General features: G+C 40.2%; 6 protein-coding genes and 1 long non-coding RNA gene across 17 annotated transcripts in view; 3 read left to right on the forward strand and 4 right to left on the reverse strand.

Annotated features, from left to right (window-relative positions):
- The window catches only part of chs1 (chitin synthase 1), an 11,640-nt gene extending 603 nt beyond the window's left edge, over positions 1-11,037 (forward strand). The window contains exons 2-19 of the mRNA XM_076285555.1: positions 586-721; positions 1,816-2,001; positions 2,525-3,585; positions 3,676-3,777; positions 3,864-4,022; positions 4,116-4,263; positions 4,412-4,477; positions 4,833-5,067; positions 6,046-6,246; positions 6,684-6,968; positions 7,436-7,615; positions 8,042-8,588; positions 8,738-8,889; positions 9,064-9,407; positions 9,715-9,825; positions 9,919-10,139; positions 10,520-10,586; positions 10,902-11,037. Coding sequence (XP_076141670.1) covers positions 586-721; positions 1,816-2,001; positions 2,525-3,585; positions 3,676-3,777; positions 3,864-4,022; positions 4,116-4,263; positions 4,412-4,477; positions 4,833-5,067; positions 6,046-6,246; positions 6,684-6,968; positions 7,436-7,615; positions 8,042-8,588; positions 8,738-8,889; positions 9,064-9,407; positions 9,715-9,825; positions 9,919-10,139; positions 10,520-10,586; positions 10,902-10,976 — 4,276 coding nt within the window. The 3' untranslated portion in view covers positions 10,977-11,037. The remainder of the gene's footprint in view (positions 1-585; positions 722-1,815; positions 2,002-2,524; positions 3,586-3,675; positions 3,778-3,863; positions 4,023-4,115; positions 4,264-4,411; positions 4,478-4,832; positions 5,068-6,045; positions 6,247-6,683; positions 6,969-7,435; positions 7,616-8,041; positions 8,589-8,737; positions 8,890-9,063; positions 9,408-9,714; positions 9,826-9,918; positions 10,140-10,519; positions 10,587-10,901) is intronic.
- A 383-nt stretch (positions 11,038-11,420) lies between these two features.
- Positions 11,421-16,293, reverse strand: mpc1 (mitochondrial pyruvate carrier 1). Of its 2 annotated transcripts, XM_076285557.1 has the most exons (5): positions 16,106-16,293; positions 15,558-15,561; positions 15,305-15,401; positions 15,003-15,135; positions 11,421-12,177 (listed from the first exon to the last, which is right to left on the reverse strand). In XM_076285557.1, exons 1-5 carry the CDS (start codon positions 16,174-16,176, stop codon positions 12,153-12,155), a joined length of 330 nt encoding a protein of 109 aa, XP_076141672.1. In that variant the 5' UTR covers positions 16,177-16,293; the 3' UTR covers positions 11,421-12,152. The 2 variants fall into 2 exon arrangements, with proteins under 2 accessions (XP_076141672.1, XP_076141671.1); XM_076285556.1 differs by lacking the exon at positions 16,106-16,293 and having other exon boundaries at positions 15,558-16,029.
- A 7,175-nt stretch (positions 16,294-23,468) lies between these two features.
- rps6ka2 (ribosomal protein S6 kinase, polypeptide 2) lies at positions 23,469-48,725 on the reverse strand. Of its 3 annotated transcripts, XM_076285035.1 has the most exons (21): positions 48,627-48,725; positions 41,964-42,080; positions 41,778-41,859; positions 39,864-39,944; positions 38,676-38,755; positions 36,013-36,119; positions 34,461-34,498; positions 34,096-34,238; positions 32,440-32,510; positions 32,144-32,232; positions 31,328-31,392; positions 30,586-30,688; positions 29,787-29,917; positions 28,353-28,478; positions 28,054-28,143; positions 27,257-27,415; positions 26,254-26,415; positions 25,574-25,650; positions 24,934-25,051; positions 24,528-24,665; positions 23,469-23,701 (listed from the first exon to the last, which is right to left on the reverse strand). In XM_076285035.1, exons 1-21 carry the CDS (start codon positions 48,723-48,725, stop codon positions 23,576-23,578), a joined length of 2,202 nt encoding a protein of 733 aa, XP_076141150.1. In that variant the 3' UTR covers positions 23,469-23,575. The 3 variants fall into 3 exon arrangements, with proteins under 3 accessions (XP_076141150.1, XP_076141151.1, XP_076141152.1); XM_076285036.1 differs by lacking the exons at positions 41,964-42,080; positions 48,627-48,725 and having other exon boundaries at positions 31,328-31,386; positions 41,778-41,823; XM_076285037.1 differs by lacking the exons at positions 28,054-28,143; positions 41,964-42,080; positions 48,627-48,725 and having other exon boundaries at positions 41,778-41,823.
- A 6,128-nt stretch (positions 48,726-54,853) lies between these two features.
- rnaset2 (ribonuclease T2) lies at positions 54,854-61,864 on the reverse strand. Of its 2 annotated transcripts, XM_076285559.1 has the most exons (11): positions 61,750-61,864; positions 60,813-60,857; positions 60,417-60,492; positions 60,270-60,321; positions 59,778-59,827; positions 59,191-59,248; positions 59,031-59,095; positions 58,587-58,700; positions 58,400-58,445; positions 57,200-57,274; positions 54,854-56,528 (listed from the first exon to the last, which is right to left on the reverse strand). In XM_076285559.1, the coding sequence occupies exons 3-11, from the start codon at positions 60,482-60,484 to the stop codon at positions 56,319-56,321; spliced, it is 738 nt and encodes a 245-aa protein (XP_076141674.1). In that variant the 5' UTR covers positions 60,485-60,492; positions 60,813-60,857; positions 61,750-61,864; the 3' UTR covers positions 54,854-56,318. The 2 variants fall into 2 exon arrangements, with proteins under 2 accessions (XP_076141674.1, XP_076141673.1); XM_076285558.1 differs by lacking the exon at positions 60,813-60,857 and having other exon boundaries at positions 61,750-61,863.
- Positions 61,865-63,649: 1,785 nt separating this feature from the next.
- myom2b (myomesin 2b) lies at positions 63,650-88,375 on the forward strand. Its single transcript, XM_076286465.1, has 36 exons — positions 63,650-63,721; positions 65,115-65,220; positions 66,278-66,332; positions 66,754-66,908; positions 67,340-67,426; positions 69,375-69,463; positions 69,909-69,959; positions 70,298-70,462; positions 71,205-71,366; positions 71,563-71,704; positions 72,087-72,286; positions 72,402-72,455; positions 73,320-73,447; positions 73,636-73,819; positions 74,008-74,182; positions 74,656-74,777; positions 75,986-76,173; positions 76,285-76,411; positions 76,672-76,850; positions 77,018-77,132; positions 77,871-78,033; positions 78,159-78,265; positions 78,654-78,698; positions 79,059-79,195; positions 79,655-79,799; positions 79,926-79,988; positions 80,187-80,254; positions 80,586-80,699; positions 81,494-81,581; positions 81,709-81,747; positions 82,748-82,853; positions 83,896-84,059; positions 85,560-85,596; positions 85,785-85,807; positions 85,982-86,037; positions 87,953-88,375. Exons 2-36 carry the CDS (start codon positions 65,135-65,137, stop codon positions 88,373-88,375), a joined length of 4,242 nt encoding a protein of 1,413 aa, XP_076142580.1. The 5' UTR covers positions 63,650-63,721; positions 65,115-65,134.
- Positions 88,376-100,224: 11,849 nt separating this feature from the next.
- On the forward strand, positions 100,225-105,200 carry LOC143124199 (uncharacterized). Of its 5 annotated transcripts, none has more exons than XM_076285560.1 (9): positions 100,225-100,441; positions 101,195-101,299; positions 101,405-101,471; positions 103,682-103,775; positions 103,971-104,054; positions 104,169-104,258; positions 104,356-104,448; positions 104,580-104,656; positions 104,777-105,200. In XM_076285560.1, exons 2-9 carry the CDS (start codon positions 101,220-101,222, stop codon positions 104,954-104,956), a joined length of 765 nt encoding a protein of 254 aa, XP_076141675.1. In that variant the 5' UTR covers positions 100,225-100,441; positions 101,195-101,219; the 3' UTR covers positions 104,957-105,200. The 5 variants fall into 5 exon arrangements, with proteins under 5 accessions (XP_076141675.1, XP_076141677.1, XP_076141676.1 ...); XM_076285562.1 differs by having other exon boundaries at positions 104,783-105,200; XM_076285561.1 differs by having other exon boundaries at positions 100,225-100,436.
- A 3,317-nt stretch (positions 105,201-108,517) lies between these two features.
- LOC143123745 (uncharacterized) lies at positions 108,518-113,062 on the reverse strand. Of its 3 annotated transcripts, XR_012986881.1 has the most exons (7): positions 112,973-113,062; positions 112,387-112,599; positions 110,425-110,581; positions 110,099-110,237; positions 109,884-109,978; positions 109,284-109,327; positions 108,518-108,699 (listed from the first exon to the last, which is right to left on the reverse strand). It is a non-coding gene; the product is annotated as an uncharacterized LOC143123745 (long non-coding RNA). The 3 variants fall into 3 exon arrangements; XR_012986880.1 differs by having other exon boundaries at positions 112,387-112,987; XR_012986882.1 differs by having other exon boundaries at positions 110,136-110,237; positions 112,387-112,986.
- Positions 113,063-144,179: the final 31,117 nt, after the last annotated feature.

Below are 144,179 nucleotides of genomic sequence, written 5' to 3' on the forward strand. Positions count from 1 at the left end.
ATTATGACCTCCCTTACATATGCCTCCCCATTCACTTGAATAGGAAAATAGCTGCCCAAAATAACTTACCAAAACTTACCAAAATGGCCGCTATAGACTTGCCTATATTGCCTATAAAGACTTTGCTGAAGCTAGTTATGGCGTTGGGGTCCATGGTCAAAGGGTTATTGGTGGGTTACTGGTGAAAGGTCTTTCTGAACTACCATGGAATTCAAAATTCGGATCATAGCCTACAATAATTGTGTGAATTCTGGTGTGAAATGGTATTTTAGTATTTTAGAAGTTGAAAAAATTCCGTAACCATGGTTATAACTTTTCACCAAAGCCTTTTCTCAACTGAAATTTTAATAATTTTCATTAGCACAGACTGGAGTGTGCAGATTTTTCTTATATCTTTTATAATCATTTTCATTAAACAATATATAAAAACATTATAAACCAATTCAATTCACTCAGGTATCCTGAGATATTCATCAGCTGACCTCAATCCAACAACCAATGTTTGGGCATTATGGGGAAGACCAAGAATTGTAACATTATTGTCATGAACATCTGAGACCATAGCCTGTCTGTCACTCTGTGCAGGGACACATGGGATCCCTTTCAACTGAATCCCATCGGTGCTGAAAAGGAACAGAAGAGAAGATGTTTTCAATTGGCACAACATCTAGTGGCAATCATTGTTGGCCTTTTGGTCCTGACAACAGCAGTCCTCAGCAAGGTAAACTGTATGATAAATGGTTTTACACATTCTACTTCCATTACTTATACATGTGAAACTGTCCACCAATGATGGTGTGACTATAATTATTTAGGAGTTACTGTCTTTACTTACAAAAGAAGATCAGGCAAAATGTAACATAAGGGTGTGGTAACATGATCTGATCATGATTCATATAGGCCTAGTTAAGGAGCTGCTTTGTCATATACATTTACTGCCTGTAGGCAAAGTGACGACACTGAGATGATTTATTGTTTTGATGCTGTGTACCATCTCCATGGCCACATATTAAGTTGGAAACTATTCAGTTGCACCTTGCACCTTGGCTTCTACAGCTGTTTCAGTTATCCTTGTTGATTGCTACCAAGAAGGGCCTGTCACCTAGAATCATTAATGTGTTAGTCTGATCAGAAACTATTTAGTTAGCAATGTTTGTGTTCACGTGGATATGTATACCAAATTAATTAAGTGTTTTTTGTGGAACAAAAGATGTCTATAGGCCACTGGCACAACTATACAATTTTGGAGTACAAGGACAAATGATTTTTCAATTACCTTATGTATTTGTTTGCTGTTATGACAATATTCATGAGAATTTTCAAAATAGCCTATCTAACTCGCTTGATGGGGGAAATACACCCAGATAGCCAGTGATTTAGGTATTTATGTAAAGCATCAATAATGGATTTTGGTTTAACCAACGAGCCAATTAAGTACAGTTAACTCTGCTAAAACCATGATACTAGCTTGCTAAATCGTCTTATAGTGATGTAGAATGGCAAAAGCTTTTCTTGCATTTACATTTCTAACAGTGGTCCATTCTGGGTCACAGAATTGTAGTTCATGGCATGGGTTGTCAGGAGTAACAACAGGTGTGTTCTTCTGTCCTTCATGTGATAAGGCCTTCATGCATGGGACAACTAAAGTAAAGTAAAACTACTTTAAAGTAGTTTTACTTCTACTACTACTTTACTACTAAAACTACTACATACAGTAGTTTACTACAATAGAATATGTTAAATGTCTCTGTTCACTGCATAGTAATACCCTGAAACACTTCTAGTCTAATTGTTGCGCTTTATATGACATTTCAGGGCTCTCTGCTGATTCTGAGCACACTGTCAAGTCCATTTGCAATTGGATCTCCCCAAGAAAAACAGTACTACATGATCCTAATGATGTTCTGCCTGATAGTACCAAACTTTCTCGTCTTCCTGAAGTCACTCTGGAAATGTGTTTTCAAGAGTTCGAGTACCCCAAACGGGAAGACACTGGGCATTGTGAGTCAATCAACACAGTCAAACATAGCACTTCGACAAAAGATAACACTGTATCAGATATTTGTGTGATCAGCTATGTCATGTATGTAATATGTGAGTACTTTTCCAGATTTGCTTTTATTATTCTGAGTATTATTACCGCCACATGAGACATTTCCATGACGCTTCTACATGATCCTATCATGCTTGAGGACACAAAATAGGACCTGAAATGTCACATGTGTTGGTAAAATACCATTAAATGATTTTGGGAGTGTGTGGACTCTAGACTTTTTAATTTGTCTCATTTTTTTTTCTGTCCAGCATATAGAATTAAGTTGTGCCTGGATGTGCACGACTTTTTAACTTTTGCTTTTATTTGGACATTTTATTTGGTTATGTAACAACAACAACAACAACAACAACATCAACAACAACCTAAAACCAGACAGTGATAATGTCATGGATGGGTATGTTTGCATGTGTCAACTCAAATGGATTTCTGTTGGTGTGTGTGTGTGTGTGTGTTTGATTTCCTTTCCAGATGTGTCTGATAGAGAGCCTGGTGGCCTTTGGGACTGCAATCCTTGTGCTGATCGTGATGCCCTATTTTGACATCCTCACCACTCTCTTCATCTCTGGCGGTATTGGCTTTGTGTCCTCCATACTGCAGATCGTGTTTCGCCTCCAGAAAAAGAGCTGGAAACTCATCTTCCCCGTTTGCTCCCTGCTCCTCACCATGACTGGCTACGCACTGGTCTGCATGGACTACTATGTACGTGTCACCTCAAAGATGCCAGTCGATGCGCCAGAATGCTATGTGTACGTCGCCGTTGGCATATTCGCGTCTCTCCTGGTGTCACTGAACTGGTGGGAGAATCCACTTCAAGCCAGCAACATCATCCAAGATACGCTCACTGAGTTAGACAGCTTCAGAGACTTTGTGATGATCATCTCCAGCCTGTTGAAGATGTTAGTCACCGTGGGAGTGTGGGCCGTGTACTACTGTTTTTTAGCACCAGGAGATAGGATTGTGTGGGATGACTTTGCTAACCTCCCTGGCCAGATGAGAGACCAGGGCCTCAGTCTTTTTGCCCTGCAGGCCATTTGCTCAGCTCTCTGCCACTGGTTCGGAGTGGTGGCATGTAAAATCCACGCCGTGAGAATGAGCTTCGCTTTCCCCGTTGTCCTCACCGGGCCGGCCACCCTCTTGCTCGGCCTCATCCTCTTCTTTGCCAAAGCCAGCACAATGACACTATACGACCCCGAGGTGAATGGGTTCGAAGGATTTTGCAACAGCCTACCAGAAATGCTGGCCAAAAATCAAAACAGTACAGATGTAATGATAGAAGTGTCTAGGAGCATTTGCCGGACTTCCCTGAATAACCCATATAAATCATGGCCATTTGCCATGCTTGCTCTGGAAGGGGTGTGCATGTGGCTTGGACTGGTCACCGCAACACATTATGTATGGAAAATCAAGGTCCAGAGGATTGAAAGAACCGCACAGTTATTTGTCCGTCGCCTCTACGAATCCGCATTCATTGACCAGTCTATGCTGCTCAACACCAAAATGAAAGTTGTTAAATTAAGTGCCACGGAAAGGTGATCTTGATAATCTTCGATTATCGATATTTTTACTCTATTGAAACCCATATGACCATTTCACATCCTTATAATTGTCTCTCTTTTTAGTAAGAAGGAAGACAACATTGAGAACTGCGTGATTTACCTTTGTGCAACCATGTGGCATGAAACCTATGATGAAATGCTCAAAATTCTCACATCAATGTTCAGGTACAGTGGGATCAAGCTTCTGATTATTGCTGATTATTGCTTACATACTTCTCTGTAACTGTCCAATAACCCTACGTTGCTTGTAGGTTGGACAGATACAGAGGTGATCCAAAGGAGGAACATAATGACTGCTTTGACTTTGAGTGCCACACATACGTTGATGACGCCTTTATGACAGAAGATGGCAAAAGATTGGTCAACAGCTATGTAAATGATCTCATCCATGTTGTCATGGAAGTGTACAGGTAAACATTTGATTACAACAAATATTTTTTTCTTTTTTTACGTGCCAGCGATGAAAAATGTCAGAGCCTAATGACATTTATTGTCACCTACAGGGTATTTACAAATAAAGAACCAGATGAAGTGTCAATTGTCGAAACTCCCTATGGTGGGCGATTGGTTTTTGTCATGCCAGAGGGAAATATGTTGTATGTGCATCTGAAAGATAAACAACGGATCCGCAACAAAAAAAGATGGTCACAGGTAAGATTCCATTTTCCAATCACTAACAAGTCTGATTTATTTATATAAATAAATGATCCGTAATACCTTATGAATCAAAATTCAAAGTTTACATTTTGATGATAAGATTAACTGTGTTTGTTTGAAACTTTATTTTACCCACCTGTAGATAATGTATCTTTACTATCTCCTTGGATGGAAGGGCTACAATGCAAAAAATCCTCCGAAGATAACAGTAGGTTGCTTGTTTGAACATTCTTATAATTATCACCCTGATAATGTAAACATAAGAGCCAACCAGAAACTGACTTTTCGCACACACTGGTCATTACATGAAAATCGAAAAGGCATATCTTAATTACTTAGAGATAAACTGAAGATTTTACCAGCCTTGTTAGAGTTTGTTTTTTAAATTTAGTTCATTTCCCCTCATTATTTATTCCAAAAGCAATTTTGAAATGCAAGTGGGCATAATTTGATTGATTAATTTAATGACCACACAGCCAGGCTGGTGGAATTTGTTCTCAGAACAGCTCTTTGGTACAGGTTCCATTACAATTTGTAACAAGACTGGACTTTTGTCCCAACAGAGGCAGAATAATATCTGCCGTGCCAGTCTCATCTCGTTAGATGGGGAAAGCTTCCACCTGCCAAATATTGACAATGACAGTAAAAGAAGATACATCTCTGATGAAAACACATTCATCTTGGCACTGGATGGAGATACTGACTTCCAACCTGCAGCTGTGATCTTGCTGGTTGACCGTCTCCGAATGTATGACTGTGTCGGTGCTGCCTGTGGGCGAATTCATCCAACTGGAATGGGTAAGAAACTATAGTTGAGTCTCCCAGAGACTACTCATATGAATAGGGTCACTATAGTGTAAATTATCAATCTTTAAACATGTGTGTGTGCATCACTCTCCCTATGTCCCTCTTTGTGTATGTGTTTTTATGTTAAGGTTGAGGTGTTTAGCAAATGCATTCCTCCAAAGCCACTTATAAAACATTAGATTAAAAGAAAAAGAGTAAAAAAACATAATGAAATTAAACTCATAAAACAATATCAATATCATTTCATACATTTTATGAAATTGACACTTTTTTGTTGCTTTTACAAATGTATTTTTGTAATTTGGGTGTCTGGGATGGCTAAAAATGCAAAAACACCAAAATAGGCTGCCACTGTGTGTGTGTGTGTGTGTGTGTGTGTGTGTGTGTGTGTGTGTGTGTGTGTGCGTGTGTGTGTGCGCATTACCCCCGGATGGGTAAAATGCAAAGAACACATTTCCTCACAGGACAACCCCCTCCCTCTCCTTAGATGGAATTAAACTAATGAAACAATTTTAAGTCAAATTTCTGTATCATTTAGCTCACTTCACACAGGGTTGAAAACGGTGTTGTGGTGCTTCTTCCTTTGGTATTTTGACCAAAGTACTGTATATGACAAAGATGTTTCTTTAAGACCTCAAGAAACTTTTTAAAATTGTGGGGAAAGGGGTAAAATAGTTGACCTTTAAAGTAAAAAACATAAATAACAGCAACAATGATTATTCACATCTCAAACAAATGAACTAATCAGACACTAATTAACTAATTAGACAAATGCTGTTTGAAAATGTGACTTTTAAAACGAATGTATGTTTATACTGTGTGTATGTATGTTTTTTTATCCTTTGTAAGTCACTTTGAAGAAAATTGCCAAATTATGGCAATAATACGTATTTATGTATACTGTATATGAATGTATAAATGTATCCATCCACCTAAACCTAAACCTCTGGTCATATACATTTTACACAGGTCCAATGGTGTGGTATCAGAAGTTTGAATATGCAGTGGGTCATTGGTTGCAGAAGACTGCTGAACACGTCTTTGGATCTGTCCTTTGTAGTCCTGGGTGTTTCAGTTTATTCAGGGGTTCTGCACTGATGGATGACAATGTTCTGAAAAGATACACCACCAAAGCAACCAGAGCTTCAGAGTATGTTCAATATGACCAAGGTAATTTCACCTTGAACTAAAGGCGGTGTTTCATTGCTAGTATCATATAGTGGAAGAGAGGGAAAGGGATGAAAGGTCTTATCACTTACATGTTTTTCATCTGTTTACCTTGTTTCTAACTAATTAATTATCTTCACAAAGTCATGGTTTGCATATTATGTTAAACGTTATTGTTATTATTAGGGCTTATTATTACTATTATTCTGTTAAATTATTTAGTCTATTACTATTATTAGTATTATTTTTGATGTAGCTGATACGACTATGACATTTTTGATATGACCTTACTTTAAACTCATTTTATTGATGACATAATGTTTATAGTTATTGTAAGTTACTTTGGACAAAGGTGTCTGCTAAGAACCATAGACATAAACATAAATCAGAGGATAATAGAGCTACAAACCATCTAAAAGCACTATGCTCACTCTAAACAGGTGAGGACCGCTGGCTGTGCACACTACTGCTGCAGCAGGGCTGGCGGGTGGAGTACAACGCCGCGTCGGACGCCTACACCAACTCCCCAGAGGAGTTCAAGGAGTTCTACAACCAGAGACGTCGCTGGGGGCCCTCCACCCTGGCCAACACCCTGGACCTGCTCCATAGTGGAGGGGAAACAGTAAAGAGGAACACCTCCATCTCGATGATCTACATCTTCTACCAGATTTTCACAGTGGGATCCTCCATCCTTGGGCCGGCCTCTGTCACTTTGATGGTAGCAGGTGGGTGTATGCAAACGTGTAGGCTATGCCCAGGTGGATCCAGAAAGTTTCAGGGGCCTAGTGTTGTATCCAGAGGGGCCAAAGACTATACTGTCTATGAAGTGCCTATGACAACAGTTGAGGAAGTGAAGAACAAAGAATGATTATACAACCAATCTCAGGCTGATACAGTATTGTGTCCAATCAACCATTCTTTTACCAAACACTTGTGTTATATTTATGATTTCTGCCCTAGAAAGAATATGGAAATGCTGTGTGAATGCAGGGGATTATATTACTATTGTGCTGTAAAGTTATTTCACTGCCATGGATCAGTGTGGCGAAAGCACGCTCTCGATACATGCTTTCAGGATGGATTATCCTGGTCAGAGTGCATCCTGATTGACTTTACAGATCAAAAGTAGGTCACTCAGAGTGAACAAACATCTATGAGATGTTTGACAGAATGTTTTGACATTTATTCACAGGTGCTTTCCAGTTTGTGTTTAAGATCGCAGGCACAACTTCTATCATCATAGCATCTGTACCCCCTGTCATCTACCTTATAATTTGCTTCGTGGCCAAGACAAACTTCCAGATTACAATTGCAGCGATTCTAAGTGTTCTGTATGCCTTCCTGATGACAGCTTCATTCTTCTCCATCATTGGTACGTATAATGGGGCCACATTTTGATGGTAGTCTGGTGAGGTGTTGTTTACCGGATATGAGTAACATGTTCCCTTGGTTAGAGTCCTGATTCTGATTCTGGTAAAGATCATTTTACCATTGAAAGAGATGAATATGGTGGCCAATAGGAAAAATGTAGTCATGATCTTTATTTCATTACCAGGAAAAAGGTTTGATCGCCCCCAAAAAAACAATGTCATCCTGATGTCAGAGAATTCACATTTAAACCAGTCCTAAAAGAATATGGAATTGTCTTTTACCACTACTGAAATAAGCAGCCTTTGAAAGTTAAAAACATATTCAGTATCCTGTCTCTTATCTGACACTGCTTCTGTTATTTTTTCCCCCTAATCATTTACAATTTGTTTTATTCGGTGTATTTACAGTTAATGTCACTTATTTTCAGGTGATATGGTGACACAGGGAACGTTCATCACCCCCACTGGGCTTTTCTTGGTGTCCATGACCATCATGTATCTGGTCACGGCATTGCTCCACCCTCAGGAGTTTAGCATGATCATCTACGGGCTCATGTACTTCATCTGCATTCCCAGTGGCTACCTGCTGCTCACCATCTACTCCCTGGTGAACATGCATAATGTGTCCTGGGGCACCCGTGAGACCAACAAAGCCAAGGAGACAGAGAAACGGGTGGGCATCCTGTGCGACCGCACCTGCAAGATGTGCTGCTGGGACATGAAGTGCCAGGTGACTCAGGAGACAGAGAGCCTACTCCTCCAGCAGATCCAGCATGCCGTCAACACTGGCCAAGGCACTCAGGCTGCCGGAGTGGTGGCGATTCCGGCTCATGATGCGATCGACGGAGCGACCGTGCCGCCAAACAACACAGCTCGGGATGAAGTAGAGCTAATGATGATGAGCAATAGGCCAACAGTAAAGGTAACTGGAGACCATGTAGACCAGCCTGACCCTGATTCAGCATTTGAAAAAAGGTACACACTCTTGATGCTTGACTCTTGGTGTAATTTCACTGTGGATTAGTGATGTGTGAATGGCTTTGTTGTTTTTACCTAGCAATGTCATGAATTTTATATGTGAATAAGGCGTCTGATCTTCTGTTCACTCACTGGTTTTGTTTTAGTGAGAGTACAAGTGGCAGTGCAAGGAAAATGGATGATGATGATGATGATGATGATGATGATGATGAAGATTATAATTATGAAGATGAAGACAATGATGATCCTATTTTGAATGACCAAGATGATTTTGGGCCTGATTTAGCGCCTGAAAGTGGTATGAAGTTCATCTGATGTATATGATATGATAGATAAAGTATATCTATCTATCTGTAGGCCAATTTATTCCACACTTCAACTGCACTGACAAAAGAGGCCTACATGTTCATCACTGATATCAACTTTAATTATCTAAAACTTTCCATCATATTTCCTTCCTTTTGTCCTATAGACTGGGTTGGCCCTGTAAAGATAGAGTTCTTGAAGAAGCTGACCTATGCCAACCTGAAAAGGAACTTGCAGGCGCAGATACGCTACACGCTGCGGAACAAGAAGCAGGACGACGTGTGCGAGGACCTGGTGATGAACCTCACCGATGTGGTGAACACCGAACTGAACAGCAAAGTGGGCCCAGAGGATGTGCTCACAGAGAGTCAGCTGGAGGAGCTGCAGTACGCCCTGAACGAGGCGGCCCGCAGAATCCTCAAGACCAACCGTATGGAAAGACTGGACAGAAGGGTGAAACGAGCCATTGAAAAAACTCTTCTTGCACCCCAGGTTGTGCAACTGGCTGAGGTTTGTCTTTTTTTTTTTTTTTTTGGCTCGACATTTACAATCAATCAATCAATTTGTGGTCTTTTGAAAACAAAACGTAGGGGAAAAAGAGAACGTACCTATTTTTATACTCTGCTATGATTCCAAACCCAATAATAGTGTCTAAATGGGTTGTGAATAAATTTCAAGTTCCTAACTCTATCTTTTGGGAAACAGCTCAGGCCGACTGTCCCTAACATTGGTGTTACCATCTTACTCTATGCTTCACATTACTTATACTGAAATCACTACTCAATAGTCGGTTATCATGTGAACCTATGTGATCTAGGATGAGAAGGATTTCTGGGACAAACTGCTTGAGAGGTATCTGGCCCCCATTGTTGATGACAAAGCTCATCAGGATGAAGTGATTCGAGAATTGAAGTCTCTGCGTAACAAGGTAAAATTATTAATTTTCTCAGATGAGGACAATGTACATTCACTTCCAAAACCTCCTTCATATTTATGCAACCCTTTCATTCCACCCCTCCAGGCTGTGTTTTTGTACTTCATGCTGAACCTTTTGTGGGTAGTCGCAACCTTCTTCTTGCAAGCCATCGGCACTGATGTCATCAGCATAAAGATCCCAAAGATTGATCCCGTTAACGGCACACCGACGGGAGAATACATGTCTGTTGAGCCTCTCAGTCTGATGTTTCTGCTGTCCTTTGCCGTTCTTCTACTTGTTCAGTTCCTTGCCATGCTTTATCACCGGTATGTGTTTGAAATACTGCATGGTCCCATTTTATACTGTGTCGTTATTACAGTTTAATTATATCACTAATAAGAAATACTGTGTAGTTCACATAGTATAACGCTACTAAACCAAAACTTAAACCAAAATAGGCCACTCTGTAATGACATAACCGAATATAAAAATATTTGTACTTAAATATTAAGCACACAGAACACTAGGGCCTGTAGTATAAATTGTTTATATCTATTTGTTTTAACAAAGACTGCTTTGATATCAACAAATGAAAAACTGTAGGTGCTGATCTTTATTTAAGAGAGCTAAACTATTCCTAAGCTAAGAGGACCTTTCAAAGTCCTAAGATTTTGCTATTGTAATCGGCTGTTCTCCTTCTTTGCAGAGTGTACACGCTTATCCATATGGTGTCCTACAGAAGCACTGAGAAAGATTACAAAGAGAAAGACGATGTAAGTAACATTTATATTTCCTTTCCACTTCATCAGACAAAACAAAAGAGCCCTCAAAGATTAGAAGTTCATGGTGTAGCAGTACAGAAGTACATTTGGTGAATGCTCAAAATGAAATCTTAACCCCAACACCTACCCAGTGAATCTTTTTATACCTGTAGTTCTACTTCTACACTGCAAGACACTAATACAAAAACAATACATTCCTACAGTGACTTAGATCTTATGAGTAACATGGGATTACTTTTGGTATGGACCAACAAGGTTGCTTTCTACACTTTCTGAAGTAACTTGACTTGTCTATTTTGAATGCAGGAGGATGATGAAGAGGAGCTCATTCTGGAAAACCAGATGGCAAATGGTCTTACATTCTCCAGTGATGACTTGTGAGGTTTTGCACAAAGACTGCTTAGTTTACACAAATGTTAAAACTTGAAAACAAATGTAACAAATTTGAAAATTTTTATTTGATATATTGCACCTTAACTGAGTGAAATTAAACTCTGTCAGTGTATTCCTTATTTAGTGATGTATTTCGATATTTAATATTGTAAATATCTGATAACCTGATGAAAATCTCAACTGAACAGTCTTTATATATTTATATTTAAGATGTTTGTTTGTGTTTAGTTATTGTTTTTAAACCAAATATAGTGCAAATGGCAACAGACTGAATTACCTTTTTAGGAGTCAAAATAATAATCTAGACGTACATGTTTCACATGTACAAATACACATCTGCAATAGCTTCCAAACAGAATTAATGGCACAATATACTGCAGTACTTGCAAGCACCACATCCACTATGGGGGCAGTAGACCTACACAAATCCTCTTCATTAAAAGCCTTTATTTTACAGTGATCAAAGTTTGTCTTTATTGTCTAGAACTATCACAATTACGGGAAAGACTATAGGTGTGGAGTTTTTATTGTTTTGGAAAGAATCTGAAATAGATAAGACTCTACAAAGAAAATGTCAGTACAACTGCAGTGATAAAGCAATATTATCCTACTGAGAATAACATATCTGGTAAGAGAGATCATAAACATTATCAATATTCAGGCCTTTCACATTAGCATAATAGTCTTTTAGACACACATGTACAAAGTCACACAACCTTTTTCCCTTTAATACAGTGTTTATTGCGTCTGTTCAGTGACGGCCACATTATCATTTGAAATAAATTACTCCAAATTAAAATGTATGGTGTATAAGAATGTATGGTGTGTGTATTTATCATAATGGCCGACCCTTTTTAAAAACAGAAACATTTCTGTACCAGTTGTTTTAAAAGTTGTCAAACAAGGCATATGTACATTCCTCCCATTTCATAATTTGTGCGTAATAACTTTGACAAAAGAACTAAAATTTAACCAAAAGATTCAAGAAGTAGGCGCTTTGCCTGGATAGCTGCTCTGCAGAACAAATCTGGTCTAGAGGCAGGTACTTTCTACACTGATTAGTTCATTGTTAAAGAGCTGCTATTATATTAGCAGGAAAAAAATGAGAAAAATGAGCCCATTGCTGTGAACCCGCTGTGCAAGGTGTGTTCCTCCTGAAGTCCATTACTTAGCCAACTTCTTTTCCATGCTGTAGGGGGAGGAGGGAAAAAATGTTAAGTCACAATGATCGAGAAAAGGCATATTAGATACTGCGTTTTTAAAAAAAACTGGATGAACTAAAGCTGGATGAAAAAAAAAGCTGGATGAACTAAATTGTCCTTTGAAAATATAAAAGCAAGACTAATATGTAATTGTTTAATATGTAATCTGTAATTATTTAATATGTAATCTGTAACACTTTTCTGAATGTGTATGTGTTTCATGTTAAGATGTTTGCATAAGCAAATAAACTTTTATGTAATATGTTCATGTGAAGGACCGATTCATCAGCCCTTCCTATTAGTTGGCCAGGCTATGTACTACGTAGTTCGGGTGAGAAAATGAAAGAAGCCTTCTTAGCATGACATTGGCAAAAAGACATGAATGAGTTTTTATCCATACTAATTGGAGTGTTGTTGGTGGTTTTGCATGCTTTTTAGATGGGTTTTGGACCAATATAATGCTTCATAACTCACAGAAGAGTGCAATAGCACTTAATACTATTTATTCTGTATTTGGCTTGAGCAGATAATGGACACAGATATGTTGGCCAACAGACCGCTCAAAACAATGTTCATGTGTCTTGCAGATTACATCTAGCCCTAGAGTTCAGGCACCATATTCACAAAGCATTTTATCTTACCGCTAGGAGTATTCCTAAATCACACTAAAAGTTTTCAACTAGGAGTTCTCTCTAAACATCTATTTACAAAGCTGCTCAGACCTACTCTTATTAAGGAAAAAATACTTCTTCTAAGCTGCCTCACTTAGGTGCTACTTTTAGGGCTAAAATGCTTTGTGAATTACTCTTAGTAAAGAAAAAATTAGGAGTCCTAAAGTTACGAGTGACACGCTCATTATTTTTAGGAGTTTTTCCTAAATTCGCCAGTTATGAGCTACTTTTAGCCCCAGAAGACCTAACAGAGCATCACTGGTCTATTATATGAACAGAGTACAGCAATGGGATTTATATGCCTTCTGTGGAGTTAATGACTACAAAGAAAACCTTTAATCTTTGCAGAAGCACAGTGTTCCAGGGCATTTCTAACACAAACCTGTACTTGCCTTTCTGACATGAGGGCAATAAACACCTGTAACTTGCTGACTTGACAAATTTGACGTAGCCATCATTAAACTTCTGTTACTGCTCTCTATTACTAACATAGGTTATGTTACTATGTATAAAACACATGCCTGGATTAACCAAGGCTTTTGGTTAAAATGAAAACCCAACAGAGGTGTGAACTTGCAGGGATATGGAGAAGCTATTTTTGCTCGACTTAGCTCAGCACAGTCTGATGCAGCTCTTCTCAGTTACAGCATGCTCCACATAAAGCTATGATTTAGAGAGCAAACCTACGGCGCATCAACATCCTGCTTTCAATACTGTAAGTGCAAACCCTGAAACAGGGACTAGGATTTCCCACACAGGTACAGAGGATTTATGGATTACTGAATTTATGACACCCATTACACAGGTGGAATTACCAAACAAAAATGGAATGAATTGCTAATTATTATCACACCAACAATACTACTGAGGTGCTATATCCACTATTAATAATTGAAAAAAGGGGAAAAAAGACTGGGTGACATGAACCTATCTAATATGATGGTGAAGCAAAATACTCAGTGTAGAGAAATCAGAGGTTTAACTCTCTGTGAAGCACTTCAAATTTGCAGAGAATACAGTCATACAGGTGGATCTAAAAAAATAAGACTGTTGTGGGAAAAGTTTTTTCCCCACATAATTTAGTTCAAAAAGTGAAGCTTTCATGTATTCTAGATTTATTGCACATAAACTGAAAATTTTCAAGCCTTTTGTTGTTTTTATCTTGATTACAGCTCATGAAAATCCAGTATCTCAAAATATTACAATAAAGAATGTATAACACAGAAATATCGGTTTCCTGAGCCCTTAATCCTCCTGCTGTGTTACGGTTAAATCTGATCGATTTACAATTACTTTCTCTAAAAAATATGGTTCATTTAATCTGACTATCATGAGGCTCCATAACTGTTCACAGATGGCATCTGAACAGACACAACACATTTGGATCTGCTGGCTTTAAATATTTCATTTTATATGTAATGAATCTAGAATATATGAAAGCTTCACTTTTTGAAATAAACTATGGAAAAAACTTTTCTACGATATTCTACTTTTCCCACATGCACCTGTATCCATTCCAGCTCAGTCGTGTTTTGGAAGCAAAGAGCCTCTAAGGGCCTCAATATCAATGACTAGCCCGACTGACCGGTCAAATCTTTAGTTTACTTATGTTGACCTGTTTCTTTTGCTCTGTACTGCTAAATCACTTTTTTGATTGATCTCCTGCATATGCTGAAACCGCCATATATAACTCCTACATGTGAGCAGTGTTACAAGTTTCCATGCAAGACCTGTGTATACTACAAACTGCTTAATCTCACACCTCAAAGAGCAGAGAGAGAAGTCTGTTAGGTAAATGACAATGTGGATCACTCTTACATCACTCTTGCATCAAGTCCACACAAATGTTGCACAACTTATTCACGGGCTTGCTGAACTGTGACATCCAAAGGTCGCCATCTTTGTTGTGACTACATGCTATCATAAATTCCACCATGGCTCCACCACACAGAGAGCAACCTTTGCAAAGTTAAACACTTTGACCAAAAATCCACAGGAAAGCCCTGCATGCCCTGGAAAGCATGGAGACATGAATGCTAGGCAAGTACTAGCTTGCTCGGATTCGGCATTAGGCCAATTATCCCAAATGCATATTTAAGGTCTAAACGTTTAGGATTTAAATAATAGTGCTGAGTACTCACTTGTATTTGATAAGCCGACTTCCTTGAATTAGTTGGGCTGTCTCATTGGTTAAATGACAGGCAAAGAGCAGCCAATTCCTTGGCTGTACTTTGTAAGCAAATCGCATGAAGAGGAGGGAGTAGCACGTCAGAGCTGAAATATACAACAGGTGTTTGCTTATCAGATAACCTTGCAGTTCAGACAAGGCACACACGTTATCAGTGAATGTTATGAGATCAGACATGGTCTGTGTCTATAATCTCATAGCAAACAATGGGAAAAGAATAATTTATGATGAGAAGGAAGGAAAATTGTGATTTACCAAATGTCATTCTCCCACTGATAATCTCAGGACTTTTCTTCATGTCAGATATAGCAGCGATGGGTAGACCCCAGTTAGCCACTGGACCCCAGAAATGCTACATCACAGGAAGGGAAGTAAACAAACATCTACAAATTCAAGCAAACAGCTCACAAATTCAAGCAAACAGCTAAAGTGGCCATTATATTCAAACACAAGAAACGCATACCCCTTTGATGTTATATTAGAGACAGTGTCTACCAAGTCTACTTACCGTGCTTAATGATGATGAAGGTTTGCAGAGAGGGATGCAGATACATTGAAATGAAAATACTGAAATTAGCCAGAGATCATATAACTTATGCATATTGGAACACAGATCTGACACGCGTGTATCTGATACGATTGCCAACAGTTTGGGAAAATGTTAAAGCAAGATGTAACTAACCATAGGCATCGACACACCAGTTACAATGACAGCAAACCTAGCCAGCAGGATGATGTTAGCTTACTAACGTTCCGGTACGTTAGCATAAGCTAGCATCGTGTCCTTCACATATAAGGTTAAGATCAGGCAGTGTTGTGGTGGTTTCCGTGTTAACAGAGGCAGGAAACCAGACATTAATTCCAAAAAGTTATGGAGGATAAACTTCCCATTTGTGTTTTTGAGAAACACCACATATAACTTCATGCATTTTGGTCAAAGTAGCTATCAAACAGCCAACGCTAACCTAGGCTGCAAGCTAACGTTAGTTTGCAGCCTAGGTTAGCACAGCAAGCTATCACCTTGGCTGACAGACGACAACAATTAACCTAAGTTACCTCATCAAATACTCTCTGAACTCTTTGCTCTTCAGGTGGTCGACAGCTTTGCGGGCTAAAGTTCCAGCCATCGTGAAAATTACGACCTTACTGTAGCTATATAACAATAAACTGAACCACTTCGCCCACACTAGAGCTCTGACTGAATGCACGAGCTACAAACAACTACCCTGCTAGCTACTAGGCTACACAACAGAGGACGTCAGTACGTCCTGAGTAAGCACATGCGCAGAAGAACGCTGCGATTAAAACATTTTGATCTGAAGAATAACATAATTTGATATCGGTGGATTCAGCCAACACAATATTTCATAAACGTCAAACTATCTGGACTTATCAGCTTATCAATAGACATATATTTAGTCATATAAGCCTAGTCCAACCTTGTTTCTCAGCTTTTTATCTGTTTTATGCCACTTTGTTATGATTATTACGTTGGCTAGAGACACCTCCCTGGCATGAATATGATGTTCCCTGGGCTTTGACCTATATAGTACAGCGGCTAAGGCCAGATTTTTACCTGAATCGTTCAGTTTTTGCAGAAAGCACGAAACTTGGTACAGGTATAGTACTACCCCTAGTGATCAAAAATTGAAATGGACCCTAACACATAGTGCCCCCTAGTGGCCCCTATCTTGACTTCAAATATGGCCACCAAAATATGCCCTTTTTTTCTACATTTATAATGCTATGCTGCTTTTAACACATAATATGACATGTCTACAGCCATCTTTCAGCATTATTAAATACATAATGAGACAATCATGCATAATTAAAATGGCAGACATGTTAGATTTTAAGGAAGTAGCCATACATTCTGACACAGTCAAAAACTGGGGTGCGTTTGGGCTATGTGTGAAGTTTTGACTGTGTGACTAAACCCTGCACTTGCCTGGGCTCAATCCTTCTAATTTGCCCCCTAGAGGCTGGCATGCTAGTAAGGAGGCTAAAACCCTTGGATGCTAGTGTCTGTCAAGTCTCTTAAAGAAACATATGCTGCCTTTTGGGAAATTAGCTATTTTGTCTTCTATCCTAGAGTTAGATAAATTAGTACATACACCCAGTCATAGTTAGATAAATTAGTACATAACCCAGTTCAACACATCCTACTGTTAGCCTAATTCAATTGAGGTGGGTGGGGCCAATTAGCATATGCTAACGTTTCTTTTAAGGCTTATATAGTGATTGTTTGAAAAGGTCTATTTTGTTTTATTGTAGTTTAATATTTTGCATCCCATAAAATGATTATGCCTGTCAATGAAGCTAATTTAAATATGTAATACCTTATGAGTTTAGCTCCCTCCTGACACATTAGGGCTCATGCTAGTCAGTGAACCAGCACTTTTAGGACACTTGCTAGTGCGTTCAGCGCCAAGTCTGGTGGAAACACTAAAAGCTCAAGACAGGTAAAGTTGAGTATCGTCCGCATAGCAGTGATAATCAAATTCATGGGAGCGAATGGTCTCACCCAAGGAAGTGTGTAAATAGAGAAAAGTAGGGGCCCTAATACTGATTCCTGGTGCACACCTGTGGTGAGGTCATGTGCCCTTTATGGTAGGATTTAAACCAGTCAAGGGCTTTCCTAGACATTCCAGTTCAGATAGTGTAGAAAGGAGAATGTCATGGTTAACAGTATCGAAGGCTGCAGATAAGTCTAGTAGAATGACTTAGCAACTTAGATAAGGACTTAGCTATTGTCAATGCTTCGGTCACAGACAGAAAAGCAGTTTCAGTAGAATGACTCTTGAAAACAGACTGCATAGGGTCTAGCAGGTTTGTCTGATATACTAAGTCCAAGACTTGCTTGAAGACCATTTTCTCCAAAAACTTTGACAAGAAAGGAAGAAGGGAGATAGGTCTGTAAAAACAGGAATGTTAGAGGTGGTGGCAAATGATAAATTTTCCGTGGTTGACTGATTTTTCACTAGTTTCACATTTGGCTAGGGTCAGTGTCACTATTGGTAGCATAAGCCAGTACCTGGAGCCTACAAACGTTGCACAGGTAGTCCAACTCCTCCAGAATGGCACACCAATACGTTCCATTGCCAGAAGGATTGCTGTGTCTCCCAGCGCAGTCTCAAGAGCATGTAGGAGATTCCAGGAGACAGTTGCTCAAGGAGAGCTGGGCAGGATGGTAGACGGTCCTTAACCCAGCAGCAGGACCAGTATCTGCTCCTTTGTGCAACAACAAACAGTAGGAGCCCTGCCAGAGCCCTACAAAATGACCTCCTCCAGGCCGCTGGTGTGAATGTCTCTGACCACACTGTCAGACTTCATGAAGGTGGCCTGAGGGCCCGATGGCCTCTGGAAGGACCTATGCTCACTGCCCAGCACTGTGCAGCTCAATTGGCATCTGCCATAGATTACAAAATTGGTAGGTTCGCCATTGACACCCTGTGCTTTTCACAAATGAGACCAGGTTCACCCTGAGCACATGTGACATTTAAAGATGTCTTGGAGAATGTAATGCTGCCTGCAACATCATTCAGCATGACTGGTTTGGTGGTGGGCCAGTGATGGTCTGGGGAGGGATATCCTTGAAAGGACGCACACACCTCTACGGGCAAGACAACTGCACCCTCACTACTCTTAGGCATCAGGATGAAAACTTCAGACCCATTATCTGACCCTGTATTGGTGCAGTGGACCCTGGGTTCCTCCTGGTGCACAACAATAGCTGGACACATGTAGCGAGAATGTGCAGGCAGTTCCTGGAGGATGAAGTCATTGATACCATTGACTGTCCCCCCCACACTCCCCTGACTTAAATCCGATTGAACACCTCTGGGACATTATATTTTGGTCCATCCAACATCGCCAGGTTGCACCACCGACTGTCAAGGAGCTCAGTGATGGCCATGTCAACATCTGGGAGCAGATTCCCCAGGACACCATCCGCTATTTCATTAGGAGCATGCCCCGATGCCATCAAGCATGTCGGGGCCATACGAACTACTGAGTACCATCATGAGTTGCTGCGCTGAAATTCAAGCAAAATGGACTAGCTCGCCATGTCATTTTTTCCACTTAGATTTTCGGGGGGTCTTTGAATTCAGTCCTCTGTGGATTGATCATTTTCATTCCCAAATAACGAAGTGGCATCCTTTTGTTCCTAACATATTACCCAGTCCATATCAGTTTGAATCCTACCTCACAGGATGCTCATTTATCGTATCATGGCTTGGACATCTGTCCGCACCTCACCATCCCACCACAGGGGTCCCCCAGGGCTCAGTACTGGGCCCCCTTCTCTTTGCTATCCACACCACTTCTTTGGGACAGATTATACATTCGCACAGCTTCTCATACCACTGCTAAAGCTTTATTGGTTCTTTCCACCTGATGACCCCTTGGTCTCGACACGGACCTCGGATTGCCTCTCAGACATATCTTCATGGATGAAGGCACACCACCTCCAGCTAAACCTCTCAAAAAACAAACTGCTGGTCCTCCCAGCTAAACCTACTGCTCCCACCTACTCGAATGCCCTCATACAGGCATTATATGCTACCCCCCGACCGTTGCGCTCCTCAGACAAACATTGTCTAGCTCTGCCACCGGTACGCTCAGGTCAATCCAAACTTTTTCCATCTGTTGTTCCTCGTTGGTAGAACGCACTACCAGTTCCTACTAGAGCAGGGACATTCCTCTTCATCTTCAAAAAACTCCTGAAGACCCAGCTCTTCAGAGAATATCTTTCTATCTCGTAGCACTACTTACAACTAGCTAATTCTAGCACTTACCACCTGACTTGACTGTATAAAAACAGTACTCACTTATGCACTCTTCCCTATTGTACTCTACCTTTTTGAATTGTTTTAAATTGTTCTAGAATTGTTGAGCAACAATTGATGCCTTGTATATTATTGAGGTTGTCATGTGATAAAATGACTGTTAAAACTTTTAAATTGTTTTTGAATGATATTTCTATCATGAATAACAATAGAGATGGTCTATATTTTCACATTTGGTATCCTCCATATTGGATTTCAAAATGGGCAACATCAAGTTTGTTTGGAAATCATGTCAATAGCTTCCTTGACCCTAACAATTGAGTGTTAAAACTTAAAATAAATTTTTATCTTGTTTAATTTTGAAGTTGTATCAACAATTCTATTAAGAATGGTAGCCATATTTGAATTCAAAATGGCGGCCACTAGGGGGCGCTATGTGTTGGGGTCCATTTCAATTTTTGATCACTAGGGGTAGTAGTATAACTGTGCCAAGTTTCATGCTTTCTGCAAAAACTGAACAATTCTGGTGCTTAGCCGCTGTACTAATATCCCATCTTATCTGGACTGATAGTCTATAAAAAGAAGTACTTTTCTTCCAGTAGAAGTGCATGTGACCAGCTCTATACAGAGGCCTTATATCAGAAAATAGGCTATTGAGCAGCTTAAGGTCATGATGGGCAGTAGATGCATTGATTTAAAACATGTATTTAATCAAGATATTGTATAGGTGTGTATATTTGTGGTTTAAAAATAGGCCTACTGCCAAATCATTTTGTAAAACCTAAACTTTTGGTGATGTGATGACATCATAAAAGTGCAAAACAATGAATGTAGCCTCTGACTGCTGCTGACTTTGCCCAGACTTGTGATTAGAATATTGTGATTCAGGAAGATGATCCGGTGCAAGATGAGTAGCCTATAGGTCACACACACAATACAGTACACTCCCTCTCTCACACCAACCCACATACTCAACCACATGGTTATTTGCTCACCCACACCTATACGTTTTGGTAGAACTTAGGAATTACTTTGACAGTGATGTCTGATACACAGGCACCTCTCTGAGCAATTTTGCTGGGCAATGTTCCTGAGCATGTTCTGGCATGTCCCTTTGATATTGGGCAACTTATTTCTTTCTTGAGAACTTTTAATCATCAGTAGGCAAATTAACATGATCATCCAATCGGAACACATGGAACCGGTTATGTGGTTGCTCTGCATTTGTCAAAAAGTTGTCCCATGAATCACCTAAAGCGGCAAGATGAAAAAACCTTGTCCCTTACCGTCAAAATAACAATTTAGCGATTAGACGATATCCAGTTAGTTAAAACCAACTAAAAGGGTCATGCTCATACCTGATCAACAGCGTAGTGCAGTATTAATATTCTGGGCATTCATTAACAATGTCAGAGACTTCATTCTCCATATTATATGTCAGTGTACCATGAGTTTGAAGTTAATAACTGCATTAGGTTGCTTTAAGCTCACATTCTGTTACTCTTATGTTCGGTGGTTAGTTTGTGCCACTTGACAAGTTCAGTTGTGACCTTTTGAGCACATCTCTGATATAGTATTTATGAGATGTAACAGGCAGCAGCAGTTGATCTGTTGACTGTTTGCAGTCTCGTAGACAGAGAAAAGCTATTGCTCTCAAACACTGTCCAATTAATCAACAGTCAGTGCACTGATGAATGAATATTAAATAGACATATATAGAAGGTTGTGATATCATGCTCCCTTTAAAGAGTATTTTTAGTATTTTCAAAAATTACAGTATTTTATTTTGATACATGGTAGGCTACTGTATTTGATATTTTATTTTAAAATACAATTTGATATATTTTTGCCCATGCCTTCTTATACTGACGCCTTGGGGTAAACAAAGTATAGGCTAAGTCTTATCTAAAACCAACGTGTCCAAGAAAGTTTGTTGACCTGCCAAGTAAGAAAGCAAAGAAAGCAATTCTGTAGACACTTAACTCTGGTTGGTTATGTGGCCAATGCCACCCAACCAAGCATTATTAAGTCTGCTTCTGTAAAATACTTTGACAGTATAGTATATCAGCTCTAATGAATAAAATTTATCTGAAAAGTCCTAGATTATTAAGGAATTGCAAGGCATCTGCCTATAGAATTATGCCATTTTTATCACTATTATGATAGTAAGCTCATTGCTCACAAATATTCCAACAATATATTTTAAAGTGAATATTTATTATGACATTTCTTTCGTAACACAGGTCCTTGGGTGAATTGCCAAAGTACTTTAGTCGCATGCTTACATAGAAGCTGTTGCTGGTCAAACTCTGCAGATACTTTGAAAAACTGCTCCATTCTCACAGGCCATTTTTACATTCATATTTTTCTAAACCTTGATACATGTTTTTTTAGTGGTTTCACCTAAAAGTGGCTTTTATCAGCAAATCCAAATCAAATGACCCCCCCCCCCAACAAACAACAACATATTCTTGTTTCTGTTAGCATTTGTTCATGACTTTGACAATGTATAAAGTGCACTTTGATTATCAGATTACAAAACACATTTTTTAGGTACCCTCGATAAATGGTACCAAGAGCACTAGTGCTGAGAAGTACATACACATGAAGGCTACGAATAGCTTAACAAATAAATAAATAAATTACCAAAGGGTAAAACCATTTCATACAAATTACATATTTACACTATTTACATAATTTAGTGTTATTTGATGATGACTATAAATTGAATGTTAAATAACAACTGAACTTCCATGCTCAATAAATAAAAACAATATTTTTAAAACAAAAGTCAAACTAATTACATATACAGCAGTACATATTTAACACAAAATGATGCACTCAATTGAGAGAAAAGGCAATCATCTGAAAAAGGTACCACAACAAGCGCATGTACACCTACTGTAGGTCCTTGTCACCAAAAAGACATTTCAAAATCCTCCCTTTAGCTGGGCCCTATGCTAAAGCAAAGAAGACCATCATACTGGGAAATAAAAATAGTCAAGAGGATTCTCCAAATAAATTGCAACTGCACAACACTATACTTATCAATAAAAACACACACAAAAACACAGTGAGGTGAAGAGTAAATATGGTAGCCTAATTCACAATGAGTGTGGGAGGTTATGCAACTATCTGTAATTGCATTATTGCACCCTATGCTCTTGAAGGCAGGCTCGGCCTGTTTCTTTGTGCTATACTCAAAACCCTTTCTGGCCTCTATAGTTCTGTATCTCACAATCAGCCTGTTCTTTTTATAGTGATCAAACACGGAACAGCTAATAGCACTGGAAATTCTTGACTTTTATGCAGGTTATGTTATAATATGTAAAATTCCATAGCTTTTCAAGTACTAGTCTGTAAAGGTTGAATGTGACTGATGTTGGGGGGATGTTTGGGTTAGAGTGATTGGATGGCACCTTCATATTTCGTACAAGCTAAAAGTACAAAAGAATGAAACTAGAATTAGGAGATGTACAATACTAACGTAGCAAATTATCAAAATGACCCATTTTGGCGTATGTAACAGCTTATTGAACTTTTGTCTTTATCTCATTCACATTTTAGTGTGCCAATTATCAAAAAGCAGAAATTGTGGACCACAAACACAAAACACCTAGGCACCTCTATCAGTCAATCTCGTCCATGTGGTACTGCGCACAAAGTAATTGTAGTCCTTTGGCAAGTCTCTGTTGCTGGACATCATGATATTTTTGGTTTTTCTTGTGCAGCTGTACTATAGTCGTGTGGATGTGAGTCTCTTCATTCCTCTTCTCTGAGCCAGAACAGATGACAACACAGGTTCCAGCTTTGGTGCTTGAGGCGACCGATTAAGAGCAAAATAGGTGGCAGCCATTGCACCCTTTACAAAAACAAACAAACAAACAGAGAAACAAAACAATACATTAAAACATCCAAGTGACACACATTAGTAATATGCATGGCATATAATGTTTTAAAAAATTCTGTTTCACAGAACAAGAACAGCAGATGGCAGTAATGAGCCACAATGCATTTGTAGTTATGCTGACATATTAACCCATTCGCTTAGAGTCACAGAGTAATAACCACATTGCTGTGTATAGGTAATTCAAATTCGTCTGTAAAATGAATTGCTTTTATGGGCAGATATAAAATATCAGTGATGTACGTTATACGATCTATGTTGGCTTGGCTTACATTAACAGACATTCATGTTTTATCCACACATCACCTTTCCAACCAAAAAATGAGACTGCAGGAAAGGGTAGGTTTATGACACACACCCATCCACTCTCTGTCTCTCCGTCTCTCTCTCACACAGAATCACACTAGTGCATTTGCAAGAAGTGCCAAAACCATTTGCAGGCACTTGTACTTGTCAGTGTGTGGACAGTGGATGTAAACAGACAAACAGGCAGAGTGAGAGAAAAGGAGAATTAAAGAGAAAAAGAATTTGGAAGAGAAAAGCTGAGAAAAAAGAGAGAGCAGAGAGAGAGAGAGAGAGAGGCAAATGGAAGGAGAGGGGATGGTGGAAAGGGAGAGAGTGAGTGATAGTGATTAAAAGAGAGAGAGAGAGAGAGAGAGAGAGGCAAATGGAAGGAGAGGGGATGGTGGAAAGGGAGAGAGTGAGTGATAGTGATTAAAAGAGAGAGAGAGAGAAAGAGAGAGAGAGAGATTGACAGCTGAGCGTGACTCAGAGGTGCTACCTTCACCAGCAGCACGTCTTGTCTGATAAGCTGGCTCTGGGAGAGCTGCTCCCGGTTCACAATCCACTGGTGCCGGAGGACCTGAGGTGCTGTCAGCCGCTGATGAGGATCCACATGCAGCATATTTGACACAATGTCCTGATAATGGGCAATGGATAGATAGACAGATAAATAGATAGATAGATAGATAGAAAGATAGAGAGAAGATTGAATGATTCAAATGACTTGCTACTTGATTACTTCTTAATGATCCATTCTAGAATGATTTGGCGATAAGTGTAGTATAGATAAGACAGTGAAGGGAAGGTAATGATTAGAAACTTTAACGACAGAATATCAATCCCTGAAGTAAATGATGCAGTGACGAGTTATTCTATAAAAACTATGCCAGCTGAGTCGGAAGTACCTTGGCTGCATCTGATACTGTGTCCCAGTTGCCTCCCGTGAGGGCATATTTACCGCTGCCAATCCGGGCGAGGATTTCTTCTGACGTATCATCTGGGCCGTTGGCAAAAGGGGTGAATCTGGGGAAAGGACATAGTGCTCCTGAGCCTGACAACAGACCCGAAATGGCCATGTTTACCTGACCTGTACAATTGTTTTTCTATTTTAAAAAAAAACGTTACTGCTTATGACTGTGAGCACACAGGCTTTGTAAGGGGCTACAAAAATGGCACAAAGGGGAAAAAATCCTTTTCCCCCCAGATGCCCAGATTATGTGGAGATTTAAACCCAAAGCTTCAACCAGGAAAATTAAATTGTCAGGTCTGCATCTGATAGGTTTGTCCAAAGAACAATTACAGCGCATCTGCTGTTAACTTGACCCTGGAAATCCCTCCCCGTCCTAGAAATGACGGACCGGGAAAATGTACAATAGTGTGATTTTATAAATCATGTAGTCATAAAGCGAAATGAAAAACAGAATTTCCTACTATGAAATTGTATTTGCTACAATGAAATTATAATCCTTTGCTTCATCGCTTCCCCAGACATGGCATACTAAATTTGGAAAATTATTTGCTTTGAGGTCAATTATGTTTTCTTACCCTGCTAACATGGTGTAGAGTAAAATTCCCAGACTCCAGATGTCACAGGCCGCGTCATAGCCCTGCTTTTTCAGGACCTAAACAAGACATGGAACATGGAAACATTGTGATGCAGCAGTATAAGTATAAGTATAAGTATATATACTCTTTTTATCCCGTGAGGGAAATTTGGTCTCTGCATTTATCCCAATCCGTGAATTAGTGAAACACACTCAGCACACAGTGAACACAGTGAGGTGAAGCACACACTAATCCCGGCGCAGTGAGCTGCCTGCAACAACAGCGGCGCTCGGGGAGCAGTGAGGGATTAGGTGCCGTGCTCAAGGGCACTTCAGCCGCTTTCTACTGGTCAGGGTTCGAATCAGCAACCCTTCGGTTACAAGTCCGAAGCGCTAACCAGTAGGCCACGGCTGCCCCCAAATATAACTGGCTTCCCAAGACCAAACTCTTCTGATGCATTTGACTAATGTCAGCCACCCCACACACTTCACTGTACTCTATTTTCAGTGTTTTCTCCTAAAGGGATCCCCTTAAAGGAGACTGGTTCTGTACGGTACCACTCATCTGTTTTCTGAGATAACAATTTGTGACTGTCACTTCATAGGGAACAGGGAAAAGAGAAAAAAAATAAAAAAAAATGGCAGAACAAAAAAAAACGAACACAACAATGTTTCTCTTACCTCTGGAGCTACAAAGTTAGCTGTGTAACACGGCGTCATGAGGAGGCCATTTTCCGCTCTCAGCTGTTTGGCAAAGCCAAAGTCACAGATTCGGATGGACTCTGGATCGCCTGTCTCATCCACATAGAGGATATTGCTTGGCTTCAAGTCTCGATGGACGACCTTAGATAAAATTCAACAATGCTAAGTAAGTAATAATGGTCTGGCACAGATGTGACATCCCACTCCACTAGGGTGACGTATTTTATATTGAATGCAGAAGCACGAGACAAGATGAGATCATCATTAGAGTGATAAGATGGAGCTACTAACAGATGGACATACCTTTATAGGTTATAATACGGATCAATTGTCTTTGCTTTAATGGGCAACAAACAGGTCTAGGTTGAGACTAGCAGTGTCTTACACACATATGTGAGTTGTACATCAATTTTTAATTACGTTTTTTGGAAATTATGTTAATTTGCAGTCATTTGAGAAAAAACTATTCACTGTATCTGTACTTTGTAAATACATTTAAAATACTGTGTTCTAAAGTCTGTCATAGATGCAATTGGAGAGCTGCTTGATAACCTCAACACAAGCAAGAAGAAACAGAGTATCCTTAGCAATAGAACAAAAAGGGCTATTTAATTTGAGATAACTGTGATCCACCCACAGACTGCAGAGAAAAACAAAGTAAGTAAGTCAACATTTATCTCTAACCTTATCTCAACTATTCACTATTTAGTTCTTTATGATCCTACTTTGCTAAATGGGAGAGAGTCAAACTTTCCTGAATAGTACAGGTCTAATTCAACATGACACTGACAATGGAAGGTTTTCACATCAAAACGCTTGTGAGGAGTCTACAAGAGCAGCAATTTAAGGCTAGTGATTGGTGTATCGGTGTGGTGGTTGGTTGTGGTTGATCCTGATGTTAGTAAATTACTTATCGCTCAGAGGTCCAGTTGTCATGTATGTTTTGTATATAGCTGAAGTAAAGGCAGGTTCTTGCACTTACCCCTTGGGAGTGGAGATACTCCACGGTCTTAGTGAGGGTACAGAGAACTGCTGAGGCCTCCCGCTCGGAGAAGCACTTCTGATAGAGGATCCTGTCCAGCAGCTCCCCTCCCCTCATCAGCTCCATCACCAGGTACACATACTTCCCATCATCATACACCTGCAGACAGTACAGGAACATACTCAGCAACAATGGACTCATCTATGATTTCTGGCCACATTTTCATTACTTTGGCAGTTTCTGAAATGCATACTGCACAATGCTTGTAGACAGAAAAGTAGTAAGTTGCAGTGAATGTTACCCTTGATCACTATGCTCCGCTTCAACCCTCTCTGGTATGACATTTTGAAAACAGCCATATCTCTGATATTGATGACAGGTCTCTACAACTCAACACTCTAGATAAGCATAAATACATTTTAGGTTCACTATGTAAAATATTAGAAATAAAGATGCATGTTTTTGTATGGTGATACAAAAGTGTTTAAAGGAACACCAAGATGGGCCATTCCATACCAAAGCTACAGTAGCTGTCCCATACAAGTGTCCAATGCAGTTCTAAACCAATGGCTACATTACAGAGCTTTGATGGGCTGACTAGCAAGATTAAAAACATGCTATAAATAGCACAAGTAGGAACCTTCAGCTTAGACCCAGACTTTAAAGTGTAAGTGTAGCACCGCTTGGTGACTGAATGAGCTAAAGGGAATCCCTAGTCTGCGACTTTGCTTGTTTATCAGTTGATTGGTCACAGAAGGGACATGGGCATCCATCTGTGTAACTGTGAGATTGCTCACATCTTTCAGGGTGATGATGTTTGGGTGCTGCCCGTATCTCAGGAGAATCTCTATCTCTTCTGATGGATCCTTCTTGGCCTTGTCAATAATCTGGAAAAAAGACAGTAAATGAACAAATTGAACAGACCAACACAAGAAAACAAATCTAAGCATTCCTGTCAGACAAGAAGATTAGATTGCTGCTCCCTGAACAATTTCACAGATATGTGGAGTGGGCAAAAAGGAGCCTGTCAAAGTAATTTACAGTTAATATGATATGTGCATGTTTTGTACCATAAGGGTGGCTACTTTGAACTTACTTTGACTGCATACTCCACGCTGGTGATTCTGTGGACACAGCGCTTGCACACAGAGTATGCACCGATGCCCACATCCTCCTTTAGCTCATAGCCATCAGTGAAGCGGATGTTATTCCCATGGAGTTGCTGTGCAAACAATAAGCAAAACAAACAAGCAAATGTTCAGTGTCAGGGGACGAAGTGAATGAGCCTTTGTCGGTCATATATTTATAGTGACCAAGATATACTACACTCAGATACTCTAAGGAGACAGTACCGATATGTGCATGAATATCATGTTTTCTTGACTGAGGACCTATTAAATTCTTTCTAATTCAAAACTGAACGTATAGATATGGAAGTTCAGCAGACGTTTAAATAATTCACACTTATTCATCGGTCGCTACATGAAGAATGCACCTAATCTTAGCTTCATGGCATAACATATGCTGTACACACAGACAGGGACGAAAATGTAAATAAAATAGGTTCACTTGTATGGACTAGCTCAAATGGGATGTGGGCACTGAGCTCTGTTCCACACACATCCTTTCATGCATATTTATCAGCCCTGCTGGGCGAGGTCTCGCCTGATGGCTTGTGTTGAAATGGAAATATCCAGAGATAGATCCCTACACCATGTCAGATCCTATTGTTCAGGTTGTGTGTGTGTGTGTGTGTGTCTGTGTGTGTGTTTGTGTTTGTGTTTGTGTGTGTGTTTGTGAGTGTGTGCACTGTATATATGGCAGACATCTGCTTATGTCAATCATTCATGGAACAGGCTCTTTGCTCAAATCAATAGCATTGGCTGCAGGCACTAGGATCTCGGCAGAGTCACTTTGATGAAATGCTTGCTCAGGTATGAACCATGTGGCAGAATCAGTTCACGTTATGTAATGCGACCCGCTTTCTCTGTGCTTAGGGATGTTCTGAGGGGCCTCTGCAGAAATGTCCTGCCATGTCTGCGGCTAAAAAACCACAGCAAACCATAGACAGGCCTATCCTTAACTGGGACTGCAGAACTGTAATGCAACCTCCCAAAATCAAAACAGTTCCTGAAATATGTTCTCCCTGTTTCTTCCTCATATCTCTATGGTAGATTTTTTTTTTATTAAAGATGCTATGAACATAGAACAGTGCCTTTTGGCTTACAATATTTTTCTATTCCAGTTAAATGGCAAATAACGTAATAAAAACAGTGCATTTCTGAAAATAAATAAATAAATAAATACCTTGCCATACAGCCGGTCTTATATTCACAGAATCAAATCCACAAGTACATGCTTTGATAAACTAAATTTAAGTACAAACTATAGAAACTGATCAAATATGTAACTACCTGCACAGTATGTCCTGTGTATTATCTCTGGAAGGTCATGACAGTATAATATACTGACATATCATTATATGAGCGGGATCACAAAGCGGAGGTTTCAAGGTCATTAGCAGTTTCACCTGAACGATTGGGTTGACCACAGTCTGTCGCGTCTCGACTATCGATTGCTCCTGGGTGAGGTTGGTGGCGATAAAACTGAAGCCCCGAAAGAGCTGATGGGCATTGGCACTAGCGGGCACTCCAGGTGAATCTGTAAGACAGACAGACAGACAGATATACGCACACAGTAAGAACACAAAGTACAGAAGAGCTTAATCCCTGTAACATGGAAATTACCCTCAACACCCAACACACACACACACACACACACACACACACACACACACACACACAATTGATCCAGTCTCAGTTACGCTCTATGAACTGACTTTCAAAAAGGTCAGTCCCCCACTACACTACTGTGGTTTAGAGGCTTTTTTGTACCCATATTGATCAACCTGTTTGTTTTTACCAATGGAAATCATGTTTCGCCCAAGTCTGGCAAGCCTATGTAGCTCGCCTAGCCATAACAAATGACTTCATTTGACATCTATATTGGAGTGATGATTACTACAATATACAAAATGTCTTGCACATCGATATTAAAAGATTACATTGGCGTAAACCTGTCTTTAGTGGCAGTAAGACAAACCACTAAACATCTCTGGCTGAACACCGCAGAATTAAAACAGAATGCCCAGTGGGTGACCTTACATGGTGCACAATACCAGGATTAAATCATAATCTTGACAGGATTTTCTACAACACTAAAAGCTCTGCTTTATGTAACATGCTTATGGTCACATTAAAACTAAATTTTGCACAAATCATATTTCTTAAGCTGAAATACAGTCCAAGTCAGTGGAGCATTAAAGCTACCTGTTGGTGTTCGCGAGGTGAACTCAGGATCAAAGTGGAAGGTGTCCTCGGGCCTTCCCACCGCTGGTTTGAACGGAGGCTTGATCTCTCGCCTGTATAATTTCTGTCACCGAAAGCAGAAAAAACAGCAGGCCTTTCCTTAAAAAACGGGACTTGTAAAAATAGCAACCCCTTTCATTTCAAACAGCTAATGGCTTTTAAAGCTGTCAAGAAAATATGCTCCAGATCTGTCTATAAATACATTTAAAAAGCTCTACCAGTTGATATGGCAACTCAAGACTATAAAAGAGATACAGAAAAACAGAAATATCAGCTGAGAGAAGAAAGAGAAAGTGCATTTTAGTCATTTTTAGCAAGCACAGAAAATTGCCTTTGCGAACAGCAATAAAACATCCAATAGAGTCCTATTCAGTGCAGTTGTGATGTAGCCTTTGTTTGTCCAGACGGTCTGAATAGACTTGACGTCTATCAGAATTGAGTGCTCTGGGTCCTAGCATGAGTATTTGAGTGTGTGTGTGTGTGTGTGTGTGTGTGTGTGTGTGTGTGTGTGTGTGTGTGTGTGTGTGTGTGTGTGTGTGTGTGTGTGTGTGTGTGTGTGTGTGAGAGAGAGGGGCTGGGGTTATATTGTGAAGCCCTATTTTACTCCCACTCCAACAGGAAAAATTGCATCACTCAAATAGATCAAGACTTTTACTGTCCTCTAAATCGATAAGTGACCAGGATCTTTTCATATGTGACTCACATTCCAGTCAATGGTTGCAAAAAATGGATGCCGTTTGATCTCCTCCACTCCATCAGGTCCTGCTCCTTAACACAGAACACACACAGAGAAGTCATCAGCATACATTAAACACATCTGAACATACTGTGCATACTTTCCTGTCTTGCATATGAAATATGTTAACTATAGTGAAAACATCTGTTAGACATGACTTCATAAGCTGTAATACACATACTGTAGATTTGTCAGGGGGACAGCTGACAGACACTGCTTCCTTTTTCAACAATATGCTTGGATCCTACACTGCACCTCCGTGATTCAATGTCCAAAATGCACACCCATGCCATAAATTATTAAAGTATTTCTGTATTAAAAGGGAATTGTTTATCCAGATTCTATTAATCTTTCACAGCCAACTACCATATAGAGCATCTCAATCAGCTTTATTAATTATGAATGCATTGGTTCCCCAGTAAAACCCACAATCTAAATATCAACTACTGTACTCTCTTGGGAATTAATGGGTTAACCAGATGTTTGTGTGTGTGTGTGTGTGTGTGTGTGTGTGTGTGTGTGTGTGTGTGTGTGTGTGTGTGTGTGTGAGAGAGAGAGAGAGAGAGAGAGAGAGAGAGAGAGAGAGAGAGAGAGAGAAAGCACTTTGAAGATCAACCTAACTGAATGTTTGATGCTTGACTAGAATACAGATTTAATAAACCATATACAATAGGTGAACTGCAAAACAACAGCATTTGTCTAGGCTCTTATGAAACACTGAAATAAACTGACAGCATGATATCATGATATGTGCAGGAAAAATGTTTGCTTTGTAAACTGTACCTAATCGGTTGGTAGGATTTCTTTTAAAAAGTGCCCGTATCAGGCTTTGCACTTCAGGACTTAAAAACTGTGGCATTCCAAGTTTGGCCCTGAAGACAGTTAAAAGGAAAATTAATGATGTGCAAAACAATGCCTTTTACATTGTACAATACAACAATTCTTAAATAGGTTCCAACAATTCTTAAATAGGTATAAATCACTTTGAATTGAAGGGGTAACATGCAAAAAACAGAAAGAAAGATAATGACACATGCGATGAAGAAAGCAAAAGCTCATAAATTGATGGGAGATCTTACTTCAGAATCAGCGCCATGGTCTCCTTCCGATCTTTGCCTTGGAAAGGGAGTGATCCCGTCAGCATTTCAAACTAAAAACACAGGGAAACACTTCCACTTAGTCAAACAGCAGCATGCAAACCATGGTGCTCAAGATGTCATTCAAGACCTTTTTTTAGAAATGCTATTTTTGAAAGTGATCAATGAGTATGTATAGATTTTTTTTTTTATCCATGGATTAGTAGATGGTACCTTAATTGTAAATGTTTCCTCATATGTTTTAAATTACATAATGGTCTTGAACTGAAGCTTCACTTGTATCACAAATCACAATCATCGCAAATAGATATTTTCTCCAAATAGTTCAGCCCTAGTATGTTACTTATAAGTTCCAGAGATCCATGCCTTGATCCATGCAAACAGCACATTAACTGTCCATATTATTTATGTGGATTTGTTATTTTTATTATTTTTATTATACTGTTTATGTTGTTTTATTATACCCCCTTGGGGATCATTCATTCATATCTATCTATCTATCTATCTATCTATCTATCTATCTATCTATCTATCTATCTATCTATCTATCTATCTATCCATCCATCCATCCATCTATCCAAAAGGTGTGGGTGTGTACACATAAATACAGGTTTAGCTATATACCGGTAGTCCTGAAAACAAACCATGAAACACATTAAATTGATAAAAGCCAATGGCTCATCCTAGCAGCAAGTCTGTTTCACGAGAGGCATCTGCTGTGCCTGATATCAGTTGGCACTGGATGCGGATCTGGGCCGGGTCTGGTCCGCTGCACAGCAGGCTGCCATCTTGGATGCCATGCATACAGTAAGAAAGCACCCGGGACACAAATCAGGCTGAAGGATAAACGTCAACCTGTCTTTTCCCACAGCCTCGTGGGTAATTTTGATGTCGCCAGGGATGAGTGGATTAGTCAGCACCCAAAGTATTGTGGAGGGAGGATGAAGCACTGTGGAGTACGGTACGGCAGCTTATTTTAGGACTGATGATTTTTATGGCAGTGCTTCAGGGACTGTAGTAATAAAACCATTTGTTGTCTCCAAATAAAATAGCAAATAAATGAAGCAGTTGTTGATGTTAGATGTAGTAGTAGTAGTAGTAGTAGTAGTAGTAGTAGTAGTTGTTGTTGTTGTTGTAGTAGTAGCAGTAATAGTAGCAGGAGTAATAGTAGTAGTAATAATAGTAGTAGTAGTCAATGTGTGGCTGTGCACCAGTCAATGTGTAGCCCAATTCACCAAAGAAACATTGTAGATCAAATAATGTGCTCTTCCACCCCCAATTAAAGCACCAATTAAAGTCAACACTCAACTGTGAAAATCAGCAAAAAATAGCTTCTTATATTGCTCATCCAGATACATATAAGACTAACTGAAATACTAAGTATGTTCATCGACTTTAATTTTCTGGCAAGGCAGAAAAGAGCCTTACTACCAATAATACTGTACCACCATCCTCATCATCATTATCCCTACCACTGCCATGCCATCATTTCCAAAAATGCCCCCTCTCCTTTCCTCTGCTCATTGTACAATGTCCTAAGTATGGCTTTAAGCCACTTTCTTTCCTCCTCTGTCGGCTTTTGGTTTGCACTGATGTGCAAACCACTTTGGATAAGAGCATGAAACTGTGGATACATACCATTAAGACACCGAAAGACCACCAGTCTGCACTCTGTGTGTGGCCTCTCCGGTTGACCACCTCAGGGGCCATATACTCGATTGTCCCACAGAAGGAGTACGCTCTCTTGTCGTTCTCTATGGCCTCTTTACTTAAGCCAAAATCTGAAACAAAGTAGGAAATGCATAAGGGGGTGTGTTTGTGAAGGTAAGTGTGTGTGCGTGCGTGTGTGTGCATGTTCGCGTGTGTGTGCGCGCTCGCGCACGTGTGTGTGTGTGTGTTTGTACTGTATATGTTGTAGACTCATCCTTACACATGGTGACTCTACACAATACAGTGGAACGCACTTTACAGAATGTGATGATGAACCCTGAAGTCTTGCTTACCTGTTATTTTGATGTGGCCTTCCTCATCAAGAAGGATGCTGTGAAGGCAAACCATTTGTCTATTATGACCAAACAGTAATACCTTAGATGGGCATACTATTAGGATGTTAATTATACAGAACAGGTCTTATATCTCAATTTAAAACTTGTTATTCATTTAATTATTAATGAATTAATATTTTGCATAAGTTAATAATAATATGTATAAATTATGTTTTATCATTTAAAAAGTAGATGGCAAAGACCCCATTCTCATCTTCTATGGGAGTCTGAATTATGTCAGCAAAACTAATCAATTTAATAGAGCTCACCCAGCAATATGCGGTGAGGCTCAGTGTTTCACTCAAATGCTTGTTTGCAATAAACAGAACCCCCTCAGCCAACTGCCCTTACCGGCTAGCTTGCCCTCCAGTGAGGGCCATTAATCATTCTCAACAGAACTCAACAGCATAGACTGCCCTCTACCAAACACACAACAATCCACCGAGACCAACACACTGGCTAAACCCTCATGTCGATTGACCCTTTTAAGAGGAGGGGAAAAAATGAGCAACCAGACTCTAGTAAAAGCACTGAGCAGCTCTTCATTATTTTCTCATACATGGCTCCCCCCTGAGGGTTAATTTAGTATACTGGTGGGATTGGTCGTTGTCTCTTTTGTTGGCAAACACACATAGCAGGTGAAACTGAGGACTGCGGGTAAATCTCCTCTGCTTAAGCATTCTGTGAGGTGGGGTGGAGTGGGTGGTTGTGGGGGCTTGAAAGGGTTGAGGGAATTGCCGTTTTGAAAGCATGCTGTAAATGTTATGTAAAAAAAAAAAAAACAATCTGAGCAGCCAGATTATGAAAAGAAAAGGAGATGGAGAAGCAACAAAAAAAAAACCTCATGATAGCTATTTGAAGCCAAAGCAGATGGGAGTGTGCACACAGAAACTAAGAACAGATGCTGCTTTGATCACACCGCAGGCTTGGGATGTTTCAGGTGCATGCGTGCGTGCGCACATGCAACATGAGGCTCCGTGAATCTGCGGCAGCGTCGCCCTCGTCTGAACTACCATACTAAAATGAGCAGAAATTATGCAGCGTTTCACAGAAGCCTGTGTAATCCCCTTCAGCCGTGCATTCCCACCAGCTCTTCACCCCCCCCCCCCCATCTAAAAATTCCAACCCTGTGTTCAAAATATCCATTCATTCACCATATGGTGAATAACCACCCTATAGTTGTTAACATAGGCCTAGTGCACTACGTAATGAATGACTAGATGTTTCAGACACAGGGCAAATCTCTAATGGTACCCCTGAGGAAAAAGGATAGGACAACTTGTGCGATGAGTCCCTTCCACACACACACACACACACATTAGCATTGCATAATGATAAATCAGGTTTCAGATAAGCTGATCAGGATGGAAACGCAGAAGATGGCGATTAGTGACTCATCCACCTATCTGCTGCTGACTCAGGCTTTGCCTCAGTGGAGGCCGTGATGAGCGACGCGAGCCTGAGAAAGAGGGGTTGGGTTACGGTAGGGCCAAGCCCAGCACTCTCTTACTTCTCGGGCTTGAGGTCGCGGTAGATGATACCCAGGCTATGGAGGTGGTCCAGTGCCAAGGCCAACTCAGCCAGGTAGAACTTCACATCTTCTTCAGTAAACATCACCTGTAATGAGGAAAGACACACAGAGAAAGAGAGAGAGAGAGAGAGAGAGAGAGAGAGAGAGAGAGAGAGAGAGACCTACATCAGTCTCCCCATTTGTGATTGAAAAGGATGTGATGAAAATGTAAACAAAACCACAGACCACTAGCCTAGAAATCTAGACGCACCCTAGCGGCAGCAAATGTAATTTGCAGCCAGGGTAGTCTAGCAACTGCGTGCTGGAAAAATGAAACTTCTATCAGGCCAATCACATCGTGTACTCATCGTCTATGAGTTGTCTAGTTGATCAAACTTATCAATCATGAGTTGTAGCTATCCTATTGGGTGCAGAGGAAATTTGAAAGACAACCGTTTATCCCGCACCTCAGATTGAACACTGCCAATGGTAAATTCCCAGACCCTACATCTTGATGTGGGTCTGGCTCGTCAGGCTAACAGACCACAACAAAACAAAGAAATAAAACAATACAACAAACAAGCAAAATATTTGAGAACATCAGTCCATTTACAGTGTACAGTGCACACAACTAAAGATGTTGTGGTTGAAATATTTATCTCAACAGGGTTGTCTTTGCATGTCTCTACTAGCAACTAAACCTTTTCGAGAAAATGACAGGTTGCATTCAGTCCTTGTGTATTTCGCACAGCTTCCAAACAGGCCATTTAAGAATACATAAAAGGATTCACTCAGAAAAATGGAAAGGCAAGAAAATCTTTCTTTCTGTCAGCAATAAAGCTTCTAAAACATTATAAATGATTTGAAGCCCAGACATAATAAATTAATTTATCATGGTTCATTAATTCAACTCCAAGAGCTTGCCAGGAATACAACTGTCCAGGCTGATAAAACTAAAGCCGCTTTAAAAAAATATACCACACAGATTTAACTGGACTTTCATTTCATTTAGCACTGTATGAGTCAGTTCTAACATGCGCTATTACAGAACTTTTAAGCATAAGTAAACAGTACTGCTTGCAGATTCCTGGTGTGCACCTCTCCATATCCAAACATCACCCAGATTCTCATCCTTAAGCACTACTTGCACAAACCCAATAATAAATAACCCGTCTTATTAGCAGAGAAATGAAGGGGAAAATGTCATTAAACAAAGTCCATTTGTCTCCCGTTTTCCAGAAAGGGGCTTTATGCTGCTATGCAGGTGTATTTATAAGGGGCGACGGAACAGCGGGGGGCGATGGTGCAATTAATCAAAAGAGGAGATTGTGCAACCTGACTGATGGGGGATGACGCACCCCTGCCAGGCCCGCTGGAGCGAACGGTCAATTTAGTAGAGAGAGTGAGCTAGCGCGCAGCGCGATTTACATTAATCATCGTCAGCGGAGAGAGGCTTGAAATAAATCAGCAGGCTTGAATATGTAGCCTGATAAGCATGGGGGACTTAAACACAGAGCGTATTGGGGCCATACTGGAAGCACCTGGAGCTAATGTGAAGAAGTGGTGGTGCAGTCTACTCAGAATATTTGATTGTGCATAAACATTAAAGTAGAAAGTAGAAAAAGTGTGATGCAATGAACAGGCAATACCATGCAGCTGGCTAGGGGTTCTATGGATGAATATCTGAATATTTGTGTATGCATTGGTAGGTTTACAAAATAAAATTGCACAATCTACAATGGCACCTTAATGGCACAATGGCATACAATGCCACCTGAATAGTTAAGGATATAACAAAAGTAATTGTCTATCCTCATGCATATTTAATTCACAATGCCTCTTACTGATTGACATTCAAGGTCTGTCTCAAGGTCACACAAACATATTACTAATTCATGGCACTCTCCAGCACGGACATGCTACAATATTTATTTTGATCTTAGATGTGACGTAGATGTTAAAATAAAAGCAATTTAACTTCAATGAATTATCATTAGCTGAAGATTTAATCGGCAGACTCTCCTCATGTGGTGAGTCAAACAACACTATAGGCAAATTTGTCACAATACATGATTACTATAGCCTACTATCCCACGTCATTTGATTAGCAGACAACTTGTGAAAGTGTACACAAATGGCAGACACTGCCCTTGCACCTGAACCAGACAGAGTCTTATTCAAGATGTCTAGGACATCTCTAGGTGTGCATTTTCTCCCAGTCAACCGCAGTGCTAGACAGTTTCCCCACTGTTTCTGCTTTCTGAATCTTACTCTTAAACCACTGACTGTGAATGAAGTCATGGTTACTAGTTCAACCGGTTCATGGCTAAACATGCTGAGGAACCGTAATGGCTGTGTGCTGTTGGATTTCAGGACTCACTCCTATATCCCCTCTGAATGGAGACTAATTAGTGTCACATATGCATTTCATTTCATTATTCGCGTTGATTAAAATATAAATCTACTTTCTATTTATGGCAGGCAATTAAACTTAATGCAGAGTTAAAGCACTTTTTGTTAATTAATCATTAGTTGTAATCATACAAAAGTGTAACAAGTACTTTAGAAGGTTCAATTCATGTGGTGACACTATATGCTAATACAAATACTTGTATATGTTTTCATATAGGGGAGACTTTATATGAAAAAAGGAAGTTCCTGACCTCCTTGGACAGTCTAGTGAAAAGATCGCCACCTCGGAGGAAGTCAAGAATGAGGTACAGCTTCCCCTCCGTCTGAAAGGCTATGGAAGAGGGACAGAAAGGAAAAAGAGAGAATAAAATGAATGTATTCATTCATTTATAGACCAGTTTGCTAGTCAGCTAGCTCATAGCTAAACGGGTGCTGGGTATCCTCTTATCTTTCTCTGGGGTAGATGGCAATTAAGCTTATTTCCCAAAATGTTGGTGTGTTCCTTTTAAAAAAACAACAAAAAAAAACAAGAAAAAACATTTGAGATCTCAAGGAATAAAAGAGAGAGAGATGAGATGGAGAGGGAAAAAAGGAGACAACAAGGGAGAGAGAGTATAAGAGAGAGAGAGAGAGAGAGAGAAAGAGAATGAGAGTATAGGAGGGAAGAGACACCACTGTGATCACATGACAAGTAATGCCCATCACCTCCTTATTTCGATGACAAGAAAACAATTAAAAAGTGCTCTGATGATGACTTGGCCAATCTCGGTCTAGTGTGCAGTGATAAGGATGCCACCTCCTAAGGGCCAAGTGAAGCATGACAGAGAGCTTAATTAAGGTGGGCACGCACCCCCCCCATTTTATAATCAAAACAGGGAAATTGAAAACACTGGCAATCCTCTTTCTAACTCCATGCATGTGACCAGGGGCGCCTGCAGGAATTAATGCTATGGTACGCACAAACTTGTGATATCCATGATGAGTATTGAGTTAGTGAATTAGCTCAACATTGTGTGCTGATAACCATATAGATAGCCGAGTAAAAGAAAACAACAAGTAGCCTATTGCGTGCCTGCGTGCGTATTCTCTCTCCTGCTCAAACAAAATGTGTGCACGTTAATTTTGATAACGTGTTCACTAACTTTACGTAATAGAAAATGGTAAATAGCCTGATGGCATACAGCTAATGGGATACTGTGCATAGTTGAGAAGGTATGGTAGGCCAATTTGGTGTGAATACACACACACACAAATTTTCTCTCGCTGTTGAGTAGCCTGATGGTACGCACAGTGCGTACGGACGTACACCTGCAGGCGCGCTTGCATGTGACAAGCACATCTGTCTCCTTTAGATGATAGACAACCTCGGGCTTGCAGACAAGTTAAGGTGCCTGCCAGCTTTGGATTTTAAGTGTCTTTATTCAAAACACAATGCTTACCATAGTGGAGTTTGACTATGAATGGATGATTGACCTCTGCTAGAATGTCTCTTTCCATTTTTGATCGCACACGATCTCGCACTGCAGGACAGAGGAAGTAAATACAATGCAAATAAATACAAATATACAATGGAATAAAACAACTGATATGGATTACAGTGCACTGATCAACCATTTAGGTCAAATTCAATCATGATTCAAGTCAAATTCAAGATTCTTTTCCTCAGTGGTTCCTTGTTGGTGGAATGAGTTGTCCAGTGCTCTCTGTTCCTGTGATAGTTGTGGGTCCTTCAAGAGGGGTCTAAAGGCATATCTGTTCAGCATGCACTTAGTTAAGCTAAGAAAGCATTTCTTATGAGTTATGGTTTGTACATTGTTTTACTGTATAATACAGTATTTGTTTATTTTCATTGTTTATTTTCATTAGGCTATTGATTGCATTGACATTATTGTTTATTATTGCTATTCTCCATATTCTCCGAAGTCTTACCATCTTACCAACAACTTAACTATTGTATTGTTTTATTTCGCTTTGGACAAAAGTGTCTGCCAAATCCCATAACCATAACCACAACCAGCCAACCTTTAGCGTTAGATCTAGATCTTGAGTAAACTGCATAGCCTTGTGGTGTATAGGTAAGGGTGCATAGTAAATGCATACATCATACATGCAAGACACACACACACACACACACACACACACACACACACACACACACACACACTAATTTCCAGAAGGATTATGGGATAATGCATGATACCTAAAGTAAAACAGGGTTTACTATTCCATTCCAGCTACAATCATACCTAATCCACATACACAGCACTCTGTAGACACTGCAGTGAAGAATCCACAAAATTGGCTTGCCCACATATCAGCATTGCATGACTCTCTGAGATCTCTCTGAATCTCAGCGGTATGGCCTCACTTATGTAACTAGTGGACAATTTTCACTTTGCTGAGGCATGGCAGAATTTCTTCTCTCTCGCTTTGAATAGATAGCTGAGGTGCAACTGAGACACTGGTGGTGTTATTTTCACTGAAAGGTACACAGAGGACTGGAAATATGGTGATCTCTGTGAATACCTCCTGTGTCAAAAAAGCCATGAACCAGTAACCATGGTTACACAGGATGAATGGTATAGAAAGTGGGGTAGAATCATCTTTACGCCAGCATAGTGTGCCTACCAATTGCGTAAACTTTGTTATTCTTGTCAAATGACATTACACTTCATGAAGTTCACAAGAACTGCTGTGCTAATGCCTGGTGATGCCAGTTGCTCAGAGCATAATAGGCATGCTTTTGAAGGCCACTGGAACAAAAAACTTGTTCTCTAACGACAACAAAAACAACAGTTCCTGCTTGTTAGAGAGCGGTTCTATAAACAGAAACTGCAGCTTGTTACCGTAAGATCCCATACATTGCCTGGTTCTAGTAGGATGGGTCTAATGAAGAATGTGACCTCACACAGGCTTTCCCTGACCTTTCTATTATGAATACACAGACTCAAACTAGTGAACTGTCCCGGCCACCACAGTATGAGCTCCAGACAATATCCACTGTGTGTTACCAAAGAAGTGCAGAAGAATGAATCACAGTTATTATGCCTCATATGTCCTCTAACAACGCATATAGCAAATTACCAGGCATAGAAAGTGCTTGCATAATGCAACTTAAATTTCCCCCCAATTGACTGTTGGATTTATAGGCTGGTACAGCTGCCATCAGGCCAATAAAAGCTTGGGTAGGGGATTACACAATTACTAACCAAGTTAAATCTAAAGAAGATAACTAAAAACTGTTTGTTTTTATGTTTATATGGACCTTGGTTAAAAAGTGAACAGATACAAGGTGAGGCCTTAACAGGCAACAAAGATGCAGTTGAATATATTTAATATTAAATAAAGCTTACCTTTCAGAGTGGCCTTCTTTAAAACCTTCATAGCATAGAGCTGTCCTTTATCTGAGCCTACAATTTTCCGTACCAGGAACACCTGTTGAGATACGACACAACAGTATACAAAAGAATATGTTCAAATGTGTATCCAAGATATGTGTGCGCTATACACATTGACAATGTTGATAAAATATATAATACCTTTCCGTAAGAGCCTTGACCCAAAACCTTCAGCAACTCAAACTGAGATGGATCTGCCTTTTCAAAGCCCTCTTTCACATGATGGCTGATGTCAAATTCTTTCAAGATAGCATCGTCCTATGGGAGAGACAGATGAACACGGTAATCATAGTGTCACAGACACATACAAACCCTATACCACCAAAATTTGAGGTCAGGCCAAAACATTCAGCATTCTTTCAAACATGGACTGTAAACATAAAATATGAATATGATAATCTGCATTACTCTCAAATGTGCCTATTGGACAATATGTCCGATCACACATTTTCATCCATACAATTCAACATCAGTTACACTGACCACCGTAACAGCCCAAATTGTCCACACCACAACAGCAGGAAAAATCTCTACGACCCTCAAATTTCCTTGAAACCTCCCATCCCTGGTGTCACAACATCACTCAGCCTGACCTTCATCCATCTTTATGCACCACTACATTTTCATCCAACATCAGACATTACACAAGAGTGACCAAACGGTAGCACCCATTTTAGCAGGGGTTTTGCAACACTTCAGCCTCACACCATGGACCTTGGTAATGGCGATGTGAATGTTTTGATGAAGCAACCGGTTTGTGACATAAGACCCACTCCAGTAAAAGGCGTAGCTGCTGCTGCAGCAGCCAATGGCTCTGAATGACGACCTTTACTGCAGACTGTGCAAGTCCCTCTGGGCAACATTTGCTGATGCCCTAACATACAATATGTGCAGGGGTGTACAGCAACGTGTGTGTATGCGAGGATGACCCCGAAAGATTCAAGAAGCTCAGCACTGGATAGAGGCTCAGGAGTCTAGGCTAGAAACAAAGGGACACTAGAACACATTATAGAATTACTAAATACATTTACTGTATGTATTCGTATTTACATATGCAATTTAATATATTTATATACAGTAGGCTTGTATATTTGTGAGTTGAAATCTGTCAGAGGACCCACAATCTTTTGCTATGGTCATAGTTGTGTACGCGCACAGGGCCACTAGAGTGAACCAGGTAGTATAATCAAGGCTGAGATTATCAGTGAGTGTATGTGTACAGGCAGCAACACAAGGACTGAGAAATGGTTGCCAGATTGAGTCTGGAATCCCCAACAAATAACAGGACGTGACTACTGATGTTCCTCACACGGCTGTGCACACTTCTGAGAGAGGAGGGGGGAGTACGCAGGGCGCAGTGTGCGACTGAAACGCTGACCACTCTCAATTGACTCAGGGCCCCTGCCAAGCTGACACAGCTAAAGGCCCGCTTAAACCGGCTTATCTCGCGCTGTCAAAAAAAAATAAATATGTACAACACCGTTACATAACCCTGAGCATCCACTGTGGCAGTTTTTTGATAAAATATAAAATGATGAGGACGCTGTTACAATCCAGAGAGGGGGATTTGGGAGCACGCGCTGCTGCATGCTGTTTTGCTGGCTTGGCATCACAGGTTGATGGGAGTGAAAGAGAAACAAACAGCTAGAGATGATGGTATATTTAAACACTGACAAATCGGTCGGCGTCGGTGCATCAGTCCTACTGAGTTTTACCAGAGACTTTCTAATGTGGAGACACAGCACTCAAAAAATACTCCATAGAAATGCATGGGGCTAGTTTGTCACGCCAATATGGCCGTTGTCTACACATATCCCACCCCTTCCTTGGCAAAACGTCGACATGTGAATACATTGAGCCAATCACATGGTGTGTTGTGAAGACATCGTGCCAATCATGTATTGTGATCTCGCAGCTGGAGCAAGATTGGTGTCGTGTAGCCTTGCGCACGCGCATTTCTGCCGAAATGGATGCCCGACGAGTGCCCAAAAAGCGTTGTCAAATGGCCGCTGAGTGGAGGGACTTGCCTAAAAGGACTTAGGTTTTACCTAGTGAGTACACAGCACAGCTATGACACAGCATGCACCCAACACAGCTTGATTGACAGATCTCCAGGGATTTATGGACTTCAGATGCGGTACAACTGAAATTCAGAAAGACTTTTGGAAAATGGGCAGGATTACGTAGATTCCTGAAACTTCCTGCACATTTTCACCAGAGAGGTAAAACACAACACACACGTGTTTGATATCTGAGCACACAGTCCTTGGCCCTGTGATGTTTATCATGCTATCCATGGGTTATCTATTTAAAAATCAGCCGGCTAAATGATTTAACAATGGCTTTTTCTTTAACAAAACAAACAAATCTGTCCAATTTCCCCTTTTGCACAAATCAACATATGTTTGTCAAGGTCACATTCAAAAAATTCATTGCGTGCAACGCAATTAAATTCACATAAAACACAAATGCATTGGTCACAGAGTGGGCAGGGAAATATGGAGGCCTTCTGTTACCGAAAAATAACTGGCACAATGTCATCATTTTGGAGAAGGGAGAGGAATACACAGTGAAATGGAGTGTAGATTTAAAGGCAACTGTAGCATCTCAAAGAATCAAAGAGGTATGAGTGATAGGAAACAAGACACTTTATATGCGTGACATGATGACATTTTCAACCATTTTCACTGAAGTAGACTTGATTCTACACTGTAGGCTTTTACAGCAGTCTATACTCCAACAACATTACACAGTACAAGCGCAGCAAAGCAAAGCAGCATGTCATGTATTTAGATATCAGACCTACAGAGATGTGCTGCTGCATGAATGAGCCGACAGCAGCCACAGACAGAAACCTTATAGAGAGCTGAGAGACAAGGAGGAAACCTTCATCTCCAGGCAGCACTCCTTCATCATATTTCAACACTGACAAATGCATCTGTATTCACATTTCACTAGTTGTATGCTGGTTATAAACGTGTCTGTGACAAATACATTTGAACTTGCAGCTTGAGTGAACATGCAGTTAAAAGCTCCCACATACTTGTACTTTTTGTTTTTGTTTTTGTTGTTGTTGTTATAATTGTTAGTACTGGTAGTCATTTTGCAGTCCTTTGTTTTTGAACTGTGTAGTTGTCTTTGAACACAAATTCACGTCTCTGCAAAACATTGATTTATAGATTTAATCCTACTGATGAACGCATGCTGCTAATGGCAGTATCATTTAACCCTAAGATTTTCTACTGTTCATCAGCTTGATGAGAAAAAGATTACATATTGGGATATAGGCCGGCTTTTGTAGTATGGGATCTGTGAAAAATGGTGACAGTATGTGCAATGGTAATGAGATAAACCCTTTGAGTAAACCCTGCTGACTGAGACGATTGGGGAATTTGCTATCTCTGCCTCAACATCAGTTTCTCAGATGTTTCTGGGATGCTCTAGTATCTGAATATGAACACTGTCACACACACAACACTCTCTCTCTCTCACACACACACACACACACACACACACACACACACACACACACGCACACAGCGAGATGAAACATTGTTAATGCAGCCACTCATCTACAGATGATTTCCCCTCCACCAGCATGTTGGCTCGGATCATGTTTCATTTGATTTAGGTCAGCAGCTGTTAAGGATAATGGGAGAAATATTCCAAATGATATCTTGGACCGGGCCAAACTGCAAATAGCAAAATGAGCAGTGTCACATTAACAGTCCATCTGTAATTCTAGACTTTCTCTGCCCTGCAATACACCAAAGAGAATGCATTTTGTGGTAGTGGTACCCTTTCGCAAAACCCTTGATAATTCTCTAAAATAATTAAAAACTAAGTAATTAGAAGTCATCATTTACTCCATGTTTGTTTGGATAAGTTCTAATAGCCTTTACCTTTACATTTCTTTCTGATCTCTTCAGACAACTCTCTCCTTTGCTTTCTCTGGTCTGTGTTCAGTGTGGTACACACAATGATACCACTACCGAAAGAATACTTTTTCCTTTTTTTCAGGCTAAATGACTCAATACAAGATCAAATACACCTGTGGCACTATTTAACATGAAACCACTAGTTTGAAACAGCCATATAATACAATAACGTTTCATCCTTTTTAGGGATACCAGCAATTTAGTCCAAGCCATTTTACAGTATTTGTAAAATAAACAATAAACTATATTTTTTCAAACTTTCTTTGCTTTAATCTATTACATAGCATAGTTGTTCATCACTTTTCACAAATAAATGTAGCATTTCTTCAATGAGCTGTACAGGTACCAACAAAATGTGGTCTCTACCGTACTGGATATCCAGGTTGTGCGATTACGCTTCAGGCCCAATTAAAATGAGTGTCTGTCAGGCACTGCAGCACACCAACGCAAATAGGAATGTAAAGGTCTGCACATCTGTTGAAGTATTGAAATACCAAAGCCTATCTCCTCCCATCTGTCTAACAATGCTATTGCACATTTTCAACTCTCTCCCTCTCTCCTCTTTCAGTAATGTTATAAGCAGCTGATGCACTATGCTGGTTTCCTCTACCTATACAAATCCCTTTAGGCACTGTCCCCGTTGAGTTTATTTAGAGCTGTTGACATTTTCAAGCCATTGATTTTTCTTAACTTAACTTGATCTGAACCAATTTTTACGAAGAAAGTAAATTAGCTTCTCTCCTTGTCCAGTTTGATGTGCGCTCATTTTATTTATTTATTTACTTATTTATTTATGCCTACCCCCGAGAGGCTATAGACCACCAGCCAGACTAATTACCACTGTGGCTCTTTTATCTTTCTTATTGATCTCAGCCAAGGCTATAACGGGTTCCGCCTCACAAAATGCTTTGTCTTGTTTCCACAACGATATGGCACAACAACAAAATACCAAAAGTGTGCAACGCCAGACATTATAAAGTAATGTTATTAAACGGCACAGCATGATTCTGTGCAAATGGTTACTAATATTCAGTGCCTTAAAAATTTACATATTTAGTAGACACTTATTCAAAGTGACTCACAGGGAGCGTTTGTGTGTAGAGCAGGGTCTTTTCCGCAGGTGTACTCTCTTAGTAAGCATTGCCATGGTGTTGCAAGCACCCTATTGAGAATATGGTTAAGCTTTACACTACACATCAATCTTGCACTCTTGCCACCTTCTATACATATGAATACTGAATTTGTCAAGAGATGAGGCAACACTGACAGTCACTCATATTAAACATCTGTCCTGAATAACTAACATGTGTCTCCAAAGTGCAGCACAAAGCCTGAATCTCTTTTAATGTTTGTGTTTTCTATTCACATCTGTGTTTGTCCATAATGACAACAAATATTTCACAAACAACGAACAATTGAATTGTATTGTGTCTGTTTTAGCACTAATATGTTTGGATTAGTTCTACAAGAGGACAACATGCAGTGAAACCACAAGAGCAACTCTAACCACCACAACTTCTGTGCATTGTGCAACTCTAACCTCCTACATTTTATACCACTCTTGGGTGCTCCTTGTTGGTGCCCCACCCCATTCCCAATCCTCCCCCACCTTTCTTATGCAGCCCTTGCCACTTAATCTACTAAACCCCTCTTCTACTGCACTTTTTACCCCCCCCCCCCCCCTCACTGCATTTCTTACTTCCAGTAACTATATGCATGTGACAATAAACTTCCTTGTATCCTCGTATCCTTGTATCCTTGTATAAAAGGTGCCAGTACTCAGCTCTTGAATACACTGGAGAGCATGAAGGGAGATTAAATACAGCAGTGAATACTATAGTTTGACAAACACATGTAGGGCCATATTAAACCTATAAGTGGACTGTACATGCAGCTCATACTGCTGAGAACCCTGGGCTGGACAGTGAATCAGTGAATCATTTGCCTTTCACATCTGGACTCAGTTTAATGATGCTCTCTGGCTGGCAAATACTGACAATAGATAAAAGATAAAAAAAAACCAAGAGTAAACATCATATGGAGAGGACACATAGGTCAAGTCTGCCTGTTGGAGAGGCGGTTGAGAATGTTTATACCATTTTTGAAGTCTCAACTTTTAATGCCCTAGTACAGGTATGTCATCTCATCTTAGCCTGTGGATGTGTGACTGGCCAGAGTCAGCAGGAGAGATGACAGAGGTGAATGTCACAATCTCTGTGCACTTCCTAAAGAAATCAACATGACAGTTGTTGTGGTCGAGAAGAGAGAGGGGGAATCCACAAACCAGCATAGAGCAATCATAAACCATGAGCATAAATTCATAGGGAATAAAGATAGTCCAAGGTGTACATCTAGGACGCTTTTCAAACAAAAACAAATGTATACATATTAAAAATCATTACAGACAAAGTTGGTTGAAGTAAATGTTATGTGTTTAAAAACATACCCTGGATGCAATACTTCTTTGAACTATCAGTAATTGTCCTTATTATTGTGTTTCTTCTACAATTTGTCATAGGCTATTCACTACTCCTGTCAGTAAGGAGTGTGCATGCATCACCATGCTTGCCGATGTTTTGATGCCACTGTGGTCAACGGGGAAATAAAGCCCAAATGCTCTAAAATAGCCACACAAGTATGTGGCCTCAAGAATAGTTTATGTTGTTTATGGAGTGGCCTGCGCTTTGGACAGTTCACTTCACACAATCTAGCAGATTCCACAGGCTGAGTGGCCGCATATATAGCCATTCCAGTGCAGTAAAAGCACGTTGCGTACTTGAAGGTGAGAGACAAGCACGAGTGAAAACCTCGGTGGCGCTGCACACAAGAAGTGGCATATACAAAACAATAATAAAGTGATACTAACCTCTAATTTGCATAGACTTGCGCTCTTGGATCTTGACTTCTTGCGAAGATACACGGAGAACCATCTTCTAACTGTAAATTTCCGCATGCTGGTGTCCATTGTCCCAGTTCTGTCCTCTAGCCTCTAATAGCAATTTATCTTTGTCCTGCACCTAAATCCAGATCAGCGCACAACAATGGGCGGATTTACTGTTGCTTCTCAGTCACCCCCTCTAATCCATAATTCTGAATTATGAGGGAGATAACAAACCGCCAAACAAACCATGCAGATGGGTGAGCGTAGACTGATTTGACCTGTCCTTGCTACAACACGGTGCATTCGATTGCCTGTGCTGCTGGAGCCGGTTGACAGGCGCTGTCCCCAGCACCTACAGTACCTCACTCCCTTGTGTACATGGGCTCTTCTCTACTTGCAATTGCAATGTGAGCTAACACTCCACTCCCTCCCAAAAGTATTAACAGCATCCAATTAAGCCCCAGCTACACCGCATGCTAACCGTGGTTGAGAACTCCCACCATAAGCCACGAAGGAATCCCTGAACGAATCAGCGACGGCAGTGCAGCTCACAGAACTCACGGGGATACCAACGAGTTAGTCGTGATAAAATACCTTCTGGAACACCTGCCGTGTCTATCATACATAGTGCTATGCGTAATTTCCACATATTCTAGGGGAACGATGCGCAACGTTTAGTAACGTATTGAGGAACGTGGTCGTATACAAACCGTATGGTTCCCTATAGTCAAAAGAAAAACCTGCTATTTAAACATCGGATTAGTGCCACTGAGAGGTATCCAATAAGATTGATCAGAGTAGTTTAGGTTTGGCGGAATATAGCAAAAACAACCATGTGGGCACGTCCGGCCGGCCAGTCACCCACACCTCCATTTTTGCATGATGTTTCGAGGCATTGTTTAACCAACAAGACACTTTTTCTGAGGTGTCGTCGAAAATGGCCTTTAAAAGATTCACTGGAGTTCATTCATTTAGTACTCAATACACTAGGCGATCCGTAGCCCACTTGAGTGCTACTCTTCAACATCTATGAACCAAAATATGAACTGAAAGAAGATAGACAGATACTTTACTAAACCCAAAGGAAATTTAGGCAACATTTCTTACTGCTGTAGCATCATTAATTGAATTTTAATTAGGAATAGCCAAGCACATAGACCTACCACAAGAGCCAAAAACTCTAATAATCTCAACTCTAATATTTCAATGAAACATCTTATCACCCAGATACTACTCATTACCCACGTCTGCTTTAACACACACATACAGAGACAGGGAGGGAGAGACTTGGAGGGAGGGAGAGAGAGGTAAAGGCACCTCCCAGAGCCGTATACGGCAATGGCACCTCCGTACTTAGAGTGACACCTAGTGGTAAAATCAGATTACTTCATAACAGGACTTTATAACGGTGTGTTTATTTAACAACAAATTAAACGACCTCCTTTTGTTTTAAAAACTCCGGAAGAAAATGTGGTAGATATGCTGTTGCTGCATAGCATATCCCAACACATAGGCTACCATGTTTGTACTACTTGCCTGGAGATGTGCCTGCCAAAAGGTTGTGATCCACTTAGATGGGGAATGACCTGGCCTGACCGTGTAAGCCAGCCTTGAATCACAGTTTGCTGTCTGCATAGTCTGTTGGTGTGTCCAAAGTGAATCCGAAGGCTCACTTTTTTACAGCATGGTGTGAAGTACACACTAAGGTTGGATAATATAGGCATCGACATATGTTCAATATACTGCAATCAAATTTGTCCTATCATATGCCTACGACCTTTCGGTATTCTGTTGATGTCAAAATGCAAGTATGTGCTAATTGGAGTGTTACATAATGTAAACTTATCTTACATATTCGGTAAACAACAGATTTAGCCTAGGCCTAAATGAGAAAAATCTCATTATAAATCATTGGGACATTTGGGTGGGAAAGTGTGAATTGTTGTTGCAACTTGCTGATAAGAAATCTGTGCCAAAGGTCATCATAAATAACATAGGTTTATAGATGAGGTTTAGTTCACATTTTACATTTTTATTATTTTTGTTGCTTTATGAATACAGTATTACACAACTAATGTAATTGGCTTGCATTGTATTATGTATTATAATGTAATACTACGAAAATCAGAAAAGGCTTTTACCACCAACTTCTTTCTAATGGACACAGATAACATACCAAGGCAATCCAAGCAACCCCTAGAAATGCTCCTTTAGTTTAGACAATGACAAGGGACATACATACTGAAATGACAATATCATTAGACCCATTTGAGACTAAAGGACCTGTCTAACATCATCAGGCTTTAACAATGAATTCTGCCTTCTGATTCAAGCACAGTTCTCTGGAAAGAGGGATAGTGAGTGGTTATATAATGGGACATGTTCATTGAAATCATAAAAAACCCTGACTACCAGGCATGTGCAGAATTCAGAATTGAATTGAGAATTCAGAATTGAATTGAGAAGGACTCCTAAATTCCAATTAAATTCTTGAATTTGAATTGAATTTGAATTGAGGTCAAAAACAGGATGTAGAATTACAATTCAACACATTCTTTCTGTTGTGTGACTGTGGAATTGCTTTGCACTTCCATGAATTTAATTCCACTTCCTGCCATTCAGTAAGTATAAGTATAAGTATAAGTATAAGTATAAGTATAAGTATAAGTATAAGTATAAGTATATATACTCTTTTGATCCCGTGAGGGATATTTGGTCTGTGCATTTATCCCAATCCGTGAATTAGTGAAACACACACAGCACAGTGTACACACAGTAAGGTGAAGCACACACTAATCCCGGTGCAGTGAGCTGCAACAGCGGCGCTCGGGGAGCAGTGAGGGGTTAGGTGCCTTGCTCAAGGGCACTTCAGCCGTGCCTACTGGTCGGGGTTGGACCACCCAATTTCAATTCCAATTCAAATTCAATTTCCAATTCAAATTCAAATTCCACTTCCTTTGGGGCGGAGCCAATTCAATTCAAATTCAAATTCATGAATTGAATGGAGACCCATTCTAAAATTCGGAATTTTGCACAAGCCTGCTACCAAAACACCAAACATAATTTATCATGTTCCCTCTCAAGTACCATCTGAAATCCCATCCATATTTTCCAATCCTTAATCCTAACACGTCATTTTTGCATATTCTGAAGTTTCCGATGCACTGCCCACTGCATGGTCCACCACTCTCACTGACAGCCCCAAGATCAGTTGTGACTTCTAGATCTACACTTGAATTGAAAGTTTCAAACTAAGTTTGCAATGGAAGGCAAAATACCACCTATTACATAACACTCTGCAGCAGCCCTGCAGTACTCTGCATACAATGTAAAAACAATTAGCACAATTAACACTGCTGACAGCAATCTAGCGATCTGGTGGCTGGAGTTATATAAGTGTTCCTAATGGTGCCACCACACCACACCCCTCCTCCCCATAACCCCCAACCCCATTTACCAGCTACAGATCGCCTGTATTGACTGACTGTACTAGTTGTCTCTAAATGGCATACCAGTGTGTTGATGTATAAGAGTGGTCAGTACCGAGCACTGAGTCACACTGATGGTTCACCAAATGATTCATACTGCCCTGCCTCTGGGTGAAACGCATTATGGCTAAAATGGAAATGAATTAAGTGCTATATGCTCTCTTTATTCTGCCTTTAGGCAATCGGTTCTAGTTCTAAGAAATGTATTCTCTCCACATTTCATGAAAGAAGAAAGTCAATGATGAGCTGTGGTGCTCTGTGGAGCTGAGGTCATTCACTCTGGTGAATAAACTGTCTCTCACACCAGCTAAAACGACTTGTTTTATGACACAAGAATATATGCTATTTACAGTTTTGTGAATTTAGTTGAATGGCTTTTCAATGTACAAGATATAATAGATAGGGTGCCCAGTAGGCCTACCACGTTTCTGACTTTTTAAAATTTTCTTTTTTTGGGGGGGGGGGCAGGGTGTTAGCCACGGCATTAAGTTTCTTAAGGTTATCTTACTTGAAGAGAACGACTTTAAAAGTGGGGTTTTACTTGAGTTTTGAGTAACTTCAAAACAAAGTAGTTTAATAATCACATACTGAAAGCTTATCTTATCTGAACTCTTATCTAGACTGCTTTGGAGTCTATAAAGCAGGCCAAGCTAGTGATGTTTCCCATCAATCATGGGACTATGACACTATAAAGCATACTTACCAACACATGACACATGACCTCTGTGTTGCAGTGATGGGAACATCTGTAAATAAAGAATCTCTGAGGCATGATGTCATTTCCGCACAGTTGTGTAATTAAAATCTGCATTGAGAAACTCCTTTGCAATTTACTTTGAGACTGCATTACTACTCAGCCTCAGGGGATTACCAGAGGTTGACTTGACTTTGAGGACACCCTCTGGAATAATTGGACCGACCTCATTGTGTACAGTAGTACTGTATTTCCCATATTTCATAACATGGTCATAATTGCGGGTTTATCATGACATTACATGACAAAAACAGCTCTTCACTAGCGAGGGTAATTTCAGGAATACACATATTACATAACTAATATGAATTTAGTTCAGTAGAGTAAACCCAGAGGAACAGAGTAGTTTCCGCACAATTTCTTGTGTTGTTGTGTTGTTTAGGTCCCAATCTCACATACTGCAACTTTCTATCTGTGCTAGACTAAATCTTTACCTGTAGAATAATGGCAAGGCATACTTGCCCCCCCCCCCTACCAACTCAGACACACACACACACACACACAGACGTACCATTGGTGATGGTACGAGATCTTGAGCAGGTTCAGGTGGATTCTCATCTTCAGTAAGTGAGGCAAAGGCACTATCCACAGATAATGTGTCCATGTCTGCACAGACTGTCTCAGACGTTCCAGACTCCAGACTCAGACGTTCATTTCCCACAAGCCCTCTGGAGGGATGCCGGTGACTCATGGCTGATCTCTCCAAAGGGTGAAGAAAGGCTGCACAGGACCTTAAATCTCCACTCCAGATATGGACCGTCTAAAGGAGAGGACTTAGAAGGAAGGGTAGGCAGGAATTGCCTGAAGTCCTAAATTATTATCTGCCCGACCTGCTCCCATCAATACATGTGGGCTTAAAAGCCTGTTGTAGCAAACACACTGTCTTGACTGAATAAGGACCATCCATAAAGAAATGTCAAGGCCATCAGGGCTTCAGTAGAGCTACCAATCCCATACTGGCCCTCTTGTCTTTGGGATATGAGACATTCTAGTGGTATCAAAAAGGGAGGAGAGAAGAAGAGAGCAAAAAGAGTGAAAGGGGGAGGGCAGAGGACAGAGAGAAAGAAGAGTGTTTCTAGCGAAGCGTGCCCCTCATTAAGAACCAGTGAAGCAGCGTTGCCATTGTCATGCTGTCGCACTAGCTAAAAGTCAGGCTGTTTGCACATTCAGTGCAGATCAACCTAAATGTGATATTCATAGGAACGCTTGAGTAAGCACTGTGAGGGGCTCTACACATCATGAAGTACATATACTCCAACAGCACCTCTCTGATAGCATGACTTGACAATCTGGAGAGGTTTTAATGCTGACACTGCAAAATGGACAGAATAAAGGTGGCTACACATACACAACAGGACCTTGCCATTTCTACAACAAAAAATGAATTGAAAAATTTGATCATACGGCACTCTGTTAATACATGTACATGTTGGTATAAAACAAGCCGAAAATAGAGCATCAACAAATCACCTGACATGAAGCCCACCATGCAGTGTTTATTGTTTACACATATATGTCTACTGTATGTCAAATGCTCTGACAGAGAGTATGTACATGCATTCTATTAACAAAATTACCTCCGTGCTGTATTTGATTGATTAATGCGATCCTTAACACTCTCTAGGTACACTGAGCAGTGGATGGCTCAATCTAAAAATAGTGCAATGTTCCGTTTAGCTGTCCATAAATCTTCTGGGCTCAAGGTAGACTGTTAATATGAGGAATGAAGGGCACAATAGCAGAGTGCAAATCATGCTGTGCTTTAGCAGGGTTCTCTTTTCAAACTACCTTTAACAATAGGACCCACAGATACATTATGGGGACCTTTTTAGCCATCTACTGCTTGAGCCTTCAAACATGGGATGGGCAGAAAACTAATCTCACACTAGCAAAACTGGAGGATGTAGTATTCTCTGCATTGTGTAACATTCATCTTCATAACAAAAAGTCTGAATTTGGAGGACAAGGAGGGCATGTAAGGTTTTTTTTTTTATTATTGTTTTTTATCATTCAAATAGACATTGCAATAGAAAAGTGCTAAAATCCAGTTGATTATCTCCAAAACATGATTCACACATTATAATGCTGATTTATGAAAATGACCAATTCCAATTTCTGTATTATTGTAGTGTTAGAAATTACATAACAAACAACAATGCATAACAACATAACAACTCAGGTCTGCTCCTCTCTCTACTAGTCAGAGAACCTTTAAGCAAACAAATGCTGACCCCCAGTGGTCACAACATGTACATACAAGAAAAGAGGATCAATGACAAATTGCAAGTGTGCAAATTATAAAACGTATAAAACCTGAAATAAAAATAAATTAAAGATAAAAGTAACATATAAGCAAACACAGATGGAGTCAAAAATAAAATACTCTGCTTGAGCGTGGAGTACCATCAAAGCATTTAGCTGGCTTCTACACCACAACCACCAGTCTTCTCCAAATGCCACTCAGAACTACACAATAAATGTAAGTAGTTGCTAAAGCTTATTATAGAAACAATTCTATGGGAAAATATGTTAAGTTAGAATGCAATACTAATTCAAGAGAAATGTAAAGTAGTAAAATTAAAAGTTAAAAAAAGAAATCAACTTCATCACAGTTCTCATTGAATGCTTAACTATCAGTGGGGACAAGTATACCGTTCATCCCTTACCCTGATACAGAATTCTACTACCATGACGATGACAGAAGTTGCTAATGTCAAATAATGGGAAATAAGAACATAAAGTTACAAGAGTCTGGAGATTCCTCTTCAACAACCCTCCCAGTGAAAATACCATCCTAATTTGTAGAGCCTAATCCTAACTCCAAAATTGCATCCTAAAAATTACTATAAGAAATAGCAATACATGAATAGAAGCACTTATACCGTATATCTTCAAATGTAACACAGACAGCACTACTTCTCCCCTGAGGGTGACCGCTACCTTTTTCAAAATCGGTGGAAGTGAAATGGGGGTCCATTTTGTTTGATGTCCAGCAAAAAGCTGCTTTTTCATAGTTGCTCATTAATGTTTAAAACTGTGGCAGGCCACCAGAGTTTTAAAGACGGAGAGGACAGAAACGGAGAAAAGGCGAAGCAGTTGGATAGAGAGAGAGAGAGCAAGAAAGAGACTAAAGGCCCTTAGTGAAATGGTAGGCAAAGCTCAAAAAAAGCCTATCAACAAAGTTCTCGTGCTTGAACAATACCCATCATGTGGCATGTGGGTGTATTGAGCTGACTCGTCAATGACATACACTTTGTGTCGTGGCAAAATGAGAATAAGACACTGACTGTGATACTGACCAGCAGAGCATTTTAAAGAAAAGAGGAAATGTGATTTTTACCACCAAAACCACAATTAAGCTAAGTCAAACACAAACCGATGAATAGGTCAAATCCTCTAAACCACTACTTCGTCATTAGCCCTTAAAGAGGAACTTTAATGTCTTGTTTTATTTTCTGTTACCACTGGATAATGCACAGGCGTGCCAAAGTCACAGACATGGAATGGTGAGGGCGCACTGAAGCGATTCAGGAGAACGTCATTGACTCGGCTCCACAGGTCTTCCTTTGACTTCTCGCAGGCAATAGGCATGAAGTCCCTGTTCAAGCAGATTTCAACCTGGCCCAATACCTGAACATGCTCACCCTACAAACACATAAATAAATAACAATTATATATTTATGAATATATAATGAATTGATGAAAGAGTAATATGAATATGAATGAATGGATAAATTAATAACAACAACAACCACCATCATCATCGGATACAATCTGGATTCATTTTTAAGGTTGATGATGTGGCATTTTGAAACATATAGAAATTAATGGGCATGGCTGTATACTGTTAGCTAGTAAGAAGTTACTATAATCTTAAAGGGGTTCTAAGCGATGCTGGGCAACGTCACTTCTGTTGACTTTCACCAGAGAGCTAGCTCGCTGCTTCCTCCCCCTCCCTCCCGTGCGGCTCGCGTGCAATTGGAACTCTCCTAAACGCGCATCTCATCTGTGATTTGCTAGAACAATTTGTTATGTTTTCATGGGCTAGGTTTGCCCAGGTTGTTTTTGTTGCCGTTCTTGGAGCCTGGGCTGTCCACAGAGGTCGCGTCTTTTTACAGTTCAGGACACAAACAGCTAGCGGTTAGTTAGGTGCTGTTTGCAGTAAGTGGCATCGCTTAGAGCACCTTTAACACAGATTTTGACCTGTGTTAAAGAATTTCTGGAAGAAACAAATAAATAAATACATACTGTCCATAGATGAATAGTTTATATCTTGTTTTAGACAATTACATTTAATGAATCACAATAATTTGTACCTTGGTTGATGCAACACACTGAATCTTTGGTTGGGCACCAAAATGCTGCCAAATGCAACGTTCGATGTCATCAAACTAAAGAGAGTGAATGTGCATATATCAATACAGACTTACACAGCAATTAACCAGCACACACATTTAGACAGATTCCTGTGCCAATCAACTACTTTGCACACACAACACACAACCACCCACCCACCCACACACACAAAATCCTGTAGGAACACAATTTTCAACATTTCTCACATTTGAACTTTCAGGATGCAGCTCTCTCTTTCTACAATCTGTTGTCACAGATTTGGTATGAAAGCACACCTTGACTATGTTGTGCATTCAGTATGCTTAATCTAACGAATAGGCTTTAAGCTTGGCCTATTCATACTCTTTGTGGTTGGGGAGCCATTCATAGGCTCTATGCTTGTATCTGCCATGCCAACACAGATACTGTAGTGGCATGAGGCAGAAATTCAACAGTGCATGTTCAGTGCTCACATTGTGCTTCAAGTCCTTAGAAAAAGAACACTCTCTGGATCCACACTGGATACAATTTCCATAACACACACACACACACACACACAGACACAGACACAGACACAGACACAGACACACAGACACAGACACAGACACACAGACACACACACACACACACAGGATTCGCCAACCAAACAGTTTTAATTTCATATTTTATACAGCAGCAGTATTAGACCACTGGTTTGCTAAGCAGGATGAGAGCCAGAATGCCCTCATCAATCCAGTCAGTTCAGGTCATTGATCCCTTGTGAAAAGAAACGAGCAACGAAGCCGGAGCAGGGCTAGAGCTCTGGAGTTGCGAGATAAGACACAAGGCTTTGCTCTGTGGTCTCATGCTTTGCAGGAAGTCACGGGCTATGAAACAACACTGTGAAGTCACACTGTGGTTCCGGCAAAGTCTTGTCCACACACACACACACACACATGATGTACCAACCAAACACACTCAACACACACACACACACACTTTTCAATATCTGAAGCTATCATGATCCTCAACTGACTGATTTGTTCAAACCTTTACACATATCTTGCTGACAACTCGCACTTGAATAAAGAAGACAATCTTTTGCTTTTTGTATAGATTCAACATGCATTTCCATTAAATAATATGCTGTGAATTTTAATATAATATATAATACGGTTTATTCTGCTGTAGCCCATATTTACCTGGTAATTCTGCTCTGAAGGCTCAATACCAGCATTTTTCAGGGTGCTGAGAAAACAAACAAACAAACAATGAAGGAAAACAGTTAAAACTGGTTTTGTAACTCAAAAAACATCCATCCATCAAATCCACACTACTTCTTGATCTACTAACTCTAGTAATGGTCTATACAGTCTTTAGTGTACTTACTTAGTGAGGTCAAACTGTTTGTACAGTTCAAGAGCTTTGCTGAAGTATTTATGCTGACTGTTAAGAGACTCCACTGATGTAGCACACGTTCCATGTTTATGCCATTCGTAACTCCTAATTGAAAATACATAGAGACAAGCAGCTGTTGATACAGTGTATTCAAGATGAATACAGAATTTACCTCAATAGGTGCCTGCTGGTTCTAGCCATGATCTGTTGTTTTGTGGATCAGCATGAGTTTAGAGTTGGACAAGTAGACAAGTAATGTCCACAATTAATGTCCACAATCCTACGATTACTATAATGATACATGTAAAAATGACACTTTTAAATCTAGCTCATGGTAATAACAATGTCCATTATGATGCGGCACAGTGATACCGCACACTATTATGAAATTGTTGTCTACTAATTTCACTCTAGTCATGGTCATTATTGACATACCAAAACTGAACAGAGGTAGGATGTAGAAGATTTGGCCAGTATTTATCCATATCTGGCTTTAGGTCCTGAAAAACACCATCAATGGCATTAAAAAAGGATTAAAACGGTAAAGAAAAAAAATCTATGTAAAGAAGATGCACAACCCATCCAATAAGATTACCTGTATTTCACTCATATTGAATTTCCATGTGTTGTTACAATTCATGCCTGTGTTTGGCCTGTAAGACATAGAAACAAGTATATTATTACTTTACATTTCTCATTTAGCTCACACTCTTATCCAGAGCAACTGACAGCCACCCCCAGGAGCAACTATGGGTTACATGCCTTGCTCAGTGGTACGTTGATAACAGTGCTAGTGACGGTCTGAAACCGAAAACGTTTTGGACTTTTCACTGGGTATCACTTTATACCATTTTTTTATTAAACAAGTCAACTTAATTAAATCATCAGTGTTTGGTGTGTGTGAGTTCATCCTGGTTTGACTGTAGTAATTCACGTTGGAACTACCACACCTGGCCGGCCTTGGTTTGGAGCGTGACACCCAATTGACTCTCAACAAACAGCCTTCTGAAGTTCCAATAAGAGGCCAAGATCCCTAATCACTAGACCACCGTCATGCCGTAGAAAGTGGATTACCAGATGTGAATGTACAGTACATGTAAGCATATTCACATAATTATTACTGCCAAATTACTGTGAACATGATTACTGAATCTGATTAATTATGTCATCTTATCTTCTTACCAAAGTCCATGCAAAGTCCAGTATTTGAAGTGTTGTTTGCAGTGTGCCGTCTGAAAGTTAAAAGTTTAGGAACTGGTCATGCATATCGAATACATTGAACTACATTTTTGTTCATAAATACTAAATGGGAAAGATGGCACAGTGTTATTGTTAAAATAATTTGACTAGCATACACTTTTAAGACCATCGTTTTCACACAGATTTTCAGATAAAGGATAACATAGCTTAGCTTTGGCTGTATATGTATTATAATATATAGTTGTTAGTGATTACGAATCTGACCATATCAGCAGATCACGTCACTGTTTATTACTGAGACCAGAACTAAACTGGTTCTAAAATTCCCTTATTTTAAAAAAAAGTAAAAGTTAATACAACATGGGTACCAGACCAGAGCCACAGTGGAGACTTACAAAAACATCAGCACATTATGCAAACACTTTGTACAACATAAGAGAACTTATGGAAACAAACACACAAATCACTACATACTTCACAGAATGTTTGTGGCCAGTGGAGAGTCAGAGTAATCTTGCTCCATGGTCTGCAAAAAAATAAATAAAAAGTGTCACCATCAGTCAGTAACACATGACTCAGTACAGTAATACAGAAGTGTTTTCTTAGCGCAAGACGACTTACTGGAGGTAGAAGGGGGTCACCAGGCCATATGCGAGGAACAGAAGTGTCACAAGTGCAATCGCTCTCATTTTAAACCCTGTGAAATGTTGAACATAACGTTAACTACTATCTGTTTTGATTAGGGGTTGCAAAGGGACAAAACATTTCAGGAAACTTTCCAGATACTTTCCATGGGAAGTTAAGCTGGACAATGTTGACAATTTCGGCAATTTTATTTTTACCCATTACACATTTCATTTTTAACCATTTACAATATTCAAGTTGGAATAAATTGTCATGCAACTGTGTTAGCGAGCTTAAATCTAGCATATTTGTTGCACTGTATAAATATACAATATACATTTTTTATCCAGTATTTGCTAGTTAATACCATACCCTAATAATATCAAAACGTACGTGACTGGGCTTAGGCTCAAATGCAGCAGTGTGGCTTCAAGAGACCTAGTGTGCAGAATTCACAAATTATCTTTGCATGTGATGGAGGGTGTGTGACTTCAATAGACCTGAAGTAAGTAACATTAGTTAATATGCTGTGTGCATGTAATTAAGAAGTGCACAGTGCAGGTTAGAAATGTAACTGAATTTGCATTAAATGTGGTTGCTTTAACCAAGATCATGCTGCATTTCCCCCAACTAGGCATACATCCATGTAAAAGGCAAACCTCCCATTTTGCTAATTTCCCATACCCATGTGCATTAATTCCCATGGAAAGTTCCCAACTTTGAAAATTCACGGAGTTTTGCAAACCTAGTTTTGATACAATGTGTCTGACCTCTCTCTTGTCTGAATAAGTAGCCTAGGATTGAGCAATCTGGCTGTTGACTGAATCTCACAGCACAACCATAGACTGTATAAAAATAGGGCACAACGCAGACAATAATACACCAACAGTTAGACTAACTACATAGCCCAAGCTAACTACTACACACACAGCTGTTAAACCCATAGCTAGACGGTAAAAGGTTAACTGCTTTCCTCTTTTTAATAAGGCTAGCTGCTAGATTATCTAGGATAACGTTATTTTTAAGCATCAGAATAAGACTGACGTTTCTATGATCTTGTTAGACAGATAAAATGAGCCAGCTAACTTTATTACCAAGGAGTAGACACAGTCAAACAAACATACTCCCTGTAAAAAAGTGAGGTTTAAAGTAATATTAGCATAGTCAGAGGGAAAAGCACGGATGCGGTTAAGACTTCCCTAGCTATGCTATGCTAGCCAGCTGTAAACAAGATCACTACAACAACAAAAGCCGCTCGCTAGTCAGCCAGCTGTCAAACATGTAACTCAACGTTATATGTGTTAAAAGTCAAATCAAATGTGCTTTATACCTGTTTTTGCAGGATTATCGTTAGCCTTGTTTCTTGCACCAGAGACCACAACGTCTTGCTTGCTCTCACAACAAGTTGCAACACAACACAAGTCTGAATAGATATATTCACAGCGAGTGAGTGCACGTGCAGGAGTAGTCATGTGACTTCCAAACGTCACGAGTAGACGTATTGCATTTGAGCCACCCGACTTTAATCAGACTTTATTAGGCTAAATTACTTTGCTTTAATTCGTTAGAAGAAGAAAAAAACTATCAACGTTTAAAACTTAAGGTGTGATTGTTACAAAGTGACAATTAGGGGTTTGTCATCAGATCTGGACGTTGCCATATTGGAGATACTCGCCTCATTAGAAAGCATTAGGCACTGAAGTAAATCCCTAACATCGTCAAGGAAAATGGTTAATTATTGCCGTGTTTTAGGTTGTACCAATAGGTCCGACTGAGAAAAACATCTGGTGTAGGTCTCGACTTCCAAAAGTTATTAAAAAAACAGGGAAAAAGGAGAATAATGCCAGAAGTTATCGGAGGAAGGGGGGCGCTTGCGGTTGAACTTGGTACTTCGTCTCCCTCACCCAACTCATATGGATCTGCGCTGCCAATAAACCGTAATTTCTCGAAATATCGCACCTTTTCTTGTGGTCCAAGTCCTGCCCTATATGCCTTTGCATCTTAGACGGATTTTGATTAGCTTTTCTGTTGTTTAGACACGGCTAAACTTACAAAGGCTTACAAAGGCATATAGGGCAGGACTTGGACCACAAGAAAAGGTGCGATATTTCGAAAAATTACGGATTAGGCCTATTGGCAGCGCAGATCCATATGAGTTGGGTGAGCGAGACGAAGTAGCCTACCAAGTTCGCGCCCCCCTTCCTCTGATAACTTCTGGCATTATTGTCCCTTCTCCCTGTTTTTTTAATAACTTTTGGAAGTCGATACCTACACCAGATGTTTTTCTACCATTTTCCTTGACGATGTTAGGGATTTACTTCAGTGCCTAATGCTTTCTAATGAGGCGAGTATCTCCAATATGGCGATGTCCAGATCTGATGACACGCCGTGCAAACCCCTAATTGTACTTCATTCACAGAGTTACCGGCCAGAATGTGACGTCCGTGCAAACCCCTAATAGTAGGCATTGTCCTACTCTAAAACCAAAACTTAGGCAATTGGCGATCAGTCTCAGGTAGCCTAGGTTAGTAGGCTAAATCATTTCGTCAAACCCATAATTAGGCTACTTGACATAGGCTTGAGATTAACATCAGAGTCTCTGCTAAACTTAAGAAACACGGAGTAAGTAAGATATCACTCTCCACTGTAGGCTACTGTATGTAAAAATAGCTTGGATCAAGTTCAATTTTGTGTTGTCTCAAAGTCCACTGCTAAGGAATCGTAGTCTAACTCAAAGGAGATTTCGCAAAATTAAATATCTCTTTGTGGGGTATGAAAGTTCCGCAAAGTGTATAGCCTAGGCCTACAGTAGCCCAGGTAAGTTTTGAGGTTTGAAATATATTTTGTAATTTTGCTGTAGCCTGCAGGCGTGCGCGTGCACATGCGCAATTTATAACCCACCAGTCTCCAAAAGGTGTTCGGTAAATTAGCCAATGATCCTTCAATAGGATAGTTTCAATTTGAGTGGTCTGCAGTGTCCAACCACTTTGTCTCAGAAAGTTCCCTGAGGCAACAAACTGATTTTCGATTTAAAATGTGATAAACACATTAAACAGAGGGGGGAAATATGTAGCATAATATCGTTAATTGATGCGCCGTGGTCATAGCTGAATCGCTCACTTCAAGAACGAAATGAGGGGGAAAGCTGGTGTAAATGCTATATATAGTCTTATGCCTATCCATAAATGGGATGCGACGGCGACAGCATTCCCTGTGGGTAATATTTTGTTTTCATCAGCGAGTGGCTCCCAAGCGGGTTGAGGTTGTTCCACCTCTACTTTGCTCTCCTGTAATCTCCCAGGGTAAGTTAGCCTGGCCTGTTATTGGGCTTTATTCATTTATTCTTGTAGAGCAATTCAGAGCTGCATTTATAAACAATGACGTCGTCTTTAGCGCTTTCAGATTTTTGGTTTGCAAAAAAGTTAATGTAGGCCTGTAGGCAGTGTCATGTTAGATATAGCCTATTTAGCCTAGACTTACAGTAGCCTATTTACTTTATTTGTTTAATTATGCAGGCTATAGGACAGTATAAGATGAGGCTGTTGAACACAAATGCATTGTGATATTAGTTTATTTGAGCCTAATAAAACACACAAAAATAAATAAATATTAGAGCATGGCTGATTTTTGATTTTACTTAAAAGAAACAATAAGCATATTTCTCAGTTGAGTCATTTTGTGAATATAGCGATGACGTTTTCACTGTATGGTACAAAGTGAAACCTCTTGTTTAATGAGTTCAAGTATGTGGGTGTTGATATTTCTGGTGCCTGAATATCTGAAGTGCAGCGAGTTTCTTGAACATAAAGAGCATGTAGGCTACTGCAAGTGATTCCTCTGCATGATTACCGTTGAAGAGGGTGGATGGCCTTTCCTTCACAAGAAAATGTCATTCTTTATTTTCCCCAATGCTTTATATTTATTGTTGTAGTGTTGGTTTATGTATTTCTTTGCAATAAAGTACAATAATTGGGAACATTTTGCATTTCTAATATAGAGTAAATATATTAGTCCTTGATTAATTTTTCAAACATATTTGAAAACAATAGTTTTTGCATTAGTGCTGGATTTACTAAAGCAAAAGGACATGTTAACAATCGCTGTAATTTTGGTGTTACTTTTGGTTTTATTTTTTATGCTTCACCTCTATCCTTCATCTCTGTTTCTCTATTTCTGAAAAATGTACAGCTGTTTGTACACTGTTGCAGGTATTTATTGTCATCAAACCTGAAATGGAACACTCAACCCAACAAACAATCACATACATTAAATTGTTTCTGGGACTTAGGCTATAATGGCACCTTTTACACCATAGAAATCATGAATGGCTACTGTAACATAGGTACCGGCCTTTCTTGACCCCCACCCCACTCCCCTGTCTCACACACCAACTTCTCCCCCACCAACCCCCAGCCTCTAATTTTAAACCAAGACTGAATCTACTTTCCCTCTGGCCAGCAAATATAATCTACAGCCATTTCTTGTAGCGCACCATTAATTCAGACCCTCTAGCCCTTAGGGCCTCTGAAAATTGAAGAACACAAGGTCCTGAATGTATCACTGGCCTACAATGTGGAGGACAAAACCACCACAAGCATATGCCAAGATTTCCATTGTTTCAGAAAAGTGGAAAAGTCTCATTTTAATTTAGAATGCAGAGATAGTGCATATTTGTATTCCTGACTTGATCTGTAGGTCCCTTGAAGTTTTCAAATATGGCTGCAACAGTTGCTGCCCACAAGCACTTGAGCCACGGCTGCCGCAGTAGTGAGTCTAAATATGTTGTCAAAGAGTACTCCAGGTAAGAGACAGGTTGGGAGGTCTTCGAGACTTTACTAAACAACCCGTCTTTGGCAGATTGTTTCAGCCAATTAACATATAACTTAATTTTGCCTCAATACCTAGAATAGTCCAAATAGTAACACAAGAATGACACATTAGTTTCTCAGTGCTATGCCTTTTAGTAGACGTGTTGCATAGCTTAACATTTACTCATTTTGACCTAATGGGTTTTAGAGCTGTATTCTCTAACCCTCCATGCCAAGGGTACCTTAATAATAATCTACTAGCCATGATATCTCTGCTATGTCAGAAGAATACACTCAATAATCTTTTATATCAATAGCATATAATGTGTTACTGTGCCGGTGACAGACAAGCAATTTTCACTGTATTAATTAATATGCCCATAACTGTGTGCTGTGGGCCTACTGCAGGTCAAAGCTTCACTGCATAGTCATGTTATTTGGCACCTTTCTTAATCATAATGCTAATGACATAACCTGATGTATCTAGATGTTTGCAGCATTATTTTAAATGTTAATATTTAAATTAATATTTACATGCGTATAACAATCAGTGGTTTTGTGCTGCTTGGGAACAGCCAATGTTATCTCAAGCATGTCATAAGACACAGTCACCTCTGTTGACACAGCAGGTGAGAGCGAGTGGTGCTTCATAGCCTACTTACATTGCTGTATTGTGCTTTTAAGCTCAGCACAGAGAAATGCATGCATAGGTCACTGTCAAGTTTGAACTCACTGTTGTGTGAGTGAAGAATAACAGTACTGCTGACTGCTTGACCAGATGTTTTCAGAAGAGTGAATTAAATTGCACAGAACCCACACCGCCTCTCAAAGTCAAGGGCATGGATGTTTGAAATCCCTTGTTTGAATGTATTAGCCTTAATTGATTTTTTTTCTTTGCATCGCTAAGTAGATGGTGTTGCTTTAAGATCATTAGGTTTATATAGTTACTCCAGTTGATAGAAAATGTAAAGTAAAATTGTGTAGTGAATCTTTCAAATGTGAAATGATCGATAATTACAAAACTTTAGTCATACTTATTTGTGATTATAGCTCTGAAGAAATTGCGGAATACAAACATCATTTCACAAAGACAATCCAGGACGTGGTAAGGGCCCCATGTGTCCTTTATGCAATATTGTACATGTTCAGACATTGTTGATTAGAGTAAGGGAGTATACGGATTGCATTATTTATATGAAATGATAATCATTTCAAATATTCTCCTTGTAAACCTGAGGATGTTTCAGAGGGAATTGAATTAAACTTACTTGTATTATTTGTTTCAATATATTTCAATTATGGCATGGCATCAACAATTTTCATGTTTCTTCCAGTGTTATAGCAGGAACTGTGCTATCTGTTTGTTACTTGTGTCCAGTTTTGTAGCAGAAACTGTGTAACTGTTTGCCTTCCTATTGTGTTCAGACCTCTTCTCTATATCAATAGGTCTACCTTTCACAAAGCATAAAAAGTCTTGTTGCGTTTTTTTTTGTCTGTCTACATAACACCTCTCTGTTCTCCAATAGCTGCACAAGAAGATGCCAGAGAAACATATACGTGAGGGGTCCATGATCAGGGGCCCCAGCTTCACGGTTAGGTTGAGATCCCACACAGTGTTCGAGAACACACCAATAAAACTCTTCTGCACTGTGCATGGATATCCAACTCCCATTGTCAAATGGTGAGTGTTTGATCAGTGCACTATTGTGGTGAATAGTGAAAAGAAGACCAAATATAGCATTATTGGAACTGCAACTGATATTATTAAAAAGGGCATGTTCATTTTATAGAGAAAAGTCATGGCTGAAGATTGAACTAATTGACATTCAAACTATTTTGTTGTGTGTTAAATCTGCATGCCTGGTTTTGGGGATTAACTGAGCCTTGTTGACAAGGCTGTTACAAGGTTATAAAGACCAATGTGTCTCAAACCTTTGGAGTAGACAGAGAGATCCGGTTCCTTTTTTGACTGTTTGTCTTGAAGGTTGAATGCACTCATGGAAAATGGCAGGTGGAAGTTCAGCTTTAATACAACAACAAGTAAACATACAGGAATATGCTAAATAAACTGAAACAAATGCACATTTTGTACTGTTTGTTGTCATTTTATAGGTATAAAGATGATGTCCTCCTTGACCTTTCATCCGGAAAATACCTAGTGGACGGCAATGCTGGAGTCAACACCCTTCTGATCAGCAAGTAATGTCTTAAGTTTTATCCTCTTTGTGCATGGCCTCAAGTACTAAACAGTATTCAGAAATCTGCATGTACAATGGACTGTGAACATTTGTACATTTATTGAGACAAACAGTTATGTCCCAGTTTTACCATTTACTAGTTTTCTCGAAGGGAGAAAAGTGGCCAGAATTTACATTTGTACACAATTAGTGAAGGTTAAGCAATTCCACTTCATAGCGGTATGAATCGGCATTTTCTTTATCACAGTGTCACAACATCCTTAGTGAATGGCTGTATCTTTGCCTACATCCTTTGCAATACACCCGAACCAGTGGTGGGCTTACTGACAACACGTGTGGGTCCACAAAAGGTAGCTGGGTGAATGGCATCATGCTTTTCCAATTTTGTCCAAGGCGAACTGGAGTACCGCCTTCGTCTTAAGGTTCTGTCAGCTGTTCATTCCAAAACGCTGAGGTCTGTGTCATTCGACACGGCAGCTCCTTAAAGAGGAACTGTATCTCTCTGCTGTCACTGTGTCAGAAACGACGGCACAGGGCCGGCCGGCGAGTCCGCTCTCCACACAGTCTGCCTTTTCCCATCAGAAAGTGAAAGGTCTATGGCGAAGAAGCTACCAACTGAGTGTTGATATTCCAAAATTGCTGAAGCCCTTTCACTTTCTGTAAAAACTGCTGCCCGACGCATGGTGGCAGTCTGGACGGAATGTAGAGAGAGTTTTAAAATAGTACTGTGGGCTTGAAGGTCACATTTCAGCCACTATTCTCACTCACCTCCCTCCTTGCGGCTTTGGCATGGTTGCCATTCACGTCTTATAGGTTCCCATGTTCGACATGTTTTGAATGTATAAGCAACGTCCTAATGGAGCCCAAGTCATTATCCCTCAAACTCCAAGCATTTGGTCACTGCTAACCGGTGGTGTGATTTAATGGGCTCTGTAAAGGTTGGCCAAGAAGGCACTCATCGATCCATATATCCTTGCTTTAATTATACTGTTATGAAGAGCGATTTCGAACACAAACATAAAAAGTCACAAAATCGAACTTTAAATGAATCAAAAACAGCAGATAATAATATTACTAAAACACCCTCCAGTCAACAGTATTCCCATATGGAAGCAAGCATACATATAATTATTAAACTTCCCTTTCTCACAGTTTGGTATGTATAGGTAAACGTTTGGATCAAGGTCCTCTGAGTTAGCTGTCATTGCATGTATTAATAGGAGTCTTTATTGTCCACTGCTGGTGGAAATTCATCTTTGGCCCCACAAACATATGGCACACACAAAAAGGACTATATAGCAGGTACAACATATAGCACACACAAACAGGATTTCACAGTAGGTACAACATATAGCACACCCAAACAAGATTTCACAGCAGGTACAGTACAACATATAGCACACACTAACAAGACTTCTCAGCAGGTACAACATATAGCACACACTAACAAGACTTCACAGCAGGTACAACATATAGCACACCCAGACAAGATTTCACAGCAGGTATAACATATGGAAACATGGAAATGTGCAAAAAAGGTTGATCTCAATAAAAACAACAATAATAAACAATATAAGTTAGTCCAAGATAACAAAGGTTCAGTGGGGGCAGAGATTATGAATTATAAAAACTCATACATTTTATTGATTTAGCAAAATTATGGATGATGGTATAAAAGATTTCTTGAAAATGTTTCTTGTTGATCTTCTTCCTGAAGGAAGTCTTCCAAAAGTGTGATGTAGTGGATGTAAAGCCAAAGTTTGTGTTTTGCACATATTTACACATGGCTGAATAATAAAGGTTATTAAGTCCTGGATGTCAGTCCCTTTACATGATCAAAAGTATGGATTTAACATGAATTAACACATTACTTAATTAACACTTCATTATCAACAGCAAGTAAGATTTTCTAGATTTTCACAACAGTGCTTTATTTTTGTGTCATTTAGATGTGCAATTGCGGACACTGCCATGTACACTGCTGTTGCCTCCAACTCTCACGGACAGGCCTCCTCTCAAGCCTCCATTATTGTAAAGAGTAAGTCCAGAACAGCAGTGAGAACTTTTGATGACTTTTGAAGCACCGTCTAATGATGTGGATTAGCTAAGCGTAGCGCCACCGAATCACTCCTCAGTTCCCACAATAATAACACTAAATCACCTCTTTAAAAAGTAATACATTTGGAAAGGTCCCTAATGACATGTCATTTGCAATCAGTGCATTATACAGTTATTATGGCATAAATAATAGTCATAATGTTTTATGGTTAAATGATAACTTCATCAGGAAAATGCTTAGTCAACTTAAACAATTAGCATTTAATGCAAATCATAATGGATGTTGTAGAACTGTATTCAAAATGTCCACCATACCCGTCACGACACTTTCGCTAGCAGTGTATGGGAGAATAGTGTTGTAGAAAATGACAAAGTAAATATCACATCCTTTGGGTTTTTAGTTGGTAACTCTTTCCTTTCTACAGAATTCAAGGAAGAAGAGGCTTCTTGTCCTTATGCGTGGACACCCTATGAGTGTAAGTTCTGTGCATAAATCTTGTGTTTGGCATTCAGCGTGTCTACGGTTCACAACATGGGTTCGATATTTTTCGCATTTTCCAATGTTTCTTGTTACCCGCAAGGATGCCCCTCAAATTCACACTAATGAACAAAATACATTTGCATGGGACATTGTCAGTGAACATCAGTAATAAATATATCCTCAAGTACTATTTAAGATATTCATGCCAAAAGATACAAATTGCCATATCAATAAAGATGCGATATTCATGCCTCTTCAGTTTCTGGAGGAAAATTGATGTGAAGATGTATTTTTTATATAAAATATGTTTTTATTTTGTTTTTGTTTTTTTAGTCGCCATTTTGCCTGAGATCAAATACACAAAGATTACCATTACCTTCCTGGAGACTTTCAAAGTGACTTTTGCAAAGGAAGGTGACAGCGTCACCATGGCTTGTAAGATGACCATTAGTCCAAATCTTGCCAACCTGCAGCCTGAAGCACTGTGGTACAGAGATGGTAAGGACATATTTTAGGTTACAGATTTGGTTTCAATATCTATGTCTGCTATGAATGTAATTCAGAGTGTGTGTGTGTGTGTGTGTGTGTGTGTGTGTGTGTCTACTGTGAATGTAATTGGCAGATGCACAGCCAGAGAAGCATCAGTGAGCCACAAAGGTGGCGGAGCAGATCAGAGCATAGATTGAACTAGCATAAATTCTTAAATTCTTTACTGTGAAATGCTCTGTATTCTTTAGAAGGTATTGTTATAATGCACATGTCTAGTGAAATTGTGTTAATATAATATACATGGTGGAATTAAGTGATCTGGGCAGTTTAGCCTACTCCTTACATTATGAGTTTGACAGTCATAGTGGAATTAAGTGATCTGGGCAGGTTACTCCTTACATTATGAGTTTGACAATCCAGATGTTGTTCAGAGAGCTACCATACAGTATCTGAGAAATTCAGTCAAATAGCCTAGTAGTTATATTTTTCAAAATTACAATGTACAAAAATCAGTGTAAAATGCATCAATACAGAACACTGTTTACAATTCTACCAGTACAACCTGCTCTGTCCCCATTCTTCTTCTTCTTCAAAAAAAAAAGAAGATAGAAATATAAAAAAAAGCTGCAACCTCCAAATCATTTTCTAATCGGGAGGAACACACCTTGTTCCCAGAAAAAAAAGAAAAGAGAAAAAAAAACCTCTCTAGCTCTATCTAAAGGCTCAAAATGTGATTTCTCTGCCTCCCCAGAGCACCTTTTGAAGGAATCAAAGTGGGTGAAAATGGAGTCCGGCGGAGGTGTCGCTAAGCTCACCCTTCCCCAGCTCTACAAGGATGATGAGGGCGTGTACACCCTCCGCATGGTGACAAAGGGGGGCGATGCCGTGCACAGCGCCTACCTCTCTGTAGAAGGTAATCTGTCAGAGAGTAATGGATTCTCTGGGCGGCCCCGCCGTCCATCGTCATTTTTAGAAATTCTATTACCCGGTAGCCATTACGGGGAAAGAAATTCAGAATCACACGACGTGGGTTGGCTCGCCATGGAGCCAGAGTCGCTTTCAATCTTCTTTCTTTCCTTCCTTTTTTCTATTTCTTTTTCTTCCTTCAGACGGTCCCCCACCAGTTCCTCAGGCACCTGGGGCTCCGATGGACATCAAGATCCATGATGCCAACAGAGATTATGTCATTGTGTCATGGAAGCCTCCGAACACCACCACTGAAGGCCCCATCATCGGATACTTTGTAGACCGGTGATTCCACTGACAAGCACTCTTTCAGTGTGAAAAGTGACAGGAGACTGTAGCTATTTATCTCCCGGTCTAGAGAGAATTTTACATTTTCCCTTCACAAGATAACATTGAAACAAAAACAACTAACGAACTGAGTAATGTAACAAGACACAGTCCGCTGACAGCAATAAACGATAAACAAGGCTATGTATCATCATCATCAGCAGTGGACAGGTTGCATAACAAGCAAACTATGTGACAAACATAGTTTAGTTCACCTACACCAAGATTCAGAGTGTTCTCTTCAGTGCATGGCTGAGAAAATACTTTAATCATTTGGGTTGCTTGGGCTGCCTCGACCAGATGGTCTCTTGTTTACTGACCTGTCTGCTTCCTCTGCCAGATGTGAGGTTGGCACTGAGAACTGGACACAGTGTAACGACTCCCCCATCAAGATCTGCAAATACCCAGTGTCCGGCCTGTTTGAGGGACACTCCTACTACTTCCGGGTCAGAGCCGTCAACTCTCACGGCATCAGTAGGCCTTCCAGAATGTCCGATCCTATCGCTGCTTTGGATCCGACCGAATTTGATAGACTTCAGGGTAATACAGGAGCCTTGCAGCAGGATGGCTTTTCATGCGTTTTACTCTTTGCAGCAGTGCATTGTCTACAGCAACTGATAGTATTCATAACTTGTGTCTTTTTCTGATTTTTCAGCCACAAAGTTGGGCGGCAAACTTGATGTTGTGACTTACATTGATGACCTTGAAGGTAGTATACTGTTCACAAATCAGTGAGTCATGTGTTTATATATGTCTGAGCTCATTATGGTGTTTTTGGTACAGGTAGTCATTATTAGATATATTTTACAATTTGAGCTTTAGCGACAGTCACGTTTCCATATTCTTTCCATGTTTATTTATTTTCTTTTTTTCTTTTTCAATAATTAGCAATAATTATGCAGTCTATAATTGGATCTCATCTGAGAGGTGCTAATTAGGTTTTGATGAGAATTCCATCAGGAAGGCAGCATAGAGCCATCTGTGGTATCTCTTTTTCCAGAGGTGCAACATGTCACCCTCATTTCAGCTTGGTTCTGCCTCAGTTTTTTGGACCACAATTACTTCTTATTCAGCTCTGGCTCAAAGTGAAATGGAGTCAATTTAGAATTCAATTTTTATTTCATGTTCGACACAAAAGACATGGAATAATCTGATGACTCAACAACATTGCAAGTTAATTAATTTTCCTCCTTTTATTCAGTTCATTTCCATAGCTCTTTCCAAAGTCGATAGTGCCAGCCCACTCACTGGTATTTTGATTGGCATTCTGTCATGTGGGTTCCATGCTAGATGTACAGCATATTTACTGCAGATTTCTACTCTTGCCATATGTACTGAGGCACACCCTCCCTTTTCCCTCAAATTGAAATGAACACATCAACCTGCCCCAGAGCTTTCAGCATGTGCCACAAAATAGACACCGCAGTGTGTGTAGCAACCATCGGATGCCATTAGTGTAACTTGGAAGTGCAGACCCTGTGACATTGCAGCTGACATTTCCTAGAGGTAATGCATGGCTGCGTGCTCGCTTCGGATGAGGACAGTAATTCGGTCTGATGTGCTTCGTCTCTAGCTGAGGGAAAAGCGCCCGGGGTGCCCTCCAACATCCACGCCTCCGAGGCCGACCGAACATATGTCGTGCTCAGCTGGACTCCACCTGCCTATCATGACCGCGCCCCCATGTGGTACTACATCGAGAAGGTTTGTCTTTTTCTTACCTGTGGGTATGGGGTACACGGGTGCACCATATTGCAGCGGAGCTAACGTCACTTTCCACAGTGATTATCAAGCTGGCTTGTTTGTCACTGAAGAACTCTGTCACTTCATATCAATCCTTATTTATTTGAACGAGATTTTTGGGGGGTTTATTTTGACCTTATTTTCCCTAGACTCTGGTGGGAAGCGGTGCTTGGCAGAGGGTGAATACTCAAGTGCCAGTGAGATCCCCCCGCTACGCCGTGTTTGACTTGGCCGAGGGCAAAGAGTACCAGTTCCGAGCACTGTCGGCAAACATGTATGGCACCAGCGCACCTTCTGAGCCCTCCAAGCCCATTCAGACCCAGGAGCTCAAGGGTAAGAGACGGCTTCGGGGTGATTTAATTAATGCCAAAAATCTCTGACCTCATTTAAAATAAAATAATAAAAAAAACAACAACTGTGGGCCGCTGTAGTGCAGGATGGCACTGCCGTTGTAGTTAATTAAAAATAATGAGCCCATTTTCCCCCTCGATTTTTAACGCACGGGGTGTTTGATCCGATAGGTGTGCCGTCCGCTCCGGGTCAGGTCGTCGCCACCAGGGAAACGGACACCTCGGTCCTCATTCAGTGGGCACCTCCAAAAGAGCCCAACAACCTCATCGGGTATTACATCGACTCGTGCGTCAAGGGATCCAAGGACTGGGCTTCAGCCAATCACAAGCCAAACAAGAAAACTAAGTATGTTGTTTCTTATCTTTGTTTGTTTGTTTTTGTTTATGAATCTGAATGTCATGATATTAGAGTGTGTCCTTCTCAGTGCTGTTGGACTCAATTATTTTATGAAATGCTTTAGTGATGATACTCCTGACCTTGTCTCCTTGTTCGAGGAAACAGATGGAAAACTATTTACATTTTAAAGATGTCAAGCATTGTGATTCACCATGCCTCTCTTAAACTCCTAGAAGAAGAACATTGTGCTGATTATCTTCCAGTAGATTTGCATAACACACATGCACGCACACACACACACACAGCACACACACACACACACACACACACACACACACACACACACACACATGCACAAATAGTACACCATGCGTGAGTTCAGCGCAGCCGTTTTCTCCCATGGTTAAGAGATGACCTCATAACTCTCCTCCTCCTCATTATGGATGTGCGCCCTGAAATATCCTCTCCCCTGGTTTGTTTAGGTTCGTGGTTCAAGGCCTGACTACCGGTGAGACTTATGTGTTCCGTGTTCAAGCCATCAATGAGCTGGGGCTTAGTGATGAATCCCAGGAGTCAGCCCCCATCCTTGTGCGTGCAGCTCTCAGTGAGTATTGGTGGAGGGAGGGTATCAGAGGCTGTGTTTGCAAATGTGGTCTGATGAATTATGTTTGATGTTCTTCGAGACAAGACCGATGCCAGCCTGGAAATTGAAAATGTTCAGCTGGCCACCTCTGCCACCACCGTACTCAGTCACACACACATATGTGCACACACTTGCACATGTACACCTAAGACACACACACACACACACACACACACACACACACACACACACACACACACACACACACACACACACACACACACACACACATTCTTCCAGACACATACATGCTATGGATATACGCAATAATTAACCCACTCATACTTACACACACACACACACACATATATATATACATATATGTATGTGTATGTATATTATGTAGTATAGATAAATATTATTTTATCAGGTTCATCTCGGAGTGAGGTATCAACAAAAACATAGGAAATAAACCTCTAAATTGGTGACCTGTTAGAATACAGATGTCAGCGTAATGTCAGTGTCAGCGTGTAATATTTCACAAATCTGTGAAGGACTACTACTCATCACACTATTATAGCACCTTCTTTTCCCCTCTAAATTAGTAATTTACCATATATGCCTAAGATTAAAGACTTGTCACTTCAAGAGTCAAGCTGTCTCATAGATTAGATTGGCCATTGCTTGGCAAACCATGCATTTTTGAAGCATCAATGCTGAGTGTTTAAACAACTGTTCAAACAGCCATGGATATAAATTAAAGGCAAACACTAGGAGCTGGATCAATATTAATATGCAGTGCGAGAAGAGAGAAACTCCCATCAATTTGGTCAGGTGCTTAAAGAGCAAACAAGTCTATTGAAAAATTAAATAGGGATGATCACAGATTGGTGATCAACCTGATAAAATCGTTGCCTGTTAGACATCTGGGATGTTGGGAAATCGATTTGTAAACGATGGTATGGGTGTTTTCCTCTGACAAACAAAATTGATAAAAAGATTCTGCATAATAAGAGATTATGCATAAACCTCTAGGACCGTTATAAATGGGGGTTCTGGTGTGAAACGGATTGGAAAAATCTTTTTTTCTTTCTTTTAAAAAAAAAAAAAAAGCAGGATATTCTTTTTTGTGATGAGAAGGGGCCTGTCAAGAGCAAAGCTGTCTGACTTTTTCCTGGACGTACAGTGTATTGTAATGACAGCGTTTAATCCTTCCATGTTCACTGCAGAAACACCATCTGCTCCTTACGACATCTGTCTGCTGAGCTGTGATGGAACCTCCATGGTTCTGAACTGGAAGCGTCCTTTGAAGTCAGGTGGTGCGAAAGTTAGTGAGTATTACATCGACAAGAGCAACCTGGCCAAGAACGTCTGGCAGGAAGTGAACATCCCCCCTATCACAGAGAGAATTTACAAGGTAGGCCTGACTTACTCCTCCACATTTATATACTTATTAGATTGTACTGTAGCACCAACAGCATATAGTGTGAATACAACTCTCTTAATAGCTCTGGTGGTCTTTTTGTAGGTTGAGAATTTGACCGCGGGTGCGTCTTACAAATTCAGGATTTACGGGCAGAGTCTTGCTGGACTTGGCGCTGCCTCCAAACCCAGCAGCACCTTCCAGTGTACCGCCTGGAAGATGGCAGAGCCAGGTAAGACCAACTGCGAAATGCCGTAAAGCTGCTCAAATTCCCATGCTGTCCAGGTTGTTTTCCTTTGTCATCACGATCGCACTCAAGCTGTCTGCATAATGAAATATTGTGTTGACAGGACTTGCCCATGGCATGCATTCAAAATGAGCTATTTAACAAGCACCTTCAGGATGGGTCTCTTAACTATGTGTTGTTTGAAAAGTTATTGTCACATCCTGTTTTTGCTGCGTTCTTAGTGCAGTTGTTGTTGTGATTGACAGGTCCTCCATATGACATGACCTTCTGTGAGATCAGGGACACCTCTCTGGTGGTGGAGTGGAAGGCTCCGGTGTACACTGGCGCCAGTGCCGTCACTGGCTACGTGGTGGAGTTCGCCAAGGCCGGCTCAAGCGCGTGGACCGCCGCCAACGAAAAAGCCGTCAATCACCGCTACGTCAAGGTAACTAACGTCCTCTAGAGAGGATCGGTGTAAAATGCCCCTGTATTTTGCGACCGCAAATAAAAGAAGACAACACAAGACACCTGCCTCTCATTATCTGCCTTTTCTCACTGCTGCTTTAGTATGCAGTCTCCCACTGTTCTTTACCTGTGACTTGCTCTGCTCAGGTGTCTGGCTTGGAGGCTGGCGCGTCCTACGTGTTCAGGGTGCGTGCGGAGAACGCAGAGGGCCTTGGCACGCCATCAGGCCCCTCCGACCCAGTGATTGCCAAGGCGCTGCCAGGTAAGCTTGCGCGCCAGCGGGATGCTCATTTCAAGCCTGGGCAGATATTAAAGAACATGAAAGCATGAGAGAGAGAGAGAAAGAGAGCGAGTGAGCAAGAGAGAGAGATGAGAGAAAGAGTCCCATCCCACCCCACCTGACACAGAAGGGAGCACCACTTTGTGTTCCAGAGAAATAAATAGAGGAGTGTGTGTGTGTATGTGTATATATTATATAATATATATAATATGATATTCATTTTACTCAGGAGTTTCCTCTGTATGAGAATAGGATAATCTGTGTGGAGAGCTGGGTTGTGGTGGAAGGGTATGACACATCAGCCGTGAGTGATTTCAACAGTCCCAGGGAGGAGTCGTCTGTGTGTGAGTCGATAAGGAACATTTGCGTGTGGGGGGAAAAAAAGCCTCTGACTCATCAGAAGGTGTCAAATGTTTTTATTTTTTGAGCTATTCTGCTTCTACCAGCTTTGGCCAGCAGGGTGCAGTATAGAGTCATGTGGTGAGGCTCTTGTCAGAGTGTATGGGAGAAAAACAATAGCAGGCAGGAACTGGCCAAGAGATATGCTATTGCTGAGTGCCAACCCTGAAATAAAGAGCCGACTAAGTCAGAAAAAAGGAAACTACCACATGCAAATCCCCCATGCACACAAAAGCTCCATCTCAGCCTTTCCTTTAAAAAAAAGAAAGAAATAGCTTCGTTGTCAATCAACCTCCTACATGTCTCCCTCTCATTTCAAAGGCACCCAGGAGATGAAGTGTGGTGTGGATGAGAACACAGGCGACGTTTATCTGTCGTTCGAGAGTTGTCAGATGACTGAGAAGACTGAGTTTGTGTGGAAGAAGTCCTACAAGCAGATCACTGACTTCTCCAAGGGAGTTGTTGTGAAGACACAAGGCAGCACGTAAGAATTAGCATCAATGTGTCAATGCAGGTCCAGTGTGATTATTAAGCAGCACTCATACTTGTGTTTGGGTTATGTGTTGAATTTACCTGCGCCCCCCCCCCCCCCCCCCTCTTTTTCTTTAGCTCAACACTGCTTTTCAAGAATCCTGACAAGGAGGATGTGGGAACATTCTCAGTCGTTGCTACACATACAGATGGTGCCTCAGCCAGCTACAAAATATCTGCAGAAGGTAAGGCCTGTAAATATATTATGACCAGATTGTTATTTATTAATACTATTATACTGTGTGTGGGCTGAAGCAGTGCTATGGAAACACACACACACACACACACACACACACACACACACACACACACACACACACTCTCTCTCTCTCTCACACACACACACACACACACACACACACACACACACACACACACACACACACACACACACACACACACTCTCTCTCTCTCTCACACACACTCACACTCACACTCACACTCACACACTCACATACCCACACTCTAGATGCTTTTCTAGATGGCAATAGCAAATGACTATAATCATAAAATGATTACACACAGTAAAATGTTGATTTTATTATCGTTTATGAATGCCATGCTCCATTGCAGAGATGCAGAAAATGCTGGCTCTGAGCTACGACATCCGCAACCCAAGTAAGCAAGCTCTCTCCATATCACCATCTTTAGTGTACACCACTGGTGCATGCACATAACACTAATCTGTAAAGCTTTTCCTCAATAGCACCCATTAAATATTAATAAGATACTGTTTATAGTATACTGCATATATGTGTGTGCTCACGGGGCCATTATTGCCAGTTATCTGAACAGAACAAGGAGGTATGTTGTCTCTCAAAAATGCTGACGTCTTCCACACACATTACTTCTAATGTCAGCTGATCCCCTTGGCTCTCTAAATGTTTATTTAGAAGGCTTCTGGATGGAAATTTCCCTGAGCCATAGTGACGTGCCGTTGCCGCCACAGCCACCTCTCTCTGTCTCTCCCCCTGTCAGTTATTCCTATGAAGGCAGAGATGGCATACAAGATCCTGGAGAGGGGTCGCGTGCGCTTCTGGGTGCAGGCTGAGAGCATCTCCTCTGCCGTGACCTACAAGTTCTTCGCCAACAACAAGGAGCTTGCCAACTGCCAGGTAAGAGAGAGAGAGTGAGAGAGAGACAGAGAGAGAGAAAAAAAGAGAGAGAGAGAGAGAGAGAGAGAGAGAGAGAGAGAAAAGAGAGAGAGAGAGAGAGAGAGAGAGAGGGGGGAAAAAGAAGAAAGCGAAGAAATGGCATTTGTTTAGCATGCCTTTGTGGCTGTGATGTTTCTGCTGTCGAAAATTGGAAATGCAGCCCATCCAGCGGCCTAGCCCAGTGTGCTCTCCATTGTTCACTGACTGTTTTAGAGCAGTCATGACAAGACGAAAGCAGGCCAGGAGCGACATATTTTTTAAAAAAAAGGGGGGGGGTGGTATACTCCCTAAACAGCAGTCCCTGGAGAGCAAATTTATTTCACCAGTGCAATCAAGAGATGATTCTTTCTTCCTTCATTTGGTTTGAAAATCCGAAATGGAAAAAAAAATGAATTGAAGAACTCTCCTCTGCTCTCACAGGAAACCAAGATGAGCCATGATGCCGCGACTGGCGTCATTGAGATGATTTGGGACCATTTCACAGAGGAGAGCGAGGGCACCTTCACTGTTCAGATCCAGGACGGCAAGGCCAAGGCCCAGTCCTCCCTGGTGCTTATTGGCGATGGTAAGCTCACCTGTCTCAGGGTTACCCAGTGCCAATCAGCTGGGATGTTGACATGGGGTATAGCGCCAGGAGAAGTGTGGCATTGACAGATTCTAATCCTTTTGTTGTTTCTTTGGGCGATTTCAGCTTTCAAGGCTGCCTTGGCCGAGGCTGAATATCAGAGAAAGGAGTACATCAGAGTCAAGGAAGGTATGCTGGAAGAACACTAACTACCACCGTATCTCAGAAATTACAGTGCAGTAATAGTTGCATAATCTTTGTAATTTATGCCTGTTTTGAAAGAAAAACTGCAACCTCAGTAAGTTAATTTGCTATCTTTCCTGTGCGCTCATGTAGTTAGTTGGCTCAAGAACAAAGGGCTGGAATGTGATCTGTAATTCTCCCCAGGTCCCCATTTCAGCGAGTTCCTCTCTGTTCACGTCGGCGATGACTGCTCCGTCTCCCTCGTTTGCAAGGCAAGTCAGGCACTCGCCTCACTCGCAGCCCCCCACTATTACATTTGCCAAAAGACTGAGTGAAAATAATGGCCTCAGTTATCGCTGATGCCTATCTAAATGACTAATGCTCTCAGCGCAATTCATCTTCGTCACAGGGATCATCATTGTTCTCCCTGTGCCGAGAGGCGTCAGAGCAACAGTGTGACAGATGGCGCTTGTGTCGACGCCACTGCCATTTCCAATCTGCTTGGACACTTTTGTCCCTGGTTCATGGTGGCTCCTCCTTATCCTCCTCTCTTTTCTCTATCTCTCTCTCTCTCTCTCTGTCTGTCTGCGTCTCCTTATGCAGGTGGCTAATCTAAAGAAGGAGTCCGTCTTCCACTGGTCTAAGGACGGCGCCGAAATCGTCCCTGATGTGCCGGCAGACCTAACATCTGGAGTGTGCAAGCTCCCCCTCGCCTTGGTAACTGGTCCTCTCTCTCCCTCTCTTTCTCTTTCTTTCTCTCCCTCTCGTGGCCTCTGAGGCGTGAAGGGCCTGTGTGTGTGTGTGTGTCTGTGGGGGTGGGGGGGGGGTTGTCTGTTTGGGCCTGGATGTTGTGGGGAGAGGGTGTGCTGTAACATGACACACAAATCCCAGTTGTCAGTTTCCCTTTTCATGTTCTAAAACAAACTGCAACCGTTACCATAACATTGAGTGTGATGCCTGGGCTTCCACTGTTCCTCCCTAACATTCCTGGTGTGGAAGTGTGTGAGTCTACATGGGAATACAGCCTAACTCACATGCATAGACTCAAATATTTGGCCGAGTGCATCTTGGAGAAAAATGTGGATGCAGTTAAAAAAAAAAAAAACATTTATGAAAGCAATAGGTCAAACTGTGGGATATTCAGCTGAGCTGGAAATACATGGTTTTCACTGTATCCTGGACAATAGACTGTTGTTATTTGTGATTATGGTATTTCAAGCAATCACAAGCCCTTTTATGCAGTCAACTGAAAGCATTAAAATCAGTGGTTTGCATAATTTGTTCAGCCAGTGAAATTTTCATAATGCACCTGTATTTGGTGTAGCGTATGTAGTACATGTTATTTCAGAGCATTTTGGTCAAACCACTCAGAGTTGTTTGCAAGGCGATGTTGTACTGGAACAAATCTGTCTTAAGCGCTGATGCTTCAGTGATTGCTGCCAACTACTACCTTTCACTGTCTCACCACATGCCTCACTGAGTTTGGTGTGTGTGTGTGTGTGTGTTTATAGTTCTCCAAGAAAAATGTTGGCGTTTACAAGGCTTCCATCAGTGATGACAGAGGAAAAGACGAGTCTCACATCAACATCTCTGGTGAAGGTAAATCAACATGCTCTTTGACTTAAACCACACATTTATTTCATGGACATTCTACAGCAGTGCGTATTCACTTTCATGTCAGGCCTTATCAGGGCTTAACAGGCCTTATTCATGTTTTGTGTTACAGCTTTTGATAATGTCATCAATGACCTAACTCGTCTGGCTGGTAGGTACCATGTTATATTTTTATTTCACACGTGTTTCCCCCATAGCATACATGAAGTGTATCACATTGCAATCTGTTATGTTTCTCCTCTCGAAAGGCTTTTATATGACAGTCTTATTGATGTTCAGCTTGTCTGGATTGATGAGTTTGTTTTCATGGTTGCTGTTTGTAAATGTATTGACTTGCAACTCACGGCAGGGGATAACAATGATAAAATTGCAGGTTTACCAGTATGACGCATGTTTACTTGTGGCCATATTTCAAGTGGTGCACCGAGGTGTAAAGTCTTAAAATCCTCAAATCCTCCAACATCCGCCCCCTTACAATCCAATATTTGGTTCTGACCACATATGAAGAATGTAACCCTCAGTTTATCTCTTTGTGCATTATGTGTTTGAAAATCTGTGGCATAAATCAGGACGACCTAATGTATAATGAAATAGCACACAAACAGCTAGGCTGTGCATATACTAAAGCTACACTACAGTCTTCTGTGTGATAATGCAAATTTAGTGCTGTAATCCTCGAGAATATGCACAATATGTAGACATTCAGGCGATAGCATCAGGGTATTGCTTGGTTCTCTCGTTGCTAGGTACATAGTTCCTGGAGAACCTTTTCTTTGCCACAAATTGGGCAGAGGAAGCTGAGCGGCTCATTAAAAAAACTATCCCATTCTTAAGGGAACAACACAGGTCACCTTTATGAACCGGTGAGTGAGTAACTAATTTGTTCCTGTCACCACGACGAGGGTTTTCATCTACAACAGGCCGTCCCAGGAGCTGCAACCTATTCGTGAAAGCAATCACGAGTTAGTCTCATTATGGAGTGCACCCCCCCCCCCCCACACACACACACACACACACACTCACACACACTCACACACACATACACACACCTTCACACACCCTCTGTTGATACCTCATAAGACGGAGAGACTAATTGTCAGCCCAGATGAGCTTGAGTGGGTGACCCCCCCTTTCCTCTCCTGTCTCCCCAGGATCTTCTGCGGCCGAGCTGAACGTCCACAGCACTGCTGAGGGCATCATGCTCCAGTGCCGCATGAAGTACTACACAGAGGAGATGAAAATCCAGTGGCTGCAAAAGTATGAGTCTTTTTTTTAACCTTATTTATTTATTTCTTTATTCATCTATTTATTTGCACATCATTTTATTCAAGATCACTAAGAAAAGCAAATGTCAATGTAACAATGTAAAAACGCTGTATATTATTATACATTTTCATAGTTTTCCTGTGCCGTTGAGAGTGTGTGAGGGAGAGAGGGAAATATATAAATCCAGATGAATGCAAAGCTACGTGGCTGACGTCCCCAAAGGCACAAGTTGCACTGCACCTTTAAACATGACTTCAGAGTCGCTCTGAAACCGCCTTTTGTGTGAGGCAAGGAAGGAATCAGGGAAAAATAGTGGTGACAGGAGATTGCATTTGTGTGTATGTATTCTCCACCATGTTCTGATACAATGCAGATTTATCAGATTTCAAGTTACCTAATGCTTTGCCCAAGGGCGGATCATGTACCCAGCAGAATACCGACATGAAGGATAAGCATTTTGCCCTGGGTCTCCGAGTAGAGCTGTTCTTTACAACCCCACGTCAAGTGAGAGCCAGTTTTGTCAACACATGCGGGGGCCTTCAATCTCATTTTGAAGTGGCTGCTTCAAGTCTTCCCTCTTATAAGCATTCCAATGAAGCTTGTTGTCAGTACCACAACAGCAATAGTGGATACCTGTTTTGAATATGTTGCTGCATGGTTAGGATAAATTAGAATCAGAGGAGTGGTAAACAGCTTGACCTACCTTAGCATAGACGACATAGGTTGTATAGGCTGCGTAGGCACTATTGGTGTGAGAGGTTATTTTCAGGCAATCAGACAGAGAAGAAATAATCTGAAAATATCTTCAACTCTCTTTTGAACTGTAAAAAGCTTTTTCTTCATGGCTTGGCCGACAAAAAGAGTCAAGGAAGCAGTGGAAGCACACTAATCTATTTTGTCCATTCTTGTGTGTGTGCGTGTGTGTGTGTGTGTGTGTGTGTGTGTGTGTGTGTGTGTAAGCATGTGCATGTGTTTCTGCTGAGTATTAAAACTCACTATATATACTTCTCTATATCCCTCTGTATTGTTATAGGGACACCAAACTGTCTGCCTCTGAGAGACTTAGAATTGGCGGCACCCCAGCCATGGCATCCATTGAGATTGTCGAGCCTGTTGACAAGGACAAGGGTGTTTATCACATTCAGATTACAGACGCTGAGAAGACATATACTCGCACCATGGACTTCTCTGGACAACGTGAGTTATGTATACATACACATATGCTTATACATTTGCACAGATAATTATTACATTGGCATGCCATCATAAGTGCAAATTTGCTATCCAGAATTCTGATTAAACCAACAGTGTTTTAGGGGGAACATGTATGGTTTACCACCAGTAAGCCTGGGTGGAGGTTTGAGACTTTGCCCCCTATGAATCTTTAATGAATAATAATCCCTGAAGGAGTGTGGTCTGTGAAAAGGGTTTGTTTTCCTCCCACTGTCCTTAATGATGGAGCTTACTGTTAGCCTTATCATGTGAAGGACAGTTTGAATATAAGCAGTCTCATAAGCTGGCGAGACTATTTATTTTTACTCTACTGTTCTCTTGGAAACATTGTTAGTCATAGACATAATGAAAAAAAACACACTAATGCTTGGCACAACACAATATAGATAAATCTCCATAAAGGAGTTTGTTGAATAGTTTTGTTGCACCTGCCCCAGGTTTAGGTTTATTGAATTCCACCAAATCCATTTTTAGAGGACACTCCCAGGAACTTGTGGATCTGGATCCATTGTGATATGGCCAAACCCATATCACTGATTGAGGCCACTCTCACATTGGGCTGCAACAAATGACAGATTCTATGGTAGATTAATTTATTATATTCTCAAATAATCAATTTGTTTAGTCTGTAAAATGTCATAAAGTGTTAGGCTTAGGGAAACAGTTATTGGCATTTTCTAATTAAGCAATAACCCCCCGAGAGGCCGTACTGTAGGTTACACTGATTTGACAACAGCTAAGGGGCGTTGTTAGGCACAACACTTTCCTAAAACTGTTGCTATAAATACCTGGCAAAGTTTTATAAAGTAAAGGCACAGCAACAAGAAATGTAACGACTTATTCATAGAAAATCATTCTTCCGCCAAGAAATATATTTCCTCTATCTGAATAGAGCTCTGCTCCACTTTATTCTATTCTATTCTATTCTATTCTTTTCTATTCTATTCTATTCTATTCTATTCTATTCTATTCTATTCTATTCCGTTCCGTTCTGTTCACCTGCTCTTGTGTGTTTGTGATTGAAAGGAAAGGGCCATGGTTGCAGCTGCTTACACAGAATCGCAGGGGAAGAATATTTAGGCACATCTGGGGATGGACTTGCAGAGGGAAAAGGGAGGGGGGGGGGGGGTTCGATATCAAAGGTGCCATCCCAGCGCAGGCTGGAGTCAGTCAACAGACTGTTTGATGACAAACATAATCAAGGGCTGGCCTCTGACAGGTCATGCGATTGGTGGGATGGTGACAGTAATGAGCAAGTCCTATTCTGGGCCACGGCAGAAAAACAATGCCATTAAAATAATGGGAAATTATTTTTTATTATTTTATTTTTGTCCCTCCCGCTCTACCACTGTTGCCTCCAGGAGAATTGGCTCCAGGAACTGAAGCAGAAAGCTAATTTTTATTCCTTTCCATTAACACTTCACTTTAATCTGTGTTTCTCTCTCTCTCTCTCTCTCTCTGCAGTCTATGATAACGCCTATGCAGAATTCCAGAGACTCAAGTAAGAGCAGCATGTGTTCTGTTGTGTGAACTGTGTAGGGCTCAGCGCTCAGTCTTTGATGAGGCGAGGTAGAGATGAGGGTTTTTTTTAGCAATGCAGAGCATGTGCACAGCTAGTCAGACCATGGGTAACATATTACTCTGTGCTAATGACTCCACTAACAATGCCATTCTTCTCTCACCTTCCAGAGCCGAGGCATATGCTGAAAAGAGTGAGTATGTTCTCTGGCTTACGGCAATAGCTGGTGGCTTTTTTAACAATATCCCCCCGCAGACTTAGTTAAGCAAAAAAATAGGCAGACAGATAGATAAATAAATCTGGAAAAAAATAGGTCTAACACACATGTGTATGTGTGTGTGTGTGTCTGTGTGTGTGTGTGTTTCAGATCGTGGTAAGGTCTGTGGTGGTCTCCCAGATGTGGTCACCATCATGGAGAAGAAGGTGAGACGTGAAGTATTGATTTATTTTCAAAGGTCTATGTGGCATCAGCCAGTTGGTCCACAACACAATTACTTGTGGATGCTGGGGCTAGTCAAGGCTTGGGGGGGGGGTGGTTCAGGGGGAGGCAGCAGCACCAAGGTGAATAATTCAAAGACAAGGAAAAACACCTTGGGTTCAAGGTGAGGGGAAATGGGCAAGCTCTGCAATGATTTATCAATAAGCCAAGGTTGGGTTTATCATGTCGTCGTCCCCCACAATCGTGTGGGTCACTCATCACGCCACTGTTTGCCTGCTGGGGAGAGGGGGGGGGGACTCAGTGGCTGGACACCCTTTGTCAGACTGTTATGGGAAACCTGTCAGGAAAACGTCTAAGCAGGCATTTGTGATTATGTGTCAGAGCTGCATTTTTTTTTTTTTTAAATTAAAGCCGCATTAGCAGGTCAATATTTCTTATTCAGTTTTAATCTCAGCAACTTGCTGATTTAGGATCACAGTGGTGTGTAGGACTCAGATGGCCAAGGGCCTTGAGATATTACATTTTTAGTATTACCCTTGTGGATTTATGCAGCATTCTGAAGCGTTGAGTGGAGTTAAATTATGCACGCCGAAAAGAATATGAAACAATAATATTTCATTCCGAGCAAGCATCAGCATTAGTGCTGTGTTGCACAGTTGGAAGGATGATCAAGGAAGTTAGAGTGCTAGCAGTGTGCAAGTAGACGTCAGAAGCATCCTGACATCACTCTGTGTAAACCTGTGTGCACAAATGATGAAACAATGTAATTTGAAAGCTTCTTAACATGAAATTGTGAAGTATTTGGGGAGTTCATCATCTACAGGACATAATATTATTAAAACATTCAGAGAATCCAAAGAAATCTTTGCAAACAAGGGAAAGAGCGGAAAAACAAATTGGATGGCCGTGGTCTTTTGGACCTCAGATGGCACTGCATCAAAACCAGACCTGTTTCCAGACCTGTTATTGTATGGGCTTAGGAAAATGAGACATGATACAGAAAATACCACCGTCTTACCTGGGCCTGAGCTTGTTTAAAATGGACTGAGGTAACATGGAAAAAGGCGCTGTGGTTAGACTAATCACAATTTGCCATTCTTTTTGGAAATCATGGACTCATCTGGGCTAAAGAGGAGAGGGGCTATCTAAGCATCCAACCTTTCCAACTTGTTTTGGTCCTCAATTCGAATTGAACATCTATGACGGTGTGGAGGTGCATTAGTGGCTACAGCATGGGCATCTTGCACATCTGGCAAGGCACAATCAATTCAGAATGATGTATACAGGGTTTGAGCAACATATACTGCCATCCAGGCAATGTTTTTTTCCAGGGAAGATCTTGAATATTTCAGGAAAACTGCCAATATGAATTCTGCACATATTTAAACAACAGTATTTCTCTATAGAGTCCAGGTGCTAAAATGGCCTGTCTGCAGTCCAGACCTGTCAAATTAGGTGCATCATGGTATGAAAAACTTGATTAACATGATACTGTTGAGCAACTGAAATCCTATATCAGACAGGAATGGAACAACATTTATTCTCAAAACTCTAGCAACTGGTCTTCTCAGTTCCTAAACATTTACTGAATTTTGTTAAATGAAGAGGTAAAGCAGTACAGTGGTAAAGATTCCCGTCCCAACTTTTTTCGAAACAGGTTGCTGACATGAAATTCAAAATGATGATATGTTTTCCATAAAATAGTCATTTCATTTTCAACATTTGATATGTTGTCTATGTGCCTTTTGCTGCCAAATATGGGTTTACAAGACTTGTATTCTATCACATTCTGTTTTTATTTGCATTTTACACAACGTCCCAACTATTTCTGAATTGGGGTTATAATTGCGTGGCCAGGGAAGGTTATGTTCTGAAGGGTTCGTTTTTTGCTTTGCTCAGACTCTCAGCCTGACCTGCACAGTGTGCGGAGACCCCAAGCCACAGGTCAGCTGGTGCAAGAATGACCAGGAAGTGGAGCCCGGCGACCAGTACGTCATCTCCATTGACTCTGGCAAGTTCGCCAGCCTCACCATAAAAGGCGTGAGCATGGAGGATTCCGGCAAGTACACCATGACCGTGCAGAACAAGTATGGCGGCGAGACGGTGGACGTCATCGTGAGCGTCTACAAGCATGGAGACAAGATTCCGGACATGAAACCCGTGCCCATGGCCAGGAGGATCCTGCCACCCGTTCTCCCCATTGTGATCCCCACACCCAAGTCCGCCGCCCCCACCCCAGCCCCGCAATCCGCCAAGTCTCCCACCCCACCCATCAGCCCCAAATCCCCCACCCCTGGTCGCAGCACCCCAAGGAGAAAGTAATCTAACGCAGAATAAAAATAATCTGTATTTAAAACAATGAAGGAATAAAAGGAAATACTGATGCATAGAGGTGATACAGTTGTAGTGTGAGTCATTGTGTAATGAGCAATGCACACATTAATAGGGATCATTTTTCAAACAGGATGCTCCATGGCTTCGCTGTAGTTTCCTTTAAATATACAAAGCAGCATCTTGAAGGATAGAGAGAAAAAAAGTAGGAGTGAGTAGGAGGGGAAGAGAGTGGGGTCATGCTATATTTAGTGCACTTGCCACCACACTGAACAGCGCAACAGTTTGTCATCTTGGTGCTCGAAAAAGAGCTGAGAAGGGCTCTGATGAATTTTGCTCCCACTTACCTCAGAGGTGCTCCGGTTAAAAAATGACCAGCTTTGATGTTCAGTTTATTAAATCTCTGTTTTAAAAAGCCGCACTTTCAATTAGCCGGTGGAATTCTGAAGCGTTTACTCTCACCACGGATGGGTAGGCCCAGAGAGCCGGACCCCCACTTAGCCCCTAGCAGCGAGCACCATCCCCGTCGCCAGTAAATCTCGTTACACCCCCACTGCCCCCGTGTTTCCTGCTTTTGTGTTAATAAAAGAAGTAGAAATCACTTCGGCCGTGTCTTCTCTGAGCTGTATAGGCCTACTGTTGGCTGGCTCCCTTTCTTACTCCCTCTCTCTCTCTCACACACACACACACACACATTCTCTCTCACACACACACACACTTATACAATCCTCTCATGCACACAAACATTTAAGCGCACACAGACGCTCATTGTGATGCAGTGTAAAATATGAACGTGATCAAAGTAGCTACAACCCTATCCGAATCGCATCAGCACTTTTCACTGCCTCTTTGCCCACTCTCATTTTGAAGTACACAAATCATTTTATGTATATGGAATACCTAGAGCTGTAAGCATGCTGCCAACGTCTGACCAGTGGTCCATACCTCATTGCTACATGTCAATACGCAGTAATTACACTTCCCCAAAAGGCTTGAATGCAACGCCGCTTTTCCATCGGAAACAAGTCTTTATGATCTCGTAACTTAATTATTTGACCAGTAGGGACCTGACTAGGCCTACTACTACATACAGCGTGTTATATCTAAAAGGTCCATCTGCTATGTGTTTAAAACGTTTAGTTAGATTTATTTTGTAAACAAAAAGATGCTTCTAGATCTACAATATTGCACCTGAAAGATGCAATCTTTCGAGTAAACACTTGTTTACTCGTTCCTTTCTTAGATGATGTTAAGAGGCAATTTTACAACAGCATTCAGTAGGCCTAAAGCCTCGGCCAGTGTGAGGCCTGTGATATTCAGGCTGCCTTTCAGTTTGAAAACATGAAACGACTTAATTGTAATACATTTCTGTTATGACAGTGTACCAACTAAATTCAGCAAACTACACTGACACATTTTATATCAATTACAATTTAACAAATTAAATCAGCACTTTCTAATGATTTTGTTGAGAGTTTGTTTCCATGGCAACTCGAAATGCATCCTGTAGCGATCTCTCAAACATGAAATGTTTAATGTTTTCCCCTTTTCTCCTCTTGGGAAACTCTAAACATGTGAGGACCATGTGTCCCCTAACTATATCACTGTAATATCAAGGCAATTAAAATGCTCCGCTGTCAGGATGCACATGTTCAGGATGGTGAGTGGAGAACGTTAGCAACGCTGTCTGTGGTCCAAGCCTCAGTACCTTCCCCGACCACATGATGGCACTGGTGACTCATGACGAAAATGTCACCTACACACTATAGAACCAATGGGATAAATGGTCAACACTCTGAATCATTGGTCTTACTTCCCTGCATTGATTTGCTGTGGGAGGGGGAATCACTAAACTACACATTGAAGAAAAAAAATAAACATCAGCCCACTCACACCCATATTAGTTGCTGTGACTAATTTCTCCTGTCATTGTACTGAATCAAATGGCATTACGGTGTCTAGGCTGCTATGTAAGAGCTGCATCCACACAGCCCCTGACCAATGTAAGTCCAGTTATAGGTCATCAAACTGCAACAGTGAGAATAGTCCAAAATCTTAGCATCAGATTTTGTCGCTCATGCATACAGTAGGCCTCTTTCAAAAGCCATGAAGATGGAAAAAGCCTTCCATTCAGCTCGGTTTATGAACGGAGACATGGCAGAGGGAAACTAGAATTGGAGATTACTTTGAAGTGAAAACTTTTCCATTGTTATCAGCGTTGTGTGCATGAGGCATCTTTGCTTTCAGATAATCTAAGAAGGGCGCTGATGCTCCTTTGAAGATGCAGGAGTTCTCCCTGTAACCAGACAAAAGAATAAAGCCAGCACACTCATAGGAGAATCTCACATGTAAGATTCAGCAGAAGATACTCACAAAATAATAATAAAAAAAAACACTTTCATGTTGGTGTTTGTTGTGATGCATTAAGGGCGTAAGAGGATGCTGCCCAGCTGACAAACATGGCATTAGATGGAGACAAAACAAAAAGTAACCTTGATCGAGCCTGTGACTTAATGTATTTGACTACACAAACAAGCATCATACACAAACAAGCATCTTTTTAATTGCCCATGTATGACAGCAAATGAAGTGTACAGTACATACAGGCCAGGACAGATGGTATAGTTAAACCTCTGTGGATGTTTATAGTAGCTTCTACACATCAATGCTAAGTAGGTTATCAAACTTAACCCAGATGGCAGTACTGTTCTAGCAGCTATGATGGCCACCCAAATGCTCTGATGCTACCACGTATGTATAATTCGTAAGAACCACGTAAGAATCATCCAACTAAATAATCCCCACTATATTTGTGTGCTGTATGCTGTACAATACTGTATGTATCAATTTTGTAAGGGAACTCTAAACCATAGGTTCATTTTAAACCCCAAATAATTAGAATTTTCCAAATTTACCATAAGCCCATGAAATACTTCATCTGAAGTAAGACACAAAACAACCATCAACAGTCACCAAGCACAGTGCATCATTTATCAACATCACCCCAAGTCTGTTTTCGATGGGAGGCTTAGGTTTGTTAGACGGTGGGACACATCCATCCAGTCCAATCAGCTATTTGATGTTGAGTCTGCAGCCTTGTCTAAGGTGAGCCAAGTAGAGTGTGTTAAGAGCGTGGAAGCTTGGCAAACTCCTTTCTCTCGCAGCTACTGGAGTTTTCATTTAACGAGCCACGATTCTCCGGCAGTTCCACTTGCAGACTTCAACGAGTCACTTTGACCTAAGGACAGAGACACACACAGGTAATGATCTGATATAGTGTAGCATGTGGCAGGGCAATATGGTGCAGGAGAGGGACACAATCGGAGAAACATTGGTTCACAGCAGCACACTAGGCCTAGCAGCTTGGGAACCTCAGCTATCTCTTCATTTGTTTAAACCCATTAAGCTGGGAGCAACAGGCTAATCTTCTCATTTGCCTTCCTTATTTGCTTATGTGATTGGCTATTTGCAGAAATTTTGGTCTCTGTATGAGCTTGGAGGTGCAATAACTTTCTCCATGGGATTTGCGCCAAATTCCCATTATGATTCTGGAGCAAGCCTCAAAATGACAGTTCGTCTGCATGGTCTGTATTCGTGTGTGTGTGTGTGTGTGTGTGTGTGTGTGTGTGTGTGTGTGTGTGTGTGTGTGTGTGTCTGTGTCTGTGTCTGTGTATCTGTGTGTGTTACTTTTTCAAGCTTGTAAAGTTTTGCTTTTCCTTCTTATACCCTTCAAATGTAACTTCATCTCAACACCGACTGCATCCATAATCATATCATACATCATAAATATTGATAAGGGATTTCTCATAGCTTTAATCAAGATAAATCACACTTCTGGTGATACATCTGTCTCTATTTAGTGCATAGCCATCACATTTAATGAAATATATGAGTTTTTAACTTCCTATAGCACTTTTCACACATACTGTATCCCTATGTACTGGTAGAATGTTTGTCTTCAACAAAGGTGTCAGGCAGAGACAAAGCTCTTACATCTCAAGCAGTTGTTAAGAGATTAATAGAAATCTTAATCTATATGACTGAAACACTTTTTGCTCTGTTCCCTTCAAGATAATTAAATGATTATCATTTCAGTGCCCTTGCTGTCGGTTAAGTAAAGTAGCGATAAGCTTACAGAATTAATCTCTGATGACATCTTGTAGACACTAGACACACTAGCACTGTAGTTGATGTTTACTGTTGCTGTCTCTGTGGCATACTTCATGACATATATATATACATATATATACATATATACACATATGTCACTTATGTCTCTTCACCATAATATGATAATACATCATATTATCTGCTTGCAATTGTGCTTGCTTGCCATTTGTATTTGTATTTGATGTAACACAAAAATTGTTTGCACTTGGCTGGTGGATAAGTCCAGCAAGTTATATCTATCACCACCTGTGTCAGTGTCTTCTTACCAATGAAAGTGAGAATATTTGAAAATACTTCATTATGTTATCACAACATCATGCACAACATCACAGAAGTCCAGATGCTCAGCTAGCTAATGTATGCTTTGTTAACGCACTATTCCCTGACAGAAAACACTTCAGTCTCCTTCAACATTTTTTTTTTTAAAGAGCCATTTGCTTCTCCACCTGTAATCTAGCCTATTTCTTTTTGAGAGCGGTAACAGAGGAAGTGAATGAGAGTGTTCCACAGTGCAGGGTCAAGTTCACGTCCAAGGCAACTCCAACTCAATGGTGGCTGGCTGGCTCACCAGTATTAGAAACCTGTATTTGAAGAAATTTGCTTTGTACTCCCCATTGTTTGTTAAGACCGATTGACTATATTTCTGCCCCCTTCCCGGCCTCGTGTTTGTTGACTAACAAAAATAAAACAAAAAACTTTCCTCAGAGGAGGGTCAAGGGCCTGGTCCCCAACCCCGCCCGTTTGTCTGGGCCTTGCTGGTAATGCATCGCACTTCTCATACACAATGCTTTGATTGAGTGGAGGAAAGAAGAGTGGCCTTTCAACTGTGTATCCTACCAGAAAGCATTGAAAAGCAGTGTTAATTGGTAGAATTTATTTTTTAAATAGGTAAAAAAAAAAAATTGTTGGTTATATCATAATGTCTTATTTTCGAAAAGTCTTGATAGAAACAGGCACGATGCAAGACATATCTATCTATCTATCTATCTATCTATCTATCTATCTATCTATATTTGCTACACTATTTGGAAGCTTTCATTATTTTGATATAGTAATTGTTGTACTTTTAAATACTGGCATACATTGACTCATTATTGAAACAAATCTGTAAACTTTTGGGTGTTAGGCCTACTAAAGGAAAAATGATTACAGGAGTGCCATTTTTTCCAAACCTTCTAATTTCCTTCAAAGGGTTCATTTGAAGACACATATTTTCATATGGCCACATTATGAAACCACAACGTGATGAAGAGATTGTGGATTTTACACGACTTTGAGTTGAAGGTTTGAAGGATTTAGTCCGTCTCTCTTTAGTAGTGAATCTCTCTTTTCTTGGTCGTCACTTTGATTCGGAATGTAGTTTTAAGAGGAGCTAGCAAGCGTCACAGGACCTCAGCAATGGAAACACTGATGAAACTTGACTTATTCTCAGGTCATACACTACACCATATCTCTTTTTCAATGCAGAGACAAAACCTCTTTAGTATATCATGATTTCAATTTTTTATTTGCAACAAATAAAAATAATGCACGTCAAACTAGATATTGTAATAGAGGCGTGTTTTTAAATCTGTAAATAATGTAAATGGCATTGCAACACTCCAGGCTTAATGACATTAAAAGAATTCTCTTTGCAATTAAATATTTATATTATTCAATTTTAAACATGTATTAATGTGGTTTTATGACATCTGCTGCTAGAGTGCTTCAAAATAAAAAAAAATGCTGTTCTCAACATCTGTCACAGAGCCACATAGCATAAAATGTATCAAATGCGTTTTCAGAAAAAAAAAGAAACGACACAAAGCCAATGCTATAGCCTGCACAACAGAAATGTGAAAGGAGTCCAGGCAACAGCTAAGTTTGGTTTTTATTATTCATCAAGCTGGCAGCAGACTAGTGACCTTCTGATCATGAACTTTTGAAGTTTCCTTTCTTTATTAATCTCCATCCACATAAAACCTATTTTTTTATTCTAAGTACCTATCTGAGCTGAGCTTGGTCTACTCTTTTTTCCCCTCTGTGGTTCAGTGCTTGGTGGCTTTCAAATTGCATTTAAATCCAGTTGAAATGAATCAACACTGGTGCCGTGGCTTAAAATTTCTTATATGTTCCAGGGAATCGGATCCCCCATGCGGCTCTGCCAGTTTACAGTTAGCCAGGAATAGCCAATGGGGTGTAGGAAAAGAAAAGAAATGTCTGCTGTTTAGAATGAATGATTTTGACAGTCATAACATGGAGAATACCTACAGGCTAACATGCTAAGGACAGTGTTTCAGGTCACATTGGATGTCTAGGACTCTGTGAACTGAGAGTATGTGTGGAAGTGAATCTCATTGCACAAACACAGCCCCACACACAGAGAGACACACAGACACAGCCCTGGAAAACAAAACGTGTGCCGCCATCTGGAATCCTTCTGTTTTGTATAATATGCCACATTTCAAACAGGGCTGACATAATTTGAGGAAAACTTCTCTGTGTGTGGCATTACATTCGAGGCACCATGTTGTGATCTGAGTGATGTCTTTTTGTTGGTATTGGTAATGCACAAGAGTGTTGTGAACACAACACACACAACGCACAAGGGTAAAGTGGAAAATGTCCTTTCAGAAATGCTGTTCATGACATATAAAAGGGTCGATGAAAGTATGCATTAGGATTTGAAAAGAATGCCAATAAACATTGACAACAATGACCAGGGACAGAGAACCCAGTAGGGGGTTAACGAGACCCAAACAACTGAACGGTTTAAATAAAATATGTAAAAGTGCTTTACATTATATTATTCTCATTAACTCCCAATTTACCTCTGTCATGTGCACATCCAGTGATGCATGGATAGTGTATAGGCTACATACAATGCATATGCTTTTATAGCACATACAGACAGCACAAACCAACATTATAGATTAGGTAAGAGTGTACAATTTACACATACTACCATATTCTATGTAGTCAAATGAGAGAATGACTGGTGGATATTAGCTGATAACTGAATGATGTACTACTAATGCAAAAATGTTGCATTAGAAACAAACATTTCAGTGTAAACCCATGCTGTGCATAATTTAAGTCAATTTATCAAACTCCAGTTGCAAAAACAGTCCAAACTCATAATGCATGGCATGTCATCAAAAGGTTCCAGCACAGCTTAAGACTGATTAAAACTCTAATCCACCTCCAGCGCGGCGATGCAACGGTTGCCCCACTCCACATGCCCCCTGCCAACGTCAGAGTAAACAGACGATTTTCCCTCCGCAGAGCTGGCGACACCTGACGAAATAGCTAACAGGCCGAGCCTTCGGGGGAAAGCTGACACCGCCTCCAGCTCTGGTGTTCGGGGGCCGCCACCTCGGGGGTGTTCTAAAGGCGCTCGCAGCCGACCCGAACGACGCACTGACTCCGTGTCTGGCCTGGCCCAGGGCCCATTTACCTGCACTCTCCCGTGGCCTCCGCTCTTCCAAACCGACTGCGCCGCCCCGGCAGAAACAAAGGCATTCGCTCCAGGTGCCCAAGCCTCGCCATCTGCAGGCACCTCCATGGCTGCCAGGCTTCACTCCCATTGATATATCTTATGATTATTCCAGCAACAAGGTCCCTGCGTTGGCGCGCGACAGCCTCACTCTTCACATTTCAAACGAATGATTTTTGACCATTTCACATATTTTCCGACAACATTTTTAGTGATCAAAGGCTTTTAACTTGGTCTGACATTATTATCACTACAGGTGTTCGTGGAATCTGTCTCAGAAGTGGACAGCAGTGGAAGCAATGTGAGCCAAAGCAGAGCAAGTTAGGGCTGTGCAATGTTTGCATCATGCGCGTGACCTTGAAACTGTCCTACTTGAAATGACAGCTGCCCCTGGTCCAGATCCAGTATTAGAGCCACTGGATATGAACCACACCTTTCCCTATTTACCTGCTGACTGGCCTCTGATGAACCCTCCACCAATGTGGTGGTATAAATACATATGTACCAATGTGCAAGTCTATAAATGAATAAATGTAAATGTACCAACTTCAAGGTGCATGAGACCTTAGCCAACCTCACGAGATGTGGCTTGGGTAGTTTACAATCACGATAAATGCTTGAGATTTCCCCCATACTGTTTGTCTGTGTATCTCAAAAGATATGACTGTGTTTTTGACAATTTTAGAGTTGCTAAATTGCTGGTATCCTCACACATTACTGAATGCATAGTTTCTGTCTTTAAAGTGATGCGATTCAAAAATATTTTCACATGTATAGCTGCATGCCCTATTTTACATATTGTAAAATGGCCCTGATAGATTTGTTAGTACCCCTTAAAGCGATGATCAATTATTGGATGATAGTGATGTATATCAAATAAACTGTTTCACCATGATAAGTAGTATTACAGATACATTTGAGATTGTATTCAGTCATTCAGACAATTTAAAAGGAGAGTTAGTTTGGTATCATTGTGCACATCTAAATGAACATGCACCAGAGAAATCATAGGAAAGAGTTGCCTGAGGGGGTCAGAAAGGAAATTATACACACACATGTTAAAGCTAAAGGCTATCAGAACATCTCCAAGCAGCTAAATGTTCCTGTTACTACAGTTGCAGGTATTATTAACAACTTCAAGGTGTATGAGGACAGTAGCCAACCTCACTAGATGTGGCTGTAAGAGGGGAAATTGACCACAGACTGAACAGAAGGATAGTGCAAACTGGAAGACAAAGAGCCAAAGAAGACTTCCAAGGTCAACTCCAAGGTCAAGATGAATCAGTGTCTGATCACACCAACAGTGGGCTCCTTGAAGGACTCCTCTGCTTAAAGAAACACATTTAGAAGCGAGACTGAAATAGGCTAAAATGCATTTAGTCAAGTCACAATCCCTGCAAGAGAAATGTCCTTTGGACTGAGAAGACATAACGGGAGCTTTTTGGCAAGTCACATCAGCTCTATGTCTACAGATGGGAAAAAATGATGGTGAAGAAAAGAACACCAGAAAATCAAAGAATGGTCGCACTCCAAAAAAATATTTTTTTCTCGCTGATTTATTTTACTAGCAACAGGGGTAAGTAAACAAACGTTTCGGCCTTATGGCCTTCGTTAGTGTGTTTCATCCCTAGCTACTTCCTAGTCTTAAATAGGCAAGTTGCCACAATTAGTAACACCTGTGTACTCTTTAGCTCGGAATGGAGTCAAGCGCTCCGACACATCAGGCCTCACCGGCCATTCATCAGTCGGAGCGCTTGGTGACTCCAAAGTACACAACACAACATTTCGTACATATCCAGACAATAATAAAGGCATAGCAGACAACAAAAAATGTAGGCTACACTCAGAATAATACATTTTCACAGAAATGACAACAAGTCTAAAGAAGAAAAGAATACCACCAAAAGAACACCATACCTACTTTGGAAAATAGAGGAGGCTCCCTTATGTTTTGGTGCTGCTTTGCTGCGCCTGGCCCAGGATGGCTTGAATCTGTGCAGGGCACAATTAAATCTCAAGTGAAACACGCAGCCCAGTGTGTCAGTCTCAGGTCAGAGGTCAACCAAAAACATAAACACAAAGCCAAAAACACCCAGTAATGCCATCCCATCTAACATCTCTGGAGAATATTGAAATATACAGTCTGCTGAAGGCACCCTTCAAACCTGAGACAGCTGGAGCAGTTGGCTTAGGGAGAGCAGGCAAAATTACCTGTTGATAGATGCAGAAGTTTTATTCAGTGCTACAAGAAGCGTTTGTTGGCAGCCTCTAAACAAAAACGTACATACTTACTTACTTACCTACAGGTTGTGCTACACACTATTAGGTAAAGAGTACCATCATTTTTGTTCATGCCATTTTCATTTGTTTCATTATTTAAAGCATTCTGTTGATTGCATAAACAAAGTCTGATTTGCATTAAACATGGAATAAACAATGATGAATACGTTTGTCAGTTTCAAATTATTTCAATAATTAACTTTGTTTTTCTTCCCCTCATGGAAGGGCACCAACGATTTCAGCCATGTATGTGTGTTGTGTTATAAATTAATAGTTAGTTAGTAGCATCTGGATGTAAAAAGTGCAAAAATACAGTGCCATTGCAAAAAAGTATGTGTGTTTGTGTGTGTGTGTGTGTGTGTGTGTGTGTGTTTGTTTGTGTTTGTGTTTGTGTTTTGTGTGTGTGTGTGTGTGTGTGTGTGTGTGTGTGTGTGTTTGTGTTTGTGTTTTGTGTGTGTGTGTGTGTGTGTGTGTGTGTGTGTGTGTGTGTGTGTGTGTGTGTGTGCACATTTTGCAATGCTTTCCTAGCAGATCACAACATTCATGTTACTGATAATGTAACAGAGAGGAAAAGGTCACAAAATTACAACTATGAATCACAGAAGGCTGGTACAACCACATGGCAAATGTCAGCTGACAAGCTCTTTCAATTGCGACAGCTCTCATTTATCCGACAAGTACGTGGTTTATCATACAAATGCAACAGGTGCAATCTATTAGCCTCTTGAGGTGCTCGCTATGAATCAAAATAATGGGAGGACAGCCTCCCATAATTGTACTGAAGTAATTAGCATCTTGTGTTTAACCGAACAGCCAACCTGGTCTCACGGGAATCCGTGAAATAGCCACGGACGCTTAACTCAAAATCCGTGGTGGGCCCACGGAATCACTGAAATTTCCGTGAAACTCACACGGATTTCGATTCAATGCAAGTTAATGACACTCATATCCCGTGGCTATTTCACGGATCCCCGTTTAAACAACTGTTATCTTATTGGGAAACACACTTTTGATACATTCAGTTCGATTTTTATTGCCTTTTTTAGTGTCTGTGTAATGTTAGCCTGTCAGGCGTTGCATTCCATCCCTGTTTCAACAACTGAGTGCAGATTTCCTCTCAACGGAAGTTACATTTCCGTGAAACACACACGGATTTCGTTCCAATGCAAGTTAATGACAATATATTCCGTGGCTATTTCACGGATCCCCGTTTAACAACTGAGTGCAGATTTCGCTCAACGGATGTTGTTATCTTATTGGGAAACACACTTTTGATACAATCAGTTCGATTTTTATGTAATGTTAGCCTGTCAGGCGTTGCATTCCATCCCTGTTTCAACAACTGAGTGCAGATTTCGCTCAACGGAAGTTACATTTCCGTGAAACACACACAGATTTCGTTCCAATGCAAGTTAATGACAATATATTCCGTGGCCCACACACGGATCCCCCGTTTCAACAACTGAGTACAGATTTCGGTCAACTGACTTTTATAACTTTGGGATACATGGATATTGAATAATTACAGTCGTTTCAGGACTGCATATTTGCCGTTGGCTTAAATGATGCCCTTATTTAAGTGGGATATTTAATAAAAACGTTCTCACTTCTCATTTCAGCGAGGCATAGTAACCGTTGCTAGGTAAACAAAGCCCATGTCAGAAGCGTATCCCCAGAGAATGTCAACTTAAAAAGAATAGCTTACTGAAAGCACTAGTTCTTTCGTCTCAATACTGATTATGAAGTTGTTATAAATGTAATACACTACTGCAGAAATGTTTATATTGCTTAAGGTGGAAATAAAGTTCTTTGGCAAAGAGATGCATTCTGGGAAGTGATGTGTTTAAATGTAATGGCTACATATACCCAAGTTTCTTTCATTCGGAGATTTATGCTCATTATTTTACAAATTTGAGCAAGGATATAAAATATTAAGACTGTACTTTTTCATTGCTATTGATATTTTGGCGCAATTTTGTGCATCGCGTCACTGTGTGCGACGATCCCAGGGCGACGCTCGAAAAAGGAAACAGCCCCAGTGTGATAGGCTGGTTGCTGTCATGTGACACACGCCACCACAAGAAAGCGGAAACGCATCGTAGAGCGAGAGCTGGCTGGCTATGTGGGGTAAGGTAAGTTAAACTACGTTAATTTAGTAAATAAATAATAATGGTGTTGTTTTTTGTTGTTTCGAACAAAATATAGGTATACTTATCATGACCAAAAACCCTTCATGCTGTAAAACAACTAGAATCACGCGAAATTAGTGCAATTTCTTAGTGAATGTCTTATAATGGTAAAAGACGTGGACAAATGCGTGATAATTAGCCAAATAAATAATTGTTATGGTTATTTGGTTAAATTATCGAAATGAGTGCGATGGTGATTGAGATGGTGTTTGACATTAAATTATAAGCAGGTCAGTTTCACGTAATAAGCTATTTGTTTCTTTGGGTCTGGGTAATTCATGTGACAAAAAATTCTGTTATGCTACTACCGTTTTTCTGAAAAACAAAGCAACATTTCTATCTCCAAAATAATGCATTTCTGAGTGTACTACGTAGTGCATGCAGCTTTTAATGTCCAAAGTAGCCTATACTGATTTTCCTGCATAAGAACTACAAATACTCCTTCAAAACTACAGTGTTGACACTTGAAGTTGTGGAGTTATATTTTAGTAGCCTATTCTATAATAGAATAAATACCCACATCAGTTTTACCCTTGTCTCACCTGTATACAAGGGTACAAGGTGTATGAATTGCAGTAGTGATCAAATGAAAAAGGAAAGAAAGGTGTCCTGATGTGTTGTTTAGGGATGGTGCTGCAATGTTTTCTCGACATATCTTTACGTCTTTTTTTCTCCCCTCTACTTATGTTTTCACAGATCCTTGCTCCTGATATCCTGATGTATGGGTTGCATTTCATTAAATTACTCCAACAGAACACTCACAGAAAGGAGAGTGGTGTCAAACTACAAGACAGCCAGTATGTAAGCAAGGCCTTGTTTGTCCTTGTTTGGCTACTCATTTGTCAACTTCCTGAAGAGGCTGAAGCATGCTGGCCTTGACACCTCAGTCCTTGCTTCCATTAACAGCTGTGTTATGGAGTGCATCCTCACATCATGGTCTACTGCAGCGGTGGATACAGAGGACAATTGGCAGGTATTTTACATCACTTTTACATTACTTTTACTGTGATTTTGCTAGATATGGTTGTCGCTGTGCTAAATATAGGCCCATATTGTAGATTTAGATTGTTTCTACAGATTGTAGAAAGTAGATTGAACTGATACATTTAGGCCTACACTGTTAAGGGACAGCTGAATTGACCACCTAAACCATATATTTTCTGAAAGCCTATAGCCTCTAGATGTCAATTAATATACATTAAGACATGTCCCACCTTCCCACTGACTTTGGTGCATCATAAGGCGTACATAGGCCCATATTGTAGATCGAGAAACGCATTGTACAGCTGATATATTTAGGCCTACACTGTTAAGGGACAGCTGAATTGACCACCTAAACCATATATTTTCTGAAAGCCTATAGCCTCTAGATGTCAATTAATTAAGACATGTCCTACCTTCCTACTGACTTTGACATATCAAAACTCCACCTCTGAAATGGGAGTGGTCAACTTTTTTTATGTTTTTCCTTCACAGTTTTTTTTGTGGGTGTCTCAGAGATCCCACCTTTGGAACACTTGTCAGGGGCCTCAAGGTGGTGCCGTGCATTTTGGTCCCATCCCTCTAGCACCTAGCTTTACCGCGCCAGCAGAGGGAAACCTTGTATGTTTCGAACCGTTTATCTCCTTCCGGGAATAATCCACCGACTCCAAACTGAGCCTGGCTTGTTTGTGATGTCCCGTTGTTCAACATATTCTGATTTCATACTGATCGGATCAACATAAGTGTGCTTTTTGGCTAAAAATTGAAAAATGGCTAAATGTTAAAGCAACACCAAAGAGTTTTTTGTACCTTAAAATAGTGTTTCCAAAATCGTTTCAGTGGTTCATCAACTCGTAACAGGGTGAACGGCACTTTCTGCATCCGCTTCGAGGCCCTCTATCGGCTATAACCGCACTATGTAAGTTTGCCGGATCGGGTAGCGGATATGTAGTTCGATGGAATGAGACATGAGAAACTACAAATTTGACTTGCATCTGATGTCGCAATACATCGTACTTTCATAAAATCATGCAACATATTCTACCTTGTCTGTGGACATTGTTATTTGCAAAGCTGGTGCTGGATAAACAAATAGTGCGTGCGACAGAGGAAAAGTTCTTTGGTGTTGCTTTAAATTGCCAAAAAAGTAGGCACAATGCTTTGCGTTACAGCTAGAGCGATGAAACTTTGCACGCTCTATGTGGGTCTTGTGCAGAAGGTCTGACTTGAATTTCAGCCTCGTAGCTCCATGCTACCACCCAAAACTCCACCTCTGAAGTGGGAGTGGTCAACTTTTTTAAAGTTTTTCCTTCACTGTTTTTTTTGTGGGTGTCTCAGATATCCCACCTTTGGAACACTTGTCAGGGGCCTCAAGGCGGTGCCGTGCGTCTTGGTCCCATCCCTCTAGCACCTAGCGTTACCGCGGCAGAAGAGGGAAACCTTGTATGTTTCGAACCGTTTATCTCCTTCCGGGAATAATCCACCGACTGGATGTGTCCCGTTGTTCAACATATTCTGATTTCATACTGATCAGACCAACATAAGTGAGTTTTTTGGCTAAAAATGTAAAAATGGCTAAACGTTAGCAATTCTACTGCTTTGTTATTTTGCCACCATATGTACCCTAGCAACACCCAAGCAACCACCTTAATTACCCTAGCAACACCCAAGCAACCATCTTAATTACCCTAGCAACCACTTGTATAATGTCAAGCTAGCAACCACCATAGCAACCAACATGCTTACCCTAACAACCACCATAGCAACCATGTTATTTTGCATAGCAACCACCATATCTACCTTAGCAACACCATAGCAACCATTCAATTTACCCTAGCAACAACCACAATATGACCATAGTAACCACATGACATGTCCTAATGTATGTTAAATCACACCTACAACTGACCAGCTTTCAGAAAATATATGGTTTGCATGGCTGAAACTGCTTTGCCTTTGAGTTGGAGCTCAAAACTTATCATATGTGTACCTCGTTCGCCAATATACAAAATAGTGCCATGTATAGAGTTATGAACACTGATCGTATGATATGCAAAAGTCTGCAGGAAAGTAGGTCAGGCTTTCAGAATACAGTGGGACATGTCTCAATTCATGCTAATATTGGGTGCAGTGAAGAAAGAAAGGGAGGGAGGCTGCTTTTAAAAGAGAGGGAAAGTATAATATTTTTAATATTGTTTTCAGATGAAGAATTGGTGCGGTGGTGAGGCTGGAGCACCCCTGGCTTTTGCCGTATGGGTTGACTTCAGCAGTGAGTCACCCACCGTTAATTTCACAGGTATATGTAATATGTTTTTATTCAACAACATTTCAATGATGAGATCTATCGAAGATGACATTCAATGGAAGAACAATTATTTTAGTATGGTCACAATCTGGCCCTGAGTTTTGATAAAAATGATATTGACATGGCAACACAAACCGAATTGATAATGGATTTTAAGGGTTTTTTTCCCGGTTACGGTTCATTTAGGGCCAAAGTATCTTGAGGCCTTTTGGACCAATGACAGGAAGGCTGAGCTGCTAAACATGTACACTAATAGGGGTGTGTCAAGTGGTATGTATAAATGAAAGTGGTGTTAAGGTTTGTTTCTGTGTCAATCCTTTCTTGAAGTTCAGAAAAGGAACCTTAACATTTGTTTTTAATGACACTGAGCGTACTGTCTTACAGATGCTTTGGGGGGTGAGAGGCCATACGTTGACCCTGATATCAGTGGCACACATTGCCGGATGGCAATTGGCCGTCTGATAAAAGAACATGGTATGACTGGCATTGTATGTTTTCAATTTCCTTATTTAAAGATCAAAATGATGCAGACTACTGAATCTGATTACACTTTAACACCCTTCTATCTCAGCACTGAGTCAGGGTTTGTCTCGGTCTGAATATCTGCCACAACACAGGCCGCCTTGGTGGCCTGAGGAATTGCCCTTTGCCTCAGTCAGTGACGGTATGTTAATATTGACCAACTATTACTGTTTCAACTGCATGCACACAGCTGTTGCAACATGATTTGACTTTTCATAAGAGTATATGATAAAACCAGTAATGATGCATTGTTTGCCATTTTTTATGGAAAAGGTGAAGGGCGTAAAGCTTTCACTGCTGAAAAGCTGAGGCAGGTGGTACGCTCATACAATGCGTATTACAATCTCCAGGTATATATACAAATGCATGAACCTGTCTAAAACCTTTTGCATACCAGTGTGTTTTACAGACTAAAACAGATTTGTACACACATATCTAACAATAATGTGCTTTTCCTTTAATCTGTTGAGCTGCAGCAGTCTGTTGAGGCACCACCATCACCCCCATCACCAGCACCAGCAGCAACACCAACAGCAGCACAAACACCACCAGCACCACAAACACCACCAGCAGCAGCGGCAGATCATAAAGAAGGATCACAATACTACATGTCATTTCCTTTAATGTGTCAACATCTTTTGGAAAAGTAAAGCATCTATCATCATAAAGCAATCTCACTTTTCTTTGTTGATAAGCTACGTGTTTTTCATCGTAATTGATTCAATATCCAAGTGTGACAGTTTTGGTGTACCATGAACAGAACAGGACAATTGGAAACAGTTAGCCACCTATGTTACAGAGTCTAAAAACAAGCAGATTAGCACTAGCAGATTTAGAAATAGCTTCTTTCCCAATGCAATAACAATAAAGGAATTCATTCATTTAGTCATTTCAGTTTGTATTACTACTTTCATTATTATTGTTGTAATCTCACATGTACTATGGCTATCATAATTAAAATGAGATAGATACATAGATAATGTGTCAGTGAAAATACATATATGAGCCAATGTTCCAGCAGATGGGGTATGGATATCGGGCATGCATATCCACTCCTAGGCCTATTCTCCTACACTCCCCCTGTAGTAGCCAGCATTACATTGAAATCTCTCACTTTGGCCTATAGGACACTGACTGGATCTGCTCCTTGTTATTTTAATTCAATGATCAAGATGTACTTCCCCAACCGCCCACTGCTGTCTTCTGATTACCATTTGTTCTGTCGACCACTCATGAACGCTAAATTCAAGACTCTTCCTCAGTGGTTCCATGTGGGTGCAATAAGTTGCACAGTGCTCTTTGTTCCTGTGATAGTTTACAGTGTTTTAAAAGGGGTCTAAAGGCACATTTGTTCAACATGCACTTAGTCCATTAAACAGTAAGCAACTTGTTATTATATCATTGATTGAATGGGCATTTGTTTATTAGCCTATTGCTTGTCCTTATTACAGTCTGATCAACATCTTAATTTATTCCCTGTTCAATTTAAGTGTTATATCGTTTTATATATTTATATGTTGCTTTGAACAGCAAAGATTAGGATAATGAGCCTCCTTATTCTTCAGCCAAGCAGGTAGGCCTACGGGGCGTTGCCTAGCAACAAGGGTCAGAAGTAGCCTACTGTACACGTTTTTCGATATTTTGTGGAATTATACTTCTTTTCATTGAATGCCAATGAGTCATGTACTAACTTGCTTTAACTATTTCTCTACATATTATACCCAGCAAAAGTCGTCTGTGCCAGTGTGCATCCTAACAATAATTTGTTTATGTTTTAATACAAAGCCGTTTTAATGAACTACAAATTCGGCGCCATTGTTATAAAGCAGCGTTGAAATGAACGCTACACGTCATGGGGCATGTAGTCTAATTACAGAAATAGCTATAATTTCAAAATTACAAAAATATTTGTATATATAACATGAGAAACATGCTTGAATTATTAAGATGTATCACCTGCTTGACTATAAAGTCAAAAGCTTGCAACATTTGTAATATTTTTAAATACATGTTATTTTCCCATTTTTGCACATGAGGTAGCCTACATATATCATTGCATATATCAGATAAAAGCACAATATAGATGTTATGAGGTGCTTGGTTTGATCCATGAACTTGTGTGCATCCAAAATCTCTTATTGCAAAATCCTTAGAGAAGCTGATTAAAGCTGAGCTCCTAATCAAGGTGCAACCTCTCTTGGATCCTTCCCAGTTTGCCTATAGGGCCAAGAGGGGGGTGCAGGATGCTACCATCACTCTACTAAGTCTTCTCTATAAACACCTGGAGGAAAGTGGGAATCATGCAAGGTTGCTCTTTGTAGATTTCTCCTCGGCATTTAACACCATCCAACCCCACCTACTGATTGAGAAACTACTGAACAACTTTAGCCTTGACCCAAGCCTGATTGGTTGGCTACTTGATTTCCTCACGCAGAGTTCAGAGAGTGAGGGTAAATAAAGTGCTGTCCAGTGGCCTAACATCATCCACAGGCTCACCTCAGGGGTGTGTTCTCTCCCCCCTGTTGTACATACTGTACAACAATGACTGCCGCAGCCAGTATGACAACAGGCACATTCTAAAATTTGCAGATGACTCTGTAATTGTCAGTCTCCTGAATTCCCATGAGAATGAGCATGGCCCTGTTATCAATGAATTTGTGTCATGGTGTGAAGATGCTTTTTTGCATCTGAACATCAGTAAAACCAAGGACATGTCCATAGATTTCAGACGCCTTCCCCCTGTTCCAAAGCACAGTGTCATCAACGATCAAGATGTTGAAATTGTATCATCTTACAAGTACCTAGGCACCTTGATTGATGACCGGCTTAAGTTCGACCTGAACACCACCTCGGTGTGCAAGAGAGGGCAACAAAGACTCTCTGCACTTAGGAAACTGGCTAAGTTTCAGGTGGACAAAACATTGATGGCATTGTTTTACAAAGCTTTTATTGAGTCAATCCTCACATTCTCCATTATCTGCTGGTATGGAAATGTCACCATCAGAGACAAAAATGCACTTTCCAAGATAGTAAATGTGGCCAGTAAGATAGTGGGAGTGAAGTTTGTTAGTCTCACCGAATATTTTAATAAGCAGGTGTTCAACAAAGCGATACAAATATATCAAGACACAAGCCATCCCCTGTATTCTGAATACGTGCTGCTGCCACCTGGCTTGCGTTTGTTGGCATCCTATTGCTTTTAACCATAGGTACAAAAATTCCTTCATCCCCTTTTCTATTCAAGTACTGAATGTACACAACAGGAAAAGATAGATTTGTCCATTTAGTGACCCCCCCCCCATATTCATTCACTTCCTCCTCTTATATCTAACTTATTTAATTAAGTTTTATCTTGGTTTTACTGACTTTTTAGGCATTGTCAGACCTATTTATGTCGTGTGGTATGTGATCCTGTCTGCAATCAAATTGCCCATTTGGGACAAAGAAATAAATTGAACTTGAAAACTGTCAAAAAATGCAGCCGAATAGCTGTGTGGATGGTACTTTGCAGGGCTGTCGCGTAGGTCAAAACTGACCAGCAGAACTGACCATGTCATGCAAATTATGTTTATTTCATATCAAAACACTTGCATCAGGTAAAAGCACAATATAGATGTTATGAGGTGCTTGGTGTACTCAAGTAAATGTACTCCGTTACTGTCTGGCTCTGACTGCGCTGTAGTAGAATTTGCTATATGCACATGATGGGAATGCTCTATGTGTCTCTGCTGTCTTTGAAATGGCAGGTTATCTTTTGTGTGTATTCCTGTTTTGCTTTACTGATGCTAGGGGAAAGTTTGGCTCTCGTTGTTCTCAGATCAGTTTCATCCTTGGCTCTGAAGGCGTTCTCGGCAGCCTATGGACATCTCCTGTCATGTCTTCCAGTTAGCCGGGTCTTTGTGTGTGTCACATCATCGATGCACTTACTGATGTAAGAAGTAACAGGAGCTCCCATGCCACAAGGCACCTGGACCCTCTAGACCACAGTCAAAAACAACAGCAAGTATACTACAATAGCAACAATGACTTAAAACAAATATCAAAAGCAGTAATTACTCTGTGGCACTTTTAAATGTTTAGTGAATGAAAGTTCTTCTGCCAGTTTGTCCTAACAACTGCAATACAAGAAGTAGTGGGAGACAAGCTAACAACACACAACACGGTGATTCTGTTGAGAAAACAGGGTGGTAAAACATGTGTGATACTTCCTATTCAATATGGCAACTAGTAGTCTTTATTAACTTATATTATATAAAAAAATACAAAAGAACAACACTCAGCTAAAATATTTGTTGACTGTTGAGTGAGTGAGTGAGTGAGTGAGTGAGTGTGTGTGTGTGTGTGTGTAGATCTTTATCTTGCAGGCTCCCAGGTTGGCAGACAGGTTTTCCCGCTGAGAAAAAAGGGGGAAGATGGTTAGTGAAAAAGACTGTAACCTGTATTCCAGTTTGATTAGATATTCTAGTGGAGGGATGTTTAGATTAACCAATGTCATAATAGTGTTACAACTAATAAAATATCTGAATACTCCACAGTATGGAAATAAAAAAAACTGGGCCCTGACATTCTGAATTGACAAAAGTTACATTATCAACATCTCAGGTTAGTACATTTACAAGTTCAGAGTGCAAATGAATAAAAAATAGTTTATAGCTCACACTCACCCCAGACAACACTCTACTACCAATTGCCATAAAACCCTACTGTTCATACTTGAATTTCCCCTTGGGGATCAATAAAGTATCTTTCTATCCATCTAAAACATCAGGTACACAGGAGTGTTACAATATAAACTGATTTACGGTATATATGTTTACATGTAGCCTGCAGTACCGGTATATAACTAAATTATAGCATAGACTATAATAACTAAATCTGGTACATTTACATGTCCTACAGTATATGTATGGCTGCTGGAACAACGTAATTTCCCTTTGTGTAATTGTGAGTATCTGGTGTAAAAGATGACCAACTCACCACATTTTGGAAGGCACCCAATCTATTAGGATCTCCATCTTCCCCTGTGGCAGGCAAACAAAGACATAGAAAAATAGTGTCTTGCTTAAAAAGATAACATTGCACTCAACTTAACATTCAAATTTTAACACTTCACATCAGTGACTATCAGCGTTTTGTAGACACGTAACACTTTTTATGATGTTCAGTTAATATCTCCTCATGGTCCACTCACTTTACATTCCCTATACGAGCTGTAAAACATCCTGGTCAATTTACACAGTCCCATAAACTGGAACATAGAGTAACTGCAGACAAACATTCTGGGGTTGGTAGCATCTCTAACAATACTAAAACATGCCATGAATATTTTTCAGAGAATACTTTATATTATATTTATATATAATATAGGGGTGAGTTATCTCTGGCGTGTCTTGTTCGGGATTTTGAACATAAACACAAAGATGAACAAACGCAATATCTGGTACGATTACTGATACTGACAGTTACTGATCACTGATTTCAATTATTCCGCAGTGCCATTATACATTTTTAAAAGTGATCAAAAAGTACTGTTACATCATCCATTGTTTTATTTTCAATTTTGTGTATGGAAATAACCTTTGTCTTTCTCTTTTTTAGTACTCTTCTGTACTGCTGCTTGTACATAGGGCTGTTGTGGGGGCACTCTTGTTCTTCACTTCCTTTTCTAGAAACTGTTTGACATAAGCAAATAGTAGAATGTTAATCAAAATGTTAACATACATACAGAACACAAATAACAAGCATATCATATAATTCATCATACAGTGTACAGATTAGGGCCTGTATCTTACATTCTCCGCAACTGACTTTCTTCCCTAACGCAATTACCATTGCTAATCTACACTTGGTGGAAAGCCACATTTTCTGACATGAAGATGGCCTCCTCTCATTGACCCGGCAAATTGTTTGGATCGGTCAGCGCTTTCTTTCCTGAAAGAATACAAGCAACACAAACAATACACAATGTACAATAAGGTCAAATGTGAAATGTAGGAGTGATGTCATGATATTTTTCTGTACATTTTGTTATTTGATGTCATCTAATTTTCAGTGTCCCACATTTTTCAGAATTGGGGTTGTATAGAGACGTTATAATGTATAGAAAATGTGGAATCACCTTTAACCATTAAGGTGAAAATGTCCTTAATGTTATTGAGGCATTTACTTTCCCCCCCACTTAACCTCAGGCCCTGAGGGAGAAGCATTTGTGGGTTTCTCTTTGGGTATTCAAGAAGGAGGACGGGACTCCAGCCCACAGCATTGAGCTTCTCAATCTGAAAAAAAAAAAACCCTGTTACTTTAAAAAAACATTTATAAATTGTGCCAGTGATATATGTTTACGTTTATGTATTTAGCAGACGCTTTTATCCAAAGCAACATACATATAAATTACAACACGCTACGGGCTAGCAGATGCTACGGGAATGCACTAGTTGAGAATGTACTAGTTGAGAATGTACTTGTTGAGAGTGTATGTGGGAAAGGTGTGAAAATATGTGCGTGGGTTTGGTGTGCATGTCTATTTGCATGTGTGCATGATTCATGTATGAACGTGTCACTACAGGAGCATAGTAGAGGTATTACTCATTTTGACACTTCATTCTTAAAGGTTGTATCAGTGATCCTGGCGGATATTGCCTGTGTTTTTGTTATTGTTTATGTTCAAATTTCTTAGCAGACGTTTTTGTCCGATATATAACTCATTTTATATTTTGTCTGAGGACCAAACAAGACACACAAGAGATAACTCAACCTTACCACCAGTATTCATTTTTAAAAAATCCATGCAATGCTTGGTTATTGTTAGTGGTGTACTACCAACCACAATGTTAATGTCCGGTAGACTCCGCGGTTTGTGGTGCATGGGCTGCGTAAAAATACCAGAGTCTTTTTCAGCGCCTAGAATGACAGGAGAGCTAGCCGACCATGAGAAAATATTAGCTGAACATTATAAAAGTGTTTTGTCTTTACAAATCGCTCATCATCGCTGATACAACCTTTAACCTAACATTAGTACTATGGTAATGTAACCAGGGCCTGTGCTAGCCATTTGGGTGCCCAAAGCACAAATGCATGGTGCCACTCTGGTGCCCCCACTATTTTGGATACTTTATATTGTTGGTTGGTTTAATAGGCCTACTGTTGGCAATGAAAAGTCGTAAATCTACTATGGGTCTCCAACGTCGCTCTGTCAGTAGCCTGGCTGCCTGCCCCTTCTGAAGGCTAAAGCAGTAGGCTACCTTTAAACATAATTGTTGCTGAGAGGAATCCCAGCCTACGAATTCAATAACAAAATAAATCATGCATAATTAAAAATTACCTTGATTTAGGCTACTTGGGTATGGCATAAGGCTTGGCTACACACAGTAAGGTTAATGTGCAAAAAATGAATGAAGTGGCTATTGGCTCGCAAATAAACAGCGGATGGAAAACCTGACACAGTTTGAACTAAATTTAAACTGAACATTGAAGCATAAAATACCAATCATATTTGATATTGGCCATGAGTTCCAACATTGAGCAATATAATCAAACAATCCAAAAGTTAATTAGGCATAAATCCAAACTAGACCGAGAATCTTCTGCTTTTGATACCATGCCACTCCAAATGTGTCTCACCATAAAACGCAGGAAAAAATACCTTAGGCCTGTTGTCCATGAAGGCATGCCTGGCAAATTGATATTTTATGAAGATGTAACTGGTTGCTTTGCTTTCATTAATGGTTTAGCTAGTCAAGTTTGCAAGGAAGAGACATAACGTGTGAACAGGCCACAATATCCAGTAGGGACGCGCTCACACAGATGCGGTAGCGGGCAGGAGAACTGTTAGCACAGGCTTTACATAAAATTATTCAACAGAAGCCTTATAAGAAATAAATGCCTGCCTCGAATAAAGGCCTGTGGTTTGCACAACCTAAGTAGCCTAAATAAAAGACCCGCCACAATTTGAGGATTTGCGTCATGATGATTTTCTACGAGCTATATTTTTTTGGTGCCCCCCAGGCACTTGGTGCCCCACGCGCAGTGCATGTTCTGCTTGTGCGGAGCACCGACACTGAATGTAGCACAAATGACTTACCAGAATAATAGCATCATCCATCAGATGGGAGGTCAGTTGATTCTTTTTGGTATTGGCCTCCCAGGTTTCCTTTTTTTCATTGAAGCTTTCTAGTTGTTTTTTTTGCCTCAGCTTCTGTGGCTGTGGTGCCGTGCATACTGGGCATATTTTGCACCCATTAAAAATGGATGCAAGACATGCAGGGCATTTTTTTTTTAACCCTCCCATGACAGGCTGCAAAAAATCAACAAGAAAAGCATACCGGTAATTAGAATTGCTATTGTTTAAAAATACAAATTCCTCAGTTGTTTAGAGAGATTGAACCATTAAACAACATGTTCAGTCTTTCAACTCAGTTGTAATAAAGGCAATCCTGTAATAAACAAGATTTCATCTATTTCAAGACTGATATTTGGGACCAACTCAGGGTATCTAGTATAACACTATGCGATTTGCTGTTCCTACATTAAACGTGGATTGATGATTCGGTGTTCCCCCAATGCCAATTGGATATTTAACAGAATCCGATGCTCTTCAGGTTAACAATAATAAAGTAACAATTTAGTGTCTTTCAAATTTGTGAAAATAAAAATCTTGGAATACTTACTATATGAGAATGAAAGGGTGAGTGTGTGTGTCTGTGTGTGTGTGTGTGAGAGAGAGAGAGAGAGAGAGAGACAAGCATGTATCTCGTAAATTATCTGTAACAAAGACAAAAAACATTGTTAGAATGATATTTTATCTCTACATTATTAGCAAAAATGATAGATATGATATGATTACTAGTTACATGTTCTACAAGAATAGAATCTCCTTGACTCTAATCGCCTGACCATCAAATTGCTCAGTAACCATTCATGTTATATTCTACACAAGAATGATTGAAGCACATGCGTACATTGCAGACACATAAGATATCATATCCACTTGGCGCCTACTACTACTACTTTTGCATACCCCCCCCCCCCCCCCAAAAAAAAAAAACAACCCCTGCTGATCTGCACCATCTATCTATCATAATATATAAAGCAACAATCGTCTGTGTGTCTGTGGCTCGCTGGGTACTTGTATAAACTTAGCCTTGCCAGACTTATAAACGCTTTAACTTCAAGTAGTAGCATGAACTATACAGGATGAAACCATTTGGCTTAGCTAGCTGCTAATGTGGCATCCAAAAGCCCATGTCTGGTTGCCCAGTTGGCAAGTAGCTGCTACTTCAGAAAGTTAATGTTGAGCCCTGAACACAAAATTTTGCTGGCGCAGAAATTAGGTGGAAGCGTGTTACACATATATGCAAATTGTGCCACATAGCTGGCGATGCCAAAAGTACACGTCCAAATCAATGTAAATAAACCAACAGCAGAGTTCCGAATTAGCTAATCTATCTAGCTAGCAGAGGCTCTGGCTAAGTACGTTGCATTTTATTTTGATGCAACAAAGAATTGTATTATGTCAGTCTCTTTCAAATACAGCTCTTACAGTGGAGTTCGAAATAAACAAATAGGAGGACATAATTGTTTTGGCCAAAACTCAATTTTAGACATGTTAAATGCCTATGCATTTCTCTTGCTTATTAGACCCTTGTACTTACCGCTCGGAATCTCGCCCAGGCAATGGTTTCTGGGATCGTCGCACACAGTGACGCGATGCACAAAATTGCGCCAAAATATCAATAGCAATGAAAAAGTACAGTCTTAATATTTTATATCCTTGCTCAAATTTGTAAAATAATGAGCATCTCCGAATGAAAGAAACTTGGGTATATGTAGCCATTACATTTAAACACATCACTTCCCAGAATGCATCTCTTTGCCAAAGAACTTTATTTCCACCTTAAGCAATATAAACATTTCTGCAGTAGTGTATTACATTTATAACAACTTCATAATCAGTATTGAGACGAAAGAACTAGTGCTATCAGTAAGCTATTCTTTTTAAGTTGACATTCTCTGGGGATACGCTTCTGACATGGGCTTTGTTTACCTAGCAACGGTTACTATGCCTCGCTGAAATGAGAAGTGAGAACGTTTTTATTAAATATCCCACTTAAATGAGGGCATAATTTAAGCCAACGGCAAATATGCAGTCCTGAAACGACTGTAATTATTCAATATCCATGTATCCCAAAGTTATAAAAGTCAGTTGACCGAAATCTGTACTCAGTTGTTGAAACGGGGGATCCGTGTGTGGGCCACGGAATATATTGTCATTAACTTGCATTGGAACGAAATCCGTGTGTGTTTCACGGAAATGTCAACTTCCGTTGAGCGAAATCTGCACTCAGTTGTTGAAACAGGGATGGAATGCAACGCCTGACAGGCTAACATTACATAAAAATCGAACTGAATGTATCAAAAGTGTGTTTCCCAATAAGATAACAACATCCGTTGAGCGAAATCTGCACTCAGTTGTTAAACGGGGATCCGTGAAATAGCCACGGAATATATTGTCATTAACTTGCATTGGAACGAAATCCGTGTGTGTTTCACGGAAATGTAACTTCCGTTGAGCGAAATCTGCACTCAGTTGTTGAAACAGGGATGGAATGCAACGCCTGACAGGCTAACATTACACAGACACTAAAAAAGGCAATAAAAATCGAACTGAAAGTATCAAAAGTGTGTTTCCCAATAAGATAACAACGTCCGTTGAACGAAATCTGCACTCAGTTGTTTAAACGGGGATCCGTGAAATAGCCACGGGATACGAGTGTCATTAACTTGCATTGAATCGAAATCCGTGTGAGTTTCACGGAAATTTCAGTGATTCCGTGGGCCCACCACGGATTTTGAGTTAAGCGTCCGTGGATATTTCACGGATTCCCGTGAGACCAGGTTGGAACAGCTCGTGCACAGCACCAGATAGAAAGCATACCGTAGAACTATGATCTGAATGCTCAGAGACTAGAAACAGGTAGGAAGCTGTTTTTTTGTTGTTGTTTTTTTGCTTGATTCTGAACTACATCAGAGGATGTACTTTTTGTCTGTTCTATGCTTCACCTTTACTCCACTCCCAGTGCCCTCTTGCTTGTCACCAGTGCTTTGGTTGGTCCTTGTCTATGACATGTGTAGCTCCAGCAACGCGGAAGGAACACAGTTATATTTTTTTTTCTCCCCATTTTCATCCCAGGTTCATATTTGATCCCATACTCCCGAGCACAGCTGAAATAAAAGAGATTTATTTATTCAGTAGCCATTTTTATCCGAAGAAACATACAATGCAAGAACAACATGTTATATCAGTGTGTTTTGTTTGTGCTTTCCATGGGAAGCCTGCCTGAACCACCCAACGGCAAAACAATTCCAATCTCTTTTCTCTGAGAACCTGCGTATATACATAATGTATAAAACTCTAAACAGTATTGAAAGGACAAAGTCCTTTTCTTTCTTTCTTTCTTTCTTTGGAAAAGTAGTGTCCAAAGTTGTTGGAAAGTTCTAGCATATTACAACTTTCAAACACCAGCAGCACTGTCACACTTTGTCTGGCTTGTACTGTTTTAACAGCTTGATGTCTACAATTCAGTATTGGTACATATTGCTCTTTATTTGTTTTTATCAAGAACAGAGCCAGGACAGCACTGAATCTGTCTCCTGGCTTCTCTTGTGAGCCTGAAGTTCCATTCTTCACAGAAAGTGCTGCTGTTTCCCTGTATTATCAACCCTGACTACAGACATTATTCGAGGTTTAATCTTATTTTGCATCCAACCTTTAATAATACACTCTGTGATTCTGTTCAGCAGGTTGTTAATTTCTGAGCTCAGCAACCCATCAAATTACAGAGCCAAGACTCTCTACAAACACCAGAGGTGTTTTGATTATACGCAGAATGGACAGATAGAAGTGCATTTTGACAAAAATTGATTAAATCATGGACTCTACCTGCCTTTTATGCACACTTATTATGACACAAAATAAATGGTGTCAATTCTAGTCTTCCCTTGATTTGGATTTGCCCCCTTTTTAATGGCTTTAAAAGGTGAAAATGGATAGGGAAATGTGAGAAATGTTGGCACCTCGCGAACAAACAACAAGTTTAGCTAAGAATCCATCCAATCAACTAATCTCAGAACTTTTCGTATGAGCTCGAAGCTTTGGTGTCCTGACAATGTCACAGTATGTGGGTTTGCTATCTGAACAAAAATGCTCAAAAATCAATCAGCTTGGTAGTCAATGAGCATCTCATCTGTGGACTTTAAAGAGGACATCACAAAAGGATAATTTTAAAGGGAGAGGAGAGAAACAACCTCTCTGAAATTCATTCCTGGACAATCAATACATAAATAAAGAGAGTTATATTTTCAAAGCAGTGACACTCATTTGATACCTTTGTTCTCTCTGTTCTGGTAATTACATTAGATTAAATTTTATTGTGCAGAGTACAAGTACAGAGACAACGAAATGCAGTTAGCATCTAGTGCAAAAAAGCGCAAACTACAGTATAGACAAGTAGTGCAGTGTGAACAGTATATGACATAATAGTGCCGTGTAGCCAGTGTACAAATAGGCAAGTGACATGGTTCACAGTAGGGATATGTACAGTATGTTAACAGTAGCCTAACATTATAAGAGCAGAATAAATATGGATATGCAGTATGGACAATATAGACAGATAGTTTGTACAGGTATGTGCAGTGTATTAACATTTTCAGAGTAGCAACAATAAGTGTATGTGCAGTATTAACAGTATAGACAGATATGTACAGTTGACGGAGTATAATCTACAGTATTATATGATAGCTTTAACATTATAAGACCAGTAGAATATTGGGTTACACTTTACTTGACAGTATCGACATAAGAGTGACATAACATTGTCATCAGGGCCGGAGTGGGGCCACTTTTCAGCCCGGGAGTTTCAGGCCCAAGACCGGCCCACGTTTTCCATAGTGGTGGAAATTGGATAAATGAAGCAACATTTCAGCTCTTACTATCCTGTAGCTTTTATTAGTACCATGGTTCAACAAATGTGTAAAGGTTATATTAATTCACTTCAACTGAGAAGTTAACAAAAAATATTCCACTATTCCACAAGTTAACAAAAACAGAAAGAAAGAAAGACAGAAAGAAAGAAAGCCTTTGAAATGTAGCCTATCCCACGCTTCCACAAAGAGGCATATTGAACTAATGTTAGGGCTACGTGTTTTTTGCATGGGTAGGCTATATTGTTATATGGTGATTTAGCCTACTCCTTTACTACACCCTCTTCTAAGCAAACAAGGCATATAGGTTCATCATGTAGCATACATATTTTGCTCTTTCTTACATTAAATAACTTTAATTTATCCTCTCTACTTGTCCCTGTAGTCATGGCCTCCTCATCACTAATTTCGGGCTCATCATTTTCAGTGGTCGACTGGTTGATCTGCTGCTCAGAGGCTACAATTTTTACCGCATAGGAGGCCTACACATATCAAACTTCAGTTTTGTTATTAATATTTGCATACTGCAAAGTCTATGAATCGGATACAAAAGGCTAATATTTTAGGAAATGTAATATGTTGCTTTCAAATAGCTTGACAACGTTACAAACGTCCAATATTAGCCCATTATCACCCGGAGAGAATAAATTCTCTTTTCTGATTGGCTGGCGGGTGGCCTTTAATTCTGAATAACAGGACACCGTTCCATATCAATGCTTATGAATGGTAACTATAACAACCATAGTAGAACGACGGTTGCAGCGCTCTAGAATCTTTTGGTTGCAGGCTTCCCAACAATGGAATCAACTGTAAACAAGCTAACTGTCCATGCTAAAGTTGTACAACAAGCTGAACTAGTAAGCTTCTTTTTAAACAGAACCGCGTGTTTATTTACAGTGGCAACCGGGTGATAAGCGGGATAACGGCCTTCGAGGTGTGTCCAGAAATACGGAATTAATGGACTTGGGCGGAGGCAACTCCCCTCCGCTGCGCGTCGGGGAGTTTTTGCCCCTCGCCCTCGTCCATTAATTCCGTATAACAGGACACCTCGGCGGCCGTTATCCCTTACATAACTGCTAATAATCATTGCCTATAGGCTATCTCTCTTTACCAGTTGCCTGTCTGTAGGCCTAATCTAGAAGCTTGGCACATTTAGCAGCATCTAACTGGCCGTTTCAGTCCCTCCTGGCCTCTTTCTACCATCCATCCTTCCTGACGCTTATGGCTACTGTAGGGCCGGCCCGGCTATCCGTATCTGAGAAAACTTTTTTGGGAAAGACGGGCTATATGGACCCAACCAACTCTTTTTGGGAGGGGAGAACTCCCTCACACGGTAGGCTACAACCCATGCAGAGGCAACGGTGCCATGCACAGAATGCGGAACGTGTAGCCTACTTTAAGAGAAGTTAGACTAACGTGACAAATGTCAATATTTTTTTCCTCGACCGGCCCAAAAGTGAAGCGGCCCACCGGGAATTCTCCCGATTCTCCCGATTACCCACCCCTGGCCTGATTGTCATGAACGTGTCATAAACAAGTCATACGTTATGACATAACGCTTCTGTTATTAAGTGACATTCGTTTTTGTCATAACAAATTAGGGTTAGGGTTAGGATTAGGATTAGGGTTAGAGGTTAGGGTTAGGGTTAGGGTTAGGTTAGGGTTAGGTTTCATGTGTCATGACAGTGACATGTCACTCTCATGTCGATACTGTCAAGTAAAGTGTTACCGAATATTGGTATGTACATTTTGTAATATAAATAGAATGCTATTGGGTGGGATAGTGTAGTGCAGAACTACGGCCTTGTTGTCCCTGACAAGTGGTCCATGGTCATGGTGCAGCTCAACAGGCAAGGAGGTGTCTGTGGTGGTGGTAGTGGGAGAGCCAGGTTGTTGTCGGTGCACTACATTGAGACCAATCACCGTTGTGTGTTGTGTGTAAACTTGATATATTTATTACTATAAATGATATAATACTCCATTATTATTAAGTTATAATACTCAATACAATTACATCAATCCTCCTTCTGCTGAGTAGCCTAGAAATCTAGACGCACCCTAGCGGCAACAAATTACATTTGCTGTCAGGGCTAGTCTAGCAACTCTCCGTTGGCTTGTGAGCTTGAAAAATTAAACTTCTATCAGGCCAATCAAATCGTGTATAGAGTCGTTAGGCGGGCTTAACATAATGATTGATGGCAGAGTTGCAACGGTTTGGCTTGAATTCCTGCTACTTGAAAACAAAGAAGATGTTGCTGTTGGCGAACAGTATGACACGAGTTAAGCTTTTTTTAAGTTGGCAAAAAAAACACTTATAAGTTAAGTGTTTGATGAAGCCTGTTTTTATTGGTCTGTGTTTTGAGGACTTGCACATTTGAAATGGCAATTTCAAAATGAGCTACACCAGCAATTATATTGCTTGCTGATTAAACTGCTGTGGTCCAATAGATGGATGCAAAGAACAGAATATGCTGTGTTTTCTTTCAGTGCGATCGTAATTGCATTAACAGATCCTCACAGGGGAGGCTGTTTTAATACCCTTATTAAAGATATTTCCCTCGTGGTAGGGTATTGCTTTCGAGAAAGGTATAAGGACATAATTTACACCTATTGACAGATTTTTTATGTACAGCTGGATTATCACTGAGATCAACAACTTGATAAGCCTTCCATACATAGCAAAGATGAGGGATTTGTATGTGTGTGTGTGTGTGTGTGTGTGTGTGTGTGTTTGGGCGGGGGGGGGGGGGTGATAGTCAATGACTGGCAGACCATTTACCCAATTAAATGAAAACGTGGGTAACAGTGAGGGAGCAGAGGAGACAGCAAGGCTGCTCAGAACTTCTCCCTTCTTGATTGGGATCCTGAACGTTTATGCGGCTCTGCTGAGAGAGAGAGAGCGAGCGCACCATAATGAGCTCTCCTGTGAACAGTGTCACATCATCTGGGGCTGCCCCCCTTTTTCTCCCTGCAACAGGAAAGAGATACAAATGCAGTTGTTTGGGCCCCTGGATATGAAGAATTTTCATGTGCCATTGTCTTAATGCTCTGCCTCCCATAATTCCCGAGCACACACAGCAACAATACAAAGGATTAAGGAATATGGGTCGTCTTCATCAGCTAGGCAGCGTTTCACAAGCCAAGTGCACAGAGAGGAGGATACTGTGAAACCTGTGGTTAAATCAACCGTTCACAGTTGTCCTACTTACATCTCCCAAACAAAGGCTTCACCATGACAGAATGCTGCTCGCTTTTTCCCCCCCGCACTCTTTCTCTCGCGCTGGTTATGTAATGTTAGGGTGGCGTACAAGCACATACTGCTACACACACACACACACACACACACACACACACACACACACACACACTTGAACTCACACAAACATCGACACAAACATACCCACACATGCACACACACACGCACAAAGAGTATTCACCCTGTGACACACTCCAACACCTCGCCTCGGCTGAACGGAACAGCTGTAGATTATACCTGGGCACGGCTGCCGTGAAGTAACTTAAGAGGCACAAAGCAGATGCGTTTATTAGCAGGGATTGCTCCTCTGTCACTGCCAGGGCCCTGGGGAGCCCCTTGCACATCTGACAGCCATCTCCAGCATCTCCGCAGTCCACAAAGGTTGACGAGAGTGCTCTCTTGAGAAGCCAGGATGATGCATTCGACAACAGGACGTGTTAATGCTGGTGAATAATTGAAGAAGTGCACGGGATGTTTGACTTGGTGGTCCATGCTAAGCCTCGTTTAATTTGAGCATTAAGACCAGCAAAATCATATGAAGTTAGAGGGGCTGCTTGAAAAAAAGATGCAGTGGTGGCGGTATAGCATTAATTTTATGCATATTCATTCCAATTTGCAGCTAATTGCATGTAAGTCTAGGCATCTTGCAGCAAGATCTGACGGCCTTGATAACTATATTCTTTATATAATTTTATGTGGTTGCATTCCACATCATTTCCACTACATCATCAGCATCATACCATGCCATATGACAACATGCAAAAGCTAAAAATGAAATCCATTTGTGATGACTTTAGAGACATGTACTTTAATAATTGTAACTTACCTGGAATGGACAATAAAAACAACATGATTTTTGCACATTTGAGAAGGTAGACGCTGTTTTCCCATTTGAACTCATTGAACTCATTGATCACTGATTCCTGGTTTATAACATACTTGTTGAAATAACAAATATGTCTCTGCCTTTTTCGAATGTATTTGTCTTACAGTAAATACCTCTTTGCCCATAATCTCTGTCATATAATGTCTACCACTAAGAGTTAGCAGTACTTAGGATTGTGATGCTAAACAACAACCCACTGACTGTACCAATAAATACACTACATATATATGTTTGTTTGTGTGTTGTGACACTTGTTGGCTTCCCACTGATCAGCGTAAGTGGCCTTAATGATAAGTAAATCATATCTATTTCTATTATTTAAATGTTAAGCCTATAAGCGGAAGTCATTCTCGGGTAAAAATGCGTATTGCACTGATAAACAACAAATCCCGTCCATTCCCAGTGATGTGTTTATGGCTACCCTGCATTCAGTGTGGCCTGTGTGTCTATGTGCTTTCACAGCTTCTCTGTTCCCTGTGTTTCCCTCGAGCGGTTGGAGCGTCAGGATTCGTTTAGAGTCTGATTCACCCCTGGTGGAAGTTCCTCTGTGGAGGCAGCTGGAGGAATTCCTTTCCCAGAAGGCCCTGGGGCAGTGAGTGAAGTTGGTATTGTATGATTGTGTAATGGTCAACTCAGCCAGGCCCCGTATTGGAACTAATTCCAAAAGATAAATAGACAATGGCTTTATCAGGAAGCAGACAGGCACACTCTGCCATGCAGTTCCATTGTGCTCTGCAGGGCCCCTTTTCTCTGCCCCAGACGTTCTGGAACATTCTCCAATTTTGCTATTTTTTAAAATCAGTATAATGTGGTTCCACTCAGGCAAGGAAGCAGCCATGAATTAAAAATAGCCTTGATTGGGATTGACTCAGCAGTTTGTTTGAGGAAAAACATAGGAGGGTGGGACGAGAAAGTAATCTTGCCAGTAATGACACAAAAAAAATATTAGACTCTTAACGAATGTCAATGACTTTAGGTTGTTCCATTGACCTGCATGAATTCAATATGTGCACATAGGAATGTGTTACTTGTTGTAGGTCTATTATTACCTGATTGTCATGAAAGACTACTTTATACTTAGTTTATACAAGTATATTCTTGATACATGATAGCCTACTCTATATTTTGTGTAGTGTAATTTAAGTTAAATATATTCATCCACTTCACAGTAGTTCAGTGGAGAGTAGCCTACTTACTGTAAAACACTGAGTGCAAAGATCACGGGGAGATTTGCTTGAATGATTCATTACACTGTCTTTGCTTTGACACGTCCCTGTTGTATAGAGACAAGAAAAGGTGAAAACAAAAACAATGGCCGCCTGGAAAACACATTAACCTAGGGATCACCAAGGTTGTTTGAGCACGCACGCGAATGATGAATTTGACACAGAGACTCGTGGCAAGGTGGTGCTGTGATTCTTGGGACGGAGCCATCCTCCGTCAGGTGGGGTGTCGTCTGTGGGAGCCGCTGTTATGGAAATCTATTTCCAATATCCGGTGTTTAATGTTGTTCACATTACCACGTGTCGGCAGGTTAATAACTGCATTATCTACTTGTTCAGCGGGCAGGATTCCGCGTAGACTCATTACCCTCTGTTTTGTGGTTGACTGCCTTGTTTTTAAAATCCTGAGGTGTTCTGTGATCTGGACAATGTAGCACCATCTCCAGGGTCTCTGCTTTTGGAGTCCTAAAGCCAATGATGAAATTGAGTAAAACCTTAAAAAGGCAACCTGATATATCTCACGTGGCCACAAGGCTTTGATTAGTGATGCGATTCTCACAGCTGTGCTATTTCAGCCTATACCTCACAGCAGATCCGCCGGTGCTGTCGCAAAGGAAATTCAGCCCAAACAATAGACCACTGTATGCACAGTTTTTTTCTTCAGCTTTGGCACAGATCTGAAATGCTAATTAATATCATCAAAACAATACACAAAAAATCCTCACAGCATCAGCCCATTGTTCACAACAGAAAAGGCACCGTTCATTCTCTTTACTGAAAATGAGTAAATGTTGAAGCACATTTTATGCATATGAAGATTTATCTACAGTTGGCTAAATAATAAATCGCCTAAGCCCTCTTGCTCAAAGTGGATTATGTTGCTCCTCTGTTGAGTGGTAAGGTAAAGTCATGTATGCATCTTGTCCTTATGTAAATCATCAACATGAAATGGTCCAACAAACAGCTATAATCTGCCTATATTCCAGAAATGTTAGCACTATGGCATTGGTCCACAGGGAGTCATCAGGTGTGTCGGCCAGGGATGGTAATCTGTGGTCAGACAGAAGTGACAGCATGTGCACTGAGCTGGAATGAACTCACATTGCATTGCATTTTAGTATCTTCTATTTTGCCATCCAGTATTCCCTTTCCCACAGACTAGTATGTTGTACTGGTACATTTTCAATGTACAGAACTCTCTCTCTCTCTCTCTCTCTCTCTCTCTCTCTGTGTTTATCTTTATTTAGGCTACAGTCATTTTGGTAAGACTCTGTGGTACATTTGTTGGCATGCTTCAATTTGCATTGCCTGTTGTTAAAGTGTTAGGCTATAAGAGTAATAAGGGTGAGCAAATGTTCCTTCATACTTTTTTTTATTATGTATGTACTGTATTTATATTTACCACCAGTGTGGATGAGGGTGCACATCAATACATTTCATGATATCAGTGTGTTACTGTAATAAACATATTTTACTGTCCTTCAGAGAATTATTAGACAAAACAGTAGTAACAATTAAGTAATACTTTAGTTAATAATGAACAAAAAGTCAAATGAAAAAAAGTGCATTGGCCAAAACCCATAGCCTACAAATAGAGACACTACAGTGACTAAAAAGTCCAAAACCTAAAAGTAGACACTACAGTGACTAAAAAGTCCAAAACCTAAAAGTAATAACGGTTAAGACCTGGCTTGCCTGAGACCAAGAAGAGACAGCTCAAGGAGGTCCCTGATTTCCTACTTGTGTTTTACACTTTTGTAGCCCCATGTTACTGAAATCCCTGGAATTAAGCAATAAGTCCCAAAAGGCCGTAGGTTACACTGATTTTAGAACAGCTAGCTGTTCTATAATCAGTGTAACCTACAGACTCGAGTGGCTTATTGCTTTTCTAAAAGGGTTACTACATGTATCAGGCAAGATTTCATGAAATAAAGGCATAGCATCGAGAAATGTAGATAATCATTCTTGCGCCAAGAAATATATTTCCTCTATCAAAATCGTTGTATGGTGTATGTTTGTGCTGGATTTTACAACGGCATCGAACGCGATTCAGCCAACCAACGACCGAAACTATCCGTTTTAGAATATCTAATAACGCTCCATTTATTATGCAATACAGAATTTCCTGGATGCTAATAGCCCTGAGATGATCCGTAACTCAACAAAGAATACAATTTCCTCACCTACCATGTTTATCTGTTATACCCTACATGGTCCACTTGTAGGGTGAACAACCTACCCCACAGAGAAAACTGTCTATACCCCCACATAGCTAACACTGCTACAGCTGTAATACACTGACTACATAAACAATGAATTTTAATCCAGGAGGAATGTATCAAACTATTTGCATCACAGACAGGAGTCTGCTTTGTGTTTTCTCCCCTTCATTCTTATGACTCGCCTTATGGAAATCTTAAGGGCAGTGTTGATGTTTATGTATGATGTGGGGCTCTAGCTTCTGTTTGGCCCTGGCAGGCAGAGCAAAAGTGTGTGTGTGTGTGTGTGTGTGTGCGTGCGTGCGTGCGTGTGTGTGTGTGTGTGTCTGTCTGTGTGTACTGTATGTGTGTGTGTGGAGGGGAGAGAGGTGCCATGAGAGGACACCTCGAGTCACTTGTGCCCCAGGGCCTTACCGCTTTATAGTATTTGCAGCTCTGCAGGAAAGAAAACTAAAAGTAGCATACAGCGCCCTCCACATTTATTTGCATTCAAGGTAAAGATTAATAAAAAAATTGTTTAAAAAATTAATAAAAATCATCTTTTGGTGTTGTATCTTAGTTTTACAATAGGAAGAAAATCAACCTGGAAGGGAAGCAAATTTATTATGAGAAGAAACCAATCATGTCACATATTTTTAACAAAAACATAGGTGCCACAATTATTGGTAAAAAGTAACTCTTCATCTTCTCCTGTAACATCTTACAACGTTTGAGGAAAGAAATCAGGGGATCTGAGAGCATCCTTCTTTACAGAATATCTCCAGATTGTCCAGATTCCTGGGTTCTCGTTTGGGTATTCTCCTCTTCGGCACATTCTGCTGGTTTTCTATGATGTTCAGATTAGACAACTGAGATAACAATGTCAGAAACCTGATTTTTTGTTCAGTAAACCATTTTTGCATTGATCTGGACATACATTTTGGATTATTGACCTGCTGGATGATCCAATCACGACCCCCTTTTAGTGTCTTGGCAGAGGCATCCAGAATTTGATTTAAAATGCATAGGTATTTCAATGAGATCATTATGCCATAAGCCTTAATGAGGTTCCCACCCAGGGCTTTTGGATGAAAAATAGCCCCAGAACACCACAGACATTCCACCATACATACTCTATCCTTAGCATGGGGTTCTTTTCAGTATAGTCATTCTATGCATGCTAAACCCACGTGGAACGTTTGTTGGCAAAAAGCTCAAGTTTCTTTTCATCTGACCATAGAACACAATTCCAGGCAAAGTCAGAGTAGTTTTTGGCAACTCCAGTCTGACTTACTGAGGTAAATACACTTTCATTTCACTTGAATTGTATATTCTCTTGTCTTTCCCATGTTGAAAAATAACTTGGGCGTTTTATATTTCTTGAATTTCCCCTTGGGGATCAATAAAGTATCTATCTATCTATCTATCTATCTATCTATCTATCTATCTATCTATTTTAAACTTTAATGAAACAGGAAATCATGGATTACTGCTTGGAAGTACATAACTCTGATTACCTTAAAGATGCTGAACATGAATTTCAAAAAAGTCTCAGTTATGTTTTGTTTATACAATTTTCTAAGGGTGCCAAAAATTGTGGGACTTGTGTAACGGAGGCGAACTGAGCTAGCGTGCTAGTTGCCCGTGTAAATCCTCACAGCCCTAACCTTAAGAATGCTTCTAACCGCTGAGTTGGAAGCCTGGGCTTTTAGCTCAGTGGTTAGAGTGTTCGACTCCCATGCCGGTGTGTGTCGAGGTGGTGGGTTCGAGGGCCGTGAGCGGCAGACGAATTATGACCTCTGTTACACTTGTATTTCTGTTAAAAATGTGTTTGTTGGTGAGGATTAAATGTGCTTCCCTTCAAGCTTGCTAACTAGTGAAACTGCTTCAAAAGCTCAGAATGGCCTCTGATGTATTTGCAGAATGGTATCATTGATGTTCCTTAGATATGTTCCAACAGAGTACACAAGTCTTACAGTAACTCAAATTAATGGTGGCAAATGTCTTTGGTGCTTGTAATTCAACAATCTTCAGGTTTTCCCTCATATCACATGCTTAGAAAGCAGAATAAAATAATTTAGACTTTTTTGTCCACAAAGTGTTTCTTTCAGCTGTGCTTACCTCATTTAGACAGATACAGGCAATAGATAGATAGATAGATAGATAGATAGATAGATAGATAGATAGATAGATAAAAAGACAGGCAGATGGATAGACAGACAGATGGATAAAATGAAAATCCATTTAATAAACAAAGAGCAGTGCAGAAGCTTTATCTTTTGACTCATTGGGAGATTCAGCTCATTCTGTGTAGTCAGTGAGCCAGGTGCCATCACACTGCAAACCACACTCCGTCTTAGTTGTTACTGCATAATGGTGGGTGACACATCCAACTACTTTAGTGCTAAATGGGGGTGTGAGGAGGACGGAAAACTCAATGGCTTGAGAAAGAATTTACATAAAAAACCAAAATGGTGTCTGTCTGGTCCGTGCAACAAGCGAGAGGCAAGGTCAAAACAATGTCCTACTGGCATAACTAGCATAGCATAAAACAGACAGAAACCAGACCAGAGTTTGCCTCAGGGAACCCACGTTACCAAATGTTGTTATTTAAAGCAAATCTATGCATGTCTTTATGGGATGAACAGTGGCCTCCAGTGTTAGGTAGGATGTCATCAGCTTTCACAAAGCATTCAGCATTACATACACAATCAAATCATCTGTAGCCAAAAGTCCTGAATTATGAAAATATGGAATAATTGCTATAACTATAACATTCTTTAAGTGGTTACATTTCACAAATAAGTATACACCACCACAATATTGTCTTGTTTCATGTAATTCCTTGGGTTTAACCACAAGGAAAACAACTGTATAAATGAATGATTGAATGAATGAATGAATGAATGAATATACAGGTGCACTAGAAAGTCAATAGGTGCACAAGAAAGTGGTCTGATTTTGGTGTAGCATTCTTGTTCCAAATGGGCACTAACATGTTTGTACTGCATCTGCCACACAATGGGCATGGACATGGATTGAACACAGACTGCATTACACTTACGCAAATGAACGGTACGGATAATGTATGGATAAAAGCATCTCCTGAAAATAACAGAAATATAATGTAATATCAGTTATTAAATGGAAGAGATTGTACACATTCTGAAGACCACTCTTTCGAGTGTTTACCATGACTGAAATTATGGATAAGCCTTGACGACTCTCCCCCCCGACATAACATCTGCATTAACCACCCACTATTGCAGGAGCGGAGACCGCCGCGCACAAATATGAAGTGACAGGTTCAGCCACTGGATTTTCAGAGCATCACGTCATCCTGAACTCTGCCTCGCCTTGATGGGCCAAATACTGGGTAGCTCAACTGACCCCAAAACAACAGGGTGAGCCCAAATTACAAACATAAGGGACAGCTTGATGGCTGTTTCTGTCAAGAAACGCTGCTCATGTATCACATGCAAACAGAAACACTGGCACTCCTCCATTCAACGCCCTCCTCTGCGACCGTGTCAACTTTGCATGTCAACACTCACTGTTCTCAGTGCTGCTCACAGGGGCCCATGTTTAATTTTGTGCTCACTACAGTACATCTCCCTGGTAGTCGAATCACATCGAATAAGCATCCTAGGAACATGATTTTGTTAAACAGCTGCATTACAGTATTCCTCAGCATGCGGCACGGCCATGTGTATTTTATTTATTTGCTTACTTATTTATTTAGAAGGGGTATGTTGTTTAGATGTCAGCGAGAGGATGCAGAATGCAGATATATTGTATTTGTTTGTCAAAGCCTTCCACGCCATCAAGCTGTCTGCAAACCTGTTTGTCTGATAACCTGTTTGCCTCTGATTTTAAATGACACGGGTACACAGAAGGGAGCAGGGGGGCAGTCACAGGGAGGTGAAACTTTAAGAGATGCCCTTTTGTACCATCCTTAATGTCAGCGACTGAGACGACTACAGTTATTCATAGCCTCAGGGATATAAATGTTGATGTCCCTTATGCACAGCGCAGCCCAAACCTTTGTTGACACAAAAAGGGCATTGGAACTAGGAAAAAATAAGATAAACCATTCCCATAGTGAATCGGTAAATATATTTGCTTGTACTCATCTCAGGATTGCAAAACATGACATGAATGTGCTACCAGGTAAGAATTTGCATGGGATCTAAAGAGAGCTACCTTTAGTCTTTCAGCCATGGTGTAAAAACAATAGCCATCGTATGCAGTGTCCGAGTGCAGCCTTTCCTTTATCATAATCATCTGTGCTATGTGAGTGACTGACATAATATATCCTCTGCTTTATTAATGTGGCATGATGAACTAGACATACTAGGCATTCAACTGCTGCTGCTGTAATGATTGGCATGTTTCTGCTGCACAGTGTCGGCAAGAGTATAGATATAGTCCCTCCATTTATGTTTAAAATAGAGGGGTCTGTGAATTGCCATCACCACACTACAGTATATAGTTGAGCATATGGTGAAAAAATTCTCCTTACTAAGCCAAAATGTAACTGCTGGGTCATATTTCTACAAAGTAAAATACTAAATGCTGTTTAATGAACTCCATTAATGTAATAAACAAATCACATGAACGATTATCTTATGTTTATATATTTTTTCGACATTTATGTTATTTGCATTTATCACATAACAAACATCAACATTCATCAGTCACTCACTAAGCAGCTGTGGCTTTGACACGTCAAGCTTGATGAGCTCAGCAGCTGTCGCAAATCTATTCCAATCCCTCAAAAATTAAAGTTAAAAAGGGGATTATCTCGGCAGTTTGTGTTGGTCCCACTTTCAATGCATTAAAAACTTAAAACAAACAAGCGGGCCTTTGTGAGAGGAGACAACTCAGGCACAAGAGCTCTCAGTGAAGATGGGGTGTGGGTGCGTGTGGGTGTTTCTGTGTGTGTGTGTGTGTGTGTGTCTGTGTGTGTGTATTTGGGGAGGGGGATGGTGGTTAATCTTCGAGCTCTTTGTATGCATTCAAAGACATTCTTGATGATACCCAAAAGTCAATGCAGGGGGAGCGATGTATCCTCCAATGATGCTTATCTAAGACTTTAGTCTGCCTTTGCTAACTCTTTCGTGGTTCTCCAAACTTCAGCTGGCATACAAATGAGTATGGTGTCATGTAGTGAGGCTCGCCTGCCGTTGCCTTATGTGGTTCGGCCTCTCTTCTGCCGTCTTCTCTGGGAACAGATGTAAAGAGTTAAATAAAGAATGTAAACAGTTATTTTAATGTTTTTCTTCCCATTGTTATCTCTTTCTCTAAAAAATGAGTGTCAGAACAGTGATTGTTGATGAAAGTCCAAGTGCACAAGTAGGTACAGTGAGTTTTAAAAACCTTTACACTGCACTTGGAAGTCTTGTCATACACAGATGTCAGTGAATTCGGAAACTTTGCTGACAGCAGACAGCTCCAGCCAGCCTGACACTTCTCAGGACGCTGACAAGTTCATCTGGTCTCCAAAGCCTCGTTTATAATTAAACAGAGCAACTCTCGAAAAGCCCGGCCATTTCCACCACTGCAGGAAACATGTGCTCGTTGGGGTGTGAGAAGACCACTGAAGCTCAGGGACAGCTCTCAGGCCTCAAGCTGAGTCTGGCACTGGTGCTGGGGCTGCACTCTGGCAGGAGCGGACCTTGGATCAGTGTGGGCCCGGGTTTGATGTCTCTGCAGTCCGACCTACAGAGCTTTTTAGAACATACTCTGAAGACTGCCATAGTTGACAAAGCTAAAGATCATAGGCGTAAAATATGGGGGAATGGGATGGGTTACCCTCCGAATAATTAAAACTGGCTGATGAAAACATGCCAACACCCTATACTCAGGGGAATGGATTAGCAGTAGCAACTGAGCTGGTTAAAATGTGGCTACCATGGCTTTCAAAGTAGCAACCTTGTGCAGTGATACACCACTCACAGCACACCTGACCTGCTTGGAGTTCTCCCTGGAAGTCTCTTTCCTTATACACATCCATTATCTGTGATGTGCATTGGAACACTGGATCCAGCCAGTCTCTATAACGACAATAACTATATAAACATACAAACCATGTCTCTGTAAAGAGAATGAATTGACTATGTACAAGGTCAATTCTGGCTACTAGGAAGCCAGTGAAGAGTAGCTAAGAGAGAAGTTGCATGTGTCTAATTTGGAAAGAACCATGGCCTGGACAAGAGATTGTGTGTCATACTGCATGAAATAAGGTCTGATCTTCCGAATACTGTACAGTATAAATTGACATAACTTTGTGAGGCTGCATGCTCATAAAAATTGAGTTGATCATCAATTATGACAACCAAGTTATGTGCCGTTTTAGGTGGGGTCAATGAAGATTAATCAAACTGTTGGGGAACTAGCTAACAAGATATTACTGGTAGAGAGTGAAATAAACATCAGGCTTAAAAGTAAAAGGAGCAGCTTGAAAAGTAAGCAGGACCCATCCAGTTTTACTCCACAATGCATATTGTATATAGAGTTTTAAATTCATATGGTTCACTGTGCTCTGAGTCAAGCATGGTTTGGTTTCATCTCTGGTGGTTATTACAGGAAAGGACAAATCTCACTCCACTTTTGATTTAAGTGTTTGTTATGGAAACAATTAAAGTTCCTCAATGCGCTGAAAAAAGACAAATTAAGTCAAATTTTCTCTTTAACTGAAGCAATGTCACCAGTGTTATCACTTTGAAAAAAACATTACACAGTTGAAAGAGAAATGCATACTTTTACCAGGCTTTTCCTTAACCTGGTTTTACATGCATTGGTCTATGTCACACTCTTTGAGGTAGGCCTACAGTATAATTTAATGAGGAATGACTAGGCCAGGTTCTCTTCGAGAATTTGCTTTTGTTTGAGTAGTTTTGTTTCCAAAGTCTGTGTCTTTTTTATCTCACAACCTTTGTACATCTGAAACAAGGACCTCTTCATCATTCACACGCTGCACTCATTTCAGCCGCTTCAGAGGTGAAGGGATAGGGTTATTGTGGATTTAAGATGAAGCATGAAATTCCAGTGCATGCGGTGGCACTGCAAGGTAACTGAAGCATTTCAAAATATTTGGAAATGTTGTGAGAATGCAAATAGTTGTGCTCTCTTTTTTTGGAGAGAGAGAGAGAGTGAGAGAAAGAGAGAGAGAGAGAGAGGGCCAGGGATTGGAATTCCCTGACTTCATCTCTTTTCATCGACTCCTAATCAAGCGGACAAGCCATGTGGAAACGCGACTGCACTGATTGTTGGGCTGGAGCGGGGTTGAAATTCACGGGAGTATGCAGTTGCACTTAATTGCATATTTGCCTGCTCTTAGCAGGCCATGTGGAAGACAATAACAGGCGGGCGGGACATCACGTAAGAGGGGTGTGATGGGAAACTGCCATTGTCTTGACAGCAGTGTGAGTGAGGGACCACTACTGGATAACCATATAGCGGGTGATTGGGTGTCCAGGAATGTGTTTTTTTCAGTGCATATTCCTGCAGACTGTATTTGGTGGCATCACTATTGCCTACTGCCTGAGATATGTTCAATAAGGATCTTTTCGAGGGTTTTGGACAAAGAAATTAAAAAAACGAAAAACCTTTGTACACTGACATTGAGCTCACAGTGAACAATCAAACTACTGACTGAACAGAATCTACATCATTGTTGATGTGTATTAGAGAAACATGACATGGCTATATAACCTGCTGAGGCATCAACAGTGCAACCTTCACCTACACGCCTATGTAAAGTTTCTGCTTTGACTGTCAGATTAATTTTAAAACCACATAATGAGGGGGAACTACTGTTAAAGGGACACCAGGCAAGCATGAGTGCTTTTTCTCTATGAAGCTCCCCCTAGCGTCTGTATGTGTCGATATGTGTGCGAGCCCTCGCTCGGTCTGAAGCTCTTTTCTTTTTCTTTGCATTTTCCGTGAAGGGTTTTTTCGCTGCTTCTTCGCCGGCCATTATACACACGTTTGCAACAATCGCTAGTCGGGTTTCCTTAGCCTGCCTCTGTGCTGGGGATGCAGGATGTAAACTGATCCTGCTTCTTGCGATGTCTCAGACTTTGTGAGACTGAAAGGTGGTGGGTAGGATACACCGAACTTGTAAGCGGGATATTCTTCCTACAGGCAGTAGGGGCGGGCGAGAGAGTCTTCATTCGCCCTGTAATGAGCAGAGCCGGACAGTAACGAAGTACATTTACTTGAGTACAGTACTTGAGTAAAATTTTGAGGGATTTGTATTTTACTCGAGTATCATTTTTGGGGAGTACTCATGACTACTTAAGTACATTTGAGAGGCAAATATTGTACTCTTTACTCCACTACATCTCTATCCATAACCGTGAGTATACGTTACTACTTCTAAAAAAAAAAGGAAAAAAGAAAAATCAACTCCATGGTCAGATTTAGATAATAGACGAAACCATGGATGAAACAATGGATGAAGACGCAGCAGGTCCATCCCGGAAATGTGCCAACCTGTGGCCCCACCTCACCAGACTATTTAAATTTTCTGAACAAGTTAATGATAGTTTTCGCTTCAAGTGTTTCAATTACAAAATAGTATTTTGTATTTGAAATACGTATTTTAAATACATGTATTAGAAATACTGCCCATCCCTGGCAACATGGTAAAAAGATGAAAATGACTTGATTTTACTTTCAATTCCTTTTACATTCTCCAAGGTATTAACATTAACATTTTTCATAACTCCATGTAGGATGTTTCTGTACATAAATGTAAGTACTGTGGCAGTAGTAATGCAATATTTAGAAAATGTAGGCTACTCTTGTACTCAAGTACTTTTAAAAACAAGTACTTCAGTACTTTTACTTAAGTAGACATCTGACTGTTGTACTTTTACTTGTACTTGAGTAAAATTTAGCAAAGGGTATCTGTACTTTTACTCAAGTAATGAAGCTGTTTACTCTGTCCGCCTCTGGTAATGAGTCATTTAACCATATACCGACTTACGAAGATGATTAATTAACACGAACACGTTGCCTGGTGTCCCTTTAAAAACATACCACATACTCCTTTAACATTACTTTTCAAGCAGCAGGCTGAAAGTCTACTGGATTTACCGGAAATGACACTAACAGGGATCCCCGTCTATCAAAGAATAATGAAAATGTCATTTTGTGTCTCTTCATGAATAGAGTCAGGGGGACTCACGATTGAGAAATGTTTCCAACACTCGGATTGTGATTGCCGAAAACGTTGCGGTAACTTTGAAATCATTGGTCTAGCCTATCACATTGATTAAGGATTCCCAACGTTACCTTCTAAATTTAATAAACTGACAATAAACCACATTGGCAGTCAGAAAACAATGTATGTAGGCCTACATTTGGTGTGAGTTTGTAGCCGTTATTTCAAGACATGAAATACTGTGGCTAGACATGAGTTTGAAGACATTATTTCAAAGTAAAAAAAAAAAAAAACTGGTGTTGCTTTAATGAATCAAATTACTGAATGATTTTACATGTGAATCCAGCAAGACTTTATCTTCATGGTTTAAGTCAGTGTGTGGAAATGATTGGTACCAGTCAACTGATTGAAATCCAACACATTTGCAATGCATAATTTTCGTGCATTGTGTATCTGCCGAATGTTAGTCCACTCAAAGTACATTTTGATGTTAAGCATGCATTATGTATATGATATTGCAATATCTTTCCCCAAATTTCACCCTTTTATTTTATCTGATTCAGAATAACAGAAGGGAAAAGTATGACTTCAGCTCTCTAAGGCTATCCTGTCAGTAAGATTGCATAAAACATGCCAGGATCTTGTAAGATCATTTAGAGCAATTTTTCTCTGATGGCAAGACCAGGCTTCCACGAATAGATCTGTCAGAATGGGGTTCTAAACATTCAAATCCTCCTCTCACTTTAGTCTGTATGCACCCTTGTACTGATACACACACTTACTTGTTTCGTGCGTTGCAAATCAGTTTCAACTTTACATTTGTAAATGGTGCACTACACCCTAGACTCCTATTACTTTAGTTATTGTGTGTTCTTCAAATTCCCTTCTTATCGCTTCCTGAAATAAATCACTAAATTATCATTCTCACCCATCTAGTACAATCACAGAGGATTTTAATATTTCTTGACAGGTTAATCAGCTATGGTATAATCAGCTAAACTTTGGCATCAGATATTAAAAGGAATATCTAAAATCTGCACATAGTCACCGTACAGTGTCCCCCCCACTCATTAAGCCTCCCCACATTTATTATTGCCAGCATTTGAGAAATTGTTTGAGCCTACTTGTCATCTTATGAGGGCAACTGCAGCATAACGATACTTCAGAAATACTTACCTCTGCATTTCAAGAGCAGGTTTTGGACAGCTGACAGGTTTAAATTATTTGTGATATTTGGACACAACCCTTCATTTTGTTTCAAAGAGGGTGCCAGAAGAAAGAGCCAAACAAATGTAAAATACGTAATATCAAGCCTTTACTTGAGGCACTGTTACTGATACCTAGAGGGTCCTCATTTCTAAGTGCCTTTAACCAGCTGAGTTAACAAATCTATTTGTGTATGCAGGTTTATTGTGCATTATGCAACACTGTGGAATACTTTGCATACCTACTTGGAATTTAAATCTATTTCTGATTCTATTTCTGATTCTGACTCACACTAAAGTACACTTGCAAAACACAATGTTTTGTTTAGCCATTCTGAATTTCAACATTTCATTCCAAAGTCAAGTCAAGTCAAGTCAAGTTTATTTATACACAGAGGTCATTCAATGTGCTTTGCATACACAAAAGCATTCAGTAGCAAATAAATCATAGAAGGGGAATAGTCAAAGAATAATTTAAAAGGTAAAAATATCATAATCAAAAAGAAAGCATAAAACCCACATCTGCTGTGTTCAAAAGAGTCTAATTCCAGATTTCTGTGGACACGGTGTGTGTTCGAAACAATGGACTGAAGATGAGATTTTGTTGATCAAAAACTTTTTTTTTTCAAAGATGCTGGTTTTCCTCAGCAATCAAACTGATATACCAATTACTGCAGCTCATCATAGCCAGCAAGGTATAAGTGCCGGCTCCCTCTCAGATAATTAAACTAGTTTGCACAGAAGCTCCTCAGGAGGCTATGCTTTAATCTGCACTACTTCAAGAGACGATAAACAGAACAAGAGAAAATAAAACAATGGTATTTATTCAACTCCGTATGTCGAGGCATGGAATTTTAAGTGTGACTGAGAGACCAGTGAGGCGTAAGAATGTGAAAACATGATGACAAATGATCAATAAAAAAAGGCTGCATAAATGCTTAAACAATGGGTAACACTTTCTTTTGACGGGTGAGTTCATAACACATTCATAGCAGCTGTCATAAACTGCACATAAAGCATTCATGACTGTTTCATGAGACATGACTCAACATTCATACCAAACATTTCATGAATGTGGAAGACAGAATGATAACTTGTCAAAATAAAAGTTCAACAAGTCCATCACAAAGCAGCATTGCCGTTTTTGTTCCAAACCTCTTACCTGATCACATCACATCTGAGTCAACAGGCTACTCCAGTGCCAAAAAGTCAGAACATGGTCATGCAAATAATTTTTGTTTCATAAAAATGTATTTTTTTTATGATGTAACCTTTGCAGATGATTTCTCATTTTTTGCTACTGGGAATGTCCAACCGCTCCAGGTTACACAAATACGGGCCAGCTGAATGTAGGCTAGTTTACCTTCCAGTGTTAAACTCTGTGATTACGAATACTTCACAACTTGTATAGTAAAGTGACATTTGATGTAGACTTCATAAGATATTCATGAAATATTTACAAAGTCTGGAGTGATTAAATTAATGTTATCCAGGTTACACAAATACATTGACTTAGATGTGACGTGATCAGGTAAAAGGTTTGGAACAAAAACGGCAATGCTGCCTTGCAATTGTTGGACTTTTATTTTGACAAGTTGTCATCGTTCTGTCTTCCACATTCATGAAAGGTTTGGTATGAATGTTGAGTCATGTCTCATGAAACAGTCATGAATGCTTTATGTGCAGTTTATGACAGCTGCTATGAATGTGTTATGAACTCACCCGTCAAGTAAAGTGTTACCAAACAATGTTACCAAAGGAAGTCTTTCACGTACTGCAGAAGCCTGTCATGTATGGTTAAGTAATTCAGACACTGTTGGAGGACTATGACGAAATGTATACATGTCAAAAGGACACTTATTTGGTGACAACTATTGAGAAAAACACTGCTTTCATTGTGAGCTGTTGGTGCAGACTGAAGAACTGTGTTTAATAAGGGTTCATTGTCTCTACTCTGATATATTTGCTGAATGGTATCATTGATTTTCATTAGATGTGTTCCAACAGACTACACAGGCGTAACTAAAATTAATGGTGGCAAATTTGTGGTGGTGTTTGTTATAAAAAAAAAAGGTTTTCTACCTCATTGGGAGCAACAAATTAAACTGCTTTTTAGTTTAAAGGTTTATTTCCGCCCAGCAGGTTTTTGACAATTACTCACCCCAAACAACCTATCCATTTAGACAGAAAACAAGTACTGATCTGAATGCTGGTAGTAAAGAAACAAACTAGCTCAGACTACAGACACAGTGACAGACATAGGCAGACAGAAAGAAAGGAGGCCCTATCTCATGCCCGTCACATTGTGTCCTTGCTAGTTTGTGACCAAACATAGCTATTATCCTCACATCATTTGTGCACATTGTCTAAATAGCAACTTGTGCACCAAGGGGTGTATCGGTGAAAAAAACAAGCTCAGTACTCAGGCCCATTGATCACACATTGCGGTAACACTTTACTTAACAGTATCGACATAAGAGTGACATGACACTGTCATGAACACATGACAATGTCATGACACATGAAACCTAACCCTAACCCTAACCCTAACCTCTAACCCTAATCCTAACCCTAATCCTAACTTCTTATGACAAAAACAGAATGTCACTAACAGAAGCGTTATGTCATAAACGTTTATGACTTGTTTATGACACGTTCATGACAGTGTCATGTCACTCTTATGTCAACACTGTCAAGTAAAGTGTTACCCACATTGTTATTTTGAATAGCAAAATGTCTACGCCACTGACCAAGAACAACCTGGTCTAAAGTAAAAGGTGCAGTATTTCACTATTATTTCGAGAGCATATTATCAAGACATTTGGCTTATGATCTGCCCAGTGGAGAGACCCAAGCAACGAGTCCCAAACAATGTAATGTTAAGACTGTGCTAATGTGCTTGGCTGAATGTCCTTAGGATTTATTTACTCATTCCAATGTAATAGGGGTGAGTATTACTTTTTCCCCTAGTCAGTCAGTAGCCTGGAGATTTCAGACCCAAATCCGAAAGATTAAGGGTCTGGCCACGTATAATGTAATGGCCCAACTCGAGGGGCGGCACCAAGCATGCATTTGAAAATCTCACTGCACGCAATTGGATAACACTATACGACCAATGTTTACTGACTGATTCCGGACCTCGACGCAATTGGATAACACTATGACTGTCATCTGTTTAGCTTGCCTCTGGCCCGCCTATATCAGATACACAGATGTGATTGGTTCTCCGCGATGCAAGGGGCATCATTACTCATTGCCAGAGTCTCTCGCTGAGCAAATTGATATTGTGCTCCCACGAGAACTCTGGATTCCCAGGGTAGTCAGTCAGCATTGTGAAAGTAAATAACTAAATGTTATATGTTAAAAGTTTTTTTTGGTTGTAACCTTCAAGCTCAATATGTCCAGACAAGTGCAGAACGTGTGTGTACTTTTCTTGTCACGCATACACGCATTATTTTCTTAATATAGTTACTGTATATATATATATATATATATATATATATATATAGACTTTATTCTTGCACTGTTGCACTGTTGGACTTACTCATTTGCACCATCACCATGACACTCACTCAAACAGAGCACCTTACCTTACCTTACTATGCACAGAGAATCACAGGCTCAGTCCCTGCCTCAGTCATTGGAAGCGCCTCTTTATTGATTAATCACCCACTATGTGGATACTGTTTTTAGAATTGATTTAGATTAAGTGTTATTTAGTATAATTTGTATTTTAGTATATTTAGTGTATTCTTTATCTTCTACTGTCCTTATTGCTTAGTTGTGTTTTTTATATTATATACTTTTAATTACTTTTTTCTGCTGTTAGTGAATGTGTGTGTGATGTCTGTATGCTACTGAGACCTTGAATTTCCCCTGGGGATCAATAAAGTATCTATCTATCTATCTATCTATCTATCTATCTATCTATCTATCTATCAATCTATCTATCTATCTATCTACACCTTTTTTAGCAAACCGATCTTTGGTTGAATGTTGCATAGATGGATATACATTTCTTCTGCAGAGATGCATTCATTCACCATTATAAGCAACATGTCATAGTGAAAGCCTCCCTGCATAGTCTTTAAAGGGAATGGGAGAAGGAACTTTCATTGGTTCGTCCAAAACACACCCATGAATAATTAACAAACCTTTTTGAACCATGTGCCTGCCATCTGATCATTTATTCCGCTGTCAAACTAGCAAGAGTGGACTTGGACACACCCTAAATTTACTTAAACATACGCTTCAAGCCACACATTTTAGATTGTCAGAATTGGGCCCAGAGAGACAACTTACTGAGTGACTGACTGAAAAATCTGAATAAGGCCTGTGTGATGTCATGCTTCTGGCACCAGGCATTATGATGAAGTGGACTAATTCAATAAGAGATGGGAGTTATCATTTCTGAGACAAAGGTGTTACTAAATGGCCCTTTTAAAAATTCACGACTCTGCAAACCACCTGCAAGTTTCCTATTATGTCCTCACAAAGGCAAACACCCAGCTGGCTGACAATACATCACTGCTTTAATAAAAATCCGTCCTGCCATTCTTCCAGAGAGTGGCAAAAAAAGGTGATTTCAAATTCCGATTTGGCCATATCCATGATGAGGTCATTCAGTTGTCATCTTTATAGCTTCACATGGAGGAAACAAACCTGTCATACATAGGGTTGCCTACAAACCTGAAAGGAGGAAAGGAATATTAATCCGTTTCAGAAGTTGTTACTAAAGTAAATAGCATTCTAACAGGGCAAATAAACATCATAATTTACCAAGTCAGAGAATGTCTGTGTGATATTGGAGCCAGGTGTGAAACACAATTGAAAATAAATGCAGTATGCTTCAGAACAAACGCATGAATAAATATTTCCCTGCTCCGATCTCCTAGTCAGAATCAGTTTTCATCCAGCAAATCCATGGAGATGAATTCATTTGATTAAATTCCTGCTCAGTGAGAGAAGTTTGCTTGGGAGTGGTGCTACAAACAAAACCACCCCACTGGGAAAGCTGACCATACTGGAAACATTGATCTTGCCATATCTGGAAGATTGAAAACATATTATATTATATTATATTATATTATATTATATTATATTATATTATATCAATGGAATATATTTCATATGAATAATCTTATACTTGTGAGACAAATCTGTCTGTTTTATATGCATAATATATTGATATACATCATGCAGTATACTATATATAGTGTGTGCACATTAGTGTTGTGCTCAAATTGGTTTAATTGTTTGGTAACACTTTATTTGAAGGGGTCTACATAAGGGTGACATGTAACCCTCATAAGAATGACATGACACATGTCATGCACATTAATGACACATTATTGATGTTTATGACTGTTGTCATAATGTGTCATTCGATTTTTGGAATGTCAAGTTGACATTGTTTTTGGTGTCATCATTATGACAACTTGACATTAGCCAAGATTACATTATTTGACGGTGTCTTTGTCATGACAACTTGACATTAGCCAAGAAAATGTAACCCGTTTACAACATTGTCATGACAACAGTAGCCAAAAAGAAATGCAAAGTGTTTGGCATGATATTGTCATGACAACTTGGCATATACTGTAACTGTGTTTGGCCTGACTTATCTTCTAGGTTTATGAAGTGATGAGCCTGAAAATTGGCTGTCATAAATTGGATATACATATTGAACATATTGAACGTGCATTGCAGACATACAAAAAACAAATATGGCGTCTCAGGGGGAATCAAACCCCTCAGTCCCTCAAAACACACCTTAAAATGATTGAATGGTACTACTGGTTAGGAATCCGCCATCATAATGGTGTGTTGGGTAGACTCGTGCATAATTTGAAAAAGCTGCAGAAATTATGGCAATGAAATGGTGCTTAAAGACTAGTATGTGAATAGTTTAAAGCATCTTCCACATGCACAGTTAGGTTAGCTGGCATGGTAACATGTCCATCTATTATGGTTTTGCAAAATTGCTGAAATAAACTCTTTTAAAGGGAAACTTGGCAGGATTAGCTATATTTCCCCTCTGCTGGAGAAATTGTGCATTATGCTATTTCAAACTGTGAAAAAAGATAACGATAAAGCACATGGATTTGTTTACAATCTAGCGAAACGGTTAGCATAAGTTCGGCAGAACAATGTGGATGTTACAAGGTTAGAAACATGATTTAAAACGAGTTTCTTGTTTTTCACTTTTCTTTCCGGGACGGTAGTCTCAATGTTGCAAGGTTGGTTTTCCAACTGGGGACGCTAGGGGCAGCGGGGAAAGTCACCATTTTCACCGGAACAGGTCATTTAACCATCCAAATGATTTCTAAACGGGTTTATTACGTTGAAATAGTTGCCAAGTTCCTCTTTAAGTCATGACTTAGTATGGTATTTTTTGTTATTATAGTTGAAATTAGGCTCAATGTTACAGAAATGTAAAATGTAAAGAAATAGGACCTACATGATAGTGTAATGGCACTTAATGACATGTTCAGGAAACATTTCAGATGGTTCACTGTACTTTAGGTCAAAGGTAAGTATTCATGACACTGTCAGGAAACTATTTTGGTGCGTAATAGTTCTTTGTGACAGCTTAATGACAAGTCAAAACTGTACCACTGTAATTGAGGTCAAGAAAAGTATTCATGACCAATTTATAATGGATTTATATCAATTCATGACAGCCAATTGTTCAGGCCCATCCCTTCACAAACCTAGAAGATAATTCAGGCCAAACACATTTCTATGATCTTGTTCATGTAATAATTAAACAATTATGTCAAGTTGTCATGACAATATCATACCAAGAAAATTATTCATGACAATTATAATGGTGTCATGACAGTCAATTGTTCAGACCCATCACTCCACAAACCTAGAAGATAAGTCAGGCCAAACACAGTTACATGGCAAGTTGTCATGACAATATCATGCCAAACACCTTGCATTTGTTTCTTGGCTAATGTGAAGTTGTCATGACAATATTGTAAACGGGTTACATTTTCTTGGCTAATGTCAAGTTGTCATGACAAAGATACCATCAAATAATGTCATCTTGGCTAATGTCAAGTTGTCATAATGATGACACCAAAACAATGTCAACTTGACATTCCAAAAACCGAATGACACATTATGACAACAGTCATAAACATCAATAATGTGTCATTAATGTGCATGACATGTGTCATGTCATTCTTATGACGATTACATGTCACCCTTATGTAGACCCCTTCAAATAAAGTGTTACCAATTGTTTTTCTGTCCACATGCCAAACATGGTGAAAACCTGCTGCTACTGATTAGTTTTCAGCTGTTGCCCGGAAAGACAATTTTTCCTTCTATTCCTGCAGATTAGCTGTGATCACCTCGTAGCACACATCACTATCAGAATGTCATCCAGCTAATACCTGTCTTTATCAGGCTCTTGGCATTTTCAAATGCTATGTGCTTTAAATATAAACCCACATGCATTCAATAAGTATTCTATAAATTAAAAGGAAATTCTATTTCCACAGTTGCTGTATGTCCATTACCACAAGTGCTCAAAGAGAGATACATCAGTTGTACTGTAAATGTCATCCTTCCATATCGGATAAACACCACCATTATAATGCACATAAAAATATTTTAAAAACTTGGTTTCTTTCATATACTCTTATGTTAGAGGTATTTGATGATAAATCTTCAACACCATCTCAATGACTTGCCCAATGCTCTCCATTCCTGTGATAGTTTTGGGTCTTTCAAGAGGGATCTAAAGGCATATCTGTTCAGCATGTACTTAGTTAATTAAGTGTTTCTTATGAGTTATGGTTTGTATAATATATTATAGTATTTGTTTATTTTCATTGTTTATTTTCATTAGGCTATTGTTTTCATTAGGCTATTCATTATTAATTTAACTATTATATTGGTTTATTTGTAGGTTGCTTTGGACAAAAGTGTCTACCACCATAACCTTAACCATAACCATCTATGCAACATTGACTTCATGCAACTCTTCATGTTCAGCATATGTTCTTGGTTCTGAAGTATTTTACACAATGGAACTCATTATTAACTCACATGGTTAAAATTCCCCTTAGAGAATCTAAAAATGATGAGCAATTTTGCTTACAAGAAAGATCTGCTCAAGCAAACATGAAACTGAATATGTAACTTCAGGACTTGCCTTCTGGTGTTAAGAAGGTTTAAATTTGATGTACTAATATTTAGCATGGGCTTTCAACAATGAGGTGCAATGAGAGGGAAGAAATATGTCAATGAAGCACATAAACACCTTGTATGATAATACACATCTGGTACTGTTAAAACCGTTGTTAGACCCCAGCCGTGGTGCGACTGGCTGGGGCACATGCACCGGATGCCGGCGACCCGGGTTCTTTCCAGATCCCACCCTGACTCTCTCTCCCACTCGCTTCCTGTCATTCTCCACTATCCTGTCCCCCCAAAAAATCCTCCAAAATATAATATAAAAAAACAAAAGAAAACACTGTTAACCACCAGTCAACAATCAGTTAAGACACCGAGCCAACATATGAGGAGTGAGAAAATTAGAATCCATTTCCTGCAACCTAGCTACACTTTTTAGGGTATCAGCGATGACAGGGACTGAGAAGTCATGTAACAGGATTACACAGCTGCGGCTCCATTATCCTCCAATCACTGGTGATAAATGTCACTGTACATACTTTTGCATAAAGGTCATACCTTTTGAAACATTTATTCATAGTAAAAACCCCAATGGTATTTTTCTGGCATTTCCCTAAAATGGGTTTGATTCATCTGGGTGAACTTAGTTACACCTGTACGTCACAGGAATTGTTAAATCCACGCACATCTTTTTTTGTTTGTTGGTGTGTTACGGGGTCTAACCCCTGTACTTACCAAGTGCTACTGGCAGCCATAGGAATGGTTATTTTCATAAGAACGCCATGACACACTTCTTATAAGCAC

The sequence above is a fragment of the Alosa pseudoharengus genome, unplaced genomic scaffold, assembly GCF_046254945.1.
Source record: "Alosa pseudoharengus isolate Yale_2024_CS ecotype anadromous, Long Island Sound unplaced genomic scaffold, YU_APseudo_1.1 YU_APseudo_1.1_scf_15, whole genome shotgun sequence".
Taxonomy (NCBI): Eukaryota; Metazoa; Chordata; class Actinopteri; order Clupeiformes; family Clupeidae; genus Alosa; species Alosa pseudoharengus.

What these genes read in the sequence shown, in the direction of transcription:
- mpc1 (XM_076285556.1), bottom strand. Translation starts at nt 15,650, where the DNA reads ATGCATAAGTTATATGATCTCTGGCTAATTTCAGTATTTTCATTTCAA. An exon ending in CTTCATCATCATTAAGCACG is followed by an intron (nt 15,402 to 15,557) that starts GTAAGTAGACTT and finishes CCTGTGATGTAG; the next exon opens with CATTTCTGGGGTCCAGTGGC. An exon ending in CAGTGGGAGAATGACATTTG is followed by an intron (nt 15,136 to 15,304) that starts GTAAATCACAAT and finishes TGTATATTTCAG; the next exon opens with CTCTGACGTGCTACTCCCTC.
- rps6ka2 (XM_076285035.1), bottom strand. Translation starts at nt 48,725, where the DNA reads ATGGACACCAGCATGCGGAAATTTACAGTTAGAAGATGGTTCTCCGTG. An exon ending in CAAGTCTATGCAAATTAGAG is followed by an intron (nt 42,081 to 48,626) that starts GTTAGTATCACT and finishes TCTCTCCCATAG; the next exon opens with GACGATGCTATCTTGAAAGA. An exon ending in CTCTACACCATGTTAGCAGG is followed by an intron (nt 25,052 to 25,573) that starts GTAAGAAAACAT and finishes TCCTTTCCCCAG; the next exon opens with ATTCACCCCTTTTGCCAACG.
- rnaset2 (XM_076285559.1), bottom strand. Translation starts at nt 60,484, where the DNA reads ATGAGAGCGATTGCACTTGTGACACTTCTGTTCCTCGCATATGGCCTG. An exon ending in GGCCACAAACATTCTGTGAA is followed by an intron (nt 59,828 to 60,269) that starts GTATGTAGTGAT and finishes TTTAACTTTCAG; the next exon opens with ACGGCACACTGCAAACAACA. An exon ending in CCTACCTCTGTTCAGTTTTG is followed by an intron (nt 58,701 to 59,030) that starts GTATGTCAATAA and finishes ATTTTCAATTAG; the next exon opens with GAGTTACGAATGGCATAAAC.
- myom2b (XM_076286465.1), top strand. Translation starts at nt 65,135, where the DNA reads ATGGCTGCAACAGTTGCTGCCCACAAGCACTTGAGCCACGGCTGCCGC. An exon ending in CCGTCTCCCTCGTTTGCAAG is followed by an intron (nt 80,255 to 80,585) that starts GCAAGTCAGGCA and finishes CTCCTTATGCAG; the next exon opens with GTGGCTAATCTAAAGAAGGA. An exon ending in GCAAGCTCCCCCTCGCCTTG is followed by an intron (nt 80,700 to 81,493) that starts GTAACTGGTCCT and finishes GTGTGTTTATAG; the next exon opens with TTCTCCAAGAAAAATGTTGG.
- LOC143124199 (XM_076285560.1), top strand. Translation starts at nt 101,220, where the DNA reads ATGGGTTGCATTTCATTAAATTACTCCAACAGAACACTCACAGAAAGG. An exon ending in ATACAGAGGACAATTGGCAG is followed by an intron (nt 101,472 to 103,681) that starts GTATTTTACATC and finishes TATTGTTTTCAG; the next exon opens with ATGAAGAATTGGTGCGGTGG. An exon ending in TAATAGGGGTGTGTCAAGTG is followed by an intron (nt 104,055 to 104,168) that starts GTATGTATAAAT and finishes ACTGTCTTACAG; the next exon opens with ATGCTTTGGGGGGTGAGAGG.